This window comes from Trichechus manatus, unplaced genomic scaffold, assembly GCF_000243295.1.
Source record: "Trichechus manatus latirostris isolate Lorelei unplaced genomic scaffold, TriManLat1.0 scaffold00036, whole genome shotgun sequence".
NCBI classification, from domain to species: domain Eukaryota; kingdom Metazoa; phylum Chordata; class Mammalia; order Sirenia; family Trichechidae; genus Trichechus; species Trichechus manatus.
The window spans coordinates 7,802,876-7,925,609 of NW_004443972.1; the positions used below are offsets into that span (position 1 = coordinate 7,802,876).

The 122,734-nt window shown below is 36.6% G+C and overlaps 3 protein-coding genes across 8 annotated transcripts in view; 2 read left to right on the forward strand and 1 right to left on the reverse strand.

Annotated features, from left to right (window-relative positions):
* Positions 1-22,471, forward strand: part of FMNL2 (formin like 2) — a 341,516-nt gene extending 319,045 nt beyond the window's left edge. Inside the window, exons 16-27 of one of the 3 annotated variants that reach the window (XM_023730404.1) lie at positions 901-1,025; positions 1,637-1,839; positions 3,503-3,737; positions 4,871-4,939; positions 5,050-5,130; positions 6,441-6,570; positions 9,433-9,596; positions 10,607-10,708; positions 13,012-13,110; positions 13,834-13,957; positions 16,646-16,692; positions 18,442-22,471. In XM_023730404.1, coding sequence (XP_023586172.1) covers positions 901-1,025; positions 1,637-1,839; positions 3,503-3,737; positions 4,871-4,939; positions 5,050-5,130; positions 6,441-6,570; positions 9,433-9,596; positions 10,607-10,708; positions 13,012-13,110; positions 13,834-13,957; positions 16,646-16,692; positions 18,442-18,480 — 1,418 coding nt within the window. In that variant the 3' untranslated portion in view covers positions 18,481-22,471. Of the gene's footprint in view, positions 1-900; positions 1,026-1,636; positions 1,840-3,502; positions 3,738-4,870; positions 4,940-5,049; positions 5,131-6,440; positions 6,571-9,432; positions 9,597-10,606; positions 10,709-13,011; positions 13,111-13,833; positions 13,958-14,970; positions 16,777-18,441 lie in introns of those variants that run through there. The other 2 variants (XM_023730402.1, XM_023730403.1) reach the window with 2 other exon arrangements.
* Positions 22,472-26,070: 3,599 nt separating this feature from the next.
* Positions 26,071-83,826, reverse strand: PRPF40A (pre-mRNA processing factor 40 homolog A). 4 transcript variants are annotated; one of them, XM_004375386.3, is made up of 26 exons: positions 83,599-83,823; positions 82,408-82,539; positions 64,660-64,740; positions 63,067-63,097; positions 61,344-61,360; positions 50,741-50,851; positions 49,139-49,259; positions 48,843-48,896; positions 47,224-47,248; positions 46,149-46,526; positions 43,685-43,793; positions 43,152-43,216; positions 42,222-42,386; positions 40,988-41,096; positions 39,701-39,851; positions 38,752-38,885; positions 33,612-33,726; positions 33,353-33,444; positions 33,129-33,245; positions 32,477-32,614; positions 32,087-32,182; positions 29,659-29,745; positions 29,479-29,575; positions 29,333-29,394; positions 28,292-28,423; positions 26,071-27,124 (listed from the first exon to the last, which is right to left on the reverse strand). In XM_004375386.3, exons 1-26 carry the CDS (start codon positions 83,806-83,808, stop codon positions 27,032-27,034), a joined length of 2,922 nt encoding a protein of 973 aa, XP_004375443.2. In that variant the 5' UTR covers positions 83,809-83,823; the 3' UTR covers positions 26,071-27,031. The 4 variants fall into 4 exon arrangements, with proteins under 4 accessions (XP_004375443.2, XP_023586173.1, XP_012410726.2 ...); XM_023730405.1 differs by having other exon boundaries at positions 26,072-27,124; positions 33,353-33,456; positions 83,725-83,825; XM_012555272.2 differs by having other exon boundaries at positions 26,072-27,124; positions 33,353-33,456.
* Positions 83,827-84,872: 1,046 nt separating this feature from the next.
* Positions 84,873-120,217, forward strand: ARL6IP6 (ADP ribosylation factor like GTPase 6 interacting protein 6). The gene is made up of 4 exons (XM_004375388.2): positions 84,873-85,404; positions 87,309-87,362; positions 102,566-102,698; positions 119,108-120,217. Exons 1-4 carry the CDS (start codon positions 85,005-85,007, stop codon positions 119,199-119,201), a joined length of 681 nt encoding a protein of 226 aa, XP_004375445.1. The 5' UTR covers positions 84,873-85,004; the 3' UTR covers positions 119,202-120,217.
* The last annotated feature ends 2,517 nt before the right edge of the window (positions 120,218-122,734 follow it).

The window sequence follows — 122,734 nt, forward strand, 5'->3', positions numbered from 1 at the left end:
GGATTTCCTTTTTAGCTCATTTCCACACAGTAAGAGGAGTTAGCATTTCTTCTGGCCGCTAAAAGATCCCCTTCCTCTCTGTTAAGAGGTTTTCTGTATTTTTAGTGTGTCCATTGATGCCTTCTAGTTTTACATAGCTGAGAACTGGGGAGAGCTTGTTCTTCAAAAAGAGGGAAGAAGGGACTGTCGCCATTCCCGAGAAACAATATAATGTCTTGATTTCTAAGTAGTACCTCTTTCTGTCTTCTTAAACATTTTTCTCATTTGGGGCCATTCATGGCCCTTCATTTGTTTGAAATTACTAAGCAGCAAATATAAATCCCCATTATCAAAATCATCCTCAGGAATGTATTGCTCCAGCTGAAAGTCAGCTTTTTTGATGTTACTTTTCTGGTGGTTGAGGCAGTCACTATTTGCAGTCTCTGATTGTCTTTTCAGATTGTTTGGAAATATGTACCTAAGAACCAAGAATTTAGAATGTCAAAATTCACCTTAGACTCAACCAGTGTCAAAGAAGTCACAGAGTGTTTGTCCTATCTGCCATCCAGTAATGTTAATTATTTTCTCAGAAACAGTTTATTTGTCCTAAGCATTGCCCCAGTATTGTGGCTGTGATACAGCAATCCAAATTCCTGCATTTTTTTTTTTGTTTGTTAAATCAACCCCTGGACCTTAGACAGCTTTAACAATACATTGTATTCAGTCAGCCAAATAAATGATGACCTCAGATCGCTCTGGCCAAGGCCATGCATGATGTTTTCCCGGTTTAAGAACGCTTAGGCGCCTCTTGCCAGCCTTCCTCCAGGGTTAAAGTGTCATCTACAGGGACTGTTGTCTGATTGTTTCTGAGGTCATGGGGTCTTGGTGGGGTCTTCATTTCATTCTCTCTGACATCTTTAGCTGTGAAAATTAAGAAGCCAATCAAGACGAAGTTCAGAATGCCGGTTTTCAACTGGGTTGCTTTGAAGCCCAATCAGATCAACGGCACAGTCTTCAATGAAATTGATGACGAGCGCATTCTGGAGGTATCATTCTTATGGGTTAGAGATGGGGACTGTTCTGTCCAGGAAAGACAGAATGGCTGCTCTCTTAACCTGGAAGTTTTGGTGATGAAGTGCTAGTGTTTGAAATGCCTTGATGTAAAGAAAAGAACATTTTATAATATTAAAGAAGAAAAACAAACACTGTTTCATAAGATAGCTCTAAAACTCTGTTTAAAAAGTTATTTAGAAATGAAAGTTTTGAGCATCAGTGTATGCTACAAAATATATGTTACATAGTCCCTGCCCTTAATTTATAAAAGGGCATAAAAACCCTTTATTATTGAGTTGAATGCAAATAAGAACTCAATAATCACACTACTTACCTCCTTTTGATGAACAGTTTTAGTCTGTGGTGGCCATCTATGCAAGCTAACTATTGAAAGCCAATTGAATTGTTTACTTTAGATATTTCTTTCCATTTATGTGTCACAAGTGTCACTCTACCGAAAGCAGGAAAAATTGAGTAAGCCATGGCAAAGACAGATATTAAATAGAAAAAGTAAGGTCTTTGATGCTTAAGAAACTGTCTAAATGGTGACTTTCTGAGTTAATTTTTAATAGGATCTAATTTGCCAATTTAATTTCTCCCCCAGGACTTAAACGTGGATGAGTTTGAGGAAATATTCAAGACAAAAGCCCAAGGTCCTGCCATTGATCTTTCTTCAAGCAAACAGAAGATAACACAGAAGGGATCAAACAAAGTGACATTACTAGAAGCAAATAGGGCCAAAAACCTTGCCATCACTTTAAGGAAAGCTGGAAAGACTGCCGACGAGATATGTAAAGCTATTCATGTGTAAGTTCAGGGCATTGTGGAAAATTATATCCAAGTAAGTTTAGGATTAAAAAAAGAAAATCAGAAAGTTATGAATTGATAGATAACAGAAATATTTCAATAGTAGGGCAAGATCTAAGATAAAAGATTGAGTAATTCTTGATATCCACACACTGGAGATTCCCTTTATTATGTATATACTACTTCAGGATTGAATAACACGCTAACACTAAAGAGGTGGACCAGAGATTACCCTAGGGAGTGCCGTATTAGAATGAGTAATTAATCGCTTTTGAAAAATAACATCTGGGTTGTTACATCATTTATTATCTTGGTCTGCTCTTTTATACAGGCCTACAGCAATGCTTATAGAAAAGGAAAGTTGAGCTGAGTGTTGCAGATGTTAGGAAAGGGAAGAAAATACCAGCTTTCTGTGGAGTATTGGAATTCAGTCCAGATTTCTTGAATACAAATTTTGATGGCATTTGTGGAATGCCGCAATTCAATGCTAAATACAAATATGATACAGGTGTATATTTTAGTTCATAACAATAGGAATATAACTTCTGTTGCTTTTTGCATTTTCAAGACATTTTAAACAAAGCTTAGTTCTCTATTCTTGAACTGCGTAGAAGGCGTTGGTTTTATTTACTTCTCTATTATCATTCTATTCTTGTGGCTGTGATGACTTATAAATATGATAAGGATGTTACTAAATGTTTCAGGAACTAAGTTTTCATAAACTGGTACTTCATAAATTTTAGTCAGAGACTCTAAGAGGAGTAAATGACCCTAAAAAATAATTTACTCCAATTTGGGGCTATAACCTAACAGCCCAGTGCCTCCTGTAGTCTTTCTCATTTCTGATGTGCATTCTGGTTTTTAATCTTATTTGTAGTGATGATTAAATGTAACTATTATTTGGCTCAAAAGAGATTGTTCAGAGAAAAAAAGAGAGGTTGTAGCAAATACTTCGTTCAAATTGAGCATACATCCACAGACCTGGTATTCCTTCAAGGGATGTATGCATTTAAGCTAAGACATCCATACAGTACAGGCATTTGGATGCATTTTTTTCCTAAAGAAGAAAAGAATATCCCAATCTCTTGGTTTAATTGAGATATTTTATAGAATTCACCAGATATTTCATAATTCTGTGTAAAATTTTAATCTCCTTATTTAGCAGTACTTCGCATTGTCTAGAAAACCATGTTCTTGAACCACTTAACCATTAGATGCTTCTGCCTCTTCCTAACATTTACTGTTGATTTCTAGGGCTTAAAACTAATTGGGAACCCTAATGGCTCACTAATTAAGGGCTTGGCTACTAACTAAAAGGTCAGCAGTTTGAATCCACCAGCTACTCCTTGGAAACCCTATGGGGCAGTTCTGCTCTGTCCTGTAGGGTTGCCATGAGTTGGAATTGACTCGACGGCAATGGGTTTAGAATTAACTACACCAGTAACCTAAAAACAGAATGGCAGCCTATGGTAAGGTGCAGGTTTTCAGGAAGGACCAATTAAGGTACTGGATCCACAGTCAGGAACCAGTGCAAGAGTGGGTCTTTGACAGCACTACCCTTGAACTCAGTAACGTGGTAGTTCATGAGCTGGACCAGACCAAGGTGTGGTTAAAGGGGAGGGGGTTTACTTTCTAACACCAGCCTGTCCCCATCTGCCTTCAGATTTGACTTGAAGACATTGCCTGTAGACTTTGTAGAATGTTTGATGAGGTTCTTGCCAACCGAGAATGAGGTGAAAGTGCTGCGGCTCTATGAGCGGGAAAGGAAGCCCCTGGAGAACTTGTCAGATGAAGACCGGTTCATGATGCAGTTCAGTAAAATTGAGAGACTCATGCAGAAGATGACCATCATGGCCTTCATTGGGAACTTTGCTGAAAGCATCCAGATGCTGACTCCTGTGAGTGGATCAACTCTGATGGGGGAGGGGCCCAAAGAGACATACAATCTTTTTTTTTCCCTTTAAGTCTCTCCCAAAATTGTATGTGATGGGCTCTGAAGTTCCTTCCCAGAACTTTCTTGATTATATTTTTATTTCAGCCATTCTTTACACACTGTGTATGCTAAGTAGATTTGAAAACTTACATAAAGTAAGTTTGAAAAATGGTGAATTTCTATATTCTGTATTGCTATTCTCCCTAGAAAATGCCATTTTCTGGGTCTACAGATAGATGTCCTCCGGATTTCAAAGGGTGCTTCAATACTGGGGACAAGGAAACCCATTTTCTCAAACTTGGTCCCCTCCTGAAGATACCAGTCCTCCAGCTGGGTTGGCAAGACTGAAAATGTAACTTTCATTTCTAAAAATTACCCTGTGTCTTTAGTGAACAGGCTTATAACTTTCATTGGAAGCATTAAATTCGTCACAGGAGTCTTCTTCCTCTGAAGTTTATTGCGTTTAGACTGTGGTGATATGGAATAGCCAACCATCTCTTTCTTGTTCCATTGTGTGAATCTAGTAGAGGCTTATAATTACCATAAACTTCAGTTCTTTCCCAGTTCTGTTTCTAAATAAACTTCTTAGTTGCTAATTATAGTAGCATGTCTGTTGAAAAACATGTTTTGAGAACTTCTGGAGGATGATTATATCCCTTTTGCTTTTTCCCCCCATTCTCAGACAGCTCCATTGATGTACAAATGTATCAATTTCTATCTATCATCTATCTGTCTAGTCATAAAAGTATGAATTTTATGTATTTCATGACTAGAGGTGGTGGGCAAGGAATTGAGTTCTACCTGAAGATGCTGTTGACCTTTAACTACAATCTCGTTGGTTACAGATTTTGTGATAAACAAGTTCTTACTTGTTACTGCTAATAGTTTTAGAGAAGAGCTTGTAGTTAATCATAGGGTTACCTAACATCTCGTGGGATGACTTAAATTTGTTATGCTTAGGAAAAATAGAATCTCAGCATTAGGGTTTTAAGGTCTAAATGCAGCCCTGTTTTTCTGTGTTAATTTTTAGTTTCCAATTAGAGTTTCCAATTTTTAACATGTCTTTTTCCCCCCTTCCTTCCTTTGATTGGAATCTAGCAACTGCACGCAATTATAGCAGCATCTGTTTCTATAAAGTCATCCCAAAAACTCAAGAAAATTCTGGAGGCAAGTGAAATTTTCCTCATATTCATGTATGGTAGAGCTGGCTTGTCAGCTGCATTCCTCTCCCTGGGATGCTATACTGATGGGCTTCTCTTTCCTCTCTTTGCTTGCAGATCATCTTGGCTCTTGGAAACTATATGAATAGCAGTAAACGAGGAGCAGTTTATGGATTTAAGCTTCAGAGTTTAGATCTGGTGAGTGCACTAAAAGAAAGAAAAGAACTATGTGAAGGAGAAAACAGCTGGCAGAGATGAAGTCCTGGAGTGGAGGGAGTCTGCTCTTGGAAGTTGGGATGAGGTGTCTTGATGAAGATTTTCTGCTAGTGGGAGGATAAATTGGTACAAATTTTCTGGAACACCATTTGGTAGTATTGGCAGTAACACTCAGAGCCTTAAAAATATTCATGCCCTTTAACTCAGTATTTCCATTTCTAGGACTCTTTCCTCAGGAGTCTGAATTTTGGATGCTGTATTTATAATTGCACATAATTGGCAACAATCTGAAAGTCCAACATTTTGGGAAATGATTAAATATAATAATAGTTCGTTCATACAGTGGACTCTTCTTCAACTCTTAAAATATTTGTAAAGAATTTTCAAAGAAATGAGTAGATTTGTGTTTACAGGAGTCAGGGTATAAATTGCATGGGAAGTTTGATCCCAACTAAGTAAAATATGTAGGGAAAAAAGACTGAATGGAAATAGGTCAAAATGTTAACAGGTTGGATGGGATTACAGAAATTTTTTTCTGTATTTTCTAATTTCTTTCTTTTTTTTCTTTTTGATGATGGAAAAAGATGCTCTGCTTCTCAGAGTCAAAACACTCAATGGAGCCCTCTTCCCCCAGCTTTGTGGGGCTAGAGTAACTTCTACATGAGAAAGTTGGGTAGCGGTTGAGTTCCCAGCCAAAGAGACCCGTTTATTTGATAGGGAATGTCCAGGCAGTCACAGTTCAGTCCCCCGGCAGATTGAGCATATCAGTTGTTAGCAGCATGGCAGTGGAGCGTATCTGTCTTTGGTCATCAGAGGCTCAGGAATAAGGGAGGAGCTGAGCTCTAACCGTGAAGACTGCAGGTAGGAGCGCTGCTGTGTAGGGGCACCTGCACACACTGCCAGCTCCTCGCTCCACTTCTCTGCTCATTCACTTTGTAGAGCACTAAAACTGGAGTTTGCCTGGTTTTAAGCCAGGAAAGGTGGCACAGAGGGTGAGGGGTTGGGGCACAATTGATGTAAGAAAAAATGTGAACCATTCTTAGGTGTTTGGATTCGTCTCTAATGTGTAGTAGCACACCCCCTGGTCAGTACGTCTGCCATGCATTTAACAATCAGTGGGCTGGTTCACCAAAGAACAGATTGAATCTTGAATTTCTTCTGCGAATGTTTTTGTCAGCCTGTTGAACAACTATACCCAGTTATTCACTCTGGATGGGAAAATGTTATCTGGTGGGTAACATTCCTATCATCCTTTGTTCTTGCACCCAACCCGCGTTCCCTTTTGTTTTCAGCTGTTAGATACAAAGTCAACAGACCGGAAACAAACACTGTTGCACTATATATCCAATGTTGTGAAAGAAAAGTATCACCAAGTGTCCCTGTTTTATAATGAACTTCATTATGTGGAGAAAGCTGCTGCAGGTACTTGATTTCAGTGATTAACATTATTAAGTGGCTTTAATCGTGGGGGAACCATTCCCTGCTTAACCCACTCTCCAGAACCTCTCTAAGAAAGCAAGGCCTTAAGAAGTCGGATGCTCTGGACTGAAACATATCCACTCCTGACAGCAGTAGTGAACACGGATATGAAGGTGACTTCTCTCAGTATCTTCTGGAAAGATCCCAGTCTTAGCGCCTTGTGTACCTTCCCTTTTCCATTCTTGTCCTTTTTATTCTTTTTGCTGCTGTTTGAAATTTAAGAACGTGAATCTGAGAGTCACTCCCAGTGAACACTTTAATTTGATTTTCTACTGTCTACTTGCTCAGGCGTGGCCATTCTAAACGTTTTGCCTTTAGCCTGAGTACAAGTTAAATTACCAGTACTGCTTGATTGTTACTTTGCTATAACAGTTATGCATTTTATCATTTTAAACCATCAGTGACTCAGAGATAGCTGGGATGTGCAAGGTGATAGTATCCCAAAGTATAAATAAGAAAACTGACATTATTTGAAGTTAAATGTCTTGCCCAAGGTGACTTTAGTAGAACAGGATAGAAACAGGCCTAGGGCCCGCGTCTTCTTACTTCTCATGTAGCGTATCTTTCAAGATACCATGTTTGCTCAAAACAATATTAGGTTAGAAGAAGTAAGGGCATAGCAAATTGATCTTGCAGTTAGTTACAGGCAGTGATTTTCAAATTGCTCTCTTGAACCGTAAGCAGCCAGGGTGTTTATTATAAATTCAGATTCCTGAGGCCTATCTCAAACTTACAAATCGAATCTTTGAGGGCAAGACCTTCTCTGACTTCTTCATACAGTTAATGGCTGTGGCCTCTCTGTTTTTACTGAAGTGCTCTTCACTACCCTCTATTACATGATTTATCAGATTTTATTATAACAGTTTGCATGTCCATTTCAGCCTATGTACTTCTTAAGGGTATAATCAGGTTTTATTTATCTTTTAAATTCTCATAGCCTCTGACAAATTGGATAGTGGGAATACATGAATGAGTGAATGAATGAAAGGGCCACACTGTTATTGGGACAGATGCTGCTGACTGAGCAGTCAATGGAGACTGAGACGGGGAGATGGTTTTGTGACTACTACGAACTCTGATGCAGGCTGAGACAGACTTACTGAGGGCTCGGTGCTTACTTAGGCAGTTACCAGGAGTTCTGTTTGGCGAAACGGTTTTCTTCCTTTTAAGTTTCCCTTTGCCTAGATTAGGGGTTCTTTAACATCAAATTCTAATTTAGGAAAAATGTTAAAAAGAAAATTTCCATCTTACTAATAAGTAGCACATTTGATTTGACCCAAGCGAGATTCCCAAAAGTAATCATTTGAAAAAAGAAAACAGTGGGGAAGATGGGGAGACTGAGGCACCCTCTGGCTGAACTGTTCTTTCTGTGTTTGCTCTATGATACTCAGGTAGCTGACACAGATTCTTTATACCTTCATTCATTCACTCCTTCATTTCCCCCCCTTGGCTGTTTGTTCACTCATTCTCTTTTACTCACCCAGTAACATTATTTGAGTGCCTGCTGTGTACTTGACACTGTTGTAAGCACTGGGAGTCAAAGATGAATAAGACATTGTGAGTCTTGTGAGAAGAAAACATATCACATTGTTCTGTCATTTGCCCATGTGCAGAGCTGAGTCAGGCAACGAGGAGCCAGAGGTGGGGCCGGGGTAACTGCCTCAGGAGACTGAAGGAGTGTCCTGCTCTAGGGTGGGATGGCTATGCTGCAGATGAGAAAGCTCACGGTGAACCATTTTGAAGCAGGGAGGGGGGTGTTTAACATAAAAAGAGAAGCTGTCCAAGGTTGTTTTCAGTCAGCCCTAATGGTCAACACAGCTAAAGTTTAACCAACAAAATGCTACCCCCTGCTGGAGAGCACCAGAAATGCAAACAAGTATAGAAAGGCACACTTCTAAGTGTTCAGTAGAGGATTAATGTCTTGGACCCATCACAGTTAAGGAATCTCTGACTATACAGGCAAACTGATAATAGACTATCTCTTGTAAGAGAAATGGAATGTTTGTGTACCAGCATAGGAGCTAGAGTCCACACTTGTTACCTGAACTCCTTCTCTGCCACCTCCTAGGGCAGGCCACATGTATTAGTTTTCTAGGGCTGCCGTACCAAAGTACCACGAATTGGGTGGCATAGAAAAACAGAAATTTATTCTCTCATAGTTCTGTAGGCTAGGTGTTCAACTTCATGGTGTCAGCCAGACCATGCTGTGTCCGAAGGCACTAGAGGAAGATGTTTTCTCGTCTCTCCCAGCTTTTGGTAGCCTCAAGTGTTCCTTGGGTTGCAGCGGCAGCCTAACTCCATCTCTGCCTCTGTCTTCACATGACCCTCTTCCCTCTGTCTCTGTGTCTCTTCTGTTCTTTTATAGGGATACCACTTAAAAGGAATTAGGACCCACTCTCCTCTAGTATGACCTCATGTTCACTGATAACATCTTCAAAGAGCCAATTTCCAAACAAGATCATGTTTATAGGTACCAGGGGTGAGGATTTCAGCGTATCTTTTTGGGGCATACAATTCAATCCATAACACCACGTACCCTCTTTATTACTCTTTACCAAAATGGGCTAATGGTAAAAATGAATTGGGACATGCAAAGAATTTAATGCAGTGCTTGGTGGTTGAGCACCCAGTAAATTAATCACATTCAAGGACCTCTGCTCAGAAAGACGGAAACTAGATATAAGGCTCTTGAGTAACCATTTATGTCTCTTAAGAATCTACTTAGAACTTGACTTACTGACCAGACTAACCGTAGTTTTAACTTTGCTGCCTGAGGTTCACTGGGCTATTTCTTCTCTACTTCAGTCTCCTTGGAGAATGTTTTACTGGATGTCAAGGAGCTCCAGAGGGGCATGGACTTGACCAAGAGGGAGTATACCATGCATGACCACAACATGCTGCTGAAGGAATTCATCTTCAACAATGAGGGGAAGTTGAAGAAGCTGCAGGATGACGCCAAGATTGCACAGGTAAGTACTTGTGCCCCTGGACACCCACAAAGTAGAAGAGATGGGATCCCTAGAGCTACATGTGGTGCAGGCCCTGGTTGGTGGAGAAATGTTCTATTGTCCTGTTTGCTTAGCGTAGATTTGTTACGTAGCCAATGATTATTACAGGAGGGGGAGAGAATCTTTCTGAATGTTGTCCCTGGAAGCCCCTGACCTGCTCATTCTCCTTTTCTAATTTTGGATCTTTACCCTATTCTCTAGAGTCTCTCCCTGTCCTGTCCCCCTCACCTTTATTCCTAGACTCCCTCCTGCATGAGTCCTTCATTCAGTAATTAAACCAATCTGTATCAGGCCTGTGCTTAGCAAAGCAGTGTTCCAGCTGTATTGGGTGTCTGTAGACCTCGATCTAAAAATCTTATACTGTGTTGGGGATTGCCGATACATAAGCAAACCTGCAAAACAGTGCAGAGTGAACTATACATTATGTAGAAGGGGAAGTGAAGTGTGGTGGGGACTCAGAAAGCAGACTGAGTGGAATGGCCTTCCCCCAAGACCGTCTTTCATCACAGAAGGGTTCAAGCAGAGACTGAGTGTCCACTATGTGGCGATACTATAAGGAGCATCAAAGCAAATTGGGATTTGGAGTCAGAATGTCTTACCTGGGGTCCTTGTAACCTTGTTGGTTTTAAGGAGTCCTGCCATGGCCTTAGGAAACTCTTGCAAGGAATGGTGTCTGTGTGCATGCGTGCATGTGTCTGTGTTTGTGTGTAGACATGGCAGGAGGTCCCAGAGATGAATTCTTGTGTCTCGCTATTGCATTCTCCTGGTGGTCTTTGTCGAGGCATTTGGAGGAAACGTGGCATCTATAGAAGATTGTGGGAGGTGAGGGAGGCCCCAGGGGTGAGAATGCTGTAGGAGCCACTGCCTCCTCACTGCTGCTTTGCTCTCCTCCACTGCTTCAGCTTTCCCCCACGGCATCAAGTTTCATTGCTGGAATTAATGAAATTCAAGAGAAATTTGCTTCTTCATAGGATGCCTTTGATGATGTTGTAAAGTATTTTGGAGAAAACCCCAAGACGACACCACCCTCTGTCTTCTTTCCAGTCTTTGTCCGGTTTGTGAAAGCCTATAAGGTAACTAGGAATACCGTAGTCCTTAAAGCTCTCCTTTCCAATACTTCTCAAGAAGGTGTCCTCCATGAGACAGGTCTGAGTCTCAGCTGCTGCACAGAAGCCTCCTCTGTCCCTTTGGGCAGCGTATCCAGGTGGTCACTATGAGATGACAATCCGCTGTGGAGGCTGAGAGCTTCTTGGGCCCTCACTGCATGCTGGGCTTGCCCTCACCAAGGCAGTCCTGGGGCTCAGCCAGAAAACAAAAGCTCTTGGCCACCCCCTTGGGAGAATTCATCTGGATGGGGCAAATGGGACACTCCAATATCATTGTTGCCCCACTGACAGTTCACCTACACAGGTGAGGTGAAGGGCTTAGAAGAATCCAGGCCTCCCTTGGCATCATATATTGATTAAACAGGTGAAAGAAGTGAAGCATGACCTGGTACAAAGGTGCATGTTGGAGCTGAGGTCAGGGAGAGCCTCCTTGTGTTAATCCTGGCCCAGGTTTTCAGACCTGTTAGACTGACATTTCTCCAGCGGTGCCATTAGGTATGATCATTCTCTGGTGTTTCTATGGCTGGACCAATAATGGCCCTTCCTTTAAATGGGAGGCCCTCTTCGGCGTACCAGGGGCCAGGGTCTTAGAAAAGCATGGAACCTGAAGAGGCATCTGTCCAAAGAATTTGTCCCTCTAGAAAGAATGATGAGGGTGTTAGAGGATTCTGACCCACTTAGGAGGCATTTCAATCTATACTATCTGGACTTGTCTATATACAACATTGATAAAGTAAGTGGAGGATAGTGTGTTTATTGTCGAGGGGAGGAAGGGATGTAGCAGGGTTATCTATGTTTGAGAAGCATCATACTGGAAATAGTAGGTCACGTCCCCAGCACCACTAGAGGCTGATGGCTTTAGGCAGTCATCCTTGGGCCTTTTGCTGCAACTCAGAAGGTTAAAATATTTAGCCATCTTCTGCTGTTAGCGGAAGGAATAGCGTCCTTGGCAGTGAGGATGAACACAGACACAGCACAAACTCCACGTGCAAGACAGACACTGGGAACCAGAGCAGCAGGAAGGTCACTGGTTCCCAGCCATGACTGTGGTGCTCTGGAGTTCACGTCTGGTGGTGCTAGAGTGCTACAAAGATGCCTCAGGTGGCGCTTGTTACATGCTAGGACCACATTTCTTCAAATGAGAAATTAGAAGTCTAAGGCCTAAAGGGAAAATATACACTGTTTTAAAATTGTATAAGACAAGTTGGGAAGTGCCCCTGGCTGGTCTCAGAGCCGCACACTTCAGCAGGAACATGCGTAGAGCAGAGGAGCAAGAAGAGAAGCTGCCCTTGGTGATCTGCGGGCTGTCACAGATTATGATTGTTCCCAGTGGTCTTGTTAGCTGGCTGGGTGAGGTGCTTGTCCATCAGTGACACTTAGGGGATGTTTTACTTGAGCTAGATATCACACATAACCTCCCTGCCTGGCACTGACCTAGGGGCTCCAATGGTCAGGTTTTAGGAACTCACCTGTCTTCCCTTTTCCAAGTATGAGCCAAAGTGAAACAAAAGACAAAAGCAACAGAGATCAAAATGTGAATGTTATTGCTCATAAAAGCTGGATTGGAGGATGTGGTGTAAACATGGATCTCTGAGCTTACACTTTGCCTCCAAATTAGACAAATGACTTGCCCATCAATTCACAGCTGGACAATTAGAAGTCTCTTTAGAGAGACAGCTTAAGAGAATGCCCAAGAGGGCTGAGCTGAGGTGAACCATTTCTTCACCCAAATTTATCAGATTAGTCACTCTGCCTCCCTTGGTAAGGAGTGAGCTGTGGAGAGAGAGGTCAAGAGTGTCACACCAGTGAGGGCTCCAAAGGAAACAAGAGGCCGAGGGAATAGTGTTTTTCCCCTAACAGCAGACAAAAGGCAGAGGAATATTAGATCCTGCTTTCAGAGAAGTGATAGATAGGTGGGATAGATTCTGGAAGCAAAACAAACTCACAGAAGTCACTAAGCACAGCTGCCAAAAGGATAGGTCCCCACCAAATCTGCAAGGACTGAGATGAAGGCGCAATTAGAGCAGGGAGACAGTTATCGGAGAGGACATCTGGATAAGATGTATCTCTGACCACCAGATTTTGAAGAGGTGTGATATAGACAGACAGTGAAACATGAAATTAAAATTAAATGTAGACATAAAGTATAGATCTTCTAAACCTTCAGTTTACTCTAACCTCTGGCTCACTAAGGATCCTCTAAGAATGACTTTGTAAAATCTTGACAAATGTCATTTCCATTGACATAGTTTTTCTTTTGATCCAACCAGCAAGCAGAAGAAGAAAATGAGCTGAGGAGAAAGCAAGAGCAAGCTCTCATGGAAAAACTCCTGGAGCAAGAAGCTCTGATGGAGCAGCAGGATCCAAAGGTAAGATGTGCCAGACCAAGATAGGCCCTCATGTGTGGAGAGGCCCTTATGGCTTCTCTAGAGCAAGCAGTAGAGAGACTGGCAAAGGCCAGATTTCACAGGATCCTTATCACTCCCTTCTAGGACTTGGAAACTTTGCAAATGGAAATTTGTTTATTCATTACACTGTTCAGCAACCACTGGAATGAGGCTAAGAGCTTGTTTGTGTGGCATTTCCAAGCTTATAGAGATCTGGGATTTGAATCTTAATGGGATATGCAGAGAGGCCACACCAAGTAGCCTGGCGACTGGAGGGCTTAGGGTTCAGAGAAGGCTCTGTGGGAATGCCTGGTGGTGCTGGGTCTTGTTTGCTAGGCGGAGTGGCAGGGAGCACTTCAGGGAGGGGAACATCATAGCTAAAGATTATGAAGGTAGACAGGTTAAGTTATTCTTCATCATGACCCTTTGCACCAAAGTTTAAAAAGTAGATGGTTATTACCAGCTGCCTCTTGTTCCCATAGGATCCAGCCTTCCCACTGTTGCCAGCTGGTGTTTTGTGTGTTCTTCAGTGTTTCTGTTTTTACTTCCCAAAAGCTTCCTAAGTTTGTCTGCATTTGAGCAGAATGTTGGGATGGTGCTGTTGGTATTTTTGGCTGAGGCTACTTATCAGCAACACAATGTTCAGACACATTTTGGATTTCCCAAAAGCTGGCACAACTAATCTCTGCCATTCTTCCTTCTCAGTCTCCTTCTCATAAATCAAAGAGACAGCAGCAAGAGTTAATTGCAGAGTTAAGAAGGCGACAAGTGAAAGATAACAGACATGTATATGAGGGAAAAGATGGTGCCATTGAAGATATTATCACAGGTAAGGGATATTTCCTCACTGTGGCCTGTGGAGATCCTACTGGCCTCAACCAGAATGGGCGGCATGCAGATATTTCAGCTTCTTTTGTCCAGGGTTTGCAAGTTCTTCAGTTGACTATATTCAGATCCAGAATTATGTAGGGAGACTCCATGCTAGTGTTTGGAATACATTTATAATAAGCATGTATGCTGCCCACCAAAGAACCCCAACACTCTTAGATAAATCGCAATCTCTTATTTATAAATGTTGGAACCCTGTAGGTTTCAGCAGGTCTCTTTCTCCTAGTGGTTTTCGATTTTTTTCGATTTGCCACCATGCTCCGTTTTCCTCTTCGTGGCCACTCCTACCCACCTGCCTGATTAATAAATACTGTGGATAAGGCCCATTCAGCTTTGTATTGACCACAGTGCATGCAAGTTTTCCCAATATGCTGTTTAGCATCCTCTTAACGCATTCAGAGTAACTGAAGACTAATGTGAGATCAGGCGCTGATACTTTTATTGGTGGGCCAACAGTCTTCTAACCCAGGACTGAGAACCAGTCCTTTTATCAGGTAGGAGTGGTGCCTAATCCAGCTTGGTCCTTATCTAACTAAGTCCTAGCCTAATGCTTTCTGCTCAAACCAATTCTCAGGAGTTTTGGCAGTATTATACTTCAGGACTGTATCTCGGGCTACCACCTTGTGGCGGTGGCAACAAGTGGCTTTCCTTTCATATCTGTTGAGCTGTTCATCAGCTTCCCATATACTTAAAATTTTTATTATGGAAAATTGCTGTTTTTATTGTCTTTGGAATATTTTCCATTTTCTAACCCTCTCCCAAACTCCAGATTGAATAACTCTTTGAGACCTTTGTTAACTAACTTGGGTATATATTGCCTGCCCCCTTTCCTGCTCACCTTCCCAAGCCCACCCCCAGGTATGATTAACAGAGCACTAACCATGTACTAATGCAATAGATCTTGGCATTTTACTCTCTTCTGTTTGTCTTGTTTGGCTGTCATTTTCGATGCAGTGCTGAAGACTGTGCCCTTTACTGCTCGCACCGCCAAGCGTGGCTCTCGATTTTTCTGCGAACCTGTTCTCACTGAGGAATACCATTACTAAACTATTACTCTTTCTCACCTGATGCTCTTAAAAGGTTGCTGTAGGTTTTTTGACCTCTTATGTCTCTCTGTATGTCTGTCAGGGCCACCCAACATGTGAGCATGAAATTGCCATCTCCATAATGTTATAATTTGTGTTGTCCTCATGCTGCATGGTTTTGCATTTCAGTCATTACTACTTACTCACTGCCACTTTCAACACATACATGTATCCACATAGTTGTGATAGACCGGGTATGTGTAAGAGTTGAAGTAATAGAACTGCTTGCAGAAATTTTCAGAAAAATTGTAAATAGAGCATTTCTTTGAGAATTAAGATTGGGAACAACTAGATTGTCAAGTTTTTGGGCTAATATCTTTGAACAGAAAATGATAGTAATAACAACTATTATAATCAATATTTATTGAGCACTTACTGTATTCTGAGGTTTACAGATATTAAACCAGCTCTTTTCTGTACCTACTTAACATCCTTTGATAGTAAAATGAGCTGCTATACTAAAGTGCTAAGGGATGCGAAGTGCTCTAATGTTGCAAAATAATTTGTAGAAGGAATTGGTGAACTATGCATAACTTCAAATTGTGCCTTTCTCAACTGTGTTATCCAGCCCATTGATATCATCTGCATCATGATGGAGCTCACAGAACAAAGTTAACAAAGGGAGCACTTTTGACTTAGAAGCACGTATAGATGATTTAGGCTGATGTAGCCTCACAACATCCTGCCCTGCCAGTCACTTTTCCCTCTGAGTGTCATGCCCAAGTTCAGCTATCACCAATTTCATGTTAGAGCAAAGCTTTGAGGCAGGAAATAAAAAACTTAGATCTCCCATCCTCTTACTCACATTTCTTCACTGGTGGCTCTGTTCCATGTCAAACCCAGGTTATTTCTTCTGTGATGAAATCATATCTTGACCTGCTTCATTGATCAGGATGGTGGCATCAGAAATACTAATACTCATCACTGGGAAATACCACTTTTCTTAGGATTCAAAAAAATGATTGCATTTTCCCAAGAGGTAAACTGCTTGGGCTTAGTTCTTAATGGCTAGATGAAAAACAGACATTTCCTCAGTGCCCTGACAAGGGAAACACATAGTCTAATTGGAAATATCCATTGTTTGACTCCTGTGCTGGGATTGACATGGAACTGGGTATGTGTCTATTTTGTGGCATTAACTCTTCTATGAATGAATTGCACTTGTGTATGTTCTTGTCTGAAGATATCAAAGGATGTGGTGTGTTGTTGCCTGCTCTGCAGTGTACTTTCCCACCAGTGCTTATTAACAGGCTAGAAACTGTCATCTGCTCGGCTGATGTTTGCTGTCAGTTTTGCTGCTGGACTGTCTTCTTGGAGCCAATCTTCAAAGCAGCTTGGAACTGGGTGGTCAGAGAGCTGGGTGGGAAGACCCTTTTATCCTTCCCTTGTTTTATCTAACACCTCTCATGGTAATGGCCTCCCACTCTCTCCTCCTCTGTTGGCTAACATGCCCGGGAATGTTAAGCACTAAGTTGAGTTGCTTTCCATTTTCATCCCATTTTTACTTAACCATCATTTTGTGTTTTTGTTTTTTTTCTATTTAGCCTTAAAGAAGAATAATATCACTAAATTTCCAAATGTTCACTCGAGGGTAAGGATTTCTTCTAGCACACCGGTGGTGGAGGATACACAGAGCTGGCAAGCATCACTTTTTACTTAGCTTCCTCCTCTCTCTGTATGCAGATCAATGGTTTCAGTGTATGGCTGAGGGTAATACTGGTGAGAGTCTGACCAGGGAGAAGTCTTTTCACCTCACATTCCAAAGATGTGAGGCTAGGCCTCTCTATTGGACTCCTTTTTGGCCTGCTTCCATGTTCTAAAGTGTGATGGCTTGGGCAAGGGTATTTGATGATGATTGTACTTGCTTTGGGTGCTAGGTTTCCCTTCCCTTACTCCCTTCTTGGCATTCTTCAGTTAACTCCATTTTGATCTAAAGAAATTGAGAACAGGTCCTGGCTGGGGAATATGATGTATAACCCTGAAAGTGGGATTAGGATTTTTAGGGAACAGAGCTGTAGGTCGCTGCAAATCCTTAACCAAAAGTACAATTGTGACCTTCCATTACTACTCTGGGGCAGGAAGCAGGGATGTGAGAGATTAAAAAAAAAACCCACGAAACCAACAAAAAAACCCTAGTTGCTCTTGATTGTGACTCGCATGGCAACTCCATGTATGTCTGAGTAGAATTGTGCTGTATAGGGTTTTTAATGGCTGTGAACTTTCAGAAGTAGATTGCCAGGTCTCTTCTGAGGTGCTTGAGTGGATTCAAACCACTAACCTTTTTGTTAGTAACTGACCCCTAAACATTTATTATGCAAAACTATTCCTTGCTTGAATTTAGAATTCCAGTGTGCAGTGCCAGGAAGGTAACAGACCTGAGTATAGCACTTAGTTCAGCTTGTTTTTGTCAGGTAGGAATTTGGGCCCCATATTGCCAGATCTTCCAGTTTTTCAAGAGAAGCCAGAACCTGTTTTTTGTTTTTTAATGCAAATTACCAATTTTAAGATCAGGAAACTGTAGTTTTTAAAATAATGAGGAGGCCAAACATTCTATGGGCTAAGTATAGTCCATCAGCTCCATTTTCAACCTACTGAGTAGATGAGATTTTACAAAAAGAAAATTCAACATGGTTTAATTCAACAAGGTTTTTTTTTTTTTTTTTTTTCCAAACGTCAAGCATTCTGCTGTGCACTCACACAAACTGGAGAATGCAGGAGGGCCCACACAACTTCACCCCTCTAATGAAAAACCAAAAATATTGGGTGGCAGGGAATGGAGTATTATTTTGAATTTAGATTTATTTAATAGTGAATGTGAACATTTTTCTAATTCACAAAATAAAAAAGCAACTTTCGCTAACTTAATAGAGTGAAAATATAGAACTGTAACCTGTTTTTGAGGTTCCTTCCTTGATCAAAACTTCAAGGAGAAGATAGGACAGGGAAGTCTGTTTAATTAGTTTTGCAGTTTAAAAGTTAATTTCAGTTGTTGATATTTAGGTTTCTGAGGGGTGGTGAGGTGGGGACTAAGCCACAGCTACTTCCAGTTGAAGTTATTTCAAAGTAAGTTTTCAAGCTAGGCTGTCTGGCCAGTGACAGAAATAATCTCCTATATCTTATCTCTAAAAGTGCCAGAATCCCACCAGTATTACATCCTATTTTGATTGTAAATATTGAGGGCGAAATCACATCTTTGGCTCAATGCTCAATGAGTTTGAAGAGCCCATTAGCTGACTCTTCTACACAAGCTGCTTTGATTGGCTGCCAGCGGGCCTTTGTCTTGCTTAGACACAGGACATTAAAGGTTGCCATTCTCTCATCGGTGCTCTCCTTTTTACAGATCTTAGAAACCAGCCATACAGACGAGCCGATGCGGTGAGGAGGAGTGTCAGGAGGCGCTTTGATGATCAGAACTTGCGTTCTGTTAATGGTGCCGAAATAATGATGTGAGCTCAAGACCTGCCTGCATGAATAGAGGGTGTGCGTGAATGAAACTGTGCCCACATGAACGTGCTAGTATTTAACGGCAACCTTGAACACAGATAAAATATTCTTAAGGGCTCAGATTTAGCAAATACATAGGAATATTAAAAATAATGGGCTCTCCTTTCAAGCCTTGTTAACAAGTGCCTAAACGTGGAAGTACCTGCTCAGATTAATCAAAGCAATAGGATCTGATTTTTAAACCAGTATGTTACAGTTTTTTAACCAAAATGTAAATTTCATATTACATTCATCACCTGTCATTGTGATTGTCCCATGATGGCCCACCCTGGTTTCCCAGTAAGTTGTAAATAACATGGATGCATCTGCTGTGGGCTACCGTTGCTGAGCTATCTTTTAAGGAATTAATTTTGTGTTTCAGCCATACCCATTAACTTTGTATCTTTAAGGGCTTACAACATGGAAGAAGGAAATAAATGATAAGCTTCTCCTTCTGACCATAACCAAGTGCAAACAGGATGCAGTTACAGTGGCACAGAAGTCACTCAACCCTTTGTCTCCAGTTTCACATTCTACATCTTCTGTGTTAGGGTATGATGCCCTGTGAGAGACGTTCACCAGTATGAATGCAAGGCTATGATGGCATAAAAATGTTGTTTAAGTTATTTGCAATACTGTGTTCTTCAGCTAGAGGCAGCTTTTTAAATAATGCAAATGTATTTATTAATTAGCCTTAAAATTAACATCTCAGTAATCAGTTTTAGGATTTCTGAGGACCATTATGGGTCAATCCTGAGAATAGAAATTGGTGTCTTGCTAGTCAAGCCAGGGAGAAGTTTACTAGCTCTATAGATAAACATTCAAGATTACATCTACTAGCAGTAGTGTTAATAACCTGGCCTTATTCTACTGACAATCGTAGGGTTTCCCTTTTTTTTTTTTTAATTGGAAGAAGATACATTTGGCATCTGTATCAAAGCTGTTAAGAAGTTCTTGTACTTCCCAGATTACTTTATGGGGAATTGGAATGAAGTTGCTGAAGTATTCACGTTGGAATTAAATGATACATAATGGGACTAAATGGCCAACTAAGCCACTGATTTTTCCTTCCTCTCTGGCAGGGCACTTGATTCATTTCAAAGTAAAAAACTGGACTGAAGCTAAATCTGTACTTTTCATAATATACATTCTGCTTCCGGCTTACCTTCTTGGTACATCAATTATTAATTGTAAAGTTTATTGTATAGTATTTAACCACGGAATTTCCTACTTTATGTTGTGCTTATGTGACCCCCTTGGTGAAAGTCCCATTTTCCTTGGATAATGTGTAGTTATCTCTTTTTAAATGTACAGATATTTTGCTATAAAATTGGTGCAGTTTTTTTTATGGTTTTTACACTTTAATTCCCTCCTAAGCCTCTGGGTAATATTGTAAATATTGTTAAAATGCATCAGCCTATGCTACACAATCTGAATGTTATTTTAACTTATAGTTTTTTTTTTTTAATATATATATTTAAACTACAAGGACAGTTTAGGGATCAGTTACCATATTTCATTTTAGCATACCTATTTACAGAAAGATTACTTTTAAACTGTCACCTGCTGGCACATTTCCATAAATGTGTACTTTAAAAAGAACATGCCAAGATTTTGTCTTTCTGTTGATTATATTCATTTTGATGAAAATAACTATCTGACTGTGAAATAACCCAAGTAGTTGGTCCTTTACCACAAAGCAGCTGTTTTCCAAAGCTCGATGCTGAAATGCGTATTTCAAAATAATTGCCTATTTATTAATCTACAAATGGACAATAATGTTGGCATGTTCTTTTCTGTTTATTAATGGGCCTGCTTCTTAGCAATATTAGAAATGTTTTATAAAAGCAGTTCATGTTACTTTTCTGGTCTTTTCATGGCATATGAGCAAATAAACGATTTACACTACTATCCTGTAATATGTTGTAGTCTGTTAATGGAACATTTTTTGGGGGAGGGGCTTAAGCAGTTTTATGTAGACTTGTCTTGCTAACTGAACTTTAAATCTATTTGGTCAATTTTAGAAGAATCCTTCCCTATAGTAACTCTTAATCACTTGCTGTATTAAATGTAGGCACCAAATTAAGTGAGGGATACATCTCCAAAGTCATAAACTTACTGCTTCCAGAGAAATAGCACTTGTTTTTTGTGAGATGTCACTCCCTCAAGCTTATTCTAAAGCATTAGGGTATTGTGCAGATACAAGTATATATGAACTGCACAGCAGTAACCCTGCATCAACCAACTACACTGGTTGGCAAGATACCTGCAGGCAGTTGGAGGCCATTTGCAGGCCACCAGTGCACACATACTAATATCTGTAATGATGACTCTTAAGTCATCAAGTTGTATAATATTTAATATAGTCTTATGAAAGCAAGGAAAATCGTAATTCATTTTATAAAACCTTCCAAAGGGCTTTAAAAAACTTAGAAGGGGATAGTCATTTAAGACATTGTTACAATAAATGACCATTCTTTGTCACTATTATCATAGCCATGCTTTATATTTGTCATGCTTTGCTGTTACATGAGAAAACTGACTTATTGAAGAATTAACTGCCTTGCTCAGTCACAAATCTAGTAGAGGAAAGAGCCTGTACGTGCCTTGGTCTTTGATCCCAATTCAGTGCTTTTCCCACTACGATACAATGTCATTGAAGCTCTATTTTAAGGGTGAAAAAGTTAAATTCTGGAGTTGGTAAGAATCTCTAGTTCGCTTTTATACAAGTGCCTAATAGAGAAATTTTTAAAGTCTCAAATAGTCCACAAATTCAGAATGTTTTCAAACCCAAACTGTAGCAGTAGGTTCAAATGAGGCAGATATGGTTAGGTTTAGGGTATTATATACCAGTAGCTCCATTTCAGACACATTTATCACTGACTCAGAATTAAGCACCCTGTTCTCCACTCCCAAACCCCTAACACTAAAATTGACTGCAATGCTCAGCAACCTGCCTGGCTCTACACTCAGCACAGAACAGGACTTGATACTCATCACAGTCTCTGCTTTGGTTCAACATACTAGATTTTTCTCTGAAGAACTATCTAATTTTACACTGGATGATATACTTTTTAATACTAGTTTTACAATTCACATACATATTAACTTTATTTAGTAAAACAAAACTCGCTTAGCTCTAATATATTCATTTTTCTAATTTTTATTGCTTAAATGTCTGCAAAGATGAATATATTAGCACAGTTCATACAAAAGGATTAATCTTTCCCATTTTAAAACTATTTAGAAAAGATCTGAAGAAACAAATGCATGAAGAAAGTGTTGATGTACTTTTTTCTGTTTTTGGTCTTTTTAGAAAGCAGGTATTATTACACTGAGAAAACAATGTGGGCATCTAGCAACTCATAGCACAGAACTCCTTGTGAGAGGTGCTTCAAGTAAAAAGTTGACACATCCAAATTATTTAGTAAATAAGATGCTGTTTTTTCTAATAAATTATATTTATTTACAAAAGGTCTAATTTTATATGAGGTTCTTTATTTACATCAGAACAATATATAAACAGAAGAGAAAATCTGGCAATTACAAACACAGAAAATAGAAACCTTGTTTCCCCCATTACTCACCTTTCAGAACAATTCCTCAGTTTACTTGTAGAGGTAGGCAAGAAGACTAACACCTACCAAAAATGTTTGCAGGTAAGACCAAAAAAATGTTTATAAATAGCATATTTAGATACCCAAGGAACAGCATAGAAGAAAAGCATCAAGAAATGGCTTAGCTTGAATCTGAAGGAATTAGGCAGCCACTCATTGTTTTATAACCTATAACTGAAAATTAGGGGGTTTATCCAGGTCCCTCATATGCAAACATCAACTTATTTACACCTAGGGCAATACCATCAAATTGTCACAATTACCAGTCAGTAGCAATAATGAGATGATCTTGAACTAGATCCTACTGAGAATTACAGAAGCATTTTGACAGTCTTCATATAGCAAGTTCAAGTAGGAACTTAGGCTAGGCAGACAAGCTAAATAAAACGGAGATAAACAATGGGAGTATGTGGATGAGCAAAACCTCTTCCCTTTCTACCCTACCTTGAAGTCAGTTCCAATGAACATTTGAGTGCCTGCCAGGTCACAGATAACCTGAGATGGTTAGTTCTTGGCTTAGTTTTGCTATTAACGCCATTAGGGCTTTTAAAAGACCAATTCTATCTAGCTGAATGTTACCTCCTCAAGTAAAAGTTAACTAGTATGGTATACCAATTAATCAATACACAAAAGGAATGTTTCAAATCACAAGCGATTTCCTTTCCTACTCAAAAACCACGCACATAATAGTATGTTCTCACTAGCAAGCTTTTGGGCATTTCTGAAGCAGCAGTAAAGGAGAAGGTATGGGTACTAAACCTTATGTATGTGGCTTTAGTTGTTAGTATGGTTTATTGCAAAGATGCTTTTCCAAGCCCTTTAATATAGACAATGGGTACTATGGATGCTGAGTGAGCACATATATCAATATTTTATACTCATTCAATAAATGCCTAATACGTGCCACGCAGTGTTCTATTTCCCAGGGATATAGCAATGAATGAAACAGATCCCAGCCCCTGAGAAACTTATATGACCACCATTTAAGTCAAAATAATCGGAAAACAAAATCAAAAGCAAGGTAAGAATAAGGTAAGAATTATTAGATCTGTGTATGTCATTACCTGAACCAAAGCATGGGATTATAAGCCTATTAGAACACAATTCCATGAAAATAACTCATGATGCTATTTTGCTTTTCCTTTATGTAAAACAGGTGCAATTTTACCTATACAGAAGGTAGGGTGGATGAACTAGATTTTACCTAGTACTTAGAGAGAGACATCCCCAAGGGAAAAGGAAATCTAGATTTCAGATACAAGGAATTAATGTGCTTTGTCACGATTTGCTTTTAGAAATGTTTATTTAGTTTTAAAAGCTGAAGTTCTTTAGTTTTATAGCTTACATTTAATTTACATAACATACTTAAAATATCCTATAAACTTTAAAAAATAAAAAAAAGCATTCATCTCTCTTCCCTTGGTACTATTTGATTAGAACAGTTCTCTCTCTTAAATAGGAAGTGAGTTAAAAGAAAAAATTCATATAAAGGGGTTATTTCTTTCTGGAGAGTAAAAATAAAAGTGGCTGCCTAGTCAGCAGTTGACTATTAGCACTGGGAGAAAATCCAGGAGCGTCTAAGCAAATGCTCTGTTAACACAGGACACAGGCCCTTTGGTAATCAAATGAAAACTATGGACCACCCCCCCTTCCAGAAAAATGTACAAAAAATATTCGAAGAGTTTTCACACATTCTTCAACCTACCACTGTGAATTAAAATTGTCTATTCTAGGCCAATCCTTTTCATTTTATAGTTGAATAGAGTGACACCCGATTGTCAAGTCAAAGGATGAAATAGCTATGATACTTTGACTATTATCAAATTTATGGTCAAATATAAAGCATTTTTTAATGCTGAAAACATACAGTCTGAATATGCTAAATCTACTTTGGATAAGGATAATGAAATGGTCACTGTGTTTAAAAAATATGGTGGGACCACTGACTTTATTTAAAAGTGTTATTATTTAAATACACTTAGGAAAAGTACAAACAATTCTTCATACCTGATTGACTAAATTCACTTTTCATACAAACTCAATTTTCCCACATAGCAATTATGACTGGGAGAAAATGAGAAAATCAAATATATGAGGTCCTGATTTTGACTATTTAAAGTATAATAGTGTATCTGTGAATTTAATCCAATAATTCATTAATACTAATGATACTGAGGATAAATCCTCAATGTTTTCCTAAGAGTCTGAGGCTTAAATTGAAAAGTATAAAATGCCCCTTATCTGAAGGTAAACACGTTTTCCTGTTTGAACACATCCATTAAGCTCTAGTAGGACCGATATTCAAAGACATTTCAATCCCTTGCCAAACTGAAGATTTAGAAACTTAATCTGGTTAAAAGTATTCACTCACAACTCTTGCTCTAAAACAAAACTTCCCATCACCTGTGCCTTCAGACTGTTCTGAACTGTCAACTAAAACCCATTTGATGGGATCATCAAAGGCAGACTAGAATTGACTTCAATTACATCTTTTATAGGAAGGTCTATAACCTAAGATGTTGTATTTTCAGTTGTAATTTGTTCACCACTTTTGTTTTTAGTTCTAATTTTTATGAGTGAACACTAAAGGGAAACTTGAATTTAGATTGCCTTGTAGGGATCTGAGGTTGTGATAAGATGGTATCTCTATAAGAAATACAGAAATCTATTTTGAGGACATACTAAAACACATCAATAGCCTTTTATTCAAATTCAAAAAAATCAGAAGTTAAACGTACTTTTAAAAAGTTGTCATTCATGGAAGTGATTAAAACAATGTTTCACAGATTCTAAATTCTCTTATCATTAGCATTTCTGCCAGTATCATATGCGTAAGACTTTACCAGACTTTCACGTCAAATGTTTGACATGATTAGTAATATTAACTGTCATTACAATGGGACTTCTGAAAATTAAATCTAGGCAACTCCCTTGTTGCCAAAGTTGTTTATGTTTTGGTTCCAATATATAATTGGAGACTAATCTCAAGCAATTTGATTACTTCATATTTTCTTATAAGATAGTGATTCTCACTTTCTACAAAGTCATGTAATATTTCATAGCAGAAACATGACTTGGTAGAGAAATTTAGAAACATAATTTTTTCCCTTTTGTTGACTTTACTACAGTGAACACTTCAGATTCAGTTCAAAAACGGGGAAGAAAAGAAAAAGAGTCATCCTGGTCAGTCCCACTTTCAGCTTTGTTAGGATGTTCAAGGCAAAGTACTGAACTTTTTGCTAAGCCCCAACTTGAAAGTAACCAAATTAAAAGAATAAAGACAATATCTAAGGTAATGCCTAAAGACTAGGTGCTAAAATTTACTTGTCTACTTAAAAAAATCTCCTGCACTGAAGGAAAATAGTATAGATTACATTACCAACCTTTGAAAGTTAGCATGTAAAGAGTACTCTAGCTTCGTTCAAACCACTGGCCTCCCTAAAATATCCTGTAGGAAATTCACAGATTAAACACGAAAAAAACCAAAACCCACTCCTGTCAAGTCGATTTCGACTCATAGCAACTCTACAGGACCGAACAGAACTGCCCCATAGGGTTTCCAAGGCTGTAATCTTTACAGAAGCAGACTGCCACAACTTTCTTCTTTAGAGCAGCTGGTGGGTTCGAACTGCTGACCTTTCAGTTAGCAGCTGAGTGCTTAACCATTGCACCACCAGGGCTCTTCCAAATCAAACACAAAGGGGCCTTAAATGCACTGATTTATAATATTCTGAAATATTAAAAAAAGGAAATTAAACTAGCTATATGGGTTGGATAAAAAGCAAAATCTCAAGGATTTAATATCTTTAAATGGTCATACAATTTCTTTAGAGCTGAGCAGTTTAGGTAGAAATAAATACTAGCACACGCTAGAAGAGAAGGTTTAATAATTGATAAAAATGTACAAAAATATTCAAATCAGAAATGCTTTAGAATGTGTACCACGAAGTCAATACTTCTCAGTGTGTAGGGAAGGTAAAAGACTTCCTCAATGAAAAAAAAAAAAAGATTGGATTTAAAAAAAAAAAGACAACTCTGTTAAAGAAAATGTTTAAGTCAACATTCATTTGTGTTTTAGACAAGGATACTGCAACTATCATTTAAAATTTGGTGGCACATTCTTTAGTAGGTCCTTAAGGCAAATATTTAAACTAATTTACAATTTGATTTGATGTTAATTTTCTTAAACATCACCTCAAAATAGATATTCAAAATAATGCCCTCATAATAGCCTTCTTAAAATGTATCAGATGTTTAGTAAAAAAATGACAAAGGTGGCTTTACTACAGTAGTAGTCATTGGCACCACTGTAGTTCAGGGTCTGCCAGATTTCCATCAAAATCACCTATTTCTTAGGAGCTCACCATAAAAGATCACATCAGCTTTAACCAGTTGGGTAGTGCACAAAAAAGCAGTTTTATCAGTTGCTGGTGCTTTTTTTGTACTACTATGTATCAAAAAAATTTTCAGTTTATCATCAAAATCCAACTTCTATAAAGTAAATCAAACCACCTCATGACTTAGACTTTAGAACAAAGTAGAGACATCTGCAGTTATCAGTAAATTGCCACCTTTAATCCATCCTGCAGTGCCCTCTGAAAGGGTCACAGAAAGACAGTTATGACCATATGAAAATATGATTATTATAGAATCAAAAGTTATTTTCAATTTCCTTTGTCTTTATAAAGTCAAGTCCACAATAACAATACTTAAATGCACTTTTTGTTCTGTGATATAATTAAAACCCAGTGTTATTTCAATTGAACTTAAAACAGAGTCCCTGGTCTGAATTAGATTTAAATCATACTGTAAACATATATTTGGTATAATTTATTGATCATCATCCAGTTGCTCCAAAAGGGTCCTTCTGCGCTTTTCTAATTCTCCTTCGCTCAGTTCACTGCCAGAAGTATCCCAATTACCCTGAAAAAGAATGAATACAATTACAGGTGACGTCAGTAATGAACCTTTAAACAAGGAATCCAAAATCTATATAGATTCTTTGCCACAGAAACACACACAGAAATTTCACAGGGTTTAAAGACTGCCCATTTTCCCCAAAAGCCCATCAGTGGCTTACTGATTAAGCACTCCTTGGTTATTCTGTTACAGAAAATACTTAGAATGAGACTTTTACATAATGCTACTTTCAGTCCACAAGGTGGCACACACCGGTTTTGTTTCTTTCCTGTTATACAACTGAATGCAGAGCACCTTGTTTCCATTTAATGGAAGCCAGGTGTTCCCAGGTACTCTATTCCATGCTAATTCTGCAGATTCTAGGTTGTCTATTAAGTGTTTTATATGACACTAACAGAAGTATTATGCTTTTAGTACACTTAATTCACCAAGGATGTTCATCAGACTCACTTGTGCAGCTTAAAAAAACACTTCACCCTGTATCTCTACTGAATCCAGAGGTAGGACGGGCTTATCTACATACTTAGAAAGCCCCACTGCTAATTTATAGAAGGAATGCACAAGCGTAAGGTCTGTATTACTGCACTGTCATTACGTATCTCTCTCTATATAGGGAAAACTAAGGACTAATTATGTAACTTGATATGAACATAACTTTGGCTTATTCCCCTACCCATTTGCTCCCACCACCCCACGTCAGTATTTCTAACAAGTTACTGACCTGCTACCTTTTAAAACTGTACTTAATAATGACTGTGAACATCTGGAGACAGAACCCGATTCGAGTCATGAAAATTTTATATTCCTTAAAGTAGTATGTAGTATTCCATAACTGTAATTTTAACCTACTCAGACTATGGTCTTTACTCTGTACACTCTAAAATGTGCTACTTTCTAATATGATCACACATGGTAGATCTGAAAAATGTCTATTGTTTAAACACTATTATGGTTTTAATCAGAGTATACACCTTTGTATTTTTGAAATTGCCACTATGCCAATTTCTTTTACATGCTGCTGTGAAGAAAAAAAAAAATTAGCACAGCACACTTACAAAAATACCAGGGGCGGGGAGGAGGGCAAGGTTGGCAAACAAAAGTAGAAGGCGTGCATTATCTGCGTAAAAACACATATTGTATTCTTTAAACAAAAGGATTCTAAAAACTTACAGAATCCTTTCCAGTCTTTTTCTTAGGTGATTTATGTTTTGATTCTGATCTTTGCCTGGTTCTGTCCTTTTCACTTTCTCGATCCTTTTCTTTTTTGTCCTTCTCTCGCTCAGCATCTGACTCTGGAGAGTCCTATGAAAATTAAAAAAAAAAAAAAAAGTCATCATTTTGATTAAAAACATAGTAGGGTATGTGTTCCCACAGGACCTAGTGTGGTGTAACCTAATTTGAATTTTTAACCTCATTCTACAAGATTTCCAAGATTCATAGGAGAGACCTGGTTTTTCCCATAGGAAGGATGACATTCGGACAGGGTAATAAATAACTAAAAAAGAGCCTCAATAAATATGGGATGAAGATACACTTCAGATCGAATTCTATCTATTGTGTATAAATGTAGACAGATATTACATTTTTCACCAACCAATAAAATACTGGTTTATTTTATTTAAGTATTTATATAAGATGCTATAAGCCTAATCACATCTTACGCTGACAACTGTACAATGAAAATTGTTTCCTCAAAACTGCTACTGAGGAGTTGTTAAAAATGTAATGTTAGTACCTACATTAGTGGTTCTTACTTAGATATGTACAAATTCAAGTGAGCAGCATGAAGAGAAATTCTGATTCAATAGTCCTGTGCTGGCACTCAGGCCTTTACATTTTGGAGAAGCTTCCTAGGTGATCCTAGGACTACAAGAACTGCAATAGCAGAGGAAGTGGTTGTTTAAATATTTAAACCTATGGTCTCAACAACTGCAACACACTTGGATCTCTTTTAAACAGGGTGGGAATCTCAACGCTGGTGTGTGTGTGTACTTTTTTTTAAAGCTCGCCAAGTGATTTTAGCGGGAGATCTAAGTGAAGAACAACTAGCTTAAACATATACAGGCTCAGAAAAAGACTCTATCAATCAAGCCTAGGTGACCACCTGAACTGTGTTGGACTACAAAGACTATAAACAAAAAGGTTCAACTGCAACTGACAGAGTTAAGGGCAAATGGCTAGGTCCACTTTAAAAACTAGAAGCTCACTTACAGATTTATGTCTCCTCTTCTTGCTTTTCTTCTTATGCTTTTTTGACTTCTTGTAACTTCTCTCTAGGCAAAACGAAAGGAAAAAAAGTAAGAATTTGAGGACATCAAAGTGTCAGTGATTTTAATCAATTAAATAGAAATGCTCACCAGACTCGGCACTAGAAGAATGCTCTGAAGCAGAACGAGATTCGGATCGCTGTCTTTTTTTCTTTGAATGGCTATCGTCATCATCTGAATCTGACCCCTAAAGAACACAAATAATTTCATTCATAATGATGCTGGCAATATTTCAATATACTCGTGGTGCCATGTAATAAACTTCCTTACCGATCGAGAGCGAGAGCGTTTCCTATGATGTTTTTTAGATTTCTTAGAATGTTTCTTGTTCTTTGAATGATGATGCTGACATTCATGCTACAGGGTCAAGAAAACAGAACTTTGTTTATATTTATGTAAATTTGGACAGCAGATCATAAAGAATATTTTAAAAGCTATACAAACAAGTTCTTAGAGTAAAATTCTATTCATCTTGCATATTTAGGATATATCCAGTTGAGAATGTGTAGAACTATTATCTATAAAGGATTATCACTTAACATTTTTTCTCCTTCCTACCATCCTATACCCCTCATTTAGATGTGTAAACACACAATGTTAAAAAGTAGTAGTAAAGTAGTATTTACAGCAATGAGAATGATGTGAGTCAGTAGGACAATTGATACCCTGTAAAAAAAAGTGTAATCTGCAGAATGCAGTAACAACTGCTTTCAAAAACACTGAAAACTAGTGTCATTCAAGCATGGTTTTTCTGATGAATCTGGCTTTGGTCAACTAGCTAGCCAGGCATGGATATAAATAACTAGCTTGAAGGTATCCCTGAACTAAGATACACAAGCTTGGTCTCAGACTAAATGCAAAATCTATTTCTTTTCCCCAAGAAGTATTCCCATCTTACTCAAACTCAGATATCCTAAGACAATCTAACTCAAATTCCACATGAAATCAGAAAATGAATGTTGTCTCTGTGGATTTCAATTCTAACTTTTATTAAAGCAATTATTAAGTTGGTGGGAAAGGGAACCTGCTGCTTTAATAAAAGCCGCTTGCCCCCAAACATATCCTACGGCTTTGAAAATAAACTGTTTTAGTTACAAATAAGCGGCAATGAAAAAATCTGGCTCAGAAGGGACAGCGGACTGGCCTCTCATCCTTTCTTTTTATGTCATTGAACACTAAATTTTTCTACTGCAAGGCTCAGATTATGTGTTCAGTACCCCTTCCCTGTGCCACTATTTTTAGCTACATTTATTGCCTCACTATTTTACCTCTAGCACCAATCATGAGAGAATCTGGCTGAAGATCCTTCAAGTAGGGGAAAATGGGTATACCTAGAGCAAAGCTTCTCAAAATTAAATGTGCATTTTACCACTTTGAAATCTTGTTAAAAGGTAGATTCTCATTCAGCAGTTGTGCCAATATCTGTACTTTGTAACAAGGTCCCAGGTATGCAGATGTCACTGGTCTGAACCACACTGAGTAGAAAGGACCACGAAAAGCCAGGAAATAATACAGGTCCTATGTTGGGTACTTATATTATTTGCCGGCTTCCTCTAGATCTGGTCCTTTCTACTCAAATGGTTCAGACCAGCGACATATGCATCACCTGGGAGCTTGCTACAAATTACAGAACCTCTGGCCCCATTAGCACAACTCCTGAATGAGTCCTATGTTGGATAAAACTCTGGTGGCATAGTGGTTAACAGCTACAGCTGCTACCCAAAAGGTCAGCAGTTTGAATACACCAGGCACTCCTTGGAAATCCTATGGGGCAGTTCCACCCTGTCCTATAGGGTTGCTATGAGTTGGAATCGAGTCGAAGGCCAACAGGTTTTTGGGTCAACGTTGATATTAATCAGGAACAATAAATCAAAAGAAATCATGACTAGTCAATTAAGTGACCCATTATGCCCAACTACCATGCAACACTGTAATATTAAATATGTGCCAGCTTTCAGCTTGTTGTAAAGTACTAGTTTGTCTAGCACTGGCAGCACAGCATACTTGTTAGAAACATTGATCCTGGAGTCAAACAAATAGCCTGCGTTGGAATCCCTTCCCTGTTTAAGTTACTATATTCCTCCGTTTCCTCATCCATAACTTCACAGGATTGCTGTGAGAATTAAGTTCATGTATGTACAACAATTAGAACAGCACCTGTCCCACACAGGCACCATTAATATTAATATTATTAATAATTAATCATCAATGTATTTACTATATACAAGTATCTATCTGAAACATTCATAAAAATACCCTCACACAGCTAATGGAATAACTTGAGGTGTTATCATTACTCATCTTATTCCATTATATTTCAGAAACTCTTCTAGGCTTTCTACAGATGTAATTTGTAATATCTGAAACAACTGATATACAAGAAGATTTTAAGGTTTTCTTTGGGTTTACCAATCAATATTAAGACTACAACTGTATGGTTGCGAAGTTGCTAAATTTCTAGAACTTTTTAAAAATATGAAACAGACATGAGCAGTCTCCACAAATAAATCTTTATATTCCAACAAAAGCTTATAGTTTCACTTAAAAGTAGTTTTTACAGAAAAAACCATCCACGTAACTACATTTGTATAAAAGTAACAGATGTTAAGAAATACACCTTGATCAATCTAAATTCAAATTTTATATTTTTATATATTTTGTAGTACTTCAGAATCATTTATGACAATATTAAAATTACCTCAAGCACATGCATGAAATCTTTAAATATTCGTTTTCTTTCAGACTCCAGAGTTATGTCCTCAAATGCTGGCTCTTTTACAAATCTCTCCCGGATCTGAAAAATTCAGATATGTAATCAATATACAAGTACCAAAAAAAGGTATACAAATATGCCTAAAAGGAATCACAGAAGCAAGTGAACGACAGTCCCCTCAAGGTCTATTATTTCCTTTCTTCAAAGCCCAAACCATTTTTAACAAACATTTCTAAAGGGAGAATCCTTCTTAAAAGAATATACTTTAAATATATTCTAAGCAACAAATAGTTCAGCTTATTTCTTTGCTATGAAATGGTAAATATATTATCAATTGTAAACAGTTCATTAGGAAAAATTTTTAAGTATACATACATCTTCCCAGACAGCATCCAATTCTATCGGAGGAGCAGCTTGTTTCAACATACTCTTAAAGGCAGATTCTTTTCGTTTCATCTTCCGAGCCTCCTCTTTTTCTCTTTCACGTTCACGGGCTTCTGCTTTTTCTAGTAACTTGTAGAAAAACCATATTTAATCAACTGCAATTGTACAATTATAATTCCTGTTGAAATTATTATTCCTAATTTAAAAGTATTGTTACACCATTTATAAGTTAAGGGCCAATTTATCCATAACACCAGTTAATGTGAGCAAAGGAAGCTTAACATCCAATCTATCACCTATTGTTCTTTTAGCTTACTTTGAAAAACTGCCTACTACTCTGTAAAATCCTATTCATATTCCCTCATTCTAATAACCTACAACTTAAAATACTTTTGACTGAATATATTAGAAACTGTACTATTAAAGGAAACCCTGGTGGCACAGTGGTTAAGAGCTATGGCTGCTAAACAAAAGGTCAGCAGTTCAAATCTATCAGGTGCTCCTGGGAAACCATATGGGGCAGTTCTACTCTGTCCTATAGGGTCACTAAGAGTTGGAATTGATTCGGTGGCAATGGGTTTGGTTTTTTTTGGTTTGGTACTATTAAAACTAGTTGTTTATAAGAGTGAAGAGGATAACTTACACTATTGAAAGCAAGTTTAATATTTCCAGCATCTAATGTGGTTGACCTTTTAGTTGAACTGATTACTGCCACGAAATCTTCAAAGGTAGTATTCACTTCAACTACAAATCCTTTATCCTAAAAAAATAGAAATTTTGTTAGTATAATACATCTATCAAATAAACACAGTACCAATCTTTAAAATACACCAAAAGGGAACAGGTATTAATAAATTATTTATTTACCTTTAGAATGTCTTTTATTATCTTCTTCTCATCATGATAACGTGCTTTAAGATCCTCAACATAAAACTTGAAAAGATCAAGTGCAGTTGATCCTAATGAAAAAACTAAAGAAGTCAAAAGCTAGCTCTAACCAAAGAGCTGCAATTACTTTTTTGTTTATAAAACATAAAAAATCACCCCTTCTCCCCGCAACACAACTACCTCCCTTTGTTCCATTCCAACTACTGTCCTAAGTATAAATTAGGAAAAAGAATCTCACCAGGCTGACCAAGCATATTAGTGAATCTAATGTCAGAACTAATCGTTGGATACAATTCCATCCAAGAAGACATAGAATGCAGTTGTCCATGTTCATGCAATTCATCTAAAAATATCTGAAAAAGCCATTATATTTGAAAAGTCATCTTTAAGTACATTAGAAATATTAATGTAACAAAAACACAGGTTAAAAATTTAGCAATATTTAAAACTCTTCTATCAATATTGTTTCAAACATGTTTAGATGCAGAGAATACTTGAAGATTTTGTTAAAGTAAAATCTGGTTTTAAGAAAAAATATATTTTGGACTTCAGAGGAAAGGACCTATCGAAAGCTGCATTATCTTTCTAGGCACCAGTTTCCTACCCCTTAAGACGGAACAACATTTCCAGTTAAAAAACATAAATGTTAACTTAGAATACTGGAAATACTGGATATTACCTATCTCAAATGATGACGCTACAGGATATTTGTGCATGTTTCCTATAAAATATACTTCTTAAACAGAGTGTCTACTATCTTCTAAATATTTCACTTAATTTTCATAACAAACACGGGACTTTTACTCGCTTATTTCAATTTCCCTTCTTTAACCTTTTTCCTATTTTTGCTGACTTTCAGGGCAACATTTTGGGACCTTTGTACCTAGCTATTTCCACATCTCCCACTCTCCCAAGTCCTTAAGAGTTAAACCTATAAGCAAATGCCCCTAGTGCAACTATGACCCCAAATTCTATTCCTACAATCCCTAGACCTGTACTGTTCAATATGGTAGCCACTAGCTGCATGTAACTCTGAGTACTTGAAATGTGGCTAGTCCGAATTGAGATGTGCTAAAAGTATAAAACAACACATTTTGAAGACTTAGTATTAAAAAAATATGAAATCTCAATTAAAAAAATATTGATAACATGTGGATACACTGGATTAAATAGATTATTAAAATTAGCAACACCTTTTTTCTTTTTTTTTACTTTTTAAATATGGACACTAGAAAATTGTAAAATGCATATATGGCATGTGTATTTTTACTGGACAGTGCTAGTGCTGTCCAGGAATAACTTCAGGCACCTATGTCTCTACTGTTCTTCAAATCAGAACACATTCATAGAAGTCTTACAACTCAGAAATTGTTAGTCATTAAGGAAATACAAATCAAAACCACAATGAGATACCACTTCATCCCCACTAGGAAGGCTTTGATCAGAAAAACGGAAAACAGTAAGTGCTGGCAAGGATGTGGAGAAACTGGAACACTTGTGGCACTGCTGGTGGGATTATAAAATGGTGCACTCACTATGAAAAAAGTTTGACAGTTTTACAAAAAATTAAACATATAATTATCATATGATCCAGAAATTCTACTCCTAGGTATATACCCAAGTGACCTGAAAGCAAGGACTCAAACAGATACATGTACACCAATGTTCACTGCAGCATTATTCAAAATAACCAAAAGGTGGAAACAACCCAAGTGTCCATCAACAGAAAAATGGAGAAACAAAATGTAGTATATATACATACAATGACATATTCAGCCATAAAGAGAAATGAAATTATGATAATGCTACAACACAGATAAACCTTGAAAACATTATGCTAAGTGAAGTAGGCCAGACACAAAAGGACAAATACTACATGATCCCACTTACATGCATAGAGAAAAAGGTTACTATGGTTACCAGGAGCTGAGGGGAGGAGGAAATGGGGAAGGGATATTGAGTTTCTGTTTGGAGTGATGAAAAACTCTTAGAAATGGACAGTGGTGATGATAGCACAACATGGAGAATATAAGTAATGTCACTGAATTGTACACTTAAAAATGGTTACAATGGTACCAACAGCCAAACATTAAAAAAGTCTCCAGACTTAGATCCAACTCAGTATTTCCTTTCCCCCATCTCCTTCTGTCTCCTTATATACTGTTCATAACTATTCATATGTTTACTTGAATTCCAAACTTTCAAAGATTTTGTTTAATGAGAGAAACCCCCATCTTTCAATTCCGTCTTCATTGTCCCCCTTCTTGACTAGTTTTCTCTTACCTAAGAAAAGACTTTCTTTTAACCCTGAGCTTACTCAAACTTTCCCTTATCTTCAAAATATGTGAAAGGTCTAATTTTGCCTCTAATTACCCTTCAACTATTTGGCAACCCTTCAACTTTTCGAGAGTCCCTGGGTGGTTAATTAATGCATTCAGCTGCTAACCAAAGGCACGCTGCAACCAGAGGCACGTTGGAAGAAGGGCCTGGTGATCAACTTCTGAAAAATTAGTCACTGAAAACTCTATAAAACATTCTACTCTGACACACATGGGGTCATGACTCAGACATGACTTGATGCAACTAGCTAACAGTATTCTTTCAGTCCTTGTTCCATAAATATTCTTAACATTTGCTACTCTTGTTGGGTTCCTCTTATCTCAGTGGTTTCTCAAAGAATCACTTAAAGGATTGTTTAAAAAGGAAAAAAAAAATCAGATTGTTGGGTCCTACCCCCAAAATTTCATTCAACAGGTCTGGGGCAGGGTTTGAGAATTTGCATTTTTAATAACTCCCAGGTAATACTAACGCTGCATATCCAGGGACCATACTTGGAAAAGCCCTGCTCTACTTAAAACTCCATCTTGGCTTCTGAGACACTACACTTTCCCCTGGTTCTTTAAAGGCCTCTGACCATTCCTTTCCAGTCTAGACATGAATTCAAATCCTAGTTTTAAGAGTTTTTTTTTAAAAAAAAATCATAGTTTATCTTGTCAGAGATATGACAAGTATTTATTATTTGGCTGACAAATGAGTACTCAATAAAATACAGAGATCATAATTATTAGTGAGAAAGTTCTTTCCATTCATGACCTGTTATTCCAAATTTGAATCCTGATTTTTAATTGTAAATCTCAATCTTTATTGTAATGAAATTCTAAATGTACTAGGACAAAAAAAAATCACTGAGCTGAATATCTGAAGGATTATCCACAAAACATGCTAATACTAATTATATTAATAATAATCAAAAACCATGAGACATAAACCAACCTGATTTAAAGTTGTATTTTAGGTTTAGTTATAAACTACGTAGACTCGTATGGCCTTCACATTAGACTTTTTCTCCACATTTTCCAACCGTAGTACTGACATTCTACATTCTGTTCTTGTATTTTCTGTGACTAAGATTTCCTCCTTATTTCAATTTAATTTCTATTTTACTGTATACTGTATTGGTCTCTTACAGGGGAAATCAAAGCTCAACGGTTCTTCCCTTCCTCCTGGGCACATGGCTATTTAACTGAAAACTAGGTATTCTAACTATGTAGCTAGTTGTGGTCATGTGATTAAATTCTCATCAACTCAATATGAGCAAAGGAGGCAAGTGGAACTTCTACACCACTAGTTTTAAAAACTGCTCTTTCAACTTCCTCCAAGATAAAATGTGATCATGGGGACAACCCACCTCTTAAGTGTGCAGACAAGGATAATGCCCTAGGGCATTGGTTCTCAACGTGTGATCCAGCAGCATCAATATCACCTGGAAACTTATTACAAATGTAAGTTCTCAGACCCAGCTTCTGCAAAAGGGACCTACCAATCTGTGGTTTTAACAATCCTCCAAATGATTCTTTGAGAAACCACTGAAATAGAGGAACCCACCAAGAGTAGCAAACATGTTTTTATGGATTGAGGAAAGCTATTAGTTATCGCATTTAAGATGGTTAGTGACTATCTTAGTTACTAATGCTACTGTAACAGAAACACCACAAATGAATGGACTTATCAAACAGGAGTTTATTCTCTCACAGTTTAGGTTAGAAGCCCGAATTCAGGGTGCCAGGGGAAGGCTTTCTCTTTGCTGGCTTTGGGGAAAGGTCCTTGTCATCCATCTTCCCTGGTCTAGGAGCTTCTCAGCACAGGGACCCTGAGTCCAAAGGACAAGCTCCCCTCCTGGCTATTCTTGTTGGTGGTAATGAGGTCCTTATCTCTCCACTTGCTTCTCTCTCCTTTTATCTCTCATAAGATAAAAGGTGATGCATGCCACACCCCAGGGAAACTCCCCTTACATAGGATCAGAGCTGTGGCCTGAGTAAGGGTGTTGTATCCCACCCCAATCTTCTTGAACATAACCTAATCTTGCCTCATTAATCACAGGCAGAGATTACGATTCATAGGAAAATTACATCAGCTCATGAAATGAAGAACCACCACACAATACTGGGAGTCATGGCCTAGCCAAGTTGCCACATATTTCTTGGGGAAATAATTCAATCGATGACAGTGACCTTTGGCATAACAGGGAGAGTTTTTTAAAATGTCCTCCAGGTGATTCTGATGCACACTTAATTTTGAGAATCACTGCCCTAGAGATGTCTAGGGGATTACCCTAACGGTCTAGGGTAGTGTGCACACTACTCTAGACCAAACACACTGTTACTTGAAGAAATAAACTTGTTACTTAAGTCCCTAAATATAACCTTTAACCTAATACAGTTTTTAATGGAAGAAACTTGGTAATCAAGACTGCATGAATTCAAATTCTGGCTCTATTCTGCTGAACACAGTAAGCAATCAGTGAACTCTAGCTGCTACTACAATAACTGAAATGGGCAATAAACAACAAAAATCTGTTGTAATGTAAAATTCATTGCTCCATGATATTCTCCATTACTGAGTGAATAAAAGGGATCCTTGTATGTGAAAATGAGTCACTAGCCTATACACAGGGCATGTAACACAGTTCCTAAGTGTGATGTTTAAGAATTATGGCCCAGCCCCAAACTATACCACAGCAATCCTTAACATTTGCTACAGACTAAACATCAACTACTAAGTCTCATCACACATATCTTATTTTCAGCATTCCCTCATGCTATTTTTCTTTCAACTGAAACCTTATCTAGCAATGCTCACCTTATATGCCAACATATGCTATAGCCTTCTATATTCCCTTGCTTAAAATGACTGTTCTCCTAAGTGACCTCATAACTAATTACAGAATTTAAGAGTTAAACGTGTATGGATCCTCCACAAAGCCTAGGTCAAGAAATCAGGAAGAGGGGTCTCAAAATCATTTACATAAATGTTCGAGTCTAGTAAACATATTAAAAAACTAGACAAGAAAATGCAAGACAAGAGAGATTTTCTATTACCTGAAAGGATTCCCTATTTTTACGCTGTCGTCTCCTTTCTCTCAGCAAACTCTTCTGTTTTTCTTCTTCTTCTTCCTTTTCTAAAGCTCGAATGTGTTCTTCAAAGCAAATTAATGCATCTTCTTTGTCCATGTCTAAAGTGTTTTTTGTTAAAAAATTTTTTTTAAAAATCTCAAATACCAGTAAAGAAAGCAGTTTATTTGCCTTAACTGCCTATAAAATTCAGATTCGTCTTTCAGAAGGACTTAATTTAAATTCAAATTTGACTTATTATTATCTAAACAGGCAAGTTTTAAGGAAAATTTCACAAAGACCTCATTAAAAGATACTCTGAATCCTAGCATGAAACAAAGGATATACACATAACACAATTAATGAAAATAAAGTTTTCATACTGAAATCTGTCAGCAATATTAGAATCACCCAAGGAGTTTTTCAAAGTTTAGATTTCTAAGCCCTACCCCAAATCTACTGAAGCATGATTTTGAGAAGGAAAGCTAAGAAATCATGATTACCAAAAAGGAACTAGGTAAGTCAGAAAAAGCCAGTCCTTTGGGGAATCTACTATTTACATTTTTTTTGCTTTCTGCAAATCTCTAATTAAAGTCATTTCCTTGAGAAGACCGCTTGACTAAAATGTGGTAATTGGTTTGGTTCTTACCAAGTTACATACTAATGGCAAAGTACAACTTCAGGTTTGACAGGTATGATGAACAATTTCAAGGATTATCTAATAAAGCTAACTTAAGATTTCTGGACACATTTTGTCCTAAGTAAAACTCAATTAGAAAAAAATATCTCTAATATTAGGAAGCAAACAGAATACTTTTACAGAAATGGACAAACTGTAAAATTAAGCTGAGGATCTCATATACAAAGTGGGAATAATTCTTTGCTGCTGGAGAACTTTGTTTAAAATGGTTCCTCCCAATTTAGTCATTATTCTTACTCTGTAACTCTTCATCTTCTGCAAAAGTTGGATTATCCATCAGATACTGCTGGGCTTCAGACCAAGTAGTAGAGTATGTTACGTTAGCCATGTTGTCAAGTATATTTTTTAAGGCTTCCCAATTTCTCTTTCGCAACTGCTTTGCTTGTTCCTAAAACATAAGCATGAACACGCTTTTTGAAGTACAAAGAAACTATGATTATTTGAATTGCAATTACTGAAGGCTTCTTTACATTCTAACTCATCAACAAATTTCCAAAGTAATCTTTTTACTTTAAATACCAATATTACTTACTTTGCCAACGCTCTTGCCTAATCACCTGGTTTGATACCTACTTTCAATTTTTCACCTCTCTATCTTCTAAAGCCAGAATGTGGAAATCACGCTTTGTTTTGCTTTTTCTCCCCACCCCCTACATCTTAAAAATGTACCCATTCCTTTCCTTTTCCACTACTATGCATTACATTCACGGTATACAACTAAAGTTCCTGTGGGCAAGTCACACTAGTGGGTAAATGCTAAGGTATTCAATGACCTTCAGCTACGTTCAAACTGTTGATAACAACAGCGCTGTGTGCCGTCAAGTTGATTCCGACTCATACAGACTCTACCGGGGACAGAGTAGAATTGCCCCATATGGATTCCTAGGCTATAATCGTTACATAAGCAGATGGCCAGGTCTTTTCTTCTGCATAGTGGCTAGCAGGTTCAAACCACCACCTTTTGGTCAGCAGCTGAGCATTTAACCACTGCACTACCAGGGCTCCTTGATATACATGTTTGTTAAACACAGGATAATATAAAATGTGATAGCACAGAATGAAACGGGCATGAAAAAAAACAGCTGTTTTAAAACAGTATCCTACAAATATATTTCAATGAAAATAATTACGTATTACAGCTGTTCTTGTGACAGAATTTCAAATAAATGCACTATAAGCAAAAATACTGAGTATTTTCTAAAGTAGGCATAAGTATCCTATTTTTCAAAGTAGCCATAAGACAGCCTATTAATGACAATTCAAGCAACAGCTAGATAAACCAGTACTTACCAGTCTATGTCACTACTTATTATGCTGGATGGAGAGGGATAAAGAAAATTATTATTATAGGAGCTATACTCCATTCCATCTTTAAACCTAACTTCTAATAAATAAACTTCCTGTACCACATACACTGGATAAACTAAAAACACAAAAATGAACAAACTATACAATTAAGTCCTAATCAACATGAAGAAACATCTTGTTTACACATAAATAACAAAAATTGAGAATGAATAATACCTTTTCTTTTTTTGAAAGAAAGAACAAAACATCTTCATAGATTTCAAGACGATCACGTTCCGATATTGCATTCCAGACATCCATCTCGCCAAACATTTGCTCTGCTTTTCTGTTAAAAAATTAAATGTTATCTTACATTAAACAGTAAAAACTAACTTAATAAAACTATGATTGAATTGTAAAGAAAAGCTGCTAAATAGTTAGAAAAAAAGACAAAACAGCTTAGGTCTATATTTCTCCTAAGAGATAAGAGAGGATAATTCCCATGGGCAATGTTTGTACTCACGTTGTGGTTAGCTGTCATTGAGCTGGTTCCCAACTCATAGCAGCCCCACGTACAATGGAACGAAACGCTCCCCAATTCTCCACTATCCCCATGATCAGCTGTAGACGAAATCATTGTGATCCATAGGGCTTTTACCAGCTGATTTTCAGAAGCAGATCATCAGGCCTTTCTTCCTAGTCCGTCTTAGTCTGGAAGTGCTGCTGAAAGCTGTTCAGCCATCATAGCAACACATAAGCCTTTACTGACAGATGGGTAGTAGCTGCCCAGAAGATGCACTGACCGGGAATCGAACTGCGTGGGTCTTTCTCATGGAAAGGTGAAAATTCTACCACTGTACCACCAATAGGAGGTCTTAGAAATCCCAGACTACCGCTATTAAGATAGTTAAAGCAGCTATGAAACTTCCAATGGGACTAAATTACAGAATGTAAAGTTATCGGAAATCTAGTTAACACATAAAATAGGACTATTTACAGAAATTAGCTCTTCACTATGGATTTCTTGGAAGAATGAGGAAAATAAAGTAGTTCATAGGAAACATGAGCTTGATAGTTACTGCAAAAATTTTAATACTGAATTATCCACAATTTTAAATAAAGTACTCTAAAATTAAGAATACAAACACAAGCTTTTAAAATATCATACTTAATGAAAAGAGTATTTCTAGTCAACAAATAAAACATTTCTATTCTTATATTCAGTAGTAAGGGAGTCAAGCTTTGATTGTTAAATCCAATCTTTCTCCCTTTCAGTCCCTGATAAATAATTCAGTGAGTCTACAAGTTAAATTCCACTACTGATTGACCTTCTACCTTATGAAATGGACACATTGATAATTATCTAACTTTATTTAATGGATGTCTACTTTGGATCAGATATCGCACTTGGCAAAAAGAATAACACAGAAAAACACAGTAAACATACCACAGGCATCACTAAAAACCTTACTTGTATCTGGTTGTAGAAGTCATTTTTTCATGATTTTCAAGGAAACGCTGAAAGGATTCTTTAGCCTCTTTGTATTTTGATCTTGCTTCTTCTTTTTCTTCTTTCTCGGTCTGGACTTTATAAGCATTAAAGGCCTGTTTTTTTTCACTCAACTTTGCTAAAGCACTAAATAATGAAAACATACAGTTTCAGAGTAAATGAAGGCAGGATAACAAAATGTTAGTTTTTAAAAAACAATACAAATGTTTTTATGCATAAATTAAGAAAATTTCAGTAAAAAGTTAGACAAGAAATGGTTGTAGAAAGTCATTCCTAATTCTTATTTCATGTGTATCAGGGTGCTCAGATTGTATGATAAGCCTTTTAAAAGGCCTTTTGGGAAGATGCCAGTCTGAAAAAGCTACATATTATATGATTTCAACTCTATGACATTCTGGAAAAGGCAAAATACTATAGAGACAGTAAAAAAGATCAGTTGTTGCGAGGTGTTCAGGGGATGAATAGATGGAATACAGAGTTGATAGGGCAGTGAAATTATTACACCAATGTGTGATGGCAGACACATTTCAGTGTGCATTTGTCAAAACCCATAGTACAACACAAAGTGAAGGGTGATAAAAACTATGGATTTTAGTTAATAATCATGTATCAATATTAGTTCATCAACTATCAAATGTACACACAAACGCAAGATATTAATAACAGGAACAGTATGTAGGGGAAGAGGGAGTATATGGGAACTCTAAGTACAATTTTTCTGTAAACCTAAAACTGCTCAAATCAAGTCTATTTTTTTTAAAGGCTCTTTTGGTTTATAGCAGATATTTTTAAAAAAGTTAATGAGGGTTAAATGTCATGTAATTCTACACAATTTTGAATTTGTCAGCATGCTATGCTTAAAGTGAAAAAAAAAATAAAAAAAAGTATTACCTGTATCGTGGATCGTTAATGATCATTTTCATAGCTTGTTCCCATGAAGCATTAGATGGTACCCGCTGAAAGCCATTTAAATAAAAAATTAATATTTTACACAAATATAGTAAAAGTCATGCAACAGGGAACAAAGTATAATACTCACTGCAAACATCAAGCACTTCTCTTTGCAGGAGTTTGAAAAAAGTTCTAAAAAAAAATCTTTTATTGAAGCAAGGCAAATCTGTGTAAGATACCTATAGGCTGAAAAGAAAACTTAAACTGAAATTTAAACAAAGCATGAAATATTTTTTCTTTAGACTATTGATTAAAACAATTATTATATATAAAAACCTAATAAATACTGAGGTGGAATTTGTGTAGTACCTTGTACACAAGAGCTTTTTGGTTTAAAGTCAGGCTCAAAAAATGTTCAAGAGAACAAGATAACTTTAGTTCATTTTCATTACAACAGTTCATGAGATTAATGTTTTCAATAAAGCCATTAATGTTGATTATATTTATTATTATTATATATGAAATAATAATACCTTTTCTTTCAATAATTCTTTAAAGGCTTGCTTTGCCTCTTCCTTTGTATTCCAAGTATATGTTTTTTTGGCCGGTTGGCTTTCCTCTTCTTCCTTTTTGGGGGTAAAACTAGAGAGAAATTTAAACATGTTATCATTTAAATACATGTTTGCCTCATTTAATAATGCCTTCATTAATCATTATTTTAGTGTTGAGCTAAAATTTGACAATTTTAGAATTAAGTACCCTATGTGAACACTAAAAACATACCTGAAGACAAAAAAATAAAAAGCTAATATATATTTTCTGGAACTTTCATTTATCAAGACCCCATGTTGCTATAACATTTAATTGTACTAAAAGAGTAGCTCCACTAGTCCATTGCTTAATACTTTTAAATGGCTTAAAATAACTAAGCATTTGGGCAACTGTGTGCAAGTATAAAAATGATGTAGAGATAAATCTAAATCAAGGTCATTTTTATAAATATACTTTCACTGGAACATAGCCACATGTATTTGTTTTCATATTGTTTATGGTTGATTCCGTGCTACCACAGCAGAGCTAAGCAGCTGTCACAGACACTGTATAACTGACAAAACCAAAAACTTTGACTATCTGACCTTTTATAGAAAAAGTCTGCCAAACCTTAATCTCAAACAAAAAAAAAAATTAACACAACTAAGGATTATCAACTATGCTTGCTGTATGGGGTCTCTTTGAATTAATAAAAAATTATTTAACCCATGAAATTTTTTTCCTACTTAGGGGAAGAGACTGGAGCGGATACTAACCAGAAATAGTAAAAACATTCATATCCTCTAAATCAAGTAACTTCATTTTGGGAAATCTATTTAAAATTAGTAAAAAAATACTGGAAAGAAACCAATCAAAAGTTAACAGCTAAAAAAACGGTTTATACTAGAGTAATGGAAAATCACGTTTATAAAGCTTATGGAAGAGCATGGGAAAATTCTTAAAATCAAAAGCTTATTATGATCCAGGCATTATAATAAGGAAACGCTGGAAAGGAAAAAAGCAGAAGAGACATGGTTGTTAAAACTATGAAAAACACTTGTGAAAAAAAAAAAAAGATTAAATGTTAAAAAAGGTATTCTAAAAACCCAAATGTCTATCAGCAGAACAATTAAATATATGCATATATAAATAATAATACCATGTCATCATACAACATGATGGGATATATACCACTGTCAATGTGGAAGATGTCTCTCGTATATACACACATGCGTATCTCTATATTCTTTGAGTACATAAACAGGGCAGGACATAAAACAAAATGTTAACAATTTCTCTTTTACATCTTCAAATATGTCATCTAGATTTCTTTCTGAAACTTCTACTCAGAAAAAACTATAAAGCTATTTTCACTTTGGGAAATTTCCCTAAGAAAAACAAAAGAACATATACAAAGGGGTGGGAGATGAAAGCAATATGCTTGAATATTAAGATGGATTATCATGTTTTGATCTTGAGATCATGGTTAATAATTTTTTTTTTTTTTAATATATGTGGCTATCTTTACAGTGGAGCTCGACCACCTGTCTTACAGCTGCATAAAACACAGCACTATGAAATAGTACTAGCTAGCTGCATAAAGCGTACACCTATGAAATTGTACTAGGTTACAGGTTATTCAAGTACATACAAAATGTAAACAGATGCAGCTATTTTGCTTATTAAAAAGTTGTACCAATTTAGCACGGTGATGAGTTCTCCTACACCCTGTTATCTTGTTTGTTCTCGTCTATTTGATTTTGTATGTATTTGTATTTCTATTTTAAAATAACCATAATACTGTTATTTTGTCTTTATCATTACGGATAACTGACTTTATGTATACTTACTAGACAACTGTATTTCTTATTTGGTTAATTTCCTTTTCCTACCCTTAATGTATTTTTCTGCAAAGCTGTTTGTATTTTTTCCTTATTGATTTGTAGGAGATTGAAAACTAGAAAACACCAATAACCAAGGAAGAAATAAAACAATTTTAGTACTCTACTTGGTAGGGCTTCCTTAACCTCCACAGCTGATATCTGTTGGTTCAACACCAAACCCCAGCATTTCCTAGCAGTGCCATACTAAGACATACTGGAGGTTGAGGCAAAGGGAGTAAAAAAGGAAAAAAAACTGATCCTGTCTTTATTTGAAATTTTGTTAACCAGAGTTTTTATGTTAATTTTTACTTAAAATACTGCATTAAAATATTATGTATCCTGATTAGAGTTTTTCTGGCATCTCTTTAAATCTGTGCCTCACTCACTACACTCAACCCCAGCCTATCCCTAAAACTTCAGTTCATTAGTTTTGCAAGTCTGGTGACATGACTCAACAAAATTTAGCCTCAAAATTAATTCATTATCTAGAGGTTTGTGTTCTGATTCACGAAAAATATTTAAACACTTAATGTCCACTAACTACACTGGCACTGATTTTCAGTAGACAAGTTACTAAACTTACTCAGCTACAGTTTCTTGCTTAGATGTTTCTTCTCCTGTATTACTAGATACTTCCACACTTTGCTCTTGAACAGCAGGAGTACTACTAGTAAGTTGTGCTTGTTCCTCAGTTGAAATAGTTACAGTATTTTCACTATCTACAACAGTAGCAACAATGGAAGTAACTTCAGGCTCAGGAACAACTGGAACAGTTCCACCGACAGTATTAGAAGTAGAGGTGGAAGCACTGGCATTGGCTGCAGCAGCAGCGGCTGCAGCAGCAGCAGCAGCTGCAACAACAGCAGCTGCTGCTTCGGCAGCAGCCATAGTGCTCATTGTAGTCGGAATTTCTGTTGTAGGAACTGGGGCTGTTGATGTGGTAGTGGACTCTTCTTGCTTACTATAGATGGGGAGAAAAAAGAGAAAATTAATATTTCATTACTATAATCACAAAGTCAAATAAAGTTAGTTCTGAATTACCATACAATCAAATAAGAAAAATGATTATGGAGGAAAAAAGTCAGTGCTGCCAAACTATTAAGCCATTTGAAAAGATTAAAATCACAAAATGAAACTATATTTCTCTGACTTAACTGGGCAAACACTGGTGATAACGCATGGCAGGCACTCATGCAAGTCTCTCATTTCCAAAAGTCCAATAATTACCTTCATTTACAAAATGCTCAATGAATCAGACTATATTACATCATAAAAAAAAACCTGTATCATAAACTTCTATAAAAACTTTAGATTTTCTCCCATTAAAAAGTAAGCCTGAGGAAAAGAAGAAATATGCAGATATAACACTGCATCCATTCCCAAACTAACTCAAACCAAATTGTGGATTTTTTAATAACAGTCTTCTTAATTGTTGAAGAATGCAGTCCAAATTGAAATAATTATTGTCTGATAAAGTATCATTTGCGTATCTTGACCAAACCTCCCCCTCCTATATGCAGTCCCCACGAACAAAACTCAAAAGACAAAAACTAACATGTTAAATACTAATTATAGTATAAATCACATAGACAGCTAGAACAAGGATATTTCAAGTGGACGAAATTTTTAAATCTGTATTGATGTTCAAAAATGCTTACCTGCTTTCTTCAGCTTTGATCATTGCTATTAAAGAGGAAAAGGAAAAGTCATCTACTGTATACTTTTAAAATACAATTGTTGAAAACAAACTTTAAAAGGAGATAAAGAAAAGTATCATACAGTAGGATATAATTTACAGTACTAAAACAAAACAAACGAACAAAAAAAATCACTTGTATAGAATGCTTGCTCCAAAGTTCCAGGGCAGCAATTAAAGAATGAAAATAAATTTAGGTAAGAGCAGTTATTAAGAACTCTTCCCCACACACTGTTTTCCCAAATGCTGTTGGCTACTGAAAAAACTCCCTGAAAAAGTTTCTGCATAATTCTGGAATAAAACAGTATTTTCTCCATGGATAAAACTGGTTTTATTATTATTTTTTTAATAGTAAATTCAAAGAGGGATCAAACTCATATCATGAAACTCAAACACATATATACTAGCATTGACAAATAGATAGTTATGCACACCAACTATTTGTAGTAGGGTTATATCAGAAATGAGCTTGATACTTATGAAATGAATAAACTGGGTATTGACCTATCTACAATATTATTATTAGCCAATGCTAGTATAGATAATTTAAATTGAGTTAAAGATTTACGTTAAATATTGCAACTTTTATTCTAGTTAAATTTTTCTCTGGGGTTATCAAAAACATCTCATTTATTCAGCATCATTAGGGAATGAGGTGCTCCATACAAGTTATAATACAAGCTTAACTTCACAAAAATATTTTGAAATCTTATCCTCCATTAAAGGAAAACATACCTGAGATTCTCTTTAGGATGGCTGACAAAATACATACTTAAAGGGGTATTATCAATATAAATTAACATGTTTCTGATACAGTGATGATCTAAATTACTGAGGTGACACAGGGAAAAAGTAAATGAACTTAGGCCACAGTGCCTTTTAAAAATGCTTATTCTTTGCTTCCTGTCAGATATCATTCCACATTGCTACCTACTTTATTAGCCTCATTCTTCTATAATCCATTGCTTCCAATCTGGTATAGTTTGTGACAGCAGAGTCTACTAAAAATGAGAGTAAAAGAACCAAATTTTCAATTCTTACTATATCTTTTGCTATGATTTTAACCCCTGGGTTTTATATTAGGTAATATGTATTTCTAGATTTTCAGGGATATTCTGAGTAGTTAAGGAGGATGAAAAATTCTCCCTTTGTAAATAAGGCATTATATTTGCTTACCTTAATTCCTCTGTAACAAACACATCAAAACTATTTTACAGTGTTATGCTAAAACAAAATCAGCATTAAATTTATAGTCTCACCACATAAGAAAATTTAAACTGATAAGGATTCATGGTTCTCCACTATCTGCTACCCATAAATGGGGCTGAGTCACATGTTCCATGTATGCACCAACACAGACAGCTGTATTCAGAAATATTGTAAGTAAAGCCCTTGTTCAATTTTCCAGTGATAAATTTTTAAAGCTACAAGCTCATTTATAATATAACCCTTAAATGAAGGAAAATTCTTTGAATTAGAGACTTTTCACTGCAGGTTTATCTAATCATGGTTAGTGAACATTACTGACATACTCTATAAGTGTTAAATAATGACAGAAAATGAATTATCAAAGCAGCTCACCATGCAGGTTTGATTTTGTAATAAGACTTCCAGCAACAATGGTATTCTGGTATCCTAGTTTCAGTGGAATCAAATCAAATAAAAGTCTATTTAAAATCTATAGAACTGAGAGCTAGAGCAACATTACAATAAGAGCCCATAAAAGTGTTACACCATTTAAAATGTTCTAATCATTTAATTTTTAAAAATAACATCTTTGTACAATCCTATTTAGGAATGATTTAATTGTTTCACTGTGAATGATTTGCAGATGTTAAAATTAAGATTACATCAAAGAATTTTTTTTCCTGTTTTACCTTCAAGATCCTCAAGTTCTTTAGGTTTGGCCCAGCGGGATTCTTTTGTTTGAGAATTATAATAGTAAGGCTTTCCAGAGTCAGATTTGTACTCCTTCCAAGGACATTTAGATAACAGTTGCTAAAAGGAAATAAAAACCTTCAATTAATAATACTATATCAAGCATCACTTATCATTCACATCACTGTTTTCACTATACAGTATATTATCAACCTGTACAATTCTAAAACTTGTGAAACGATGGTCATAATATAAGCTGCCAATCACTGAATATGTACTAAATGCTCTTAGGTCATTTAAATGTATTATTTAATCTTTACAATAATTTTGCAAATTTTATACTATTATTCCAATTCTACAGACTAGGAAACTGAAGCTTAAAGAGATAAAGTAATTTGTCTAAGGTAATATACCTAATTAAGGAGCAGAGTAAAGATTCAAAACCAGGTCTATCAGAATCTCAAAACCTGTGTGTTCTTAACATTTACACCTCACTATAGGTAAAAATTACCATCCACATTTCACAAATAGATTTCTCTAATACTAATACAAGTAGGAAAAACATAAAACCTAGGCGAAAGCATAGTCTGGTTTAGTCATGCTTACATTTCAGTTTCGTGACAAATAATTTACTGTAATACTATTATGAACTAACTTATATAAAAAACAATATAGATATCAATACTTATATACGGTGGTATGAGAAGGCTCCTGAAAACTAGAATCTAGGCAAAGTGTCTTGGAGGAAACAGATAATGAGAAGTGTCACTGTCTACAACTCAGTAAAGGGATAAATAAAAATATGTATATATCAGCCTCCCTTCCCAAGCATGCTGTGCTTATCTGTGTGATGGCCTGAAAAATGCTTTTACCTTCTCAAATTATTTATTTAAAAGTGTACTACCAGCTGGATAACAACTTATGTATAGTTTAGAGTGCCATCTCAACTCTTAGCAATCCAGAATTCCTAATTAAACCTCATGCAATATTACTCAGTTTATTCATTCAACCTTAACTTTTACTTCCATATATGTATATTTTAAATGGTAAAATTTGCAATATAAAATGAAATACACATACTTTTGGGGGGAGGCATTTTCAGCAAAGAGGCAGACAATAATTTCCCACTCTAAGAGAAGAAAGTACTTGTAGGTAATGTCATTTCATCTCTACCACTCCCACCCGTTGGAAATTTTGAAGAACGAGTAGAAATCTAACATCTCTTGAAATCACCCAGGTTTTGTTATAAAGAGGGAAAAAAACTGAAATGTGAGTTAAAAAAAATAAAGGACAGGAAAAAGAGTCTTTTTTTTTTTTCCAATTCTTTAAATGACTTTCTCAAACTGACTGCACCCTCCCAGGGTTACTGATCAGGGCAGAATCAGTAAATAATATTAGTCTGTCTATAGAAGGTAATGACTTTTATTGTTCTTGCTGACTGGTGTGATTGCATTAACCTTCTTCCCTTCTGAATGCCTTTATAGCACCCTATTCTGGGATGTAAGTAGTACTGCTCCTTGGACAGTCAAATATCCACAAAATCCTAAAAGTATGCCCTAACCTAATTAACAGTCCCTGATTTCTAGCCTTCCAAATCTTACCTCAGCAGGTGTTTTAAGATCATCTGGCTTCTCCCAAGTAGACTGTTTTGTTTCAGTATTGTAGTAGTAAGTCCTTCCATCAGGTGATTTGTGTTCAGTCCACATTGATTTCTAAAGAAAAAAAAGACAAAGATTTATGTAACAATGTGACAATGATTATCAGTACTAACAGTTTCAAAGCAATATATAAATATATGAAAAAAGTATAAACGGCATATTTTGACAGTAAGTCATTTAGAGTAATTCATCAATACAAGTTAGTAGGGAAAACTGAAAAATAGGATATAGACAGTCCCCAAATGACAACGGGGTTCTGTTCTGACGACTCCATTGTAAGTCAGTTCTGATACAAGTCGAATTTTTTTTTTTTTTTTAGTTTTCATTATTATTACCTTTTATTATCAGTATCTTTATAAATCTGATCTTTGTTTTTGGGGATTGCAAACTTTACATATAAACTTACAGATATATTTTAATACATACATACCTACATACTACTAATGATAAGATGTACAAAAAAACTCAGATGGTTGTTAAGTGCAGTTCATCAAAACTCGAATGCATCCTAAGTTGGGGACTGCCTGTATTTACAACGTACTTCAAAAGCAGCTTGGATCAATTCAGGTTTTAGAATCTCTCTCTGTTCTACCTAGCCTTTAGAATTACATGGACACAACGGCTCTCCTGAGAATGGTTGTTATGTAACTTATCTAAGACGATCTTTCAGGACAAGTCTACGCCTAGTGGATAAAAAAGAACATATGGACTAAATGCTAATGTAGTATAATGAGTTCAACAATTCAAATCCAAGGAAAACCTACACAAACTTGGATAAAGTTCTAAATTGGTATGCCATAAAGACCAAAACCAAACCAAACCCATTGCCACTGAGTCAATTCCGACTCATAGCAACCCTACAGGACAGAGTAGAACTGCCCCATAGGGTTTCCAAGGAGCAGCTGGTGGATTTGAACTGTCAACCTTTTGGTTAGCAGCCGAGGTCTTAACCACTGCACCACAAGGGCTCAGTTGTCAAAATTGGAAATAATGATTTTAGGATGACATAATCAGTATTTAACAATCAAAAAGATGAAATTTAACAAGGGTAAAATGTGAGTCCAAATTCCTCGAAACAACATAGGTGAAATAAAGGTTGGAGTGAAACTAGTCACAGAATATAATTTCACTCTTAAATAAAGACCCAAAAGAACCATACTAAGAACCTACTAAAAGTTGCTAATGAAACCTCAGACATCAATAGGCATGATCAAATCAAGGTTGGTTAAGAGTTTTCCAAGGTATTATAAATGAATAAATTACTGGATGAGATCAAAGTACTGGGTCCAGTTCTCGGCATAAGATTTTTCAGATGGTAACAAACTAAAGTGTGCTTGGAGGAGGATTATAAAGACTATATATTTCTTCAAATCTAAGATACAAAGTTATTGTGCATACCTCTAAGAAAGAAAAAATAAAAAAGATACTGTAAAACTATCACATGGTTTTTTTACCACACAGATTTTACTTTAAACTTACTGAAAGATTTAGATTTACTCAGACACTGGTTTTATCATATATCACTTTTGTGCATATATAAAAGGAAAACAAGGCAAATAATTTAGTCATGCCACTCCTTAAATAAGGAGCCCTGGCTCTGCAGTGGTTAAGTGCTCAGCTGCTAACTGAAAGGTTGGCAGTCCGAACTCACCAACTGCTCTGCACGAGAAAGAGGTGACAGTCTGCTTCCATAAAGATTATAGCCCTGGAAACCCTACAGGGCAGTTCTACCCTATCCTACAAGGTCGCTATGAGTCAGAACTGACTCGCCAGCAATGGATTTTTGGTTTTGGTATTCCTTAAACAGTTTCTTCACACTGAGCCCACTTTTTGTCTGAGTCACTGATGTCCACTGTATTTCACACAGTATCATCCTCTTTGGTATCAAGAATGTTGGTAATGCAGTATTTTTAAAAAGAACCTTAAAACAACTGGTACTGATTCTTAATCTTCTTTAGTAATTACTTAAAGCTGACCTATCTTTCTTTTTGGTTTATTGGCTTTACTGAGGAACAGAGCTGACCTACTCTTGACTTCTGCTTTGGGAATGTGGCTAACATACACGACTCATCGCTTTTCCCACTCTCACTATCTTATTCCTAACAGTTAAAAGAGTGCTATGCTATTATTACTAGGATCTTCTTCCAACCCACTGACATCCACTTTTCTGATGGCGGCTCTTGCGCTGTTCACTCATGCACAACTACATACACCACAACTGCTGCCTAGGTATCAGAGATTACAAAACACCATAGATTATAGAATGCATCCCGATTTCAGGTGTTAAAAAAGTTCAACAGAACACACTAATTGAAAACTAGTTAATTTAAGGAATACTTGCAAAATTTGTAGGTGGAAAGCCAAGAAAAGATGACTTAACATGGATATAAATCAACTTTATCTTAAGAGGCAAGATGTTTATTTCCTGTAACTTTTGGGACTCAAACAACAGCTAATGTAAAGTAATTACAGAAAGAAAAAGTCATTAGAATCCAAAGAAAGAGCTTTATAAAATTTAGGCTGTTTGATAACAAAGACTGGCCCCTACCGGAGATTTGATAAGTCATCTGACACAACTAGTAAGAGAATGGATTTCTGCCTGACATAGTAGGACAGTTAGTTAAGTTCAAAGGTATTTTCAACTGTATGAGCAATGTTTTCTTTCAAAAATGGTGTTATGGTAGATAAAATAATTTGTAATTCATAACTTTGTTTTTAACGAACTTAGTAAGCATCTCAGGATCACATTATCTAAGCAGAGGTCTATTGTAAATTCCAAAAGTATATCCAAACCTCACAGTTACAGCGGCTAAAAGGCATCAAGATGACATTCGCCAGAAATAAATATGTAAGATGATGGAATGAAAAAGGGACAGTAATACACCTGACCAAATAATGGGAAGGGGAGAGAAGACAGTACGAAAAAATAAGAAATTTAGTATTTACTGTATTTTATTTGAGTCTTACAACTACACTACAATGCAAGTTTGATCATTATATCCATTTTACAGAAAAGAAACCCAAGGCTTGGGAATATTAATAACTTGTTCACTGTGACTAATAAATGACAAAACTAGAACTCATTTATCTGTTGCTAAAGACCACATTTTAGCTCTGAAATACTATCTCAAGCATACAATATTCAGGAACAGACTAATTACTAGATAAATTTTTGATCAACTAACGGCCCTGTGCTATACGCTTTGCACCAATTCTCAATTAATTCTCTTAATAACCCTATGAGTTAGGTATTTTTTATTATTCCCATTTCACAGATGAGAAAACAGACAAAGTAAGTTGCTTAAGCTACATAGCTAGTGAGAAATTGAATACAGTATGTCCCTGCCCAAAGAAAGGTCTTGCTAACAAGGGCTTCAACTCTTGGTATTAACAGAAACTAAATCATCTCAGACAGGAAAAGAAATTATGTATGTACTGACATCTTAACAAATATGCCAAGTGCCACTTAGAGAAGTCAATGTTGGAGTGGGAAAAATGATTTAACTGATCATTATTTACTCAGTAACAACTACTTTTCTGTAAAAGTATAAAATCTACAACTTGAAGTGAAACCATAATTTGTTATCTTGCTTCTGGACAAATTAATATTTTAAAAGAAAAATTTAAAACCAAATGTATCTCAATGCTGCATACAGGATGAAGAATGGCCTAAAATATTAATGGATATAGCGACATCTGGAAAAGTTATCTTCACAGGATAAGACTCATACAATAAACTAGTTCTCAAGCAATGCAAATTATATCAACCCAATCTAGTCATAAGATAAAATGCAAACAAATTATGGCATTACTTATTATAGGAAAGTTTTTATTTTCCTATATATTTTTTTTTAGTACAGAGAAAAGACCTCTCCAGAAACATAAATGATTCTGCCTATCAAAGACTCAGACTGCCCTTGCAGAATGGTGGCAAATATAACAAACACTTAGATTTCTATTTTGAATGACACAAAACCAGGAAAGTACTTTTAACCCCAAGGTTAGTTAATTTGGGGTCTTGCAGCAGTTCTTAAGATTTTATTACCAACACAGTTAATGTACTAATAAAAAAATGAGACACTAATGGCAATTCCAGGAAATCACTTAAAAGTTAACATGTTTACAAATGATAAACTTGGAGGATGTATTTGCAAAATAACAGATACAAAAAAATTATCCCTAATATACAAAAATCTACTACTATTAGTAAGACTGTCTAATGGAAAAATATACATGCCCATTAACAGAATACAGTACAGATAATATAATCAACATTCAACTTCATCAGTAAACAAAGACATACAAATTGAAAACTGTGCCCATCAAATGAATGAAAACTAAAGACATACAATTTTAAAAGGGCATGAGGCAGAGTATTCTCTTATGCTACTGATGGCAGTGAAACTAGTATAAAGTCTCTGAAGAGCAATTTAACAGTTCCTATCAGTATTAAGGAAACCCTGGTGGTACAGTGGTTAAGAGTTCGTCTGCTAACCAAAAGGCTGGCAGTTCAAATCCACCAGGCACTCCTTGGAAACCCTATGCGGCAGTTCTACTCTGTCCTATAGGGTCGCTATGAGTCCTAGGAGTCAGAATCAACTCGACGGCAATGGGTTTGGTTTGGGTTATCAGTATTAAGGAGCCCTGGTGGCACAGTGGTTAATAGTTTGGCTGATAACCAAAACGTCGGCAGTTCGAGTCCACCAGCCACTCCTTGGAAACCCAATGGCGCAGTTCTACTCTGTCCTACAAGGTCGATATGACTCAGAATTGATTCAGTGGCAACGGGTTTAACAATTATTACAAATATATTAAAAAACTCTTGATCCTGAGAATTCACTCCATAATATCCTTTCGATACAGCTGCACAGATATACAGGGTTTTTTCTATGGGATTATTTGTAATGGTGAAAAAAATCAAATAACTCAATATCCACCAGCAGGGAAACAGTTCTCGCATGGTCCATTCATACTATAGTTGCATTCTATGCATATCTACTTATTAAAAATGGAAAAATGTCTAAAATGCAGTGTTAAATAAAAAGGTCAAGGCACGATACCAAATGATAAAGTGGTAAAATATATACAGAAAACATCACTTGAAATACAAAAAAAAGGGGGGGATTTTAAAAATGTGCATATGTAATTATAGTCACAGCACTAATATACTTCTCACATTCAGAAAGAGGTAGTCAACAAAAATAAAAAGGGTTATAAAAAACTCATTAAACCCAGACATACGATTTTGTATATGTATACACAGATAAGCATTTACATACACATATAAATTATATACTGTATAATGAAACCAAAAGGAAAAAAATGGCTAAATCCAAACGCTAAATAAACAGAAAACCCCCCTCATTATGCTAAATAAGAAAAAGCCAAAATATAAAATGAGAATTGGGAAGGAAACAATCACAGACATAAAAAAGATTTACAATCAACTTCAAAATCTAAAGGAAATGATGTCCTACCAAACTATTTTACCAAAATTTATCCCAAAAGAAATACATACTTTAATATTCCAATTACTATAAAAATAATTTTCTGAGACTCCTAACCAAATAATTTAAGAGCAGAATACTATGTAATCTTTAAAGAATAAACAATTGCAATGTTATGTCATTATTTCAGATCACAGAAAAGATGAAAAGGTCTCCACTAATAATAAAACTCAATAGAAAAGATAACAAAAAAGTAGGCGATGTTACTTATGCATATATATGTAACAATTTAAAGAAAATATTGGCAAAGAGAATCCTGCAATATGTACACTCTGACAAAGGAGAATTTATTGTATAAGTCAAAGTGTGGTTCAATATTGGAAAATCTAGAAAAGTTAACTATTTCGATTAATAAAATAAATTTAAAAAAATGCTTCACACTACTAAACTTGGTGCAATCGCATCACATCTTAAAAATTATGACAGTTCCCAACCAGTCAAAAAATAAAAAAAAATCCTCAAAAAAAATAAGTAAATAAATGATTAAAGACAATTTATCGAAAATGAGTAAAAATCACTCTAAACCATTTGCATTAAAATCATGAATAAAACCTGCATCTGCAATCATAATTCTAGCAAATACAGTATGGTAATAATACAATATAACTGGTATAAACATCAGGAAAAAGACAGAGTTATTTTGTCTTGACTACTATTTACATATAAAAACCCAAGTGAAATCAGTTACAATAAAAATTACTCCAATAAATCACAGAGTCTATTAATGGGTCTGGCTATAAGATAACGTTACAAAAGATTTCTGAATTGACAATAGCTACCTTAAAATAAAAATGAGCAAAATACTCTACTTGCAATACAAGTTTTTACAAGGCAAAAACAAACAAAAGTAGCTAGCACAGCCGTTTTTCCCAAATAAACAATTTAAAGCAAAAACCATAATGGAAAAAGAGGGATATTGTATACTGGTAAAAAGTAATAGCTCAAAAGCTTATTCTGAACACATATGCATTTAGCACGTTAACCTTGACATACACACAAAAAACAAACAAAAAAACACAAATCCGATGCCGTCGAGTCCATTCTGACTCATAGCAAGTCTATAGGACAGAGTCGAACTGCCTCATACAGTTTCCCCATAGTAATGCAAGGACAAATTCAAACTGCCGACCTTTTGGTTAGCAGCCAAGCTCCTAACCACTGCAGCCACCAGGGCTCCAAAGTAACTGACAAATACAGGAAGAAATAGGCAGTTTATGTTTTATACTTAAATATTTTAATACAACCCTCTTCTTAGGTAGATCAAAGAGACAAAAGATATGGCAAGATAATGGAAAAACAAAATAATTTTAAATTAACAGCACAGAGAATACTCCTAAAAGTTGAATGTGAACTAGAACATAAATTAGTTTTCATACTGCAAAAAAATCAACATCATACAGTGTTTTCTCTGATCATAATGCAAAAAGCAAAGCTTATGAAAAATAAGTTTGGAAACCAAGAAAAACGTAACACTTAATAACCATTTAACAATGAAATCAAAGAAATAAAAATATTTACAGCTGAATGAAAATGAAAACCCTGTGTCAAAACTAAAGCAACACAATGAAATTGGTACATTTTTAAAAAAACAAACAATAAAAAAAAGATGTCTGAAAACCAATAATAAGCACTCAATAACCTGGAAATAGAGCAACAGCGTAACCAATAAGGAAATAAATATGACAGTAGAAATCAATTGAATAGTTACCCATCCTCGTCCCCAAATCAGGATAATGGCAGGTATTTATGAACTAACTATACTAGAAAATTAGAAAACCTCAATGAACTGGATCAATCTCTGGAAAAATATAAAATGTCAATACTGGCAGAAGAAACAGAACTAGAATTGATCAATAAGCACTAAGTAGATTGAAATGGTAATACAAAACTTCTATCCTCAAAAATTATTAGGCTCAGTTAATTTTCAGTTGTGTTCTATCAAGCTGTTAAAAAACAAGTTATTCCTCCTTTATATAAGTTGTCCTAGGGACCAGAAAAAGGGAATACTGCTCAGACACAAACACCTAAATAAGATATTAGTAAAACAAATGTAGAAGAAATTAAGCATACACACATATGCATACATACACACACTGAACACACATAATTAGGGCTCACATTAGTAATGCAACGACAGATTAACGTCAACAAACTTATCTGCAGACTTTCACAACAGACTAAAGGAGATAGCTAAGCTTTCCCCAACCAAGATACATGATCCTCCTCTTAGCTGTCACAGAAAAAGCATTTGAAAATAAGTATTAAACTTTATCAACAAACCAGGACTAGAAGGAAGCTTTTTTAAACTTGACAAAGTGGTGCAGTTCGCACCTGACTACTAACCTAAAGGTTGGGCATTCAAACCCACCCATAAGCACCGTGAAAGAAAGGCCTAGGGATTTGCTTCCACAAAGATTACAGAGAAAATCCTATGAAGCATTCTACTCTGTAACACATGGAGTCACTATGAGTCAGATACAGCATCATATTTACTGAAGAAATTTTACACATATTCTCTTTAAGAGAGGAAAACAAACAAAGATGCCAGCTTATTACTGCTGCTGTTCACCACAGCACTGAAGGTCCTGACTAATACAAAAGAAATAGTAGTAAGAGATATGAGGATTAGGCGAGGGGCCAAAACTGTCGTTATTTGAAGATGACAGTATAATATACACAAAAAAACCCCCACTAAGCAACAAATCTGCTGGATACAGAATCACATATAAAAATGATCAATTATTAAGTATGACAGAAATTCAAAATAGCATCAAATCTGACAAAATAACTATAAACAACAGAATGAAGGATGCACAAGAGTTTACGGAGAAAGTTTTCACCTTTATTACAGAGCAGACAGAAAAAGAAGACCTAAATATCATGCTCACTGATGCAATGACTTAATATTATAAATATGTCCCTAGGGTTAATGTATAAATTAAATATAATTCCAATCAAAATACCAAAAATAGTTTTTTGAAGAACTTGGGAAACTGAGTTAAAATTTACATACAAGATACAGTGTAGGAAAACACATAAAAATCAAAAAAGCACTGGTATCTTTAAAAAAGGGGGGCAATCACAGAGTAAGATATACAGTACAATGCCATTTAGGGAAAAAAAATATAAATAAAAAACTATATAACCTTTCCCCAATACATACATGACTTAGGACATATATCTTATGTGGGCACCTATTGGGAAGAGTGACTGGGAGTAAAGGTAGAGGGTAAAGGGAAAAAAATGTGAGGGACTGTCCATGGATCAATGCTAACAGCCATAATCTGAAGAGAACAAGTAACTCAAGTTTGTGTACCAGATCTGAAAGAATGAAATAGCAAGTTTTCAAACAAATAAGCAGTATTTTTGAATGAGAAGACTTAACAGAATACAAAAAGGTCAATTCTCCCAAAATGAATGAAATACAACCAATTTTTTCCTTTTGAATGTGTTTATGTACGTATGTATGTATATGTATATGTATGTGTGTGTGTGTGTGTGTGTGTGTGTGTGTGTGTATACATACATCGTGTGTACAGACGTGTATATATATATTAAAAAATACATTTGGAGTGGAATAGGGGAATTCACATGCTACTATCTGAAAATAGCTATGAAAACGATGACGAGAAATCATAAAGACTTGCCTTACTAAATACAAAAGCAACTCTAGTCAAAAAGGTATAATATTGGATTAGAAAAGAGAAAAACGTGACAGTGGAAAGGAAATAGTCGATTGCAGAATACATGAGAACTTAATATGTAACAAAGACCATATTTCAATAAAGAGTGAAAAAATGGCTTGATAAACAACTGACATAACCAGATACATACACACCCTATAGATATTCGAGATGAATCAAACACTTAAGGGTAAAAATAAAGCAACGCAAATCTCTTAATATAGAAAACTTTATGAGAAACATGAGGGATGGGGAAGTCTTTGTAAAGTTTTGACAACCAATGCCACAGAGAAAACGAAAATAGCCAATCACATATTCAATCTCATTAGGAGCAAATAGGAACTATTTGCTTTACACCCATAACAAAGTAGAAGAATTTAAATGAATAATAATGTCTACTGCTGATAGGAAGGAGTCCTGGTAGCAAAACAGTTAAGCACTTGGCTGCTAAATGAAAGGTTAGAGGTTCGAACTTACCAGCTGCTCCCTCAGGAGAAAGACCTGGTGATATGCTCCCATAAATATTACAGCCTAAGAAATCCTATGGGGCAGTTTTACTCTGTCATACAGACTGCGACAGCACAAAACAACTGCTGATAGGGGTTCTTGGAGCAAAAGACACTGCTCATAGAAATGTGTATTTTATATCTTGGAAAAACATAAAGCTAGTTACATCTCCTCCATCCCAGAAATTTAGTCTTTAATCTTTCTTAGAACACCAGTGTGAAAGAATGAACTGTTTACAATTAGGGGATAGGGAACTCTAAAAATAAACTGAAAAACCAGCAATAAGCAAATGACTGAATAAATCACACTTCTATATGAGTGATAATTTTTTGCAATCATTTACAAGATTACATCTGTATTAGGAGACTTACACAGATTTTCACAACGAACTGTTTTAGGATGAATTTTACCTTTTTCTTGTAAACCTATGTCTGTTTCGTTTTCTCCCCAGTGAGCCTATGTTATTTAAATAAGCAGGTAAAATATGAAGCTATCATTTGTCAAAAATAAAACAGGCACTTATAAAAACTAACACTTATCTGATAAACTTTAATCTTAAAATGTACATAAAATGCAACAAGACTGTGCCAGTTAGATATCCCCATTCTCTGCTTTCAAATTACAATAAATAAATGGAATTAATGAATTTACTCTATCCCATTTCTCTCATTAAGTTCCATCAAAATCAGACTTTAAAATAAAGCACTCAAACAAATTTTCAACCTTTGGCAGAGAAAAGAAAGGAAAAAGGTTCAACTCAGCAGATAATCTTTAAAATAAAAATAAGGATCAATGTAGCAGGTCAAAGTATTAAATATATATATTCCAGAGGTTTAAAAGAGTACTTACTGCGCCAGATGTGGTACCTAAAAGATAAGACATACAATATTTACACTGTGGTAATTCACACTATTTTTAACAGTTTTAATATTTATTCATACTACTTCCTCCTACTTATCCCTACCCTGATACTATCCATATGACTTCTGTGCTTCCTCTCGTTTCCACAAATATCTATATATGATTAAAGCATTTTCCGAATTAAATGGTTCTTCAAGTTTTCAATCTCCAAACTCACCTGGACCCAGTGTGAGATGTACTTCCCTTTGCCTTTTATTTCTTGTCTCCTTGCAACAGGTGTCTACCCTGTCTACTTCCTCTTCTGCTGTATTACCAAAGTACAGTAAGACCTCTAATCTGATCCTTTAGATTTTTGGCAACTTCAACTATCTAGATTCCAGACTTGTGCTGTATAATACAGTAGCCATTAGCCACCACACATTCAAATTTAAATTAATTATGACTAAATAAAATTAAAAAAATTCAGTTCCTCAGCTGCAGTATCCATATTTAGTACTCAATAATCATGTGGCTAGTGGCTACTGTATTGGACTACTGAACAATAGAGATTACAGAGCATTTCCATTACTGCAGAAAGCTCTAGTAGATAGTGCTGTCCTAGACTATTATAGAAAACCCCTTAACACATAAGGGGAAATGCATATCAATCACAAAGCTCATCTAATTTAATTCATATCTTTAGAAACTAGTAAAACTATGTTAAGAACACAAACTGCATTATATTGACAGCAATGAAAATAAGCTACTATGGTCATCAATGGTAGAAACAAAGAATTTTAAAAGTAATTAACACTTTAAATTGATATTTCAGGATTACTTAGGTTAACAGAAACCTGCTCAAGATACCTAAAATAGGCTAAAAAAAATTATGCTAGGCATTTCAGAACATCATTTTAAGTAAATAAGGCAATTTGTGAAACATCTTAAAAATATCAATTATGTCCCACATGGACACGCATAAAAACACAGCGCATTTTAAACGTTTTCATCAATAATGGTTAAAACAACAAAAATTTTGGCATAATCATGGGATAAAGTTCAACATCTATTAAACATGTAGAACTCTACTCACGAATAATTCAGTCATTACTATTACACATTAAAGTCATTTTAGTCAAAACAAGCACTTATAGGTGACTTAAAAAATTATAACAGGGCTTACACACTCCAGTAAATACAAGGGGCAAGACTGCTAACAGAAAAATGACTCAAGTAGTCTGGAAGACCAACAAGTGATACGTGCTCCACATCTACAGTATGACACCTGCTCTTCTACTCCACAACAGTTGCTGACTACAAATATGGACTCAACCACAGTTCACTCATTTTCAGTAAGTATTTTCTGGGAATTTACTGTGCTGATTGAACCAGGATAAGCACTGAATATTTAAATCAACTTTTCAAGATAAATTCAATCTTCATGTAAAATCTGCAGAATGTAATGTTTGCAAATAATTACAAAATTTACAAATATTCTGTTAGCCAAAGCGTATCTGCAGACCAAATTTCATCTCAGAACCCTTGATTTAAAACTATAATTTCTTAAGAATTCAATTATCAGTGTGCATTCCTATTTTCCCGTGCCTTAAAAACAAACAAAAAAACCACAGCTGATTATAAAGTTCAAGAGACAATACATTTATCACTTATTATGATTTGTGGCACTCTCCAAACGAAGTCTAATGAATACCACTATACAAAGTATACATACCTGCTGCTACATCCATATTATTTACTCCTGGCTGTAAGAAGAAAAATGAAATTAATATTCTTATCGTTTAAATTATATTTTATATAAGTTCCCCATAAACCAGAGTGATCAATCCCTTTTACCCTGAATGAACATGAAGCTCTTTACAGTCTTTATTTATCCTACCGTAGAGTGAATGTCCACAAGTTTTGGTAGAGAAATATTAATCTGTTAGAACTATAGGATACTGTCCTAGATTCCATAGGAAGTTTGTACATATATACAGCATCCCATTCCCATCGAGTCGATTCTAACTCATAGCAACCCTATAGGACAGAGTAGAACTGTCCCATAGGGTTTCCAACGCTGTAAATCTTTACGAAAGCAGACTGCCACATCTTTCTCCTACGAAGTGGCTGGCAGGTTCAAACCACCAACCTTTTGGTTAGCAGCTGAGCTCTTAACCACTGCACTGCCAGGGCTCCCACTAGGGTTCTTTAATATATATATAATGTATATACGTACACGGTATATGTAATGTACAGTACATGTAACATATTTCAAAAATTCTGAATTTTGAAGTACATCTTGCCCTAAGGGTTTTGGATAACACATTTGAAATGACTACTTTCAGTGGAGTATGCCACATCTACTTATTACAACCACTAGTCTTATCAGGCAACAAAGAAGTTAAGCTAATTCAAAAACAATGGTTTATACACTGCTGTATACCAAATAAGGGTGTTAAAGCTGCTCAGTGATTTTCTAAGTAATTTGCTACAAGGTTTGAAGAAATAAATTTCAAACTGTTGTTGTTGTGAGGTGCTGTCAAGTTGACTTCAACTCATATTGACCCACGTGACAGACTAGAATTGTCCCATATGGTTTTTTAGGCAATAATCTTTACAGGAGCAGACTGCCAGGTCTTTCTCCCACGGAGTTTCTGGGTAGTTGCAAGCCGTCAACCTTTCAGTTAGCAGCCAAGCAGTTAAATCTCCTAATTTCTAAATCTAGGATCTAGTATTAAATCACAGAATATCAATTTTTAATTAGCTCTAAGTAAAGTAAATGTAAGGAGCCCTGGTGGTAGTGTTAAGTACTGGTCTGCTAACCAAAAGGTTGGCGGTTCGAACCCACCAGCTGATCCGCAGAAGTAAGTGCGGCAGTCTGCTCCCGTAAAGATTTACAGCCTTGGAGACCCTATGGGGCAGCTCTGCTCTGTCCAGTAGGGTCACTGAGTTGGCATTCGATGGCAATGTGTTTGGTTTGGGTTTAAAGTAAATGCCTATCACCCTTTAAAGATTAAAATCTTATCAGGCCAACACCATGCTGCTAGCTAACAAAGTAAGCTTCTCTGTATTCTGGTCTTGTCTAATGAGGAATAATTTGTTAATTGAAGATGTGCATATGTTACAATATCAATATAGGAAAAAACATAAACGTCTATCATTTAAGTTACAGAAACCAAAAAGAAAAGTATACGATAATTCCCATGTCACGTTAAGTAACTCAACCAGAGGCACTGAAATGGCTAACATAACTATCTATAAAGTGCGTATATACTATTTCATATATAAAAGCAATTAATAAAAACATCACAGAAAGTAAGATTACCGGTAAAGCAGGCTGCATGGAAGCCTGAGACATATGAGACATCATCATCCCAGGCATTACTGAAGACATCATTCCAGGCATCTAGAATAAAAGTGAAAAAAGGTTACTCTACAAAACCAAAGCACTTAATATAACCTTAATAATCTATCTGGTTATTGAAGCTAGTATGCACAATTTAAGGTTGAAAACCACTGATTATTACACTATATGCATAGTATGCTTAGTAAGTGCTTGTTGAATGAATGAAGTACTTTATCAATTATCTATTTTAATATTTATGTCATAGTTTATATGCAAAGTCAAAATTATTTTAACAAATGAGTTTATAAGTTTATTATTTCTAGCCTACGCTTAAGAAAAATACTAATTTCCTCTTAACACAACCCTCATGTACTTCCCCTGTGGAGCAAGACAAATTAAAATTACAAAAAGTTTTTTTTCCCCAATATTTTCCCCTTTAGTTTTTAATACTGTTGTTGAATAATTTTACAGCAACTGGGTCCTTTTTATGTAAAACCTTAAATCAAAGGGTCTTAAAATCCAAACAGTGACTTGGGGGAAAAAAAAGAAAAAAACAACAAAACACCAACTTTTCAATCACAAATTATCTATCCCCTCTCTTATAAGGAAAAATTTAATAAGCACATACAGAAATATATGAATAAAGAAGACATTAGTTTGACAGTTTAATCTAGTTTACCAACGACTGCCATTCTAATCTATAAATTAATCTTCTCTACTGAGTATAAATAAAAACAATGAAGACTAACAAAGATTTCCAAAGGAGACAAAAGACCCATATTAGTATAATCCCACACTACAGTTTTGACCTTAAATGATTAAATCTAGAAAAAAATGAGGTAGGAGGAATCTATATTTAACAATCTCAGGTGTCAGAACAAGGTAACCAGCTATACTAGTTATTTAACACTTTCAAATTAAATGTACAATCTAAACAATAGGAGCAACAAAAAACAAATAAGCATATTAGTCAATAGTAACATATAGATTAAAGCTTACAAAAGGCAGAGAAAAACATCCACATACTACATTACTTGTGAAATTGAACTCATGAAGCAAAACAAGGCTAAAGGACCTATATTAAATGAAGTAGCATGATGTAATGAATTAAAATACAACCAAAAAAGTAGTTAAAGACAGCACTGAATAAATCATAAATTAAAAAAACAACAACTAAACACTTGACAGACGTTGTGTGAATAGAAATAGAATATATGGTCCAAATAACAGTTTAAAAAAAAAAAAAAAGGTACAGAATTTGAAAACAAGTGTCCAGCATCCAGACTGCTTTAATTAGAGAAATGACTGATATATTAAGAGAAAAACAGATCAATCAAAATGACAGACCTAGGCTTATCCCTCTCCCTCTTTGGAACAGATTTACCTTTAGAATTTTGCTTTAGGATAAAAGCAAAGCAAATTTGAATTCCTTAAGGGTACAGTAACTACTTATGGAGGGGACAGAGGTGGTTCAGTGGTAGAATTCTCACCTTCCATGTGGGAGATTTGGTTTGATTCCCAGCCAATGAACCTCATGCACAGCCACCGCTTGTCTGTCAGTGGAGGCTTGCATGTTGCTACGATGCTGAACAAGTTTCCGTGGAGCTTCCAGACTAAGACGGACTAGGAAGAAGGCCTGGCGATCTACTCTGAAAATCAGCCAATGAAATCTCTATGGATCATAACGGTACCATCTGAAATCACTGATCATGGGGAAGGTGCAGGACCAGGCAGTGTTTTGTTCCGATGTGCATGGTGTTGCCATGAGTCAGGGACCAACTCAAGAGCAGGTAACAACAATAATAATCATGGGGAAAAGGAATCCAGAAGCATGCTGGGCAATAGAGAGAAAACAGACTGCTATTTAACATGGCCTGCCTGCATATAAATCAAAAGCTGGTAACATATCCAAACTAAATTTCTAAGCTAAAATTGAAAAACTGGTTTGAAAACTTAAGAGAAAAGCAAACCAGAAGATTTTCCCATAAGAATTGAAGACATTAAGAAAAATATCTTCACAATGCAAAAAAAATTCTTAGCAACAGTAAACATTACAAATAAAAGTATATTTTAAATTGAAATATTCTGACTTTGTAAAACACACATCAAATCTCGTTTAGAAATCAAAAAAGCCTATATACATATAAAAAAAAAGTTTACTAGACCAGGACAATGAGACAAACTGCAAACAGCATTTGAAAACCATTAAAGAACATATATAATTTGATAGTTACAGTTCTCTCCTTAATTTTCTTCCCACACCTCAAATTTTAAAAACATCTCAAAAATTCTTTTTGACTGAACTCATGGTATCGATTATAAAACGAGTTTTAATGTCAGATAAAAAGCCATATTCTCCCTCAGTATCTCTGTAAATTCTGGGAGGCAACTTGTTAACTTTGTTCAACCTGACCACCTTATCTGCAAGATTCTTAAATTATGTACAACTGAATATTCTAAAAATAAAAATATAACTTTAAAACAAAATTTTTGTTATAAACATGAAACCAAAGATCAAAAATGTAAATATTCAAAATACTGTTATTTCTTATGAAAAGCTATTAGTAAACCAAAACCCAAACTTGTTGCCATTGAGTCAATTCTGACCCACAGTATCCCCATGTGCTACAGAGTAGAACTGCTCCATAGGATTTTCTTGGCTATAATCTTTAAGGAAGTAAATTGCCTAACCTTTCTTCTGTAGCACTACTGGGTGTGTTCAAACCACCAACATTTAGGTTAGTAGATGAGCACAAATCATTTGCGCCACTCAGGGATCTAAAGCTACTGCTGTTGTTTTGTGATGTGAAGTCAATTCCGACTCATAGTGATTGTATATCACAGAGTACAACTGCCCCATAGGGTTTCCTAGGCTGTCACCTTTCTAGGAGCAGATCACCAGGTCTTTTCTCTGGCAGAGTTGCTGGGTGGGTTCAAACTGCCCACCTTTGTTAGTAGCTGAGCCCTTAACCATTGTGCCACCAGAGCTACTACTAGAATGTGATAAATTTAGAGCTCTCCTAGAGGCTTGAGTATCATAGAAAAGCCTGTGTAAAAATGGCGTGGCGGCAGCATCACTGTCCGACCCCTTTGTCTAACTTCACAAGGGAGAAGAACCAAAATCATCAGCCCGTGGCTGATTCCTATGAAAGAGGTCAGGCATACCTCCTCTCTCCAACATTTTTATCAATTCTGACACCAGCTGTCCCTCCCACGGCACTCTCTACTTCTCTGCTTGGTTCAATAACCCATTGTAATGGCCATACAGAACTCATAGACAATACTCATGATTATGGGGTTTATTAGGGAAGTAACAAATTACAATTCAGGATCAGAAATGACTCAGCGTACAGTTTTTTGGTCAGTTTAGCTTCTCGGCCGTGCCCACAGGTAGGCTTCTCCCTGGCCCTCAGCCCCTGGGGTCTCTTGGGCTGGCCTGGACTTTGCCCTGCTGGGCAAGTGTTAGTGGCTCTTTAACTCCACCAATAAGTGCCCAGAGACACCCCACTCTTGCCAGTAATCCTTGGCTCGAAGGAGCTCAAGCTCTCTAGCTCCGTAGGTCAGCGAGCCTAGCTCTGCCAAGTACCCAGAGGCACTCCAGTTCATCAGCAAGCCTCCTGCCCAAAGGTGTTCAGCTTTCTCACTCCGTGAGCTGGAAAGCCCACAGCACCATCTCCTGCTGGTCTCCTGGTTCTGCTGCTGCCGGTTCTCTGGGCACTTGTTACCACTTCTTGCCCTCCTGCACCATCTCTGGTGTTAGAGCGCTGTCTCTTGGATCTAGGTAGTTCTCAGTGCAGGGACCCCAAGTGCAAAGGATACACTCCGCTCCTACCTCTTCCTTCTTGGTGGTAGTGAGGTGCCCCCTCTGCTCTGGTACTGGCTCTCTTTTCAAGCCTAGCAAATGGCAAAACTAACCAATCCCCTCGTTACGGTTCCATATACCTTATTTGCATGGCCCTACACCACAAGTGTGCCATACATTTTATTTGCATTATTAGCAAGCTATCCAATCCCCTTGGTAGGTAGAAGCACCTTATTTGCATAGTTCCACCCAATCATTTGTTGGGTGTTACAAGACCATGGCTAGAAAGGCCATATAAAAGTGATCCACTACACCACAGCCTGTTCTTTGAGGCCTGAAAAACCTACTTTGTGGAAATGTTATAATGATTCCTATTTTTCATTAATCCTAAAATACACATAATAGCATGGAAATTTTACAATCCCTGTCCCAAACAAAACTGAATTCTTTCAAAGATTTGTGTTCACTTATGTCAATCACTTAGTAGCACCACCAATCTGAGATAATTTACATTTCCTAAATTGTGGGGTTTTCTTTGTTGTCGTCGTCGTTTGTTTTGTTTGAATTTTAACTATACCACAATGATAAAGGGAATCTAGGCTGCAAGTGTATGAGAATCAGTCTGTGGCTGAAATTCTCAGGAGTAATTTTCCCTCCCTTCACCTATAATTGAAGTTGAGACTTTCAAGTCACTGTGCTGTCCCTTTTTGCATGGTAGGTTTACGTCTCATTTGGCTTCATATGCAGGGTACAGCCCTTTGGTGGCCTACCTTTATTTGCAGCCTTTTAGAGTTCCCATTTTAGGTACTTTTTTTTATCTCTTAGGGAACATAAAATAATGCAGTATTTCACCACCAATGACACCTTAACCTTAAGTTTGATGAAAATGAGATGGTGGTTGAAAATGGTTAAAGGAAAGAACTCAATTTGGTTGCTACACAAATGCTACAACAAACTTCATGAGCCAAATCAATCTTAAAGCTACAAAGCGGTAGTTCCTACTACCTTAATATGAAGCATTCTATAAAATCAAAACCACATACTTCTTTACAAATTCCCATTTAAACTACTTTGTGTTCTAATTAAAGATCTTTAGTTCTTAGGATCAGCGAGGGGAGAGAGAGAGAGAAAGCAAAAGACATATACAGTAAAGCCTGCAACAGCTGGAACATGTATGAGGAAACCTGTCAGAAGGAAAACAGAAACATTTTCCACTAAACCAAGCGACAGAGTGGTAAGAATGCACCCTGTCAAAGGTGGAAAACTCACGAGACCTGGAAAAACAAGGCAGTCCCATTGATTTCCAGCTCTCACAGTTTTCAGTATATTTATTATGATACTTAAGTGAAACTGTCTAGAATATTTAACATCTGAATTTTTCTAAATACTCTGGCATCTTCTAGAAACAAAAAAATTCAGATGTACAATATTTAATATACTTTACTGATAAATGACCATTTGTATATATGTACTATATAATTTCTACACATATTTCTATTTATATTCTCTTAAGAATTAGAAAAAAAAATGAAAACACACAAAACCAAGCCCATTGTCATTGAGTTAATTTCAACTCATAACGATCCTACAGGACAGACTAGTACTGCCCCACAGGGTTTCCAAGGAGCGGCTGGTGGATTTGAACTGCCAACCTTTTGGTTAACAGCTGTACTCTTAACCACTGCATCACCAGGGCTCCCTTTTAAAGACAGAGTTATAAAAATCAATTATTAAGATGCTCTCAGAAGAATCACCACAGCTTGAGGAAAACAAAAAACAAGGGAGTAAAAACTAGAAAAACGGCACACACTCTGATCAGTCATTCCTAGTATCCTATTTTGGAAAATTTCTAATGTTATATATAAACAAGCATGCATCATTTTTCATTCCAGGTATTTTAAAAGATGAAAATAAAAGGTGAATAAAATCAGTATCAATGCTACAGGTGATACATTTTAAAAAACATAAACTACGTCAGTTCAAGTTTACTACCATCTGAAGAGAAAACAAAAGTGAAGACCTTCATGGGGCCACTTTGAGAAGTTTTTTCTTTCATAATTATTTCCTGAAGTTTTTTCTGCACGAAGAAATCACAACCTAACCTATCTTTTGAAAGCTTTGTAGAAAATCATGTTAAAAAAAAAGCCAATTCCTAAATTTGGCTGATATTTAAGAACCGTTCTTGTTGCAAACCTGAGGCTGCAACTTTGATTCTTCCTCTTTTATTTGGTTTCTTTTAAACAGAAGTAGTTAAATTCCACAAGATAAGCACACTGTATAGAGACTATTAAGTATAGCATTTAAAAATAATTACCTTATACACCACTAAATTATGAAAAAATGCAAAAAATAAATCTTTGAAAAAATGTAAAAATTACATCTTTTAATGGTACTAAATATTCATTCAACTGGAAATAAACAGAAATACCTATGTTTAAAGCATGCAATTAACAACTCAAAATAAGTGGCTGTATTTGGGAAAATCATTTAACCATAGTTCCCTCTTCGTCTAGAATGATAAGACTTCAAGATATTTGTCATTTTCTGATAAAAAGAAACATTTAGATAAATAAAAGACAATATTTGGACAAATTATTACCACACAGAAAAGAAACCTATCATTTAGTAAGTCAATTGCCAGTATTCAAAATTATTTAGTTTGCTAAAGTCTCTCAATCTGGAGATTTCAGAACTGCCGAGGTATAGATACTCCTTCAGATTCTAAGGAAGTTAGCATAATTCATTGCACAGTCTCATATTAAGTGCACTCTGGAGTCAGAGTAGGGGTCCCTGGGTGGTGCAAACATGCTCAGCTATTATCCAAAATGTTGGAGGCTTGAGCCCACACAGAGGTGCCTCAGAAATAAGGTGAGAAGTAAGGTCTGAACAATCATCCATTGAAAACCCTATGGAGTACAGGTCTACTCCGAGACGTGGTATGGCCATAAGTCGGAATCGAAACTCATGGCAAGTAGTTTGGAGTCAAACTGCCAGGATTCCATCCCAGCTTAACTACTTACCAGTTGTATGATTTTGGGCTAACAGCTTTACCTCAATTTCCTCATTTATAAAACAGGGAAATAGTACCCATTTGATAGGTTTGTTGTAAGGATCAAATGGAATAACACATGTAAGGCACTTAGAAAAGTTCTCAATAAATGATGGCTATTTTATTATCACTGCTCTCCTTCAACTCATATAATGAAAGTATCTTATGTTTTTCCCTTCTCTCATCTATTCCTTACTTCTCAGATAGACACTCCAGTTCTTAAAAGCATCAAGTAAATATTTTTAAACCATCTTCTTCAACAGGAATGAACAGATGTAATATACATTATTCCAGTTTAAGCATTATGTTTTGTGCTGGCACTGTAATGTCACTGTACAATTCACTTCAGTCTCTGAGCATTACTATTCCCGTATGTAAACTGTACATAATACCCAGCCAACCCACTTTTCAGTCAGGAGGATCAAAATCAAGAGTGTATTAATCTCTCAATGTTACACACAAACATGCTAGTAATATTATAGTTCTTTCAATAGGAAATTAGGCATTGCAATCTTATTCCCTGAAACTTAAAAAAAAAAAAAAATTAAAGAGTATGTGAAAAGGGTAAAAAAATAGCTGAAATTATTTAGTGATCCTTAAGTCACTGTCTCTGACTAACTTCCAAACTTCTTAAATGAAGGTACAGAAAATACAAAGGGAAAACTCACTGGGTATGGACAAAAACGTAGACACAGAGCTGAATGATAATGAATTGTATCGCTTTATAAAATATAAACTGTAAATACAACTGGGTATACACACACAAACTGGGATATTTCGTTGAAGTCACACAGAATTAAAAGACTTTAAAAAGTCATCTAGCCTTCTTTTGGACACAAGCCCTCTAGGACACAAGCATAACAATGATCACATTATTACTCCCTTCCAAGTCCTTCAAACTAGATTCAGTATTATATGTAGCCAAATCCTTATATATATATCCTACCCCATTGCTGTCGAGTTGATTATGACTCATAGCAACCCTATAGGACAGAGGAGTACTGCCCAATAGGGTTTCCTTTCCAAGGCTGTGATCTTTAGGGAAGTAGACTGCCATATCTTTCTCCCGTGGAGCGGCTAGTGGGTTCTAGCTGCCAACCTTTTGGTTGGCAGCTGAGCACTTAATACTGCACCACCAGAGTTCCCTACTTATATATACATATATACCTATAAAACACTTCATTTTTAATTTCTTTTCCTTTTTGGGCACCTTTAAGACATAGAACATGTCTCACTCATTTATATACATATCACCAGTGCACAGGACAGTTACTTGGCACATACCAGAAACTAACACAGTAAACAACTTTATGTCCAGTCCTCGTTTCAGTATAAGGACAGAGAGGGTAATTTTTTATTCTCTTTAACAATATATAGTCATTTATGAAATAATGAAAAACCACCTTTCGAAGAAGTAACAATTTTCTTGATACCACATACGTGAGAGAACCTATAAAAACATGTTTTCAAACAGGAACTTAATGCTCATTCATTAATCAAAAAGTTAATATAACAAGTATTAGCCCAAACGAACAGAAGATCAGAGCCTAAGGAACATACAGATATAATTACACTCATATGGCCATATGAGAATTTTATTAAAAAAGAAACAAAGCCTACAGTAAAACAAATCGTATTTAACTCAAAACAGTCCTCACTTAATGTCATGTTTAGTCCTTAGAGACATGGCTAATAGCATCATTCATTTTAGAAAATAATTCCTTTTAAGCCGACCAATGCAAGTTACTACATCTTTAGTAATCACTAGCTACGGTTAAAAAAAAAAGGGTGTGTGTGTGGCAAACATGGCGGAGCAGTCAGATGCTTCTGGTGGTCCCTCTTACAGGAATCGATTATATATGACAATCTAGGAGCCATGAACATGACAGGCAAAGTTGAGGAATCGGACTGAGTAGCAGGGGGAAAGAGAGACGGTTCAGAAGCAGCGAGGAGTTGCCTGAACTGACCTGGCAGGAGCCAGTGCCCTGCGGGCCAGACTGGCTGGCATGCGTGGTGAGGCAAGCAGTGGCATTAGGGATGCATTTTCCACATCGGGAGAGACGGAGCAGCAGAGAATCTGCTCAGGCCTCCAGAGCCAGTGAAAAGCGGCACTCAACTGACAGAATCTAAGTACATACGTTTAATCTATTACACGGATCAAAAAACACCCTGTTTGGGAAGGAGCTCTCTCCTATTTACCTGCTCCCTTCCATTCTGCACTAGGTCTTAGGCCAGCTTCAGTGACTGCCAAGTCCCGTGAACAGGAAGTAGGACCTGTCACCTGCCCTGAGCCATTCTCCTGTCCTTGGAGAGGTAATAAATTAACAAACAGGAAAAAGTAATCTGCTAGCTCCCCAAAGGTAGGAACTAAGGGTAGGCACAGCTCCTTTGCCTAGGCACAGGCATAACGGGTTCACGGACTTGGAATGCCTTTCACCCCTGCACAGACCTGTGTGGGACCATTTCAACAGTGTAGGCCCTCATTTGCACAGTAAAATAGGCTATATACCTGAAGCCTAACTTCACTGTATCAGTTATATGGTGGAGTGGAAGGTTTGTGACACCTGATGGTTCTACCCACACCACCTACGACAGGGGTCCAAGAATAAGTGGTGTCTTCCAGTCCTTACAGCTAATAGCATGGGGTGTCCATAGTCCAGCTACAAAACCCACCCACCTAAGCACTCTAAGGAACAGGGACATGCTTTCATCCCAGACACTCAGGGGCAGCCATCAGCCCCTGATTTGCTAAGCGCGTGACCCCCTACTGCAGCCAGATACCTGTGCCTACACCAATCACCCCTGCCTGTCTAGGACTGTTAGGTGAGAGCCTGCACCACACGTTTGGTGACCAACTACCTGGACCCTTGAGCTAAATCCACACGAGAAAACTAAACGGACTCCTGGGCTCACATACCTATTAACAGATCTAACCACCTGGTGACAGGACGTTAGACCTTCAAAGGCGCCAAAAATCAAACTAGCTCACACAAACCATCTATTTGGGCATATCAAAACAAAACAAGAAGCTAGGACACAGTTAAGCAAACATTAAAAAAAATAAACGTAATAACTTACTGATGGCTCGGAGACAACAGTCAATACCAGATCACATAAAGATGCAGACCATGATGGGTTCAGCAAGCTCCCAAAACAAAGAATCAAGAAATTTTCCAGAGAAAGAGAACCTCTTGGAATTACTGGAGGCAGAATACAAATGATTAATATACAGAACTCTTCAATAGATCAGGAAGGAGATCAGGCAAAACACAGAAAAAACGAAGGAACACACAGACAAAGCAATAGAGGAACTTAAGAAGATTAGAGAAGAGCATAATGGCAAATTTAATAGGTTACAAGAATCCAGAGAGAGACGGCAATCAGAAATCCAAAAGATTAGTAATAATATTTCAGAATCAGACAACTCAATAAAAGTCACTGGAGCAGAATTGAAGCAATGAAGTCAGAATTAGTGAGACTGAAGATAAAGCAGTTGACACCAACTTACTTGAAGAAAAATCAGATAAAAGAATTTAAAAAAAATGAAGAAACTCTTAATAATTATCTGGAACAAATTATACCAAAACAGGGGGTATAACAGAACATACAGAGAGAATTGTTGAAGATTTGTTGGCATAAAACTTCCCTGATATTGTGAACAACGAGAAGATATCTATCCAAGATGCTCATCAAATCCCACATAAGATAGATCCCAAAAGACAGTCACCAAGACATACTGTAATCAAACTTGCCCAAACCAAAGATAAAGGCAGAATTTTAAGAGCAGCTAGGGATTAAAAAAAAAGTCATCTACAAAAGAGTCAATAAGACTAAGCTTGGACTACTCAGCAGAAACCGTGCAGGCAAGAACACAATGGGATGACATATACAAAGCCTGGAAAGAAAAAAATTGCCAGCCAAGAATTATACATCCAGTAAAACTGTCTTTCAAATATGATGGTGAAGTTAGGGCATTTCCAAATAAACACAAGTTTAGGGAATTTGGAAAAAACAAACCAAAATTAAAAGAAATACTAAAGGGAGTCCTTCAGTTAGAAAATCATAACTTCAGATAACCACCCAAGACTAGAACACAGGACAAAGCAACCAGACATAAACCCAGATAGGGAAGTCACAAAAATACATCGAAGCTAAAACACTAAAAATAAAGAAACAGAGACATCAATATATAAAAGATGACAACATTAAAACAAAAAAGAAAGACTAAAAAATGCTGACATAAATTTTTCATATGGAGAAGAAGTGAAGGCGATATAAAGAAATAAAAGATTGGTTTAAACTTAGAAAAACAGGGGTAAATATTAAGGTGACCACAAAGAAAACTAACAATCCTACAAGTCAAAATAAAAAACAAGAAAAACATATAAAGACTCAGCAAATACAAAATTAACAACAATGAAAAGGATGAAAAACACACAAAGAAAAACGACTTAGCACAGAAAATTAAGTGAACAAAGAAACTGTCAACAACACACAAAAAAGGATATCAAAATGATAGCACTGAACACATACCTATCAATAATTACACTAAATGTAAACAGACTAAATGCATCAAAAAGAGAATAGTAGAATGGATTTAAAAAAAAAAAAAACTGTCTACATGCTCCCTACAAGAGACATATCTTAGACTTAATATAAGACACAAACTAAAACTCAAAGGATGGAAAAAATTAAATATTATGCAAACAACACTCAAAAAAGAGCAGAAGTGGCAATATTAATCTCTGACAAAATAGACTTTAAAGTAAAATCCACCACAAAGAATAAGGAAAGACACTATACAGTGATTAAAGGGTCAATAAACCAGGAGGACATAACCATATATAGCTGAAAGGCTGACAGTTCGAACTCATCCAGCAGCTCAGCAGAAGACAAGGCCTGGCAATCTACTTCCATAAAGATTACAGCTAGGAAAACCCTATGGAGTAGTTCTACTCTATAATACACGGGGTCACCATGAGTCAGGGGCTGACTCTACCACAGTTAACAACAACAACAACAATCCTGACGGAAGCAGTTCACCAAGTCTTTCTTTTGTAGAGCTGCTAAATGAGCTTGAACTGCCAACCTTTAGGTTAGCAGCCATTAGGGAAATGCAACTCAAACCTCAATGAGATACCACCTCACCCCCATTAGAATGGCAATCATCAGGAAAAAAAACAGGTCTTGGCAAGGTTGTAGAGAAACCTGAACCCTCATCTGTTACTGGTGGGAATGTAAAATGCTATAATTTCTGTAGAGAACGGCTTTGTCGTTCCTCAAAAAGTTGAACATAAAAACTACCATACGACCCAGCAACCCCAATCCTAGGTATATACATACCGATAAGATATGAAAGCAGAAATGCAAACAGAAACCTGTATACCGATGTTCACTGCAGAACTTTTCACAATAGCCAAAAGGTGGAAACAACCTAAATGTCCATCAACAGATGAATGGATAAACAAAATATGGTACGTACTTACAATGGAATATACTTAGCCATAAAGAGAAATGAAGTCCTGATGCATGCCACAACATGGACAAACCTTGAAAACATGCTGAGTAAAACTAAGTCAGTGGCCAAAGGACAAATATTCTACGATCTTACTTATATGAAATAAATATATATATAGAAACCAAAGATTACAAGTGGTTACCAGGGGTCAAAGAGCCCTGGTGGTACAGTGGTTAAGTGCTCGGTGCTAACTGAAAGGTTGCCGATTCAAACCTACCAGCTGCTCAGCAGGATAAAGGTACGGCAGTCTGCATTTGTTAAGATTTACAACCTTAGAAACCCTATAGGGCAGGTGACTAGGGGCTGAAGGGAGGGGAGAAAGGGGGAATTTTTGCTTAGGGGGCACTGAGTTCATGTTAATGGTGGTGGAATGAGTTTATGTGAATGGTTAGAGAATAATTTGGAAAACGACAGTGATAACGGTTGCACAATACGAGGAATGTAATCAGTATCACTGACTTACACATGTAGAAATTGTTGAACTGGCAAATGTTTTGCTGTGTATATTTTCATCATGATAAAAAAAAAAAAGCTTCTGCAGGACTTCTCAGTACCTGTGACTCTTGTGCTCTGTGAATCTCAAAGTGGGGGGATACAGTTCAGTTTAGTCTTCCAAACTCACATGGTCCACTTAGTATCTCTCCAAATACTTTCCACACTTAGAAACACTAAAGTTTTTGAGTAGATGAGCTCATATTTAAATGAATTACTATCTAAAGACAATGAAAATAAACATACCTTCTGGTCTCATTAGTAACATTCATAGTGTAAAAATTAAATAAACACTTCAGGTCTTGGACATTTATTTTTATAAAGTACTTGACTGAATAATGTAAACGCATACATATATTATCTAGACTCAAGAATTTTGAGCAGATAACCTAAAAAGTCTCTCTTTCTCATTGGCTAGTATCTAATTTAATGGTATGGATTCTGCAGATACTGAAAGGTAAGGGTAATTCAAAAGAAATACAACAAATTAGTTTGCCAATCAGTCATACGAATTTAACATACCAAAACACTGAGTTTGCTTTTCTGTAGTACCTACGTTCCACATCATCTTCCCCGAGGGAGTGGAAAAATCTGTGGTAAAATTTAATGGGATGATCAATGAAGTCATATTTGCCTGTACTTTAAAATTAGTACTTTAATTTCATTCATAAAGTAAAAATTATTTTATTTCCTCTTATTTATCTTCCATTTTTGTCAAATGAAAAAGTAACAGTCAAGGGGCAGATACTAAAAACAAGAATAAGTGGTTGACAATGTACTGGAAATAGTTACACGTAAGGTTCACCAACCTCCTGGCTTATTTTGCAGGAAACAATATCTGTGTATGTTTCATTCATTCAACAAGTATTTTACTGAGCACTCAAGATGTGCCAAGAACTGTACTCGGCACCTAGAGGCCTTTAAAAAAGTAGAACATAGCTCCTGCCCTCTAAGAGCTTACAATCTGTTATTTGGTGGGAAGACAAAGCAAATAAGAAACCATAAAACAAAAACAAGTCAATAAATAACTATGTGCCAAAATAAGCAAAACTATAAGAGTTATGGGTAGATAACATAAGATTTTATTTTAATGTGAAAGCAAGGTATATGCTGGGGAAGTTACTGTTGAGGACCACCTGGAGAAGGCAGGACTTGGAATGGTAGAAATTACATAAGCAAAAAAAGTTTACGGTGGTAGTGAGCTGGAGGCCAAAAGGGGAAGAAGAATAGCATGAGTCTGAAGTCATGAACTAGTACAATCACTCAAGATACCATGAAAGGAATAGCCTGAGTTCAAATTAGGGAGTGGGAAGAAATGCAGCTTTGAATTGTACTACAGAAATTTTTGAAAGTTCTGCTGTGGAATTTAGACACTATGTTAAAGGCACAAAAAACACTGGTGGTTCTAGGGCAAAGAGGTTACACAATAAAATCTAGGAAAAAATTTAGGGGATAGCCTTGAAGCCAGAAAACCAGATTAAAAGTTAAGAGTAGACCAGACCTGGGAATATAATGACTTGGGCTCAGATGGGAGCCTCCTTTATTCAATATGAAGTATAAGAACAAGAAAATCAAACTTGTAAAAAGCAATTACACATTTATAATTTTACTGACCAAAAGCAAAAAAAAAAAGTACTGAATAATTAGAACTAGAGAGGCATTACAAAAATAATTTTTCTATTCTTTTATTTTCATATCAACCCATCAAATCTCATATATATCATCTACTCTTACCAAATAATCTGAATTGAATCATAAACTGTTAAAAGTTGAAAGAAACCTTATTAGGTTTCTTACTCTAACTCTTCTCATTACAAGAAAAGAAAAATTAAGACTTGGGAGAGGGGGAAAAAAAAACTAGTCAGCTAGTAATATTCTTGGGCATGAGTGAATGTAAAATCATCTGTGTAGAAAGAACAACAAAAGAATAAGATGTGAAAACATTTTAAAGGTAAAACATTGTTTTCTCTAGAACTGGAGGAAAAAGACAGCCTCAACATTAACTATATCTGAAACAAAATATCAAAAATTTTTGGGTATTGGCACCAAAAAAAAAATTATCTTTATTAATACGGTCTGTAAACCAGTGATCCCTCCAAAAATTATACTTAGTTTACGTATTATTTAAGGTTTATACAACTTGTAAGATCCCTCCCAGATATAAAATCCTATAATTCTGTACAAGCAGAAGCACAACTTTCCAACATGAAATTTATGTACAGTAAGAGCCAAATTTAACCTACAGCTGAAAAAAATATTATCAGGCTCCACTTGATAATTTCCAAATATTTATTACTAGTAGGTTCCTCCTCAATTTTAAAAGGGTGTTGTAACTTAAAAAAAAAAAAAAAATATACCCTCTTTAAATAACTTGCTGCATTTGAAAATTTACAAACTCTGCTTCCCTAGAATTATTATGCTATCAAGTCTGTACATTATTTTACAAAAAAGTTTTAAAATTTCATTTCGCATGCACTAACACTCCAAAGACCACAAGCATTTAGCAAGTAAAACTGCCACCAATTTTAGTCTTTAGTATGAGATCCCAGCAAGAGATCATAATGCGATCTAGCCAACACATAAGGTTCTATAACCTTCATTCCCAAGTCTAAGGAATTTGTGAATTGAGTGTCTTTTTAAACTGGATGGCAGAACCCTACCCAACTTTATCGCTGCTGTGGACTACTCAGGCTCCCTGCTTGTTATTTTCCGACCACTTACTGCTCATTAATACTTCTGAGAGTGAGCTGACAGAAAAAAGTGATGCAGGAAAAAAAGAAATCAATTTTGCTATTTTTAGGTTCAACTTTTGTTTCTGAGGGAGTGTTTACATGGCTTTAAATAAAATTTTTCAATTATTTGAGAATTTAAATTATCCACGCTTTCCCAGTTTGTTATAAAAGCTAAAATAAGAATTAGCTTTACCAAGATTTGGGCCCCATATTTGCTAGTTATATATTAAGGGGAAAAAGCGATTAATCTAATTTTGAGAAAAAACAATGGATATTCTCTTGGGACCCTCAGAGCTGGACTCCTAAGACATTCATTCATTAAGCTAATAGGAGCCAATAGGAAGAGAGAGACTTCTAAATGTTTAAACAGGTAAATTTAAAGGCACATGATTTATACTGGCCCTAGGAAAAGAGTGGAAAACCACAAAAGAAAATTCACAGTATCTCAATAGATGTGCACCAAATAGCAAGTAAACTTACTAGGAAGATGGTCACTAATAAAGCTAAAGAGAAAGGGCCTTAATGCAAAGTGTGACCAGCTTATGTCAATGAAATACAGGAAAGTACTTTTAAAAAAAAGATTAGATCTGCAGTTTACTAGAAATAACTAGCTGATATCTTGGTTTTGGTAGTGCAATAGCACCATTACAGCAAGGGTAAGCAGGTCAATCCCTTGCCAAACTTACCTTGATTGGCCCAATGGAAACAGAAGGCCCCAGAAAAGAGAGAAGCATCTGGCAGTAGCAAATTGTTTTATTTTATCTTTCTGTGGAAAGAAACTAATTTTAAATAAGAACCAGAGCATTTAAAGAATAAATATTTTAAAGCTCATTATCTAGTTAGAGCAGCTCTACCAAGAAAACAAGAAGAGCTCCTTGCTGCTTAGAGATGAAGAGAAACAAAAGAGGAATCAGAGTTGTTTCTTCAACATCTAGGGAATTTTAAATTTTGTTATTCTACAGTCATAGAATAAACGGTTCTTTTATTTAAAGAACACCTGTAGACAGAATCTTTTGGGCCTGTGCCTTTGAATAAAGATTTTTATATAAAATTAAGGGCTACACTTCAAATAAAAAAGAAGAAAACCACTTGACATTAAGCCCTTCTATTCTTAATGTTAAGTAAAAAGAGAAAGACACACAGAGCAAGCTCCTTTCGTCCACTGCAATTGCACCATTAACTTTAATCCTCATGACTTAAATCATTATCAAAGAAAACAGTACTAATTAGCAAAAGATCAAATCTAATTGACTGGCTTTTCAAAATATTGTCTAAATTTCCGATGATTTACCAAGATACTCAAACGGAAATAACCCAGCCACCTAAAGGACCTGTGTGTTATAGGACTTAATACAGAACACCTGGAATTATTCATAGTAACTGAACCTGTTACCTTTCTTGAATGCTTCCCTAGGCACTCAGTTCTATCAAAATCACTGAGTCAGCATTAAAACCTTTTGATCCAAATCACTCCCACAAAATGTTTATCTAGAATTTATGCTAGAGATGGAAGGGACAGCTCAGAAGCAGGAGTGCAGAAGCAATACGCATTTTGTTTAAACAAAACAGTATAAATGGAAAATGAACTACCTATTTGACACTGTCCTATGAAGAATCAAATTATAAACTAGAAACCTCAACAGTCCCACCTCCAACATATACACAAATGAGGAAAGTATTTCAGGAATAAAATATAAGACTCATTCTCAGTCAATGGCTTAAACAACTCCTATTTTCAGATTCTATGTACTTATTTTCTGTGGCCCACCAACCTAAGTTATGTCGACATAGCAGATAATATTTACTCTTAAAACACTCACTTCAATTTACATGCTTAAAAAAAAAACCATTAAATTAGACAGCCTACATGTTACGTTTAAATTAAAAAACAAAGAAAAAAAGAAACTTAGTTTTCTTGAGCTAGAAAATAAGTTTCTCATACAGAAGATTTTTTTAATACATTCGAAATTTGGTTAGTCACGATTCAACATTTGCTATATTTGAAAACGTTACTTTGACATAAACTAATCCTTAAACAGCTACACATATTTACCCAGACTTCATCTTGACACAATACCAGGAGACAAAATTAAATTAAAAAAAAAAAAAATCAAAAATACAAAAACATTCTTACTTGTCCCATTGGTGGCCCTCCCATAGGGGGCATCATTTGCGGCATCATTCCATGAGGTACTGGTGGCATATTCGCTCTCTGACCCATAGGATGCATTCCCATGGGGGCATAGTGCATGCCAGGGTGTCCCATCTGAAAAATAATGAAAACTAAAAATTAGCAAGTAACAATAAGAGCTTCTCAAAAATTGCAACAAACAGGTTACCCGCAGTGGAATAATATTAGTGTGTGATTAAATTATGGAGCTGGTTCATACCCTCTTGTCCTAAATAAACAAAAAACGCACTAGAGTGTTATTAGCTTGCAACTCACCAAATTTCCGAATAAAATGGAAAACTTTAAAACCGTCACTGGACAGATCAATTTAAAAAGGAAAAAAATATGACTTGGTAAGTTATTAACTGGCTTGCTAAAGTTGCAGAAAATTTATGTAATAACTAGTTTAAAAACCCTTATGGTGTAAACTACAACTTTGCCTTACTTCGCAAATATAAAAGATAATGGTATTTTATAATACTTACTCTAGATGACCTTAACTTTAAAACGCTAAATTTACCAAATTAACTCAGATGAGGGCTGGTCTTAGAAAAACACATGAGTACCCAGGAACACTTCACTCCTAACATATTATTTCCTAACACAACCTTTAAGACAAGTAAAATTCCTCTGGAAAATTTTTTTTTTCCTAAGACTGAGATCGTGTCACTCAGACACCAAATGCAACCGACTAATTCATCCACTTTAATACTTTTTTTTAAAAAATAACATTTTCTTCACCTATCTGTCCATTGTTCCAGGTCTTAAAACCAGGTAATTATCCCCTGCCAATTCTCCCACTGCAGACAGTACCACTACTAGTTAAAACAAATTTTGGTAGCCTCTTTTAAAGTCTACAAAACCAAATTTCCGCCTCCGCCTTCTTGCTAAATCGGGCCTACCTCTCCAAAACTTACCCCGCCCAGGGCCCAGCATCTCCACCACGCCTCTGCCTAGGCCAAGCCCACCAGGAACTTCCAGGGTCCCACATCCTTCCCTTTGTGCGTCCCCGCCCTCCATTTCTCTCCATGGGAACATATCCCACCATCTCGAGCTCTTCCTTCGTCCACTCTGATCTTCTCCTCTTGGAGAAAGCTTCCTGTCTGACTCCGTTTTTCATTGTGCCACTTTCCCCCTGCCCCACCGATCCCTTACCGAGGGCCGGCTCCTCAGGAAGCCGTCAGCAGAGACCCAAGAGCTGGAGCAGAGGCTTGAGCCGGGCAATCTCCGCTCCCCGTTCCCGGGACCCCGCGACGGAGGACGGCTCTCCATTTCACTCACCATGAGGCCTCCACGCTCTGCTCCCGTCCCCGGCCTCATCGTCGGACTCAGACTGCTCCGCCGGCGGCCACTGCCGCTACACATGCCAACAAGAAGCGATCTGAGTGGCTGACGCCCGCCGGGGCCAAAGGTTAAAGGCTGCGCTGCGCTTCGGGGCGGGATCAGCGGGGCCAATAAGCTGACAGGCTTCCCCGAAGCCCAATCAGAATGCGCCCCAGGCACGCAGCTCTGCGGCGATTCGCCCCCAGCCTCACTCGGCGTCGCCTGCATGGAGGAGGGGAGGGGGACGGAGGAAGTTTCTGCGCCGAGTCCTCTGCTGGGAAAACTGCACCAACTTCCCCCGGGAAAGAGAAGATAACAGTGTCCCAGCTTCCCGAGTTTAGACTGCCTCACTCCATAGGGGGTGGGTCAGCGGGGGCCTGCCGCCTTCACCGCCCCCACCCATGTTACGTACGCCCCACAAACCTGAGGCCGCCAGGGGTACGGTGGGGTGGGGGTGGGGTAGGCAGCTTCTAGCGTTAGCGGTGGCTGGGGCCAGATGGCGCGCGCGCAGTGCTCGAGACAGAGGGAGGGGCGAGGAGGGGAGGGGGCGGGGAAGGCGGGAGGAGGGGTCTAGAAGAAGAGGGTTCGAGGTCAGTAGTGAGTGGAGAGCCCGCGCCGAGGCGGAGGAGAGGTAGAGAGAGGCGTGTCGAGCAGCGTGAAGGGGAATAGTGGTAGGGGCGGGGAGGAAAAGATGAGAAAGAGAGCTAGGAATGGGCAGTTAAGGCAAGACTCGAACGTCTGGCGGTGAGCTGCTGTTAAGGGGGAAAGCAAGGAAGAATGCAAGCAAAGAGAAAAAGGGAGAAGACAAATAGATTCGGGAATGTGTATCGGAGCGGCATGGGCGGGCGCTAGGACCGGGTGTCGAGAAGATGCGGCATTGGGGCTACCAGGGCCCTTGTCTGCCTGGAGGTGACGCGGCGGTGGCGGAGGTCTCTGGCCGGAGCGAAGCGCTGCGGGGGACAGGCACTCGGTTACTTCGGTCTGGGCTCGCCTCGCCCTCCGCGTTTCGCTTCTCTCCCTTCCAATTGCCAGAGCCGGGGTCGGGATCTGGTCCAGGGGCGTTCCGGCCCTTTGGGATCCCCGCCGCTCGCTTACCCGTCCGCTACGCCCTTCTCCGCACCCCTGCGCTCCGACGCCGGGTGGTGGAGGCCGCGATAGGACCCGGACGCTGATTGGCTGCTGAGGGTCCGGAGGGTGGGAGCCGCTCCGTCTTCGCGGGCCTAATCGTCTTTCCCGCCATGTCGTTTGTGGAGAGCGGGAGCGTTTTGGCTTTGCGGCGCCACCGCCTTGGCACTCCGGCCCCACTCTCTCGGCCAGTGTATTCCGCCTTTTCTCAGGGGGACAGTTGGGGTGAGGGCGAGGTCGACGAAGAGGAGAGATGCGACCAAGTGGCCCGCGATCTGCGGGCAGAGTTCTCGGTCAGGGGATCGTCGGAACCCAGGAAGGACTCGCTGCTACCGTTGGACCGGGACGGGTCTCCGGTTCTGCCCAATAAGCGCAATGGCATCTTCCTGGCGACTGCGGCCAGCCGAGCCCCGGCTCGGCGGTGGCCGGTGCAGGTCCTCTCTGTGCTCTGTTCGCTTATATTCGCCGCTCTCCTCGCCTTCCTCCTTGCCATCGTCTACCTGATCGTAAAAGGTACTGAAGCCGGGCTTTAAAGTCTGTCCAGAGCAGAAGTTGGGCCTGGACGCGTCTCGCCTCCATCCGTCCCTCTTTTCACCGGCGAGCTGGCAGCCCCTTTCACTCAGAGTCCTCGTCGGTACCTTTCTTTGCTCTTCACCCTTTGTCTTTTTCCTAAGGTGGAAGTTCCTGCTCCGTAATCAGGAGACCCTTTTAAAAAAATAATTCATTCGGTAAATGAGTATCTTCGAAGATTTAATATCTTAAAGTCAATGACTACTTGGGTGAAATATTGACAAAACTAAGCAAATTGTAGAACAACCATCGTTAAATGGAGACAGTGAAAAGTGGGTGTAATTAAAAAGGCTATACATATTCAAAGGCTTTGATCCACCGATCTCTCTGTACACTCACAGAATTCCTGGAGGAGAGAGAGCTCTAGCCCACAACCCAAATTTGTACTTGGATAGGTAAAATAATTAGTCTGTCAGTTCTGTGTTAGGTTTGTAGTTGGGTATAGTAAAGTTTTACTGCAGCGGCGATAGGGTGGTTTTTTCTTTTACTAATACCTGAAGTTGAAGTATTGGCCAGATCGGAATAAGAATAGATGCGCCTTCAAAGGTTTTCCAGAGGCTTGCATAGATGTATTATATGGTTGGGTACCGCATATTAAAGTGCAAAGAGCCCTACCTGTGTTTAAATATTAATTTTGGCTGGTGTGACCTTGGCGAAATTATTGGAAAAAAAACAAAACAAAACTACCTTAGTTTGTGTATAAAACACACGCAACACATCATAAAAGTATCAGTTTCATTTCACTAAATAGTGTTAAATCTGTTTAACTACAGTGATTTTTCTTCATTGCTTCCCAGCCCCTAATGGGCAGCAGATGGCATCTAACGGCTTACAATCCTTGATTGTAAGAAGATAGACTGACTAGTTAATGTGTGAATTTTACCTCTCTGTGAAATGGTTTTGGCTGTATAGTGTCAGTGTTTACTATTTGGCTGCCACTGTTTCAATATTTTATCACTCTTTCCCTCTCCATGTTTTTTCACAGCACAACTCTGAGAGACTGTTTAGTTTCACAGATACAGGTTTCCCCTGATATCTGAAAACAGAGTATTCCTATGAAACCTTTCCTAAGCCTAAATGGCATAAAGCAAAGAAGCAGTTACCATTAATTTACATGGCAAAATTTTTTGAGTGTTTCCCAGACCAAAAAATAACCTACCAAATCATATCAAATAACACATAAAACCTAAAATAACACTAACAGATAGTAAAAGCAGGAATGATATGTGATGCTGAGATGCTGAGTATAGTTCCCGGGGAAGGAGCTTGCGATGCCACTCACTGCTCAGGGTGTGCACTGCCTCTGTTAAGGCTCACTGTAAAAGAAACGCTGAACGCTATTTCCAGTATTCGCCTTTTTTTGTAAAAGCAAAAATCCTGTTTGGATTTCTTTTGGTTCGTGAAAACAGGTAGTGAAAATGTAGGTCTTTCATAAAAGTGAGGTGGCATAAAGTGAACTTTGGAGATTGCCTGTGCATGATAAAGTCATAAAATTGTTGTAAATGGAAGTCCATTGTAGAAGACATTGAGCTGTGATTGTTCTAAAGAATGGGGAAAGGAATTCAAGTAAGACCTAGTATGCTATGCAGTTCGTATTACATAAAATGTTTTCACAACAACCTTATGGAGTAAATATTAGTTTTCCCATTTATAAGGCAGTTGATTCCCACAGAGGTCTTACTTGCTTGCTGAAGGTCACATAGCTAGTAAGTGGAATCAGAATTTGAACCCGGTTCTTTGATTCTGGAGTACTTTGCACAGCTCCACAATGTCTCCCTATCCTTTGATTACTCTTCAGATTATAAAATAATTTTACTTTCTACCTAAGCCCCTCCTTGTATTTACAGAGTTACATGCTGAGAATCTGAAGAATGAAGATGGTGTAGACACTGGGCTATTAGGTATGGACTTAATTGGCACTTAATTTGATTTTACGTCTACTTTTGCTTTTCAGAACAGATTTAAATTGTACAGAATTTTAGATAAGATGCTTAGTATATTCCTCTGTGCAGTTGATTTGGTCTTATGTTTTTCATTTGCATATATGTATGGTGAGTTTTTATTGTATTTATGTGCATGCGTTTGTATACACAGACACACTAATACCCATCATAAAATTATGGAAGTAGATTTGAGTACAACCATATGTGACTCGAGTCCCTGGGTGGCACAAACGGTCAAGTGCTCTACTACTAGCTGAAAGGTTGGTGGTTCGAGCCCACCCAGAGATGCCTTGGAAGATAAGCCTGGTGACCTGCTTCTGAAAGGTCACAGCCTTGAAAACTCTATGGAACAGTTCTACTTTGCACACATGGGGCCGCCATGAGTTGGAATCAACTCAACAGCCACTAATAACAATATGTGACTGAGGTCCAGAGAATACTTAAAATTTTCTAGTTGCTTTTGGAGGAGGCATCCCGGGAATTTAAAAAAAAAAATCTCCTGATAAACTTAGCAAAGATAAAATTTTAAGCAGAACTTGCCAGGTATTTAAGTTCAGATCTCTTTATAAGCAACTTCTTTAAAAAAAAAAAAAAAGTTAGACACATTGGGCCTTATTTGCATGAGTTAATGACTAGGAAACAGTCAGACTTGAGTGTGGGTGGAGTGCTTTAGTTCACAGAAGGAGTCCAATGGTTAAGCACTTGGCTGTTTACCAGAAGGTCAGAAGTTCAAACGCCGGAGCCGCTCTGCAGGAGAAAATAATGCCAGTCTCCTTCCAGAAAGATTTACATATAGCCTTGGAAACTCTGTCCTATAGGATCACTATGAGTTGGAATTGACTCGATGACAACAGGTTTGGTTAGTTTACAGATTTCCAATGAAAAACTCTCGAAAGTTATTTATCCTGTATTTATTTCCTTCCACCAAGAGCTCAGAGTCCTGGTAGCGCAGTGGTTAGGAGCTTGGCTGCTAAACAAAAGGTTGGCAGTTTGAATCCAGCAGCCGCTCCTTGGAAACCCTATGGGGCAGTTCTACTCTCTCCTGTAGGGTTGCTATGAGTCGGAATCAACTTGCTGGCAATGGGTTTGGGTTTTTGGGTTTACCAAGGGCTGAGAACTTTACCTATCTGGCATGTTTGGCATATTTTTATACTATTTGCTAGATCGTTCTAAATTGAAAAAAACAAAAGTATACATCCTATCCTGCATATTCCCTGGCTCTACCCTATTTTAGCTAAACTGATTTATCTGTGGAGTCCTGGTGGTGTAGTGGTTAAGAGCTCGGCTGCTAACCAAAAGGTTGCAGTTCAAATCCACCAGCCACTTCTTGGAAACCCTAGGGGCCAGATCTACTTTGTCCTGTAGGGTCACTATGAGTTGGAATAGACTCGACAGCAACAGATTTGGTTTTTTTCTTTTCTTTGAGGCTAATGTCTTCACAGCAATACAAAGTACAGTCTACCAAGTTTTGCAGAAGGGTAAACCTCTTCAAATTGTAAACAAACTAGTTTGCTAGATATCCCGTGGAAACTTTTGTATATGCTCTTCTCAACTTCTTGCATGAGAAAATAATGTACTTTATAGTTACTCATTTTATGAGTGTTCATTGTTACACTGTTCCATCTCTAGAAAACTGTCAAGAATATGAGGCTTTTCATATCTGTCGCCTTTTGATGTAGTAGATACAGCTTCACCAGGGGGGAGGGGTGGTGTTCAAACCCATCAGTGACTCCGCGGGAGAGACTGCCTGGTGATGTGTTCCCATAAAGATTTCAGCCTAGGAAACCCTATGGGGCAGTTCTACTCTGTCATATAGGGTTGGTATGAGTGGAAATCGACTCGACGGCACAAGACGACAACACTGCTTTTTAAAAGGTAGCATGATTTCACATTTATGAAAAGAATGGGTAATAACAATCATCTGAAGACGTGGCTTGCTTAGTGTCAAAAGGAGTATTACAGGGTTGTGTTATTGTCTTTCCTCCTTTTCTACTTCTAGGTAAATAATTTGGCATTCCTTTTAAGTATGCCTATTATATATGTAATACTATGATAGGAAATAGGAAGATCATACATAAGCCTTTGCTAATGACATGAATTTACTATCAAGATTCAGGAAAAACTCAGGAATGAGCAGAAACTGCTGTATCTTCATGGGCAAAAAATTAAATGGTTATGCCAAAACAAAGATCTTTGTTTTGAGTCAGTGCTTCAGTGATCAAATGGAGAGTATATTGAACATCACCTGATGGGCTAATTCAGTTTCTTGGGTATTAATTTTAGAGTAAGCATAGTTATGTTTATAGTAAATACATCTACCATGTAACATATGTCATAGAGAATACTCTTATCAGGAAAAGTTTCCTGAAAATCAATGTTGCAGAGAAGCAGTACCAAAATTATAAAGTTCGTATTATCAGGTTGAAGTGACTGAGATAACACTTGCCCTTACATGTTCCTAAACTGGAATTCTCTTGTGTTCAGGAGAAAAATACAAGTAGCATCTTCACAGAATAATGTTTTGAATTTACTATCAGCCTCCACTTCAAAGTCCACGTGTGACAGCTGATAGTTGAGAAAGATAGGCCAGTATTTCTCTCAAACTTTGACTTGCATTCAACTCCAAATCAACCCTGAGTTGATTAAATTAGGTATCGAGAAAGATTGATTCATTTCTTTACGTCTGAGAGAACACCAGTGAAATTATATTCTTAAAATTGGCATAAAAATGTTCATATGATGAAACAACCCTGAATCTTTAAGAAAGCATCCATTATGTTCAGAAAAAGTGGCATGCAGCCTTTTATTAGTTGGGAGTGATTTCATTGTATTTATTGTTTTGGTTCAGTTACTGGGAACTTCATAGCTAAATGTAATGTTTGATTGTTTTATGTAGTACTCTTTTTTGACACAATTATTATTCCCCTTACATGCTATTGTCATCTTTATATTTCAGTGATTCATGTTTAAATTGTTTTGCATACTGTCTCAGCGCTTTGTTTGAAAGTAGGTTGGTTATTAGAAACAAATAGTGTGAACACAGTAGCTATTCTACCATGAAAGAGTTCTCTTTCCAGACAAACTGAAAAAATTTTGCACACTGCAGATTTTTTTGTTGCAGTTTAATCCTAGTCCAAGGTTGGTGCAGCTCAGTAAGCAAATTATAGCCGTGTTTCTTGTTCTGGTATATGTGAGAATCACCTAGGGTCCTTGTTAAGAAAGCACCTTTGGAAGCTATGTATTTTGGCTCAGCCCAGAGTGGGGCCCAAAAGTTTTTAGTTTTTACAGGTGATTCTGATGCAGGTAGTCCAAGGACCATGGTTCAGAAATAAATTTTGCAGACCCATAACACTTTTTATAATGTATCCAAAGGTAGTTAATGTCCTTGAGAGCCTACTAATGCCAAACAGACTAACAAGAAACCATGTAAGCCCAAATGTCTGTTAAGAAACATAACTTCCAAGGAACTGAGACATTGTAATCCTCTTGTCATATTTGTTTTCCTGAAAGAAATCTTTAGGGGAAGCCATGTTTATAGTTAAAAATAAATAAAGGTACACAGTGAGCATAATATCAGAGCATTTGGGGAGTTAATTGTTCCTAATATGGCTAGACTATAACACCATTCAAACTAACTGGCATGATAATCACCTAGAAGACTTGTTAAAATTCATTTTGCAGGGCTTCACCTCCAGAGTTTTTGATTCAGTAGGTTTCGGATTGAACCCAAAAATCTGCATTTCTAATGAGTTCTCAGGTAATACTGATACTGCTAGTTCAGGAGCCATACTTTGAGAACTATTGTTCTAGTGGTTCCCAAACCTGACACGTCAAAAAAAAAAAAATCCTGGAGATTTTCTTTTTGAATACGCAGAATCTCAGGCTCTATCCTTGTCTACTGAATCAAAGTCACTTAAGTATTTTAGCATATTTAATCTTAAATATACTTAAAGTATGCTTAATTCTCAGTATACCACCAGAGTCCATTGCACCCGCTTTTCATATTTTAATTTTCTTGAGCAGTTCTATTTGTTAGCATTGATATTTCATGATTTTTATTCTTTAATAGGGGTCTTCCAAAGAATAAAGAGAAAGTTGGGTTAAATTTTCAATAGACTAAAACTTATTTGATCTTGAAATTGCCCTATTGGTCCATTGGCTCCTTTTATAAATGTAGTATACATTATGGGATCTTAAAAAAACAAAACCTGTTGCTGACAAGTTGATTGCGACTCAGTAACGACCCTATAGGACAGAGTGGAACTGCCCACCAGGGTTTCCAAGTCTGTAATCTTTACAGAAACAGACTGCCACATCTTTCCCCTACAGGGTTGCTGGTGGGTTTGAACTGCTGACCTTTTGGTTAGCAGCAGAGCGCTTTAACCACTGCACCACCAGGGCTCCTTTATGGGATCTTAGTGATCGTATTTTTCCTAAATCTTGAAACATTTTGCTATTTCATTATTATTCATCAATTATTCTCAACTATGCAAATAGAATAAAATAATATGACAACAGACGAATGGAATCCTTCAGAGCACAGACTTGCACACTACTGCCCACAGGCCAAATCTGACCTGTTTTTGTAAATAAAGTTTTATTGGAGCACAGCTTCATCAATTTCTTTATGTATTATCTATGGCTGCTTTCATGCTACAACAGCAGAAATGAGTAGTTGTGACAGAGACCTTGTGGCTGCAAAGTGGAAAATATTTAGTATCTGGCCCTTTACAGAAAACATTTGCTGACACATAGCATAGAGGATGATTCAGTAGTGGAAAAATGCCACTACTGCATTATCTTTAAGTTTTCATAGCTCATTGCCCAAAGTTCATCCTTTTTCAAGAAGATAATACCAGAATACTGAAGATCCCACCTTATATATGCTTTTAACTTTCGTTAGACACAGTTCAGAAATCAGAGTTCTTCATTTCCTACTCAAAATGGCAAAGAGGAACAAATTGACAGAGATTTCACAATTATTAAATGAATCAAAAGAGAAAGTAGCACATTCCAAAACCAAACTTACTGCCATTGAGTTGATTCCAACTCATAGGGACTTTTTAGGGTTTCCAAGCCTGTAAACCTCTAGGGAAGCAGACTGCTACATCTTTTTCCCATGGAGCCACTCGAGGTTTCAAACTGCCACACCAGCCTTTTGGTTAGCAGTTGATCACTTTAACCATTGAGTCACCAGGGCTTCTTCATTATTAGATGTTAATAATAATGATGAAATTGATCATATAAGTGATATCTCAAGGCTAGTCTTCAGATGTAAGAGCAAAGATGTCCGGCTAGTCATTCAACAGAAAGGACTTCAGGCAATGTTCTGCAGGAACACAAAACATCCCCTTTTGCAGTATTTCATCTTTTATGATGTCTGGGTATCCTAATTTGTTACCGTTTCTTTTGTGGGCAAATACTAAAAGCAGGTGTGTAGACAAAGGTGATTAGAAAGAAATGGAAAAAAATTGATTGGCTCTTTGCAACTGCTGTTTATAAGTGTAAAAATAAAAAATGTTTTGCAAATTATGGAGCAAATCAGATGATTGTCCTCTCCCAAAATGATGGGCCACAAAAGGTTTTTAAAAAATTACTTCAAGTATGGTGTTTTGATTATGAAAGTGTAAAAAGAAAAAATCAGAAGTAATGTTAAGCTAGAACCAAATAGAGAGGCAATCTGAAATCTGCAGTCAGTACTTACAAGACGGTTATATTCCAGATTCATCCATGAAGTTAGTGAGCAGTTATTTTATACTCAGAGGACATGCCCATTTTGGGTGCCATTTCTTCAAAACCAGGAAAATAGGAATACAAATTTGGGTTTGCTCCATTTATTTCTTTTTAAAATTTTTAACAACTTTTTTTTCACTTCCTCTTTGTCTGTAAATTATTCATAAAACAACTTTAAAAGGAAATAAAAAGGGTCTGTTGAGTCCAGATGAAAAATAGCAATATTTTCCCTAGTATACTGAAGATTGCAGGCTTCACAGGTGAATGTCAAGATGGGTGAAGAGTTAATTGTTTACAGTTAGGTGACGGATATGTGAGGGTTGTTTATACTCTTCCCTCTACTTTTGTCTATATTTGAATTGCCCATAATAAAAAATTGTTTTAAAAGTTTCCCATGTGAATCTGATGATTTATGAAGGTTGCAAACTGCAGTTGTTACTTATTTTTCAAATTTCGTCACTTTTATCAGAACGTTCCCTTCTGCTTCCTCATCTTTTTCAGCAGAAAGGGGAGTGGAATTACTGCACGCTGGGCTGCAGGTGGAGCCCTAGTGGCACAGTGGTTAAGCATTCGGCTCCTAACCAAAAGGTCGGCAGTTCAAATTCACCAGCCGCTCCTTGGAAACCCTGTAGGGCAGTTCTACTGTGTTCTGTAGGGTCACTATGAATCGGAATCGACTCGACAACAGGTTTTTGGTTTTTTGGGGTTGCAGGTAGGGAGGCAGTTGGGTAGGAGACCTTTACCAGTATACCTGCTGTGCACCCACTGTGCTCGAGTTGTACTGGCAGAGGAGGAAAAACCCCTTTCCTCTGCCCTTGAACTTGGAAATAATAAGTTTGAAGATCCAGAGCTATCCAGTTTTCCACCTTTGCTTGCAGAGGGGCATGTTGCTCCAGGGATTTGAAGACTTGAACTATCTATAAAAATGTGGATTACTTTAGGGTAGGTAACCAATTACTAACTTATTTAAATTATCTGCCATCCTTTTAAATTTGAAAACAACAGAATCTGAAAAAGATGAGAAAATTTGCTTACACAAACATTTTACAAGCGTTGATTAGTTTTGTGCCTATGAGTACGTTAAAGCTTTTATTAGTAGCTAACTGATTACAACTTGTAAAGTTACCTAGATCATGTATTTCCATTTTTAGTTTTATAAAATACATTAATTTTGAAAGTAATCTAACTAGAAAAAAAATTCCAACAATTAAAGCAAAGGTTGCCACTAATGTACTTGTGTCTTTCCAGATTCTTTTTCTGTTCATTTACATATATGTAGCCATTTAAAATGCATGTTTTTATCATTGTAGAACAAATGTGATTGGAATCATATGTTCTGCAGCTTTATTAAAATGTCTTGAAGTTCATTATCAGTATTACATAAATCTACCTCATTCACTCTAATTACTGCATTGTATTTCATAGTACAACATTTAAACATTTCTCTACTGACATACATTTAATTTCTTACCAATTTTTCATTGTAAACAATTTCACACCATGAGTTTATCAAGTAATAAATGTCGGAAGCTCTAAAACAGGCCTTGTGAATTATCAGTGTGCTTTGTCACACTACATCTCATTGTTTACTTATGGAGGAAAGTTTTATGAATGATGTGTAATATGTAAACAGTACTTGAATAAACCTATCTTAGTATGAGAACATGGGAAATTCCCCACCTCCAGCTTTTCAGCTTATATTTAAACTGCATACTACTCCCTCCACATCTCTTAACAGGATTTCTGAAAACTGCCTCAACTGTGTAAACCCTAAACTACTAAACAGAATATTAAAGCATATAATAATCCCTTTTGCTAGGTTTTATAGAAATACAGAAAGTTGCAAACATAACTTTACCCTGAGATAAAATCACTCATTTTGAAAAGTGAACCTCCCTCCAGAAATTTGTTAAAGATACTCTTGTACAAATGTACACAAAAGAACAGAATGTTACTTGCAACATTGTTTTTTATACTAACTAAAAATTTTAAAAAATGCAGTGAAACCATGGCTATGTGTACTGGTATGAAAGGCCTCCAACACAGATTATTATATGAAAAAAAGCAAAGTGCAGAACAGTTTTTATGGCGAGAATCTCATTTGTGTAAAATAAACTATATATGGAGTTCCTGGATGGCTCAAACGTTTAACATGCTTGGCTGCTAAACAGAAGGTTGGCAGTTGAGTTCTTCCAGAGACGAAGAAAGGCCTGGTGATCGACTTCTGAAAAATCATCCACTGAAAACCTTATGGAGCACAGTTCCACTTTGACACACATGGGGCTGCTATGAGTCAGAATCAACAACTAATTACTAAGGGTGTGTGTGTGTATTATTTATACCTAACTATACATTACCTAGATATCTGTAATTTTTGGAAAGATACACAACAAACTCTTAGTGATTGCTTTTAGGAGTGGAACTGATGAGGTAGGGAAGGAAGACTTTAACTTTGTTTTATATCTTTTTGTACCTTTTAAAAATACATGTGAATTTTGCAGTAAAATAGGTTTAGAAAACATCAAATTTTTAGCTTCAGGATTCTGCAGATACTGATGTAGTGAATTTAGTTGTCGGGAGTTGTCAACATTCTGTGGCTTTTCTGCTTATTTATAAATGAATTGAGTAATTTTCAGAATCTTAACCACTTCTAGACTGCAATATTGCGGTGTTTGTTTTACTTTATAAATGATGCAACTGTTTGTTAGTTCAAGAGAATATAAAATAGTTAAATATGCTCAATGTGAAACAAGCACTTGAGATCATGGAATATTAGTCATTTCTGGAAAAAATCAAGAAATACTCATTAAATTTGAAGGTGCCCCCATTAAAGCACCTGGATAAAAAATTTGATGGGCTTTAGAAAGCATCATATTTTGTTATTTTTAATCTGTTATTTTGTATTTTCCTCACTTTTTTTTAGGCATCTAGAAGTTTAGTCATTCCACAGTAGTTCCCAAACACAGATATTTGATTTTTCTTCAGTTAATTACCATCTTTATTTTTGAGACTTTACACACTATATGTTAAACTTGGAGCCCTGGTGTCATAGTGCTTAAGAACTCAGCTACCATACAAAAGGTCAGCAGTTTGAATCCACCAGCTGATCCCCGGAAACAGTTCAGTTCTGTCCTGTAGGGTCGCTGTGAGTTGGAATAGACTCGATGGCAGTGGATTTTTTTTTTTCCCCAATTTTTGTCTGTTATTTTCTCCCCTCTTCAGAGCTGCCTATCTAAATAATAGCAAATAACAGCTATTTGGTAATGTAAATCCATTGCCGTTGATTCCAAACCATAGCTAACCTGTAAGACAGAGTAGAACTGTCCCATAGGGTTTCCAAGGCTGTAATCCTTACAGAAGCAGACTGCCGCATCTTTCTCCCGTGGATCGACTGGTGGGTTTGAACCGCTAACCTTTGGTTAGCAGCCAAGTGTTATTTGGTAATACAGCCACCCACAAACTGTACTATAAACTTACAATTTCTATTTTGACCCCTTACTTCCCTGGGTGGGCAGGAAAATTGTGCCTCATTCTTTGCAAAGATTCAGCTCACGCAATCGTAGGTTGGAGTTGACACTGTGCTAAGATACTGGGATGGGATGCACAGTCAAGATATTTGCTCCTCACAGTCTTCATGCTTAAGCCCTGTGCCATCACAGTCTTTATGCTTGAGCCCGTTGTTGCAGCCATTATGTCAATGCATCTTGTTGAATGCAAGTTTTTCACTAACTCTCTACTTTATCAAACATGATGTCCTTCTCCAGAGTTCCCCTGATTATTTTGCAACACAACCAAACTGACAATCTATTTCTCCTTTCTGCTTTGCCACATCTCTCTTGGGCAATGACCACAGAGCCCATTTTCTCTTGGGGGTGGGGTGGGGGAAACTATTAGGAGAAAAAATTTAGGTCAATCTTTTCAAAAATACCTTGCCGCAGTTATGCTTAATTGAAATTGTTCTGACTGTATACTTCAGCAGTTTTATCAGTCTATTGCTGTACTTTTCATGGTTTACAGTCAAATGCGTGTATTTCTTACCTGTTTACTAAAATAAGGGCATCTCATTTTGTGCAGCAAGAAAATTTGATAATTCAGAAATTATTCTTTAGTATTTTCAACCTTTCTTCCCCTTTCCTTCTGAAGCATGGGACATGTGCTCACCAGTAGTAGTGGCTTAGTAAACCTGTCTCAAGGAAGCAGTTTGAGTATGTTTCTGCAAAGAGTCTGATACAATTTCCACACCCCTCCTCCATTCAGAAACACCTTTTTTTTGATAGATAGAACAGGCCTGTGGTTCAAAATGCAGAAAATATAAAAGAATATTCACCGAAGAGACTTCCTCAAACTTCTGTACCCCAATCACTCTTTCCTCTCCTCACAAAGAACCAATGTTTCATTCTTATGTGTCTGTCCAGAAAAATGTTAGTATGTATTGTGTTTGTATATGTAGGAGTCCCTGGGTGGCACAAATAGTTAAGTGCTCGACTCCTAGCTGGAAGATTGGCAGTTGGAACCCACCCAGCGGCACCTTAGAAGACAGGCCTGGAGATCTATTTCTGAAACGTCGCAGGCTTGAAAACCCCATGAAACAGTTCCGCTTTGCACACATGGGGTTGCCAAGAGTCAGAATCAATTCAGTGACAACTAGTGACAACATATATACATTTCTTCTTTTATGTACATATAAACGTACGTGTACATTTATTTTCCCTTTTTCTATACAGGTGTACATCACTGTTCTGAACAATCATTTTTTGGCTCACCAGTGTATCTTAGGAATCTTTCCATTCAGTACATAAAGAGCTTTCTCTTTTTTAACAACTGCATAGTATTCCATGGTACCAAAAAAAACTAAACCCATTGCCGTCAAGTCGATTCCGACTCATAGTGACCCTATAGGACCCAGTAGAACTGCCCCATAGAGTTTCCAGGGAGCGCCTGGTGGATTCTAACTGCTGACCTTTTGGTTAGCAGCTGTAGCTCTTAACCACTATGCCACCAGGGTTTCCTTCCATGGTATGGATGTACATAATTAATCAACCAGTCCTACCCCCCTACTGATGATCATTTAGGCTGTTTCCAATTTTTAGTATTATAAACAGTGCTACAATGAATAATCTTGTACATATATGAGTTTGCACATATGAGTATATCGTTAGGACAAATATGTAGAATTACTGAGTTAAAGGATATGTACATATGTCATTTTGACAGATGCTGCCAAATTTCCTTCCATATAGGTTATACCAGTTTATTCTCCCAACAGCCATGTATGAGAGTTTCTGTCTACTCACACCCTCACTGTCATGGAATGTTATCAAACTTTAGATTTTTCCAATTGATGATGAAAATGATACCTAATTTCTTTGATTGTTAATGATACTGAATTGAGCATCTTTTCATAGTTTTAATATCTGTAATTCTGTATTCATTTCATAGGGCTGCCTTAACAAAGTACTACAAGCTGGGTGGCCTGTGAAAACAAATTTATTATCTCACAGTTCTGGAGGCTAGGATTCTCAAGTCACGGTGTTGGCTAGGTTGGTTCCTTTTGAGGGCTCTGAGGGAGAATCTGTTCATGCTTCTCGCCTAACTTACGGTAATGGTCTGCGATCCTTACAGTAATCTCTGTCTTTGTCCTCACATGGCCGCTCTCCCTTTATATCTCTTTCTTTGTCTCTTTTATGAGGACACCACTCATTGGATTAGGACGCACTTCACCAAGTATAATGACCCCATGTTAACTGATAGCACCTTCAGCGATCCTATATCTAGATACGATCATGTTCATAAGTACCAAGGGTTGGGACTTCCAGCATATCTTTTTTGGAAATATAGTTCAATCCATAAAAAGTTATTTTTCTGTGATCATATTCTTTGCTTATTTTTATATTGGATTTTAGATTGCTGATCTTTTTCCTTTTTGCTCTCGAAGAATTTAAAGCAAGTACAGGTAGTCCCTGACTTAAAATTAAAAAAAAAAAAAAGTATTTGACTTAATGTCAGAATCGGCTTACAACGGAGTCAGGAACGGAACCTGTTGTAAGTTGAGGACTACTTACATTTAGAAAATTTTGTTTGACATTTAATTTTTGCCATGCAGATTTATATATATATATAGTTAATAGATCTTTTTATTTATGGTTCATGGATTTTGTATCATGGTTAGAAAGGCCTTTCTCCAAAACTATAAATGACTTTTCCAATGATTCTTCTACAGTTTTATTTCATTTTTACAATTGGATCTTAGAATTTATCCTCGTGTAGGATGTATGATATGGATTCAGTATTTTTTTCCTTTCTCCAGATGGTCACCCCATTGAATCAATAACATTTTTTATTAATCTATTTGGGCCTACTTCTGAGTTTTCTATTCTATTCCTTTCTTTTGTCTATGTGTCAGTACCACACTGTATGATGTACGAGGTCTTATGTTTTTAATATCTGTTAGAAGTAGTCTAGGGAGCCCTAGTGGTCCCGTGGTTAAAGTGCTCGGCTACTAACTGAAAGGTCAGTGGTTTGAATCCACCAGCTGCTGCATGGGAGAAAGATGTGGTAGTCTGCTCCTGTAAAGATTTACAGCCTTGGAAACCCTGTGGGGCAGTTCTACTCTGTCCTATAGGGTTGCTATGTTAATGGTAATGGCAGTGGGTTTTTTTTTTTGTTTGTTTAGGTCTAGTCTACCTTTGGCTATTGCTTATTATTCCAAATGAATTTTAGAATTAGCTTTTCTTGTCCTCCTACTACTCCCCCCCCCCAAGAAAAACACACATATGAAATTCTCTTGCTATTTTTATTGGGATTACATCAATTTCATGATTAATTTAGGGAAGAATTGATGTCCATATTATCATGACCAATCTTCCTATCGAAGAATATGGTATCACTTTCCAGTGCTCAAGTTTCTTTTGTATTCCTTGAAAGAATTTCTAATTTTCTTCATGTAGATCTTGCAGATTTCTTAATGAGATTATTCCTATGTTTTATATTTTTTCCTTGCTGTGGTAAATGGGCTTTTTTCCTATTATGTCACCTAATTTGTTTTTTGTATACATGGAAGCTGTTGATTTCTGTATGTTAATATTTTCTCCAAACATCTTCATAAGTTTAACTATAAATTGTAATAATCTTACCATGTTTCTAGTCTACTTCTCCTCAATCCATTCCCCATATAATAGGGATCTTTTTTCCCCCACATTTTACAATATTTTATTATTATACAGCAAGTATTAATACCACAACCAATCTCATCAGAAGAGTGTTTTAACTATTACGAGGCTGTCAAGCTCATTGCCATCGGATACAAGTTTTTCAAAACTATAATTTTTGCTTGAAAATTGAATTTTATGGCATTTCTTTTTTTTATTTGTACTTTAGATGAAAGTTTACAGAACTAGTTTCTCATTAAACAATTAGTACACATATTGTTTTGTGACATTGGCTGCCAACCGCATGACATGTCAACACTCTCCCCTTCTGGGCCTTGGATTCCGTATTACCAGCTCTCCTGTCCCTTCCTGCCTTCTCGTCATTGCCTCTGAGCTGGTATGCCTATTTAGTTGTGTTTTATGGGCCTGTTTAATCTTTGGCTGAAGGGTGAACCTCAGGAGTGACTTCATTACTGAGCTAAAAGGGTGTCTGGGGGCCATACTCTTGGGGTTTCTTTCTCCAGTCTCTGTCAGACCAGTAAGTCTGATCTTTTTTTTTGTGAGCTAGAATTTTGTTCTATGCTTTTCTCAGCTCTGTCCGGGACCCTCTATTGTGATCCCTGTCAGAGCAGTCGGTGGTGGTAGCTGGGCATAGATAGGGATCTTTTATAAACATAAATGAGTTCATGTCACTACCTCAATTCAGTACTATCCTATTCTTGGAATTAAGCGCCTGCCTGCCTACATCTCGAACTCATTTTCTACCTCTCTTTACCTTCTTTCATCCTTTACCTGCACTGGTCTCTTTTCTGTTCCTTAAACATACCAACTAGCTTCTCACTTCATGGCTTTGCCCTATCTATTTCCTCTGCTAAGGGAAAGAGTATTCTAGGCAGAGGGAACAGACAGGGCAAAAGCGCTGCAGTGAGGTTTGCCTCATTCACATTTGAGACTGTTTACATTCTCAATCTGAGTTCTGATGTTACCTCCTTAGAAAGGTAACATTTACTAAAAACAGTTATTACAGTCTGTAGTTATTTCATTTATTGATGTGTTTACATGTTAATTATCTTTCTTACCCGCCAGAATTATTCCATGAAGACAGTGATCTTGTCTGTTTTGTTCACCACTCTGTTTCTGTCACCTAACATAGTAACAAACACATAATAGCCCCTCAGTATATTTTGTTGAATGAATGAATAAGTGAATTGATTTATGAATTTTGAAAACTCGACATCAAAGTTGTACTCATTATCAAAGTTAAGGGGGTGGCCACTTATTTATCAGTATTCTCAGTCATACAGTAACGATTTATAACTATGGAATTAGAGTCTTACTCGAGTAAATCATTATATCTGTAAGGGGATACGAGTAAAACTCAGTAATTGTTTGATAAATGAATAACATCTAAAAATACTGAATTTATTCTTTTATGTTGTCATTTTGAAGGAGCCCTGGTAGACCAGTGGTTAAGTGCTCGGCTGCTAACTGAAAGGTTGGCAGTTTGAACCCACCTAGCAACTCTACAGGTGAAAAGACATGGTGATCTGCTCCCATAAAGATTACAGCGTAGAAAACCCTAGGGGACAGTTCTACTCTGTCACATGGGGTTGCTGTGAGTCAAAATTGACTCAAGTGACACCTAACAGCAACACTGTCATTTTGCTAATTCTTCCACTGTTCCGCTTCTCATCCCTTTCTCCTTTCCTTGATCTTAGTATGGTACCATGCTTTTGACTTGACATTGGTGGGACAGTGCAGTTCTAGACTGGCCGTAAATGTAGGATCCTAACCCATTTGTAAATTAGGCATTAACTTTTGTTCATAATGGAGCAAGTTTAAAGAATTACTATTATAGTGTTTATAAGAAAGCTATAAAGAGGAGACACTCCAAAACATACAAATCATATGTCAAAGTGAAATGAATCACTTAGTACTAAGTAATAAACACAGCAAGGTATGATTCATGAAGTTAAATGGAAAATGTCAAGACATCTTAATGGTAAAATGTTTTAACCATTTTTCTATAGCCGAATTCTATAAAATTGAAGGTGAGAGAGATGTCAAGATGAATTTGCACTGTTTTCCACATATTAAAATATAAAATGATGTAACTTCTAGTTGTGCGTTAGTATTTTACATTTCTACATAACTTAGCTTGTACTAAACATATAATTTAGAAGATCAGAAATACGTGTGATCTTCTGAGCATGAAGATACTGGTTTAAATTGTTTTGGTGTTAGTAATTCATGTTTTTCCCCCTCTCTCTTCCCATTAAGGATTCTGGAGTCTGCTTATAATATCTGTAACTGCTGGATTCTCCTGTTGCAGCTTTTCTTGGACAGTGACTTATTTTGATTCTTTTGAACCAGGAATGTTTCCTCCTACTCCTCTTTCACCTGCCAGATTCAAGTAAGTATTCCTGTCTCTTTTTTTTAACCCATTCCAACTCTGTTGAAAATACTAAAATAAATAGAAAAGGCTGCTTCTTTGTCAGATAAGATGTTGAGGGCCTAGTCATTCATCTGTGAAACATAAATGACACAATGCTTTTCAGCTTGTGGTCTCAACCTTTATAAAAATGGACACAAATAATATTTTAAATTCTTTATTGAGATAAGGCAGTGCTTTTTGTAAAAAATGACACTTAAATGATCTATGAACTGATTAACTTTGATGACTATTTGTTTTAGGGTAGAATTTCGTTTAAAACGTTCATGAAGGCAAAGTTAATGGCAGCAGTTTGAAAGTTTTACTCTAGATTCATACATCAGTGATCAGACTTACAACAGCTTAATTGAATTGGATTTTTCCTTAGGATTTATAGTTCGTGTAATGATTAACAAGCATTCATGTCACCCAATTTATATGTGTAGACCAGATTAGATGCTGTTCATAGTGGAACAATATTAAATTTCTTTGGTCTGTATTTCCTATCTCAAGGAATTTTGGAAAATTAATCCAATTTATTTGTGCCAGGAAAACTTAAGTTTCAAATATTAACTTCCAAATAAGAGCTTCTGAGATCTCTAGTTTATTCTAGCAATTGGGGGTGGTGCGAGTGGGTAGGGAGACAGAAAATAAATTCTGTTAAAGATATGTATAGTCTTACAGTTGTTAACTATTACTGTTATTACTGTCAGCTCCAGCCCACATCATGGACATGTTGTAGAGCTCAAATAAGAAAATCTATTTGAGGGACTCTGTAAATGTGAATTTATACTAATGATAGTTATTAATAACCACTAGTATCGCTGACACCGCTGGTTTTCGTTATTAGTATACTCCTATGTATTCTTGTCTTATAAATATATCTTTAAAATTCTTTGATTTCACATCAGATGAAATGTATATATACTTTTAAAAGTCTTAATAACTGTATCTGAAACATACATTCATACTTGCTAGTAAATGTCCTTTTTTGTGTGTGACATGGATGATGATTAATCTAAATTAATTGAGTTGTACCTAACAGCAGAATTAACATCCCATGGTTTACATGGGTATAAGTCATAGGAAAGTTTATTTTGTTAAATGATATAGTATTCAATATAAATTTGTATTCTTTTGCTGCCTGTTAACATCAGTTACTTTAACAAGAGGTATAACTCTAATATAATGAGACTCATTTCATAAGTCAAAAAAAGTAATCTTTTTTTCTTTTATTTATATTCCACCTCTCCCCTGAACTCCTGCCTTACATTTCCAGCTACCTAGTATACCTTGTTAACTGGATTTCAAAAGGCATCTTGCACTTAGAGTGATTAAAACCCTAATCTTGGTCTTAAAGACATCAGCATCCACCAGTTTACCAAGGCTTGAAACCCTTGCTCACTGAATTTATTCCATCACCAAGCCCATTCTGTCCTGCCTGTTGAAATGTCCTTGGAACACACCTTCTTTACTTAAGGCCTTGGTCAATGTACTTGAATCCTTGGTTTCCTATCCTCTAAGCTCTCACTTTTCTAATTTGCCCTGCATTTTGCTATCTTTCTAAGAACAGATCTAGTCACAGCTCTCCCTTGTCTAAAAGTCTTCAGTGGCTTTCCCATTGCCTTCAATGTAAAGTCCACCTCCTAAGTATAGCGTATCATATCCTTTGCCAAGTGACATCACCCTACTTTTCCATCTTCGTTCTCAGCTACTTCAATATGCCCCACACCGCAGCCACATACAAAATTAATTTGGCATCCCCCAAGTAAACTATGTACTTTTGAGATGTCATGACTTTACTCTTGCTCAACTCTCTTCCTGGAATGGCCTCTTCTGTTCTCTTCCACCACCACTAGAATCTATAAGCCTTATAAATGTTTGAAGCTTTTTGAGTTAGAGAAAAACATTTCATTGTTCTCTTAAAGATTTGCATTTCAAACTCAGGGCATTTTAACTCTTTTTCTTTTTTGCATTTTTTATTAAGTCATATCCAGTGGTAAAGATCTCAATTTTCAATGTGGTAATTAGTCACTCAGATTTAATGTAAGGATAGTGTTAGATCACAGTCTTAGATTACATGCTTGTTAATACAGCCCTAAAAATACAGTTTAAATATATGTATATATGTATGGTTTTGATTTTCTCTAACTGTATAAGTAGGGATAAGTAAATTTTATCTATGATAAATCACCTTATTATTTCATGGGAGTCAAACTAATTTAACAATTGTCACATACTAATAGAAACCACAGCCTCCCAAAAGGCATATTATAAATATGATAATTGGTAATATTCAGAGTTTTATAGTGAAAACCTTGTCCCTAGTGTTTGTGGAAAATATGCAGTTACTTCAGAAATGTCAGAATAAGTATATTCTCTGTGTCACCAGTAGAGAGAGTACTTGTACAGGGAAACAACTTCTCTAGCTTTTGAGAAAGTGAAATCTTCAGACTTTATTTTCTTAGGAGTCAGACTGATATTCATTAGTATGCAACATCATACTTTTATAAAAATATCTTCATAACAGTTACGTATTTTATTACCTAAATGATGATGTTAATATAAACATTTTTCTTGATTATATGAAAGTAACACAGGTTCTTTGTTGAAAATTAAAAAACAAAAAAGAAATGGAAGTAACCCATAATTAGGGAATTAATATATATCTTTTCTTTCTGCATGTTTAAAAAATTAAGATTGATGTCACAATGTACATACTGTTTTGTAACCTACTTTTTTATTTAACATAATGTTGGAACATTTTCCATTCAGTGTTTCTTTTGAATTTTCAATGTTTTAAATACCCTTTAAAGACTAATCATCATATACATTCAGTTTCTTTTTAAAATGAAATCTCTAATATCAATGGGAGCTGGATTCCAAGATAATTTATGAAACAAAGGTCTGCTTAGCTAAGTAGAAACTAAAGGAAGGAAAGACAAAATGAAGAGACTTTCTTTTTCTTTCTTTCTGAGGTTAATATTATTTAAAATATCCCCTATTTGTAACTCCATGAATATCAAACATGAAGAGAGTAAAAAACTCATATCTAGTTGGTTTGTTAAAAAAGCAATCTTTTGTTATCCTTTGCAGTCCTAAGCACATGAGCGTTTTAAAAAACAAAACAAAATAATAAACAACCCAGAATACCAACTTAGTATGGAAAAAAAACTGAGAAGACTGTGTTTACTGTGGGTATCAATATGTTCTCCTAGAAATGTATAAAATCATTCTAGAGTAGGGAATTCATTCTTATCAAGAGTAGGGAAGAAAAAAATTAACATCAATAAATATTCAATGAAACATTTAGTGAAGTACAGTAATTTAGATCAGTAATTCACTAGGAGAGATTGAGATTACAGATAATACCCTTTCCTTATATTTATTTATTTTTTCATATTTACTCTTCTATACTTACTGTCTTAGATACTTTTACATAAGCACAAGATCTTTAGGAAATACAAGAGTTAAAGAACTTTGCAAGTTGTATTTTTCAGATAGGTGTTTAATGGACTTCAGTAGGCATATTTTTCAAACTTTGTTGTATTAAAAACATATCCTGCAGTGTTACATATATAGCCTTCTCTATTAGGAAGCAATCATTTAAGCATTTGGGTCAAATACAGTTCTAAATATGTGGAGGACTTTAACTTAGTTGTTACTAAACAGTCTGTTACAGTGTTAAAGAACAAGAGGCAGAGTTTAAATTCCTTGAAGATACAGGCATTCCCCATTTCTACTGTATAATTCATTATCCTGCTGTTTCTACACTGCCTAATAAGCATCTCCAGTTTACTTGTCATCAGTTTGCCTTGTATGTTCATTAGGTTTTGTCAGTGATTTCCAAGCAGGCAAATACAATGCGTATGCACAGTCAATATTTCACATTATGCTTATCTGCTTTAATTATGGTTTCCAGGAGTTAATGCATCTAAGCATGTGACCAACTCATGCAAAAATAATACACATATAGAAAACCAGAGCTTGAGATGATCTTGGACTTCATTCTACACTGGGCCAATGGCAACACCAAAACTTCTATTTAAGTCCTCCTGACAGGGGAGGAAGTGGAGTATGGTTTGGAGACGTGCCTTGAAGCCGTGTTTTTCCTAACAAGTACACCTTTTTAACTAATAGTGTAGGATTGGTAGGGATATCTTAGAGGTTCTCATTAAAGATTATGGGAGAATTAAGTCCTTCCTAAGCCACCCCTAGGTGTTACCATTAGTCTAGGTCCTCCATTTTTTAGCAAATGAAGAAACTGAGTCCCAGGGAGTTTAAATGACCTGCACAAAGTCACATAATTTGCATGTGACATAGCTAGAACCTGACTGCAAGTTTAGTGTTTTTGTTTGTTTTGCATTGCTAGTTAGCGAAACTATTCTGCATTTTGAAATTAACAGGAAGAACTTCACTAATTGATACAGCATCATTCTACTAACAACTGGCACTGTGAACTTTTGCTGTGTGGTCGTTTTCTCATGCAGTATTGCCAGATCCAATCAAAATCTGTTCTTAACATCTCACTGTCTTTGTCCTCTCCATTTTTTTCTCCCAGTGACCTGCAGTTTCCACTTTGGACTGCGTTTCATGTTATCAGTGCACAAGCCCCATCTTGTGGTGAAATAATGTAGCTGCAGGTTTATAGTTAGAAAGCCAAACCAGACCTCCTGCGGTGGAGTCAATTCTGACTCATAGCAACCCTACAGGACAGGGTAGAACTGCCCCATAGGGTTTCCTAGGCTGTAATCTTTACAGAAGTAGACTGCCACATCTTTATCCCGAAGAGTGGCTGGTCGGTTCAAATTAGTGACCTTTGGGTTAGTAGCCAAGTGCTTAACCACTGTGCTACGAGGGCTCCTGTAAAAACAGTGTGGGGATAGTGCCTGACCTCCTCCAGCCCCACAAGGGGGAAGGAGAACCAGGATCAACAGTGCAAGGCTGACTCCCATGAGGTGGAGGCCAGACAAGCCTCCTCTCTCTGCCATCTTTACTAATTCTGACACCAACCGTCCCTCACACAGCAGCACTCTCTACTTCTCTGTTGGGTTTGATAACTCATTGCAATGGCCACACAGAACTCAGACCACACTTACGATTATGCTCTTTATTATAAGGGAAGTAACAGTTACAGTTCAGGCTCAGAAACACTCAGGATACAGTTCTTTCATCAGGACAGCCCCTGTTCCCAACTGTGCTTGCAGACATACCTCTCCCCGGCCCTAGGCCTCTCCCCAAAGGCACTCAGTTTCCTCTCTCTGTGGGCTGGGAAGGCCACCATGCCTTCTCCTGCTGCCAGGTCTCTCCTCCCACAGCTTCTCACCATCTTTAGGGTTACAATTTGTTTTCTCTCTCTCCTTTCTCTGTCTCCTGCTTCCAGGAGCTTCTCAGCGCAGGGATCCTGGGTCCAAATGATGCATTCTCTGCTCTCGCCTGTTCTTTGGTGGTGGTAGGATCCTCCTCTCTGCTCTGGAATTGCTCTCTTTTAAGGCAAAACTGACCAATCCCCTTCGTGGGCCACAATTATCTTGTTTGCACAGTCCCGCCCAGTCACCTAGGTGGGAGTTCGAAGACCGTGGCAGGAAAGTCCATACTAAGTAATTCATCACACTGCAGCTCCCTAAAAAATGAAAACCACTCAATGATTATAATAGGTCCCACTTAACCCAATGGGGCAGTTCTGCTTTGTCACATGGGGTCGCTATGAGTCGAAATCGACTCCATGGCACTGAACAACAACAACAGTATAGCAATATTACTTTATATCTAAAAATAAATTGGGCAGGAAATGATAGTGTTCAAGTGATGGTTGTAGCAAAAAGCACAGTTAAAATGTTTATTAGTTTTTTAATTAAGAATGAAAATATTTAGTAACAGTGGTATATGAAAATAGTGAAATAAGTCATTAAATTTGTCTACCCTTGTACAACTTTTTATGTAGAGTCAAAGATAAAGACCAGTAGTCTTAGAGAAGTTAAAAGTGTTGCTTCATTGCAATCAATAGTGATAATCATAAAAGTATTATATTGGTGACATGGAAAAAAACGCTCATTATTTAGATTAAAGGTCAAAGTTAACAGCACATACCCGTACAACCTTTAAGCCAAGACTTTAACTTTGAAGGGAACTACAAATAAACTGAGGGTTCTAAACTAAGCCATTCTTGGAAGAAGAGTTGGTTTATTCGTTTTAAAACTGGAGTTAATTTGCATAACCTAAGGATATAAAGTGGCAAGTGTCCGTAAGGGGGCATCTAGTGATTTCTTTAGTAAATGAAATGAAATCATTGTGTAGGAAATTAGTAATGCCAATGAAGCTTATGTTAGTAAGATAAAACAATTGTTTTTCAGAGGACATAGCCACAGAGACTTACTATTTCTAAGGAGGAAAAACAGTGCTTGTACTTAAAGATATTAAAGATGGGCTAACTCCCTGGTGGCTCAGCAGTTAAGCGCTTGGCCACCAACTGAAAGGATGGCGATTGGAAGCGACCCAGCAGCTCTGACGGAGAAAGACCTGGCCTAGAGAACCATGTAGGGCAGTTCTCCTCTGTCACCTGGGGACACTGTGAGTTGAAATCAACTTGACAGCACGTAACAACAGTAACTATTATAGTAATCAAATGCTGCTGGAAACTTCACGCTTCAAACTTATGGTAGTCAAAAGTTATATAAAAGTAAGATTTCTGGTGGATTGGATATCTGAATCCAAAGCTTGGATTATTGAATCGTGTTGAGAAACTGATTTTAAATAATTTATCTCTTTCTGTTGAGAAATCTAGAAATAGCATGTCTTCATGTCACAGCATTGTAAATTTTGGAGACCGTCTCAATTCTTCATAAACCCTCTGTTTACCTCTGTTCTAACATCAAAGATTGGAAGTTCCAGGATAGGAGGACCAGCCAAAAGACCAGATTCATGAGACTTCTGTTGACTCTTAGAACTGAAGATGAGCCTTTTTGACGCTTAGAATTAGTTGTTTTAGAAAGAATGATCTCAGCTTTGAACACAAAAATCACCCCTTAGATAACCATTTTGAAGTATCAGAAATTAAGCAAAAATATTATGTTTTTATTATAACTCAACTATTAGTTTTAAGTTGAAGTTAGGATATGTACTTCAGGTACCTCTTGAATAATCATATTTGTGCCAATTCCTAAAATGAGGTAGATTGGAAGACATAGTTGAATGTCCACTTTATACAATTTAGAACATAAATTCACTATTTTATATTGTAGAGATGTTTGACATTTGGTATCTTTGTTCTTTAAGTGCATTATTGGTTGTATTTATGGTTTATTTAATGTGGGGTTCATGGTCAAAATGGAAGGAAACTTTACAATTATTGGTGTTATGTTACTGATTTTTAGGAATGTGCTAAAGTAAAGAGTGGTGTCTTTTCACTAAAGCTTGCTTAAAATATAGGCAATCTACAGTATTTCATAGTTAATATACAAACCAGGGGATATCTGCTGCCTTTCTGATGCTGTTGTTCTTTCTTAGTTGGATCATTCTGAGTTATCTCCCGTTCTACTTTTCTTTCAGCTACAAATGATACTTGATAAATACCCAGACACTCAATTTGAGAAAACACATGCTTTTAATTTAATTTATACATAAATTAGAAGTTAGTGAGAAAGAAAAGGGAACAAGCTGATTGTTGTTAGAATTACTTTTTGGTAAACTGCTTTGGGTAACTATTTTACAAACTAAAAATAAACACGTGATCTGGTACTCTTTGCATATGTCACTTTCTGTTAAAACACTGTGGTGTAGTTAATGCTGGAATACTTACATTTCCCATGACATTTGTGTGTGAATGTGTAGTTGTTATTGTTACTGTTGTAGCAAACAGGAGACACTGAGTAGAATATTTGATATGAGATTTTCCTGGAAATTTCAGGATTTAGGATTGGCATTGCTGTATTATAATATGCTCTTTCTACTTAACATTAGATTTATTTTTTTATGTTATTAAAGGATTTTCTCTACCTTCTTGTTCTTCTTGACATGGGGGTGGGGCTTTAGCTCTTGAGGGGTTAGGGCAAATAGAGTAGTAATAGAAAAGAGTTGTCCGTTCTTAACTGAGGAAGTAATGTAAGCCTTGGAGGTCAAGTTGAGTGTGTGATCTAATATTTAAATTAAAAGGTTTTTTTGCAAGCACACTAGATTTGACATTGAGTGCAATGAACTGACTCCACTACTTTTTCATAGAGCCTTTAGAGAGCTGCTCCTTTGTGGAAATCAGCTTTTTTATTGCCGTGAACTAATGAAACAGATGTCAGATAGCTCATTGCAGTAGGAGAGAAAAGCTACTGACAAAAGAGATAGATCAAGAACTTGGCCTTGATATTTGAGTGTCATGAAGTTTCTTTCCCTGGGGACTGTGTTGGGAACCATCAGTTACAGTGCTGTCACTATTAATGAATATATTGACAGCATTGCACTGTGGCTTCTCAGAGTAAAGGGTTAAAATACATGCATGTCTTATAAAATATATTCTATTATTGTTCTGAATAGAGACATAAATAAATATAACAATCCTGTTGGACATCATATTAACTATTGATGTCCTTCTTGTTTTCATAAAGTAATATAACTAATGAGTGTTTGTTTGCTTTGCATCTGTTTGCTGTGGCTCTAGCTTATTGATAATTTACAATGTGTTATGTATGGGCTGCTGAAAAGGTACAGGTGGCCATATGCACAAAGCTGTACTAATAAGAAATACCTGAGAGATAACACTTGGCCAGTTTTCTACTTGGAACCTTTTCTGTGTGTTCACTAGTCTTTGAAATTACGAGAGGCAGCCTGATATGTTAGAAAGGGCTTAGAAATCAAAAGAACTTCCAGATCAAGGCTACACCATACACTTATCAGGAAGAATTTAAGCAGGTCACTTAGCTTCTCTGAGCCTTAATTTCCTCATCTATAAAAGGGGTAAAAACAGTGATATCTAGCATTTGCCCATTCTTCCCTTTTCCCTGTGTACAGCTTATTGATATGTTACATCAGTCATGCTGTGCAAACGCCACCCATATTTATTTCTATAAACAAAAAATGACTACTACCTAGGGAGTTTTCCTCCACCCCCACCCCTAGTAGCCACTAATGAACATTAGTTTCTGTATATTTACCTATTCATGTCATTTCATAAAAGTGAGAACATATGAGTTTTGTTTTTTTTTTTTGTGATTGACTATTTCTTTCAACATAATGTTCTCCAGGTTCATCCACATTATAAGATGTTTCAGAAACTCATTTTTCTTTATTGCTGAGTAGTATTCTGTTGGATGTATGTACCACATTTTACTTATCCGTTCATCTGTTGATGAGCACTTAGGTTGGTTCCATCTTTTTGCTATCGTGAATAGTGCTGCAATGAACATAGGTGTGCATATGTCTGTTTGTGTCACTTCTGTTAGATCCCTAGGGTAGATACCTAGAAGAGGAATTGCTGGTATATAGCTTTTTTCTAGCCTCCCTCAAAAGGGGCAAAATGCAGGACAGAATTTCAAATTCTTATGGACTCCAGACTTTCTGGAGCCATGGAGGCTGGAACCCCTGAAATTGTTGCCCTGAGATAATGTTTAAACCTTAAATCAAAAGTATAGCCCCTGAAGTCTTCTTTAAAACAAAAAATAGTTTAATTAGTAAAGAATGTCTTCCTTGAGCATTGTGCTCTTCTAAGAACTGTCTATATTGGATCAAATTAACAGCAACTTGAAAGACTAGATAAGAACCTTAAGTTTATGTTAATGGGTAAGGAACAACTCAGAAAAGGAGGGTGAGAATGGTCGCACTACTTGAAGAGTATAATCAATGTCACTAAATTGTACAGGTAGAAACTATTGAATTGGTGTATATTTCACTGTGTATATTCTCAACAACAACAATAAATTTTTTTGAAACTGCAAAAAAACAAAAGAATGGAAAGGGAATTGAGAAAATTATAAACTAAGGAACTTTATAAAGTAAGGGGTGAATGCAGTGTATGTTGTTTTTTCCTTAATGGAGAGACATAGCAAAGAGGTGAAATTAGGGATGCATTCTCTTGGAAGTTCCTACCCTATTTCTTTAATAACACTGTCAAAGTTCTTTGGAATATACACAATTTCACCTGTCTTCAGCAATTTCAAATAAGTAATTTTTAGGACAAAAGAAGTTATATGGGTTTGTATTTCTGAAAGGAACATAAAAGGAAGTGCTTTGTAAGTAATTGAAAGATAGTGTTCAGTATTATTTTCAAAATTTGGGTTTAGGGCTTAAGAACTTTTGATTGCAGATAAACTAATAGTTACTCCAACCAAAACGCACACAGGTTAAAATTCTTTATGAATTTGCAGTTCCTCAGCTAGGGAGAGAAAGATAAATAAAAGGCAGCTCACATGTGTGAAGGGGGAATAGATTAGTACCTACTAGCTCATCCTACTTCCTACTGAGCCAGTTCGACAAAGAAACAGACAGTTGGTTCTTAATGTAAGCCCTTAATATAACCTCTTAACTCTGGCAAGGACAGAGAGCTTTCTACTTAAAGCAAAATTAGTTGGCAGTGAATTTATTATTTAAAATCGTAGGGATTCCATCATAAAAACATCTCTGAAATCTGGAAATACACGTGAAGGAAAGGAAATATAGGAATAAATATGGTATTAAAAACCCTTTTGCTGTCAAGCCAATTCCAACTCATAGCAACCCTATAGGACAGAGTAGAACTGCTCCATAGTGTTTCCAAGGAGCAGCTGGTGGATTCAAACTGCTGTCCTTTTGGTTAGCAGCTGAGAGCTTAATCACTGAGCTACCAGGGAACAAAGATTTCAAGAGTAGTGTTGGGTGTTATTGCTGTGGTATGGAGATTAATCAACCAAGGAAAGAATAAAAACAGTAAACAACTTGAGAGGTGCAAGGAGACATGCTTGAGTCTATTGGTCTATTACATTTAAAAAGACTATTTATTTGTAACTTTTCACAGTGGTTTATTGAACGCTTTAATTTGTGGTTCAGAAGTAAGAGTATAGTCACTTAAATTGACAGGGTCATTGAATTCATTTGAAGCTTAAATTTTAAATGTATTTCTGAAAAGTAAAAATTATTAAAATTTAATTCTTCTATTGTATACTCACTTTACCACAGGTGTTCAGAAATGTATTACACTGGAAAAGAACTTTATCTCAGCATAATAAAATCCACATTTAGGAATCCTAACGTTTAAGAAACATTCTGTTTTGTCATTGAATTTTCTGTATATTTTTCTACTTATTGTTTTTATGTGGTCAAATGAATAGTCAGTTCTTACAATTTTGAGTTGGTGTGTTAAATTATATCATCTATTAGTTTTCATTATACTGATGAGTGTCCTTGATTGACCCATTGGCACTAAAATATGTATGTGGTTATACTCCGTGCATCATTGTTCCAGTTTAAGTACACGTAATGCCGAACAATAGCATATTTAAATAGGTAGAAAAAAACTATACATAAGTATGTAATCTCTTTGAAGTGTTTTTACTTATTCTGCCTCTGCTAGAACTGAAGGGGACCTTAAGTTCATCCGGTCCAGCTGTTCATTTGATAAGCATGAAATCTTAAGTATGAGTTTCACTTCTGGTCCTGTCCTTTTTCCTTTATACCTTGTCTGCTAGTCCACTGTCACATCTTTTGGACCTGGGTCACTTATATCATTAAGGAAACTTTGTTGACAATATTTCTTTGCTTTGCTCACTTGTCTATCCAGTTAGTATATTTGAGTAAAGGAATGTTTTAGGAAAATTAATCTACACAGTGTGTTTAGTTGTACTGAAAGAATGTGAGCAGTCTGGGAAGATTATCATGATTTGGCTTGCTTAGTCACATTCATCATATATGCTAATAATAATTGTAGCCCCATCTCCATAAATAGTCATGCCATTTCAGAAATTCTTTAAGCCTGTTTCAGAGACCTTGTAAATTTTGAATTAAAATGGAAGTTCTTCAAACTTTAACATTTCTATTATATTGCTGTGAGACCATAGGATTTGTTTTGTGTTTGTTTTTTTCAACCTTATTCAGTAGTGGAGTCCAGATTAGAAATCCATATGACATGACAAAGAAAATCAGATCAGCTTGTCAGGTCCAGGTATTATCTACCCACTTTTGTGGGTCTGATAGTATTAATACTAAATACTGTAGTTGTATTTACTCGGGATGGAAATTTTTTATTTTGTATCTGATCGAGTTTCCCATGTCAGACTTTATTACGTAGGAGTTAAGAAAATATAGTAATTTTGTTTTACTGATATAAATTATGTAACAGAGGAAAGTGCTCCTCCTTATTTATTCTTCTGAGATTATATCCCTTACTTTTCTTTACGTTTTCCTTAATGAAATTATAGAACCAACAAACAAAAATTGTATATACTGTACTCAGTCTTTTCAAACCTCTTCACCCCTGTTTTATGTTGCCATTTGCCTAGAGTGTGTGCCTTTTTCATATTATGAAATTAAAAGGTTATGAATCACTTGCAACAATAAGAACCATTTTGGAATCCATAGTAGACTCGATGATCTGACTATGAATAAAGCAATACACAGTAAATGCCTTGGACCAGTAAGATATTGATTTGCAGTTTGTGCAAGACCAATGTTACCTTATTTTGCACAGACACACGCAAAGTTTAAAAAAGAAGAATGTAATAGACCACGCGTACCTTCTGAGCCTCATGCATAGTAACATTGAGAGTGAATTTACCAAGAACCTACAAACACTGCAATTGCAGATAATCCCTCATTAAGCTGAAAATATGGGATTAGTATTGTATTTCATCATATTCAGTAGAACTTGTGGGATCACAAGTGAGATATAGGTAGTAGAAAGAACCACTGCTCTGGAGCATTAATGTTAGTGAAATGCATTACTTGCTTTGTAAAAGTCACTGAGCATTTGAGTATGTTTCTCAGTAAAATTCAATTATACGAGCATTGTAGTACTTACAACTACCTGAAGTTTAGTAAACTGTACTGTAGAGGGTTTTCTATTTTTGTGGGTATGCAAGGGTCACATACTAGTAAAACAGAATAATAACTGGAAATTCTGTTTCATGATTAACTTCATTTTGTGAGTATTAATTTAAATGTTTCTCAGGTTATCTTTTTTTTATAATGGATGATAATGCTGATTGTTCAATTTTATGATTAGGCTAATGTTCACTAATCAATATGTTTGAGGAATTTTCTGTTTTACTATCTAGTGGGTAGTACAACTATGTAGATTAGACCTTAATGGCAGGTGACAAGCATCTTAAACTAGCCCCTAGGTGAATGAGGAAAGATTGAGTGGAGAGAGTAAATAATAACTCCACTGACCAGAACAGGGGGCCATCAGGAAACATCAGGATCTTCTGTAGCCCCAGGTGGGATGAAAAGGAGTTGTTCTTTGAAGACGGTACCTTCTTCACGCTCTGCCACAGATCTTGTGGGACCAGAATCAGTATTATAAGATCCTCTTCAAGTGTTAATTCACATCTAAGCACCTCCCTGACTTTGGCCTCTCTTCAGGTAAGGAGGAGAGAATATGGGCATTATGACCCTCTCATTCCAGTACCCTATTGCTTATAACTTTAAGCTCTTTAGCTAGTACTCGTGCCTACACGTCCTTAACTTCAGTTGCTCCATTGAGGAGAAGATTTTGTTCTGCCTCCTGTCGTCATTTGGATATGACTTTCTGTTCCTTTTAGTATGTTTCATTCTCAGGGGTGTCACTCGGGAGGTGTATGGGGTGCAGACTGCACCGGGTGATAGTGTCAGAGGGAGTGACACCAAATGACTGTCTATAAAATGTTTGTACAGTGTTTCAGCAGAAATGTATTATTTTTTATAAAAGTATCCCTGTAGTTATAACAACAAAAACATTTTTCGTAAGCTTACGAGTATCAGTATACCTACAAGGCTAAAACTATGCTAATTTACTTTTTGAATGAACCTTCTAATGCGCTCCAGTCAGAGCTGTCATTATTACCCAATTACAATGACGCTTTGATTCACATGATTTCGTCTGAATGTATTACAAGCACGCACTATTGTTTTTGTTGCTGCCAGTGTTTTTATAGTAGCTGATTTTGTCACATTTTCTGGTGTTTTAGCTAAAATATTGTGGTAATTAGTATTTGTGAACCTATATGAATAACTTTTTTAAGAATAAAGTAGTAGTTAAAGGAAAAGGAGAAAAATCAAAAAAGGCTTCTGCTCAGTTACTAATGTTGTAACAGTGTCATTCAGTGTAGAAAGATTTTACAAAACAATTTTGTTAATATTCATAATCTAAAATACTACATTTAAGCAATTTACAACTGTATTACATATTATATGATTAAAATTGATAATAAACATTACTAAGGATTCTGTATGGTCTGGTATGGGAGAGGTCCATGGGAGGGTGACCACCATGAGTTACCTCACTGGATGACACCAACTCTAGTGATACCACTGTTCATCCCTATTCTGTCACGATAAGAAATAGTGTTATTTCAGTACAGTTAGTGGGAAGAATGTTCAAAATGAAAAGGTAGTAAAATTGTTACAAGATAGAGGGAACAAATGTCAAGGAAAATCTGTACATAAAGGTCTTCAGCTAGTCAGTGCTCATTTAAAAAAAAAAAACCTAACTCATTGCTGTCCAGTCAATTCCAACTCACAGCAACCCTGTCGGACAGAGTAGAACTGCCCGCATAGGGTTTCCAAGGTCTGGTGGTACTGTGGTTAAGAGCTCAGCTGCTAACGGAAAGGTTGGTGATTCAAACCCACCAGTCACTCCATGGGAGAAAGATGTGGCAGTCTGCTTCTGTAAAGATTACGGCATTGGAAACCCTATGGGGCAGTTCTACTGTGTTCTACAGGGTTGTTGTGAGTCAGAATCAAGTCGAGGGCAACAGGTTTAGTTTTTGATTAATCTTTACAGAAGCAGATTGCCACATCTTTTCTCCCACGGAGAAGTTAGAACTGCTGACCTTTTGGCTAGAAGCCCAGCGCTTAATCACTGTGCCACTAGGGCGCCTGTCTTAGTTATCTAGTGCTACTATAACAGAAATACCGAGTGGATGGCTTTAACAAAGATAAATTTATTTTCTCACAGTCTGGTAGGCTAGAAGTCCAAATTCAGGGCATTAGCTCCAGAGGAAGGCTTTCTCTCTGTCAGCTCTGGAGGAAAGTCCTTCTTATCCCCTGGGCTAGGAGCTTCTCCGCATGGGAAACCTGGGTCCAAAGGATGCACTCTGCTCCCAGTGCTGCTTTCTTGGTGGTATGAGGTCCCCCTGTCTCTCTGTTCGCTTCTGTCTTTTATATCTCAAAAGAGATTGGCTCAAGACACAGTCCAGTCTTGTAGATTGGGTCCTGCCTCATTAACATAACTGCCACCTATCCCACCTCATTAACATCATAGAGGTAGGATTTACAACACACAGGAAAATCACATCAGATGACAAAATGTTGGACAGTAACACAATACTAGGAATCATGGCCTAGCCAAATTGGTACACATTTTTTGGGGACACAATTTAATCCATGACAGCGCCTTGGTCAGTGCTTTTAGTAATCATAAAAGGAGAGGTGTTTCTTTGCTGATACTTAGGAAGGCAACCTATTGGTTTATTTATTTCATTGAAAGCCAGTTCAGTTAAATTGCCTGTTCAGTTGAATGCTGAAATGTCTGTTAAAAACATACCTGATTTACCAGTCACATATGGACTTGTGCTGTTTTTAGTGGTCAGAGAAAAAGAGTTCCTTCACCTAGTCTAAAAATGGTAAAAACAAGACAAATACCTAAAATAATTATGTATTTTAAATTATAGCTAAGTGGGAACAGCAGAGCAGGGAAGCAATGCTAATTAATTAAGGAACATACTACTGATGCAACAAGGTTTATGTCTTAGAATTAGGTTATGGGGGTACACAGTGACTATGGAACATTGTGCTCTGAGTAAAGAAATTGAAGCAATTATATTTGATAGCTAGGACAGTTTTTAACAGAACTTAAGATCTATTACTAATCCTGCAAATGTCCAATATTCTTTTTTAACTTGCATATTAATGTGTGAAACACTGAAAAACATATAGCAAGGTTGTAAGCATTTTAAAAAGGAGCCCTGGTGGCCCAGTTAGTGTGCTCGGCTAGTAACCAAAAGGTTGGTGCTTTGAACCCACCAGCTGCTCCATGGGAGAAAGTTGTTGCAGTCTGCTTTTAAGATTTACAGCCTTGGAAACCCTATGGGGCAGTTCTGTTCTGTCCTATAGGGTCGCTATGAGTTAGAATAGACTCAACAGCAATTTTTTTTTTTTTTTAAAGCATTTTAAATAAACTGATGGTGTTTCTGTTATACTAAATGAAATTTTCCTTTTTGTTCTATTTTTCCCCCCAGGAGACTCACTGGACATTCTTTCCACATGGGCTATAGCATGGCAATTTTGAATGGCATTGTAGCTGCTCTTACCATAGCATGGTGTCTCATGTAAACCCACACTGGAGCAATATTATTGGAAAAACTTGGTCATGATTGTTTTGTAATAACAGAGAAGATCATCACTGCCTACTCAGAGGACTGATAAACCTGCTGTTCGTATTGGGATTCAGATATGTGTCAGAATTATCACCACTTACGGAGACCTTTTATGCATGGTTCTAGAACCTAGGCATTGGGAATATCTGAGTATTAAGTTTCAAGTATTTTCTTAAAAGTGTAAGATGTTTACCTCATTTTTTTACTTTTGTATGTATAATTATTACAAATTGTAGAAAAAAATGTAATGGAAATCAAACTTGAAAACTTGAATACAAGACAATGCCTACCTTTCCATGTGTATAGTCCATTTCACCTAAGAAATACTGATCTTGCTGTTTAACTGAGAAATGTTTCTTATTTACACATTATATTGGGAAAGCAAACAATGCCTACTAATTTGACATTTTATAGTAGCTACTTTTAATCAGAATATTTAGTTTTCGATATTCATGTATTCACTAGAAGGTGCATTTATATTTTTTATGGGGCATACTTATGTTTTTGGGGTATTTTTGTTTACATAGTTTCCTATTACAAACTGAATTTATATGTTTTTAAAATTACTCATGTAGACAAATGTAAACGCTATTTTTTAGCTGGTGCAAACTTAATACCTGCATTTTTTACAAGTATTTTGTCTTTTTAAAAAAACAAAAAAGCACACTGATCTGAGTTTAAAATCAAGTAAGCTTATTTCTAAGAAGAAATGACTGAAAAAGGTAAATTATTTAAGTCATTAAATTATTGAGGAAGTTGAAGCTGTTCACTATTTCTGTTTCCATAATTCCAAGTATTTATCTTGGTGTGCATATGGTTACTTCAACAGAAGTTATATTATTTTGTTTTTAATAAATATAAACCTGAAATTTTTATATGTAGAAATGCTTGAACTAGTTTTTTTGTTTTAATCTCAAAAATTTAGTTACCAAAGGAGAAGAAGTATTTTGGTATACACACACATACACACACGACAGCGCACACACACCATATTTTTATGCAAATAACATGCACTTTGTACATTTGTTTGCCAACTGTGCCTGCCCCCCATGAGGTATTTTCATCAGTGACACTATGCCTTTTTTTTTTTTTTAACATGTCGCTGTAAAAAAAAATCAGCAAGCTAATGAAAATGCCTTGCAGGGGAGGGCGTGGTTGGCAAGCAAACATAGGTGCGTGTTATTTGCGTAAAAATACTGTGTGTGTGTGTATATATATATATATATATGCATATATGTATGTATATGTATATAGTTTTATAATTTTTCTATTTAATGATCTATAACCATGGTGTTAGTTTTTATTTTCACAGTAATTTAGTCTTAATTGTTCCAACACTCTTACTAAATAACTTTATTTAGGTGTTTAGAAAATCACCTCAGTTTTAGAAAGATAGACTTTTTACCCAACTTTTCCCTGGCCATAGACAAACATATTAGGAAGGCATTGTGTAGCCAAACTGCTTATTTAAGCTAAGTGAGAAAAGAGTATGTGCAGTGTATTCCCCTGTTATCCACTGAGTGTTGGTACTCAGTAAATGATTTAATGAGCTTTCTAAAAGCCTAACACTTTTTTATTATTAAAAAATCTTTAGTTAGAAATGACAACTGCTGCTCCAATTTAAGTTAAATTATCTGGAGAGTTTAGACTAATACACACACAAATACCAATCCCACAGCTTAAGCATTCCTTAATAGTTAAGAATGGTTCTTGCAATGAATCTTTTCACACACAGACACACCAACTCTAAAACACTCTTCTACTGTAAAATAACAAAATCAGTTTTTCTTCTTTCCATCAATCCAAGCCCATATTTGGATAGCTCCTTCTAAAGTCTTTGTGTCTAATGACTAAGAAATATAGTAGAACCTCTATATGTACATATACCCGTTGCTGTCAAGTCGATTCCGACTCATAGCAACCCTGTGGGGCAGAGTAGAACTGCCCTATAGGGTTTCCAAGGAGCGCCTGGTGGATTCAAACTGCCGATCTTTTGGTTAGCAGCCATAGCACTTAACCACTGTGCCACCAGGGCTCCATAAGATATTATAGTAACCCTATTTCTTCTGGACTAGCACTCCCCTCCTTTGGGAAATTTCTCCCCTGAACCATCCTACTTCCATAAGCAGAGTGACTAAGGATAGGTACCTAATCCAAGCTGGGCCAGTCCTAGTTTCACATCTCATACGTATATATATATATATATATATATAAAAGTCACAGTGATTGAAACAGAAATAAAGACATGACAAGTCAGGCCAGTCTCATAATTTTTCAGCTTGAAATTAAGAGATGAGATGATTTAAAGCTGGGAAGCTACAAGCCCAGGAGGTGGCGGCAGCCATCCTTCTAACAAGCTCAGTAGGAAAGAATAAGGCTGACATGCACACTACTAATGACATTCCTTTGGTCCCTGAAGCCCAGTGGTGTCCCTGCCATTCTTGAGATTTGATTACATGAGCCAATAAATTCCCCTTTTAACCTATGCTGTTCACATTGGCTTTTGTCATTTGCAACAAAAGGTGTCAAGATGAGTTTGCCCAGCAGCTGGAATCCATCTCTATTATGATTCTAACTCAGATGATCTCATCTCTTTATGTGTGTAGCTTACAACTTATCTGTTGTAATATTCCATTCAGTTACTTGTGAAGGATACAGCAGGTATAAATGTGCCTGTGGCTAATAATTAGTCTCAGTAACCTCAAAAAAGTTTGGAGTAAACTAAAACCAGTTGTTAAATCTACATGCTGTTTCGTCACGAATTTGTTATTTATGTTCCCAAATTCAATTCTACCTTAAGAGTTAACAGAATATTACTTTAGTTATGTAAGATATAATGAATCTTTAGTTACATGAGTAGTGTTACTTAATAATTTAATGTTTCTTTAGTTTCCTGACAGTTAAAATACTTCGATTTGAACTACAATGAAAACACTACCTGTCAAAATGTGTAGGACCTAGATAAAACACTACATAAAGGGTATTTATAACTTCAAATACATTTATCAGGACACACGGAAAGAATGAAAACAAATGAGCTAAGAATGCAAAACAAAAATTAGCAAAAGCAGCAGAGTAAACCCAAAATATAAGAAAAATGGAACTCGGAAAGATAAGGGCACAATCAATGGAGACCAACACCACCAAAAATTAGAGACAATAACCAGTAACAAAAGTTGGTGCTTTGAAAAGATAAGATAGACTTACAGTAAAACATTAAAAGTTTTTTTGTTTTCCCATTTTTGCCCATTTTTTTTGCCCATATTTTCAGTCCTTGATTGCAAGCAACAGAAACCATCTAAACTATCTTAAAAGGAAATTTTGGAGAAGATATGTAGTGGCTCTCAGAACAGGTGTGGTGTGTAGGAATCAAGAAAGTGCCAGAGGAGACTCCGGCAAGATGGCGGTCTAGGCAGAAGCACCACGCCGTCCCTCCACAACAAAGATCCGAAAAACTAAGCCAAACAGAGAATCAACAATCCTGAAACC

Bases quoted from the DNA above. Each gene is read 5' to 3' on its own strand.
- PRPF40A (XM_012555272.2), bottom strand. From the start codon at position 83,808: ATGTGTAGCGGCAGTGGCCGCCGGCGGAGCAGTCTGAGTCCGACGATG. The intron at 33,246-33,352 runs GTAAATAAATAA...CTATTTTTTTAG, and splicing joins TAATAAAAGACATTCTAAAG to GATAAAGGATTTGTAGTTGA. The intron at 29,395-29,478 runs GTGAGCATTTCT...CGTTTTGCCTAG, and splicing joins TTCTTCTAGTGCCGAGTCTG to AGAGAAGTTACAAGAAGTCA.
- ARL6IP6 (XM_004375388.2), top strand. From the start codon at position 85,005: ATGTCGTTTGTGGAGAGCGGGAGCGTTTTGGCTTTGCGGCGCCACCGC. The intron at 85,405-87,308 runs GTACTGAAGCCG...TTGTATTTACAG, and splicing joins CGTCTACCTGATCGTAAAAG to AGTTACATGCTGAGAATCTG. The intron at 102,699-119,107 runs GTAAGTATTCCT...TTTTCCCCCCAG, and splicing joins CTTTCACCTGCCAGATTCAA to GAGACTCACTGGACATTCTT.